Source organism: Thermobia domestica, chromosome 4 (assembly GCF_964235325.1).
Source record: "Thermobia domestica chromosome 4, izTheDome1.hap1.1, whole genome shotgun sequence".
NCBI lineage: Eukaryota > Metazoa > Arthropoda > Insecta > Zygentoma > Lepismatidae > Thermobia > Thermobia domestica.
The window spans coordinates 277,267,873-277,412,051 of record NC_137457.1 but is presented as its reverse complement, the minus strand read 5'-3'; the positions used below and the strand labels follow the sequence as shown (position 1 = coordinate 277,412,051).

The following is a 144,179-nucleotide window of genomic DNA, read 5'->3' as shown; positions in this document are numbered from 1 at the left end:
CTATTTCTTTACTTCTAAGAAATGTAAATTGTGTATTTTTGGGCCTTTAGACTTATGCAAATAATATTATTCGTTTGAGTTTGCAGATTTTAAATTTGATGATCTATTTTTTTAAAACGAATTTCTTTCGTAATTTGTTTTGTCTTTGGGCAGTTCTCTGAGTGCTTAATTTTAGACAAATTTCTGCTAGATGGATAATTATACTCAGAATTAAAACTTCAAATACAGTTGATTCACTGGTAAGAGCAGGCCCGTATTTAGGTAAGTGCTATTCTGTGCTCGAGCACAAGGGGGCAGAATTTTAGATTCTTTCTTTAAGATTCACAATAAATGATATTTAAGACTAGCAACCCGCATATTTCCAATGCACCACTGATGGTAGGGGTTTATTATTACTAATGGTAAATTTTTATTGCCATGGTCATGAAAATTTGAACAAAAAGGTCATGAAAAGTCATGAAAAAGTCATGAATTTACTTTCTGGTATTCCAGTAGACACCCTGGTCAAAGTTTTTTGCGGTTAAAGTAGTTCATTGATTTAGTGCATCTGCGTTTAAGCTAAACCTAGAAAACGCTTCCTATAGAAAAGTGACAGGCTTATGTAATTCTTCATTAATGCCGGTAATTTCTGTAGATTCTAGATAAATCAACAAAAGTATCGGTATGTGTTATCATTCTTTGTGTGTCGTCTTTCTGGTGAAATGTTCCCTTTTTTCAACTGTAATAAAAGGAATTACATTTAATTAGTGAGAGTGGAATTCGGTTATCAGCAGTTAAATACAGTATGACAGTTTTTAGGCAAAATAGTGTGGGATTACCAGCTGATATACGAGATTAGGACTAATTGTTTCCGGTGCCCTTCCCGCTGCTGTAGTGACTGGCGCGCGCGCCTTTGGTGCAAATGGTTTCGGGCTTAATTATCGGTAGAAGAATTTCGAAACTTGAATGTATTACGGTGATTCGGATTCCAGTTTAAACTGTAGGTCCACGTCTCGTATATCCTCACTAAACTCTTAATCATCCAATCAAATCAAATATCTTCGAAAGAAGCAAGTGTATAAGCATTATTTATTATTATTTTGTTAAAACTGTTGAGGTAGATAAATTACTATTTGATAAAAAAATAATCACGGATTAAAAAAGAAGAAAAAGTAAATTTTAGTATAAGCTTTTATCTAAACAAGATTTTAATCATCTGTAAACTACAGGATATAAGGCCATTTCCTGTAAGAGAATAAAATGATCTAATTATTTTTAACAACAAATATTAACACTTAAGTCGCATTAGATATTTTGTAGTTAGCAGTTTATTGTTAATTCTATAAAGGAAGCCAGGGTAGTTATTCGCTTATATCTATGTGGTAACTGGTTTTTTAATTGCCCAATTTTGTAGCTGGATACTTCCTATTAAGATTATGAAGTTTTCGGAAGTTCAGTTATGACAGTTTTATTTTATTTATTTATTTATTTATTTATTTATTTATTTTTCCTTCGGGAACTTGCTTGTGTTCTGAAGGGAAGGTCTCGCTTGATCTAACCCTGTCAGAGTTTCTAAACGATTAGCATTTGAGTTTTTTGGGGGGGCGGGGGGTAGGGTGGAATTCTCTTTTTACTTTTGATCAACGATAGGGGGGAAGAAAGCGTAATGATAAAAAAAATCGACATTTCAGTAGATTTAGGCATTTCATGGCCCCACATGCCGAAAAACGGATTTTTGGATGTTTGTTTGTCCGCTCGTTCTTCCTGGTGTAAACATGTTTAATCACCTAAAGGCTATATCGTTCAGCATATCGAGACCAAATTTTAAACTTGAGATTTTTATAACGTTCTCTAGGGTGGTTTTTCGATTTTTGTTCCTACTTCCAAAAGTAAGGGTAACTTACTGAAAGTGAAAAGCAACATTTGCGATTTTGTCGAAAATGCATATGACGATTTTGGTGATAATTAATCAGTATTCCATTAGCAACTCTGTAATGTATGTATTAAGTCGTTTTTCTAGTAAAAATTCATAAGTAGTAGTTTAGTCTCGAGAGTTGATTCTTTCTGGTAGATTTTTTCATAAACGACTCTTGTTGATGTTTCGTAAATATTCCTATAATATATATAAGGGTAAGTTCACTGTTGCAGTGAATTTGCATCCAAGTTTTTATGAAGCGCCCCCTGTAACTTGTTAATATTTCATAAATGTTGCGGAGCGTGACTTGATTTGGTATAAGAAATGGTAGCGAGAAAGTTGAATGTGGTAACACTTATCATTTATTCATTCCTCAGATTCTTTCATTACTTGCATTTGTATAGAGGCTGATCCGTTTTCATCCGAACGACTTGCTGACAGCGACCGTGTTGCAACTAGTTTTCAGAGCAACAGAACTATACGCACACATGTGTCAGACGTTGTGTGACAAAATGAAGGTGGTGTAGTGGGCAAAATGCCGTCCTCAAAAGTCGCTTTTCAGAAGTGTACTTACGGGCCTTTCCCGTACAAATTAGAGCATTTCATGTATAATAGTACAGGTTGGAACAATGACTTTGTGGTAGAACATGCCACTATTGCAATTACACATTATGCCTAGCACCCTCGTTCACAACCCACTTAACCAACGAAATTCCATGCAAAGAGGTCATTGAAACTTACAAAAACCTGTGCTAAAGGAAATTCGGAATGTGGCATCTATCAATTAACAGGTCATGTTATGGCAAAACGATACATGTGACCCTATCGACTGTGCATTGTACAATCCATCACAATTTAAGGCTGCAAACTGCAAGGCAAGCGTGCATGCGTTAAGGAGTAAGGGCAGAAGGGTATACGAGCACCACCTGGCTGGAGACCACTTAAAATTTGTTGACAATAGACGGAGCATTGACTACCTAAGTGACTGTGGAAAATTCGGCCCATCACCTACAGGAGTATTGATGAAAAAGACCTTTCTTTGTTTATTCAGAGAAGCTCAAGATTCGTGAAGTCCGAAAATTGCCAAAACCAATGTCGCCTATTACCAACAAATTTCCTATCCCCAGTATAAGAAATCGAAATACCACATGTGGGACTGTACCAGGAACGCTTCAATCAAGTTACACGGCCTAAACATTGTTGGCCTTCTACTAATGCATTGCAGTTGCAACTGATATGCATGTTGTTCCTTTGAGAATATTCCTGTAAATGGTATAGATCCTGGTTTCATGGGTTACGTGCGTTAGGATTCTCAAACAAAGCCTTTCATCACGTTGGGTACGGGCAATAAATGGTCTCCGGCAAATCTGCAATCATATTGCGATGTGTGCTTGGGAATGGGACAATGTACCCTTGGTTCAACGAAGGCCTCTGCAGTGGAAACTGCGGTGTCCGACAACGAATGATGATCCGTACCGGTGGTCAACATAGTGAACATGATCAATGGTAGCGGGATGGAATATCTTAGATAAGCAACCACTTCAGTTTGTTCAAATGGAAATGGATAAGCCTTTATAATCTCTTTAGCACAATTGCACCAGTGACATGATTTTATTATATATTTTTCTCTGTTGCAGATATATTTATTATTGAATGACATAGAAGGCGCAGAACACCAGTGTAAATAATCAGAAAATATTATATTTTATTGACAGTGACTCGATAATCAGAAAAGTGTCTTTTTATTGGAATTGCCAAACTGATGCCTAAATAATGTAACACACACACATATACTTGTGATTTTTTAAAGAAATATGACTGTATTTGTAATCAATAATCGGAAATAACATGAATATTAACTATTGTTGTATAATTGTTTTTTAGCGTGGTTTTGAAGTACGAAAGCAGTTGGATCGAAGGACATTTAGATTATAAAAGTAATCAGGAGAGAACGGAAATGAAATATTTTAAATAGATAGTTTTGAATCCAATGTGATATCTTGTCAATGGTGAAAAGCAATGAATTATGTTAGATATATCTGGTTTAAAATTATTTTATTATGTAGTAAGTATGGAATACTTATGCAAATATTAATAGCCTGATACATTCAGTCTGCATAAAAATATCGGTGCATAGATATTCGATTTCCGGAACAAGACACGGCGTAATTAATGCATTTTTTGTTACTAGGAATTTGATCGATATAGTAAGTTAACTTCGCAAATTGTAGTAATAGATATAATTTTGTTGTAATTGTGTTAGTTTCATTCATGTTAGCAGGATGAAATTTTAATATTTTCTGCATATTTTATGTTTTATTACGTCATTAAGACGAAAAAGAATAATGCAGGGGTCTACTAAGTTTGACTTAATGAAGTGTGAATATGTAAGATTTACCATACGATTTAATACTCTACGTTAATCCTCTTAACTTCACACACGTAGCGGCACTGTTGTGTACCATTACTGGATACCCATGTGAAAGTATTCTTTTGTTTATGTGTGTGTCTTGTCACGGCTTCTTGAATTTCCAAACCGGAGTCAAAATGTTGGCCTTTCAGGTGAAACTTAAGATCGGGAAACAAAAAGTACTCGACTAGTTCGAAATCTGATGAATAAGGTGGGTGGTTTAACAGTCAGTTGCTTCTATGCCAAGAACAGTGAAAATCTGTTGGACATCATTTACCGTGTGAATTGACCAGTTCTTATCTTTGTTCGGCAAATCGCATAAAAAGCTTTCGTTTCTTCAGATCCTGAACCTCAGTCTTATTTATACACTAATGTATGTGTGCATATAGGAATAGTGTCCATAGTAATCGTCCTCAGTAACTGCAAGTTCAGTTTTTGTCGAACTTTTTAAATATTATTGTTGGTTCTAAAGGTTGAGAGTCGACCCTGTCTGGGATTATCCACCACATCTCAACAATCACAGAATCGACGAGACTAATTCATTTACATAGGCAGTTGTCAGGATTTACGGTTTCTGGGGGTGTTTATCAAATTTTCCAAAACACAATTTAATCATCACTCTGTTTTCAAATCCATGATGAAGATACAAAACACTGCACTAAATTAGAAGTTGTGACTCTCTGAATATTGTACCGATTATACCGAACATCCATCTCGAGTGATACTACATGATATATGTAATATATGTGTTAAACACCAGATGGTACCATTTACCCTCTTAAAGTTTTGCTAGTCTAAAAATTTAAGTATACACACTGTATGTGTTGGGAATATTTTTTTATTAGTGGTTATTTGGTAGAAATATATCTGATTTTTATTTGTGGCAAATATCTTTTTTTAAAATGTGATAGGTTTTAATGGTTTAGCAGATGACATTTTAAGTTTACAGCGGAGTGGAGAATTTAATGTACGTGTGTGTGTGTTGCATTACGCATATTACTAAAAAATTACACATTTTTGTGATTATCTTCGTTGTTCGGTTGAAACTCTGAAAGTGAAAGCATCTACTTACACGTAGAAATTTCCTTCTAAATTTGAAAGCATCTACTTACACGTAGAAATTTCCTTCTAAATTTTACGTACACAGGTAATATCATAACATCTCGTTTGGCAATATATTTTTTTAAAAGTTGTATTTCGTTTAATGAACATGATTTCGCATATTTCCAGTGGTCGATTGATAATAAAATGTATGTAAATATATTATTACAATGGTTTGACTGAAAATATTTAAAAAAAAAAAAGACGTGGTAGAAATTCGTGTATGTAAGAAATGTGGACTGTTCTTTATGTAAGAGAAGTGCATGAGTTGTGATTTTAAGAGTGGACATATATAAAGTGAGTTTGTTTGTATGTATGTATAAGTGTGCAAAATCCAAAATCATTATAATGCAGGACTTTTAAAGGAAAAAACTATCATATATCAATCATGTATATGTTTGCTTTGTATATGCTTTCTTGTGATTTCTAGATCACAGTTTAGTTTTTTGACAAATAAAGAAGCCTGCTACGAAATATGTACTGAAGTGTATTTTTCAATATATAATAAAATAACGTGCTAAAACTTAAGTTCTTATAGTTAAATAGTTAGTTCCTTACTTGAAAAATTTGCTACCACCCATGGTGTCTGGTGCGAGCAGTCCTGAGTTCGATTCCCGGTGGGGACACTCGATTAGAAAAGTGTAAAAGCTTTTTCAGGCCAGCCATCCTGAATAAGGTTTTTTCTGGGTTTTTTCCATTCACACCAGGCAAATGCCGGGATGGTACTTAACATACAGGTCCCAGGGCGTCCCCTTTTCTAATCCTTTCTTCCGTTTCTTTCCTCAGATAGTGTGATAGCCGAGGGACGTTCTCATACGTAACGGGCTGACATGGCCATAGAAGCCGAAAGCCCGGAAATCTAATTCCTAATCTTAATCTACCACCTATGGCTAATCAAACCTTAGACATTAATAAATTAAATGAAATCGTGTAAGCTAAAAATGTTAAAATGACAGAGCATTTCATCATGTGGTGGGATCATATCACACATGTGAGTCACACATAAATTAGAAGACAAGAATCCCCGCAAAGAAACTAAATTAGTGTGTAAGCCCAATAAAAACTACATTGTAAGCTTCCAAAATTAGGATTAACAATTAAATATCAAAAATTTTATTTTATAAGAAAGGACATTATCGAAGATTAAAAAAAGCAAGAATATATACATTTTTAAAAGTGTGGTGAATAGTGTGGAAAGATCGTAGGGGATGATACATAAAGGTAAACGATAGTTGTACTCCCAAGTTTTTCAAACAAGTGTTAAGTACCCTACTTTATCTCGATGTTTTCAGAGGTAAGAAACTGGTTCTGTATAAATTCCTTATACGAATCACTTGTTAAATATAAAAGCTACTTCCTCTAGTCTGACTCTTCATCTGGTGTTTAAAAAACTAGTCAGAGGAGGATCTTATTTCCAGAATCGCCTAATATTTTGTGCATTCTCTAGATGCTGAGACCAGCTTCATCGTGTTTTATACCATTAGTAGCTTAGACATCGAGTCCTTTTATTAACGACTTACTTTATTGTGCCACTTAGTAAAAGTAGAGTTAGCTTTCTAATGTCGGTATTAATATTCAGTTATGGCGAATTATGAATGGCTATGATAAAACAATATGAGTACTTGGATTCATACTTCTGGACGATCAAAATATTGGGAAATAGACCACGAGATAAACCAATAACGCGTGAAATCATTGTCTATTGAAATTCAGAAAATTAGCTTAAATACAGAACAAGGTATTTACTAATAGGCACTATAGGATATATATTATTAAATTAAAATTAAGTATTGACCTTATATTCTAAAAGAATCTTATTGTATTATATTAGCTGATTTCAACCCTCTCTGCAGTCTTCCTCAGCATCTCTTCTGCTGCTATGTTATGTTATTCATGATTATCAATCCATATGGGGCACATTCTTGAACAACCAAAATTAAGATTATGAAGAAAAGCCAATAAATTTTTGTGTAATTTTGTGTATTAAATGCTTGCAGGGACATGGGTTTAGAAGTAAATGCAGAGAAAACTAAATACATGGAAGTGCGTCGGGACCGTAATACGGCAAATTGTGGGGGCGTTAAAATATTAAATAATACTTTTGATAAAGTGGATACTTTCAAATATTTAGGATCAATATTAACAGATGAAAATCATATTCACGAAGAAATTAAATGTCGACTAAAAGCAGGGAATTCGTGTTACTATTCGGTTCAAAATCTCTTGTCGTCGCGAATTCTGTCGAAGAATTTGAAGCTTAAAATATATAAAACGATAATCATGCCTGTTGTTCTGTATGGTTGCGAAACATGGTCACTTACTCTGAGGGAAGAACATAGACTGAAAGTATTTGAGAACAGGATCCTGAGAAGAATATTCGAACCCAAGAGGAACGAGAATGGGGAATGGCGGAAACTTCATAACGAGGAACTACATAATTTATATGGTTTACCCAACATTGTAAGGGTCGTCAAGTCTAGGAGGCTTAGGTGGGCGGGTCATGTAGCTAGAATGGAAGAAAGTAGAAACGTTTTCAAAGTCTTGACTGGAAGACCAATCGGAAAACGACCATTAGGAAGACCTAGGCGCAGATGGGAGGATAATATTAAGATGGATCTCGCAGAGATAGGAATACAAAGTAGAAACTGGATGCAATTAGCTAAGGATAGAAGTCAGTGGAGAGCTTTTGTGAACGCGGCACTGAACCTGCGGGTTCCATAGGCCATAGAGTTAGTTAGTTAGTAATTTTAGAATCTCATACATCTTGATTAAAAAAAAAAAAAATCTCACCTCACACATTTTGGGTAAGTTGGTTAAGGTTCTCGACATTTATTTAATCTTAACGTGATAAGTGTGGATAGCATTAAGGATTGAGGAAATCAATTTCGTGTAACATGTGTTGAATAAATTTGTAAAGTATTCCAGTATATAAAATTTAAACAATAATGTAAAGGATAAATTTTAACATTGCAGTAAGGACAAATTCAGTTTTGACCTTAAGTTTAGAAAAAAATATATATGCACAAAGACTTCTATATATACAAGTATGATGACCATGAAATAATACGGTATAGTGAAATTGGGAGTCATAAGTGATCTAGCTAAAATTCAAAACGTTTGACGGAGAAAAGTACAATACAATTTAAAAGTTGAGATCGGCAGCTATTTTACAATGCATGCAAAAAAGTTTAAATCTCCTTTAAATGATAGATTCGTGGTGGCTTTATTTTGAGCATTTTCGCGTAGCTTGCCTTTACAAGTTACATCTGGAACATTCGTAGCAGAAGTCCAACAGTAATCGGCCAACATGCTTTCCTTCATATCTTTTCTTCATGGCTGCAATATCTTGATGAAAACGCTCGCCATGTTCATCACTTACTGCTCCGCAATCTTCGCGAAAGAAGTTAGCTGAGAATGAAGAAAATAGAGTTGTAGGGACATATTGCAACCAAGTTTTTCGTATCATGACAAACTTAGTAGTTTGTTTCTCGGCGTTTTCCCAAGAACTGTGAACAACAACTATTCAAGCTTGCCCATCACTTTCTAGTATTTCATCGAACTATTGATCTCAGAATAGCAGTCGAATCTGTGGGCCTGTGAAGAAGCCTTCCTTAACTTTGATATCACTTAGGAGGGCCGACTACTAAATATTTTTCAAAAGCTAACAGTTTTTCTTTTGCCAGTTTTTCGTAAGTGAAAAGAGATAATGAAATGTTACTTACCTCAGTAATAGATGATGATATTCTACACCCGAAAATACAAATCGGAAGAATTTTCAGTGTTGCCATCCATAGAAATTAGTGTGTGGCCAGAATTTGAATTACCCAAAAATCTAGGTTATGGCAGCGACTAGAAAAATGAACTCAACGGCAATTGATGACTCATCATGCTGTCTGTGTTCCTTAATTACTTTTTAAATAATAATTAAAAATTATTTATTTTGTACTCTTTATTACAAAATAAATACAAATATTATTTATTTTGTACTCTATATTATTTAAAAAGTAGTTAACAAGGAACACAGACAGTGTGATAAGTCATCAGTTGCTGTTGAGTTCATTTTTCTAGTCGCTGCCATAACCTAGATTTTTGGGTAATTCAAATTCTGGTCACACTGTAATTTCTATGGATGGCAGCACTGAAAATTCTTCCGATTCGTATTTTCGGATGTAGAATAACATTATCTATTACTGAGATAAGTTACATTTCATTATGTCTTTTCACTTACGAAAAACTGTCAAAAGATTAAATTGTTAGCTTTTGAAAAATATTTATTAGTCTGCCCCCTTAATAGAGAGAATTTTCGTCGTAAGTACTTGTAGGCCTTCCCGTTGTGATTCACACTCTTAACAAATTGTTTCATAAAGCCTAATTTAGTATTAGCGGGGAAAGCAAAATTCATTTAAGATCTACAAGTGGTTTATGTTGTACTATTTTCACGTTTGGCTGGAGAGAATCTCTAGTACGTGAGGCACTTTTGCAGTAGTGGGAGTTACAATCTTGACTGTCCCGTTAACAAGTAAAGCGACAATATTTTGTATAACCTATCTACATACCTAGCAACAATGCTATTCTTTTGAGGCGACCACAAGTGAGCCACCGAAAGTCATGTCATGGCTCGAAGTAAACGTTTCAAATTTTCATAATATTCGTTCATATGAATTACATGATCAACTGGAATGGAAGGAAGCTCGTATCCAGTAGGTAAAAACACGGCCTTTAAACGCCCTTGAAGTGTTTTTTTGAGGCCATTTATGTCTACGTATGCCCCAAGTGTGTGTTACATAGTAAAAAATAAAGTGAAATAGTTTTCTCTATTCCGATACACTGAAATATTTTCTTCCTGCAGTAAATTCCACTATTGTAACCGTGACTCCAAAATTATGGCTTTGCTTTTTAGGAGGTCTAAATCCCTAATGAAATCATGTAGCTCTTCTTGAGGTAGTCTATGTGGTTCAGTTGAAGATATGTTTACAACAAATTTAGGAGCCTTGGAAGTATTTGTTTCAGGAGAGAGAACTTCGTGATCATCATCAGACGAAAAGTCGTAATCTTTGGATAAGTCGAGAGACAGATGCTCCTCCATGTGGAACTGGGCGCTTTGCAGATGGAATATTAGGATATATCCATGTCCACTTCGTCCTAAAAATTCTCTTCTAGATAGAGGAACCATACAGAAGTCATATGGTCGCTTAGCGCCATCCAAATCATATAGACACTGCAAAAGGCATTGAACGTCTCCTCTCATTTATTCAATTTCTTAGATTGCTGGCACAACTATTGTAAACTGTGTGGGGTGTCCAAGCTTTATCTCTAATGATACACCGAAAATAGGAATGATAGGCTTGTCTGATAAATGGTGTTAGATGCTGTTTTTGTGAAGAAAATATCACTTCCTCACATACATACGAGAAATTGTCCGCACTGATTACACAATGTCGCGGTATTTAAGTTTGTTTAAACACTTTTCGAGAAATTCTGAGAAACTGCTCACAAATATACATGCAAATAGGTGTATTTGTTGTAGAACACAACAGATACAAGGAAAAGAAAGAAACTGAGCGTTGATCGCGATCTTTCCAGTTTTGCCACATCAGAGTGACATTTTATCCCAAATATAGCGAATATATTCGCTACTATAACATTATTAAACATGCGTATGAAACAAAAACAATAGCTAATTTTCGTTTTCAGGTTCACAAAATCAATAAGAATTAGGTGATTTTATTCAATTTACATCATCATTGTTGAGCAGTGTTTTCGAAAATAAACATAGTAGCGGGGTTATTGATGAAGACCCCAGAGAGGGTTGAAATCATTTAATATAATACAGTATTCTTTCGAGATGGAAGGTTAGTACTTAACTTTTAGTGGACGACGAGGAACTTGTTGAGCTTTATGTATTAACTGTTAATCCTCCAATATAATAAGACTTCTGAAATGCTTGTGTCCCGACTTCCTTGTAGATGATTAGATCAGTGTTTTTTAGTATTACTTCCCACATCATTTTCCTGGACGTTTGCATACTTTTGTCATCTTGAGGACTCTCATTGACCTGAAAGTCAGGGAAATGCTGAAGAAAAGGTTAATCTGCTTTATTTCACAGAAGAGTCAGGAATTTTTCTTCAGCTACCCACAAACGATTTGAAGAATATTTCAAGCAATCAAGACAGATTCGGAAACATGATAGGCTCAGGAAAGAGAAGTATCTTTAGAAATAAATAAGCTTGAGGAGTGCTGAAATCTGTCGGAATTTGTAAACTTTGAAAGAAGAACAAATTAAATAGAAATTTCGAATATTACAGAAGAAAGAAAAAAATTAGGTTTGTTGGTTATAGATAATCAAAGAGAAAGGACAAATTATATCCACACCAGGATGGCAGAACATTGTAAGAACTTTTGGACAGGCAGGCAAATTTCAGCCTTATGAACTACATTTAAAATACTGTCAGCTCATTGATGAATACGAAATATCTATATCTATCTATCTATCTATCTATATATATATATATATATATATATATATATATTTGGTCTAGGAATTAATTCGTGCGGTTTTTAATAAAAATTGAAGCTTTATTTCAAAAACAAAGTAAATGAATACGTTAACAAAAATATTGTCCATCGCTAGCCACTACTTTCTCCCATCTTTCAGGCAATTTACGGATTCCGTGTCGAAAGAATTCCTCATCTTTTGACGCAATCTAATCAAAGATCCATTTTTCGATATTTTCTGAAGAAGTGAACCGCTGTCCAATCAAATCGTTATTCATGCAATCGATCAAGTAGTAGTCAGACGGAGCAGTGTCTGGTGAATATCGCGGGTGGAGTAACACTTTCCATCCGACATTTTCCAAATAGGTTTTGACCGGTTTTGCGACATGTGGTCGAGCGTTATCATCTTGATAAATAAGTTTATTATGCCTGTTATTCCATTCTGGTCGTTTTCAGGCCAGAGCTTGCTTCAAACGCATTAATTGTTGTCGATAGCGGTGTCCATTAATAGTTTCACCAAGTTTCAGAAGTTCATAGTACACCACACGTTTCAAATCCCACCATATATACAGCATAACCTTTGCACAATGAATATCTCGTTTCGGTTGTGAAGGACCTGTGTTCACCTTGCTTCACCCAGGCCTTTTTTCGTTTAGGATTCTCGTAATGAATCCACTTCTCATAACCAGTTACAATTCGATGCAAAAATCCCTTCCTTTTCTGTCTTTGAAGCAGCAATTCGCAAACGGTTTTTCTTCTTTCAACGTCTTTCTTTTCAATTCATGTGAAACCCAATAAGACATCTTTTGAATCATTCCTATGGCTTTGAGACGTTTGGAAACTGTTGTTTGCTCAACTCCAAATGCTTCTGCAAGTTCGTCCTGCGTTTGACACGAATCCTGATCAAGCAATGCTCTCAATTCTTCATCTTCAAATTCTTTTGGCTGTCCAAATTGCTTTTGGTCTTCCAAGCTGAAATCACCACCTTTAAACCGTGCAAACCACTTCTGACACGTTCGCTCAGCTGGAGCATGGTCACCAAACACTTCCACTAAAATATGATGACTTGCGGTAGCACTTTTCTTCATGTTAAAGCAATGAAGAATAACTCCCCGCAAAAACACTTTATCAGGCACAAAATGCGTCATTTTCAGTTGAAGAAAAAATGTTGTTGTTTCCGCTTCAAGCAACTGACATATACTAAACAAGATGCTCAATGACAGTAGTTTTCAACGCATGTTTGGATCAACGAAACTATGGGACAATAAGCTAGTTACGCCATCTTTTGTAAAACCGCACGAATTAATTCCTAGACCAAATATATATACTATGTATTACTAAATAGAAAAATTTAATTAACGTGTTATCGACTTTTTCAAGCATATAGATCTCAGTGTGATTAACTACCGAAATGTAAGAGCAGAAAATGGCCCAAAAGTGACATATTACCATTCTCGTATGGATTTCATTCATATGGTTGAAATTCGCCTGCTTGTATATATGTTTTGATATCTTCGTATAGGTATACATTTTGTATTTGCTTGTATATATTTATGAGTGTGTTGAGAATGGAATTGAATTGATTTTGAGTTTAACGCCCCTTTCAGCAGCGAGACTATATGAGACGTGGACCTACTGATTAACATGAAATCCGAACCACATGAGCTCCCACCAGGAATCGAACCCGGGTCTCCCACTCCAAAGGCACGTACGCTAACCGCTTAGCCACGAAGGAAATGGATAGGATATATGGGAAATGGATACAAGCTTATACGTAGACATTAACAGCAGAAAGAATAGCGTTGGAACTCTCTTGCATAAGAATATGAAGTAGAAATTTGTGGACGTGAAAAGATTGGGCGACAGAATTATGATAGTCAAGCTCGTGCTAGGAGAAAGAGAAAATTTGAATATACGAAGGCTGTCCAGAAAGTAACACAGATTTGAAATTTAAAAAGTAACAGAATGAACAAACCAAAAATTTTATTATATACATTTCAAAGGTACACTATTAAACTATTTTCCCACATAAATCGCCATGCAAATTAAGGAACTTGTACTGTGCCACAAGTTTTTCAAAACCGTCGCGGTAGAAATCAGCCGCCTGTGATTTCAACCACTGGCTTACACCTGCATGCAGTTCGGCGTCATTTTCAAAGCGTTGTGTAGTGAGCCATGCCTTCATAGCTGGAAATAGGTGGTCGCCCGGCGCCAAATCCAGGTTGTATGATGGGTGATCGAACACCTTCCGTGAACTGGGGGTCCTCATCATTAACATTGGAACGGCCATTTTTAAAATCAATGCACCATGGCCTCACTCGGCCTTCACTCATTATTACATGTCCGCACACTTCATGCAGTTGGCGATGGACTTCAATTGGCTTTTTTTTTTAAACAAAAATCTCACAAGAGGCGGGATTTTCTATTGCAGCGCACATTTTAACACGTCACAGAAAGCACAGTAAGAGCGTCACAGTCCTCAGGTTACCACAGCTGAATGCGTACTGAGTATGGCAACGTTCTGACACCAAGATGGCAACTCCAGCCTTGCCGACTGCCGCGATAGGCCAAAACGTCTGTTACTTTCTGGACAGTCCTCGTAGTTTGCCTCTATGCCCCACAAATTCGGTATCATGAGGAGATAAGGCAAGAATTTTGGATGGAGGGAGCTAGATAGTACTCTGTAGAATTTCTCATCGCTTGAGACGCTTATCGTAGCAAAGGTTATAAATGGGCATGTAGGACGATCAGGTTATGGAAGAATACATGGGGAATATGAAAAACGAAATCTTTAAGTTTCGCGTTTATGCCGGTTAGGCTAAAGGAGACGGTGATGATGAGAAATGAATGAAATGAAGAAAGTGGGAGGAAACGGGAGAACACCGAGAAAACTCACGAGCATGGTGTTTGTCCACCACTAAGTCCACACGGCGCAAGCTGGGATCGAACCAGGGACCCCAAGCACCGGAAGTGAACGCTCTACCACTGAGCCACCGCGCCCCCCATGGAGAATATGAGTTGAAGACAAATAAGGAAGGTGAGAACATATTACAGCTGGTGGAAGCACAGGATTTTGCTGTCCTAAATACCTTGTATAAGGAGAAAGAAGATATTATTACATATTGTAAGAGTGACATCTCAATGTCTCAGATCGAGTTCATGTTATGGAGGAGAGGAAAACCTACGTAATGCCAAGGACTGGAAAGTAATACTATGTGAGAGTCGAACGGAGCAACATCGCTAGTAGTAGCCAATATCTACATCAAGGAAGAAGTAAGAACTAGTCGACAAAATGTTCCTGTTCGAATGAAGTGATGGAAACCAGATGGGATACGTACTGAGAAGATTCGAAAGGAAATTGCCATATCGCAAGTACTGCCAATGAAGGAAGAAGAGGTGCACGTTGAAGAGGAATGGACTACAGTATCAGTAGCACTCAGAGAAACAGCAAGAAAAGTTTTGGGAGAAACAAAAGAAAGAGGTCTCATTGATAAAGAAACGTGGTGTCGAAATAAAGGCATTCAAGTAGCTGTGAAGAAGAAAAGGATATATACAGTATATAAAAAAAGGAAGAACTCCGGCAAACAGTAAGACCTGAAGGATTGTAAGGAAGGGAAGAAGAACGTCAAGAAAGCAATTAGTATAGCAAAAGGCAAGACTTATAACGTGTCATACAACAAGCTTGAAACAAAAGAGGGAGAGATTTTAAAGGTTTCGAAAGTAAAAGAGAGGAAAAATAAATATATTTAGTATGCGCGTTACATCAAGGAGGAAACCGGAGGTTCTAAAAATTGAAGATAAAGAAGGGATGGAAGGAGTATTCCCAAAATCTTCTCAATGAAGAAACCCAGACGGAAACTTGCGAAAATCTACCCAAGAATCAGGGACTTGTTCGACATGTGACTGTGGTAGAGATGGAAAATATGAAAAAGAAACCGGTAAAGCCCGAGGACTGGATCAATATGCATATCGAAGCATGGAAAATTGTAGGCAAAGAAGGAGTGCAGTGGTTTACTCTACTTTTTAATAGAATATTGGAAACAAGAAATATGCTAAAAGAATGGAGAAGCAATTATGTTATGTCGGTACTTAAACACAGATGTGCAAGAATGTGGCGACTACAGAGGTATAAAGTTTATGAGCCATGTAATGAAGTTCTGAGAGAGAATGATAGAAGCACGATTGAGGGAAGAGATCGAAATACCAATTTGATTTCATGCCAGGACGATCGACAACGGAAGCAATATTTGTACTTAGGATGCTAATGGAAAAATACAGAGAATACCAGGATAGCCTTCATATGGTTTTCATCGACTCAGAGAAAGCATATGATAGGGTGTCACGGGATCTCATTTGGTGGGCATTGAAGAAAACGTGTGTTCCGAACACACACATCTGTATAATTGAAGATATTTATAATGGATGTACGACAGGAGTGAGGAGTATGTATGGAATAATAGAAGAGTTCACAGTGAAAGTGGGACTTCATCAGGGATCTAGTTTAAATTTACATCTTTTTGCAATTGTGATGAACGAACTTACAAAGGCTATCCAAGAGTTAGCACCTTGAAGTATGTTACTTATGTATAACACCGTGCTGGTGACTGAGACCAAGACAGCATTCCAGGAGAATTAGGGAAAGGAGCATTGGAGAGCCAAGGGTTTGTAATTAGTAAAACCAAACCAAGACAGAATACCTATATTGCCCATTTCGCAAAAAATATAATCGAAAATAGAAGAATACGACTTGTTGAAGAAGAGGTGGTACTGATGAAAGTACTTGGGATCAATGCAAGAATAGAAGAGGATGTAAACAGAAAAATTTGCTGCAGCTGGACAAAATGGAGAGAAGAGATAGGAATATTGTGTTACCGTAGGCCACCACTATGCCGTAAAGGAAAAGTTTAGACAATAGTAGAGACGTGCCGTATTATACGGAGCAGAATGTTGGACGACGAAGAAAAGAGAGGGATAGAAGTTGCATGTTGCGGAGATAAAGATGCTGCGATGGATGTGTGGAGTGATGCAGAAAAACAAAATTAAAAGTGAAGTGATCCGAGGAACAGCAAAGGTAAGATCGGTAGAAAAGCTGCAAGAAAGTAAACTAATATGGTTTGGGCATGTAAGAAGAATACCTTCGGAATACGTAGTAGCTCACCGAGTGAATGATATAGAACTGAATGGAAAACGGGGGCGAGGCCAACCAAGAAAGTTGTAAAATTTTATGTGAAGAACTATATGATATAGTGAGATGTAACAGTGGGTATGGCACAAGGTAGAAACAGGTGGAGGACCGATCTCAAAAGTCGACCCCAGCTAACTGGGAAAAAAAGGTTTAAAAGAGGCGTGTGCTAGAGACCTGTACGGGCCGAATGTTTCGACCCAATCCCAATCCAGCGCGAATGTACCTAGGCCCAGCCCAGCCCGGGCTCGTAAACTTTTGGAGATTTTCAGCCCGAGCTCGGCCCGGCCCGGTAAGTTTTTTGAAATTCTTGGCCCAAGTCCGGCCCGGGCCCGATAAATTTTATAAGTTTTTGGCCCGAACCCGGCCCGATTAATTAAAAAAATTAGCTCGAGCCCCAATCTTTCTCAAAATTTAGTATTAAACTTGACCTAAAACTCAGAAACATTTTTAAAACTCTGATTCACAACCTGACGCTTGCCTCCCGAATGGTACCATTGCCTCCTAGAACTTTGCCTGTCATCGAGAGAACAAAAACTCCATTTCCTGTAACAAAAATCTAACTTAATTGATTTTTAGCATAAAGTGAAGATGACAATATTGTTTAGCGACAGACAAAACTTTCCCACCCTTTCTTGTCATATTTTGGATCCAGTGAAGGTCAAGGTCAGAGCTCAATTTACCGCGTAATGCCTGCAATCCTCTATCGTGAAAGTGGAACCGCTAAGTAACACAAACTGTAAATAGCTATTGCATTGTTTGTAGCATTTTTCATGGGCACATTTCTTCAACGTTTGGCTTTGTTCCAATTACCGTTTAACGAAAGTCAATAATTATTAAAGAATTGCAATTAATCGGCCCCAGCCCGGCCCGACCTGAAAAGAAATCAGTGTCGGCCCGCCCAAGCCCGGCCCGGCCCAAAGAAAAAACAGAGTCGGCCCGTGCAGGTCTCTAGCGTGTGCTGAGAATGACGAGATATTAAACTCTTTCCGTTTAACGTCTCATGATCATGCCTTTTAGGCTAAGGAGACGGATTAAGGCAAGTTAATGATGATGGAGGAATTGTTGGAATGAGAAAGCAGGGGCGGATCCAGGACCGACTTCGGGGGGGGGGAGATTGCCCCCATCTGGATCCGCCACTGTGAGAAAGTGTGAGGAAACGGAGAGTACCCTGAGAAAACTCACGGACACGATATTGTCCAACACAAACTTACTTGGTGGGGGATCGAATCAGGGATCCCATGCACCGAGGTAAGCGCTTTACCACTGAGCCACCGTGCTTCCTACGACGTAATAATAAATTGTTAGTGTAATAAATTATTGGTACTCGTGTTTTGTTGTATTCTAAGTGCAGGAAGTGTAACCCAACCATTATTTGCAATAAGCAAATAAGCTTATACTATATGTAAAAAAAAATAACAAGTGAGTTTTGTTTCACAATGCGAAACTGCTGTAGACTTCCAAACTATAGGAATTAAATACCCAAAGTAGCACATCTAAAATTATCGGTTTCAAAAGATTAATAAGATCAAAGATAGTACCTGTTCCTCGGATGCTGAATCCACATCAAAAAGCCATTACTCACTATGACTTACCGGTACTGTTTCTGTTCCATGGCAATAAAAGTTGGAACCAAAAATCGTTGATTTTTTTTTTTTTTTTTTTTTTTGTACAGATACCAGATTGAATAAATAGTTAAGGGAGGAGACAGAACCTACTCCTGGGAAGCTGACTCAATTAAAAAAAAAAAAAAAATATTGCGATATCTTTTACTGTTTTTACTCTACGGAAATCAGTATTGAAGCGGAAATAGTAAATTTTAAGCACTTTCGGTTTTGGTAGAGTGTTTGTGATATTCATGGTACGCTTCCTTGAAACACTGAATCGTTTGCAAAAATCGCTTTTCGCTATCTGTTACTCTTTTTTTCTATGGCGCCAGGGCCGTGCCGTAGAATATCATTGCCCAGGGCGAGAGTATACGACGGTGCCTCCATTTCAAGTAATTTTTTTAGGGGGGCGCGGTGGCTCAGTGGTAGAGCGTTCACCTCTGGTGCTTGGGGTCCCGGGTTCGATCCCAGCCCCCGCCAAGTGAACTTTGTGGTGGACAAACACCGTGCTCGTGGGTTTTCTCGGGGTTCTCCCGTTTCCTCCCACTTTCTTCATTCCACCATTTCACTCATCTCTCATCATCACCGTCTCCTTTAGTCTAACCGGCATAAGCGTGGGACGTAAAACTCAAAGATTTCATTTCATTTCATTTCATTTTCAAGTAATTTTTCCTTTTTTCTCACGATTTTTTCGCCCCCTTACTTCGGCGCCCGGGGCCGTCGCCCCGCTCGCCCCCCCACGGCACGGCCCTGTATGGTGATAAACGTCAAAACCGGAAATAAGTAATTTGAACCACTTCCGGTTTGAGTAGAGAATTAATGGAGATGGGACCTCTCCTTGGGACGTTGAATTGATTGCAAAATACCACACCTCGATATCTTTTACCGTGTTGGCTCTGATGCTTGTCGACAAACAGACAAAGCCGTTCTGTGAGATTTTCGATATTTATGCATAGCATAGATTGGAAGTCTAAAAAGGTGAGTGTTGGATGGTAGAGGCCGATTTAAAAAAAAAAAAAAATCTTAAAACTACCAAACTAAATACATGGAAGTTCGTCGGGTTAGTAATACGGCAAATGATGGATGCGGTAAAATATCAAATAATACTCTTGATAAAGTGGATACTTCCAAATATCTTGGATCAGTATTAACAGACGAAAACCATATTCACCAAGAAATTAAATGTCGACTAAAAGCAGGGAATTCGTGTTATCATTCAGTTCAAAATCTGTTTTTGACGTCGCGAATTCTGTCAAGGAAACTTAAAATATATAAAACAATTATCATGCCTGTTGTTCTGTATGGTTGTGAAACATGGTCGCTTACTCTGAGGAAGAATGTAGGCTGAAAGTATTTGAGAACAGGATCCTGAGATGAATATTCGGATCCAAGAGGAACGGGAGTGGAGAATGGCGGAAACTTCATAACAAAAAACTACATAATTTATATGGTTTACCAAACATTGTTAGGATCATCAAATCTAAGAGGCTCAGGTGGGCAGGCCATGTGGTCAGGATGGAAGAAAGTAGGAACCTTTTCAAAGTTTTAACTGGAAGACCAATCGAAAAACGTCCTTTAGGAAGACCTAGGCGCATATTGGAGGACAGTATTAAAATGGATCTCGCAGAAATAGAAATACAAAGTAGAAACTGGATCCAGTTGGCTAAGGATAGAAGTCAGTGGAGAGCTTTTAGAACGTGGCATTAAACCTCCGGGTTCCATAAGCCATAGAATTAGTTTAAAACAACCAGAAATGATTATGTTAGGTCTGGACAGAATAATTTACTTAATCACGGAAAGTCTGGGAAATCAGTACCAGAATTCCAGTGTGAATCATTCTAATGTAAAAGCTAAGTAACTATAGAGAAGAATGTTTTGTTGTATTTCTGTAACCGTGGGTCAAGAGCTTTACATAAATCTGAGAAATCGTAGAACTTCTGTCCTTTCGTCTGCGCACAGGTATCAGAACAAAAACGATGAGAGGTAGAGACACTTGGTTTTATAGTATGAATTCAGTATCTCAAGAGTAGATTTCATCTTCCCCTTTACGCTTCAATTAAAACCGGAAGTGGTATATGTAACTAGACCCAGTTTCAACATTGAGTTCCAATAGAACAACGCAGTAATAGATAAAAAAGAAACTATTTTTATAATGATTTTGAGTCCGAGGGATAGGTTATATCTTTGCCCCTCTAATAGATGGCAAGAAGTTATTTTTAAATATGGATTCAACTTCCCATGAATAGGTTTCATCTCCACAATTATCCATCTATTAAAAGTGGAACTGGTAGATTTAGCCACTTCCGGTTTCAGTATTTTATCTGCGTACAGCGAAAATGATAATAGGTAGTGAGAATATATATATATATATATATATATATATATATATATATATATATATATATATAATATGTATTCACTCCAGTGTGCGAATTAGATAATCTATATTGGGGGGGATAAAATTAGGCCAAAGGACATAGTCTGAAGGTTAAAATTTCAAAACGAGACAATAAATGCCTTACCCCCATATATATATATATATATATATATATATATATATATATATATATATATATATGTGTGTGTGTGTGTGTGTGTGTGTGTGACATCTGTAATAAATAAGAGATTTATTAATTTAATAAATGTACCGACAATAACTATGCACATATATATTGTCTGACATAGACACACCCCACTAAACCTTTCTGAACGTGTTTTAATGTTGTACTCACTCTTGTCCCCGTAGCTCTCTAAGGTTTATTTAGTTAATAATTTGGCTCGAGCGATAGCCATGATCACAAGCATATGTTAATTTTTCCACTCATATTGAAAGCTTCCACTTTGCATTAATACATACAGGTTGCGAAAAGAAACCTACTTCAGTCTTGTAAAAACCACTAAAATTATCAGTTAAACCGGACATTTTTTAAAAAAGAAAATCTAGATATTAGCCTATCAAATAAGAAATGGATTGTTGCTGGGCCCGATTTCTCACATCAAGGTCAAATCGAAGGCCAAATATTTAAAATCTCTCAATTCAAATTTCGAGCTTGTGCTTCTACTTCCCGCTAAAGCTGTGCTCATCACGACTTTTTTTCTCCAAATATCGATTCCGTGATGGGCACGGAAAGTCAGCACTTAAAAATTACTTTACTGTTAGGTTGAAGATGAGTTGATTCACTACGTTATTCAAATAAAGTAAAACATTGCACTGAAGTTTTTCAGACAACATTAATTGCGTGGACAGCAAACTGTACAGCGTAAAGATGGAAAAATGAAGGGTTAACTTTTAAAAAAACCCGCTCCAGTTGAAATGCTTATACAGATACGGACAATGACACGAAGAACCAGTCGTATTAACAAATGCTGAAACAAATCTTGAATTATTCGCTTATTCACCTAAAAATCACCTTCATTAACATGTCTGCTCACTAGGAGCGTATCCCCCAGCGTGTACGTTAACATATACTTACGAGAGAATACCTATGTCTCAGATTTTGAGTACAGTTTCAAAAGTTTATTTCCGTAAACTGTAAAAGCAGTGATTACTATGCTAATTATCACAAATTAAATGCAACTTTTGAGTTTCATACACACAACCTACTAGGGAATGAAGACCATGTGCTAACAAAGAGTGCACTGGAAAATGAAATAACATGTTATAACAAAAATTAAAATAAGATGATAATCGATACAAATATAGAGAATGAATATGACATATCCGAACTTCGCCAAGTATGGTAGAAGAAGCTATTTGTTTACTTCTTCTTGGCCAACCGCTAAGAACATTTATAAATCTATATGTGGCTTTGTTATACGCAATTAGTACATTCAAATTCACAAACGATGACGAACTGAAGGGTACGAAGGTACAGTTGCAAGTAACAACCGTAGTCATAATAATATTCTACTAAACAACGTTGAAAATAGTGGGTAATTAGGTGGTAAGTAGAAATGACCAAAACTGAACAGTTTACATCGATCATTTCGAAATACAGCTAGAAGATTAAATTTACAAGAAATAACAAAAATCAGTGAAATTTGGAGTTATACTAAGCATAGTTTGAGGGGAAAAGCGAGCATCCCCGGTGGGGATACTTCAGCTGACTTCTTTGGGGGGGAACAAAATGTGATTGAGGGGGAAAATCCCCCTCATCCCCCCCGGTAATTCGCACCCTGATTCACTCCCAAGAATAAGTTCTACCTCTGCTTGTTTCCTCTTTATTGAAACCAGAACAACTTCCGGTTTAAACATTGGATCTCTCTTGAGCAAAAACGATAGTATATAGCAGGAAACGATTTCTTTTATGAACTCAGCGCCCCAAGAATAGATTCTATCTCTGGTCGTATCTATTTATTGAAACCAGAACAACTTCCGGTTTAAATATTGGATCTCTCTTGAGCAAAAACGATAGTATATAGCAGGAAACGATTTCTTGTATGAATTCAGCGCCCCAAGAATAGATTCTATCTCTGGTCGTGTCTACTTATTGAAACCAGAAGAACTTCCGGTTTAAATATTAGATATCTCTTGAGCAAAAACGATAGTATATAGCAGGAAACGATTTCTTGTATGAATTCAGCGCCTCAAGAATAGATTCTATCTCTGGTCGTATCTATTTATTGAAAATGTATAACCACTTCCGGTTTAAGTATTGGATCCACATAAAGGAGAAACGGTAATAGATATCATGAATGAATTTTTGTATGAGTTCAGCGCCCCAAAAATTGGTTCTATCTCCGATCATATCTATTTATTGAAACCGCATAACGACTTCCGGTTTCAGTATTAGATCCCCATAGAGGAGAAACGGTAATAGATAGCATAAATGATTTTTTTATGAATTCAGCGCTCCAAGAATTGGTTCTATCTCCGATCATATCTATTTATTGAAACCGGATAACGACTTCCGGTTTCAGTATTAGATACCCATAGAGGAGAAACGGTAATAGATAGCATGAATGAATTTTTGTATGAATTCAGCGCTGCAAGAATTGGTTCTATCTCCGATCATATCTATTTATTAAAACCGGATAACGACTTCCGGTTTCAGTATTGGATCCCCATAAAGGAGAAAAGGTAATAGATAGCATGAATGAATTTTTGTATTGATTCAGCGCTGCAAGAATTGGTTCTATCTCCGATCGTATCTATTTATTGAAATGAGATAACCACTTCCGGTTTCAGTATTGGATCTCCCCATAGAGCAGAAACTGTACCTAGATAGCAGGAATGATTTTTATTTTATGAATTCATAACCCCAAGATTAAGTTCTCTCTCTCTCTCTCTGTTTTTGCTCTTTTATTAAAACCGGAACTGGTACACCTACTACTTTCCGATTTGAATATTGGATTAGTATAGTAAGGAATCTCATATTTTCGCTAAATGTGAAACTAAATTCATTGTTTTCTTTGTTTGAAAATTAGGACACACATTAGCATTGCAGCCTGGCGAAGGCTACTTGCATCCTAGACATGCACACTTGGCATCATTATCCTTGCTTTGGTTTTTGTCCAAGTATTTTTTATCTTGTTTTTATGCTCAAGAGTAAGAAGTAGCAAATTGAAGACAGAGAAAGAGAAAATGAAACTTGAAATAGCCACTAGCTAAATAAAGATTCACCAATGTGATCTATTAACATACATCCAGGTGTTGTTTTATTGTTTTTTATTGATTTTAAAAGAAAAGGAAGCGAAAGAAAGAAAAAGAGTAAAAGAAGAATCGAAATACAGTTGCACCCGGAAGAGCAAAATCGAAACAATAGTACTTAACCGGTTACATCTGAGTGTTACGTGACTGCAATCTAGACACAATGTTCGAAGTGGAACTAAATTGCTACCGGTATGATCGTGTATAATCTTGTCCCCCCCCCCCCAAAAACACTGAAAAGTTCTTCATTTTTTTTTATCTACAATTCGAATAAAATAAAAAAATATGTATTTTCTTTGTCCAATTAAGATCTTTATTTAGAACAAAATATGATATTAACATTGTCTATACACGGTTTCAAAAATATCTACGTTTAACAGTTAAATCGAGGTGGGTAGCTTAGATTTTTTCAACAAGATGCCCCTCGTTGATCAAAACTAACTCAAATTTTAGAACGTTTATATTGCATGAAAATGCTATATTTTAACTTAATAATTATTTAGTTAGAGTTGAACTTAATAATCATTAGTTATATAACTATTACATTATATAACTAATATATTGTATTTACTGTAGGTGTGTTTGCTTTATCTTTCAACAACGAGATTGTAGTGTTTTAGGACTTTCTACGTGCGAGTTGTCTTCCCCTTCCCTTCATTGTTTATGATGGGGGTAGCATACTTAAAATCGTGGCTTTTAAGATTTATTCTTTCTGGAGAAAGGAGGGAGGCGTCAAATGATGTCACTACACAGGGCGGCTAATTATCTACGTCTGGCTCTGGGTAGGTCCCACCGAGTATTAAAACGCATTGTCACTCGGAATCGTTATACGTCTGCTGTGCAAGTGACGGAGAAACTCAAGTTCAAATAAATACCAGAAAGTGTCATATTTCAAGATATTTTGAAATTATTTTTTTCTCGCGTGTAGAGGCAAAAATTAGCACGCAGTGGGGTATATAAGTTGGGTAACGAGTTTTAACTCCCGTTCTTCAGCAAGTATGCAAAAATAAACATTTATCATACTAAGATATGTATACAAACGCCTGAAATTATATGAACGTGGGAGCTTAAACGCCCTTGACGAACGTATGCGTAAGCCACTAACTTGATAAATTGGGTGGATTTGAAAGTTGGTCACTAGATTTCCAAATGATATATTGAGAAATTTATATTTAAAAAAATAAAAAGAAACAAACACATGATAAAATGTAAAGTTACATTTTATCCCACAATACGTCTCTGTACATTCGTGTCAAATATATTTCACGTAATTAAACTCAGACAGTTAAGATGAGAGTGGTTAGAGTGCATTGCATTAGAAGTCATCTGGAAAGAGACCTTTGAGTAGAACTCTGGTTGAATTGGAAATTTCAGCACCGACGCTGCAGCATATAAGATAGAAACATCTACAGTTTAATATGGGAACCGAAGTACGTAAGCTTCCGCCGATAATCGAATCCTAGTCCTTCCGTTGAAAATGAGTACCGTAAGACGGGGTTACGTTGCACAAGATTTAAGGAATTTCAAAGAAAATTGTATGTAACTTATAAACGTAATGATTTAGAACACTGCATTTTAAACATATAATACTAGGTATGAAAACATTAATGCAGTCACTGGCGTCTCTGGCGTGTAAAATTTGGGGGAGGGGCATCAAAGAAAGTGATTTAAATGGTACTACCTAGCCCAATCTGTTTGTTAACTTCGATTCCATTTGTTACCTTTCTGCTTACCTTCACAACGGGCCCCCTAAGGTAGATCAAGAACTCGATTACAATCGTTTCACAGCCTGAATATTATATTCCAAATAAATATACTTATTATTATTTATATGATATTCTGTCGTTAGTAAGTAAATTAAATTAGAATAAAATATTGAATATTTTGTACTTCAAAATATTGGGGTGACGCGTCCTCCTCGTCCCGCCCGTCAGAGACGCCCGTGATGCAAGTTCATTAGTAAACATTCAGTATGACCATAGTTATTGAAATATAAACTTTAGTGCAAAGTAACCCATAGGTGGGGTTATTTTGCACAACATATAAAAAAGTATATTCAACATACGAATATAACGTTTCTGTGCAACGTTTCCTCTCCAGTATTTATACATTTTACTTTCTACACAAAACTGCATGCAGTCTACAAATATTGATAGAATGACGGTACCGCTATCGATACTTACTATGAATTGCCAATATTTGTAAAGAAAATTATGTATTTTCTGGTACCGGTACAGGAAACCACATCCCAATAGTTTAGCATGTGTCCCACAAAAATGCCAACTCAGGAAATGAAAAAAAAAAAATCTCGTAAACTGATTTGCCTTGGTTATTCCTTATGTCCAAGAATATCATTCCAACCGTAATTAGTGGAAGATTTACGGAGTTCGGGAGTTTCAGGCTGAAGTCCACCCAAATTGCATGATTTCTTTATTAAAAAAAAAAAATCTAATGTTTGTCATTCCTATGCGTAGAAGCTTCAAGCCCCCCAAAATTCTAAAGATGTCTAAAAAAAACGTAACCTTTGTGAGTGAAACCACTCTCAAAGTATTTTTCTGGATCCGCCACTGTTCATAATTTATTTTCCAACAAGAAATTCATTGTGGCATCTACCCAAATAGGAAATTTATCTAAATTTAGAATGCAGGAGGTTCCAGTAGTAATAATTTCCTATGTAAGCAGTATTTTAGACGACCAGTGCAAAGTAACCCCGATTAGAGGCTGCCTCCACCCACTTTTACTTTTTTTTATGACTTTAAAATGTTTCACATTTCAATTTCAACTACTGCAACCAAAGTCCCATTATACACAGTAGTATTCTACGAAACTGACTTAATTTTGTCAACAATTCTTGTACGTGATATCTTTCAAATTTTGGAGGCCTTTACAGTGACTGCTTTCCATACGTCTAGAACAACAAACCCTCCGGATAATTAGAACTGATGTTAACCGCCAACATTATAGCCAAAATATAGTTAGATGTTCTATCTTTTACGGTGGCAGCTTGAAACTTCATCTTTACCGACAGAGAACTGTGAAACTCTTTTCATATTTTGTGCAAAGTAACCCCTGATATGCAAAGTAACCCCGTCCCACGGTATATTAACTATATAACCTCGAGGATTTTTTTTTGGGGGGGGGGATAAGCAAGATTGTAGGAAAATATAAAGTTGGAGCTTCCTCGAGGGATGGACAATAAGCTCCTTAGCTTAGAGAGATGGACAATAAAATTAATATTTCGCCGCTTATGTTCTCATTTAACTCCCAATCAACCTACTATGGGGATGGTTTGGCACAAAACACGATTCACTTCCAAGTTTTGTTTTTGTTCAGGGCCGTGCCGTCGGGGGGGCGAGCGGGGCAACGGCCCCGGGCGCCGACGTAAGGGGCGAAAAATTGGAAGAAAAAAGGAAAAAAGAGAGGAAAAATTACTTGTAGTATATGTATGGGGGCGCTGTCGTATACTCTCGCCCCGGGCGCTGATTTTTCCACGGCACGGCACTGTGCTGCAATGAACCGTTGAGTTCCCTAAGCTAAAATATGTTTGTAAGACACCATTCGGAGTTTTATGCAAGAACTATCGATGTCATACTCAGATAAATTACTTTGAAATAAAAATGAATGAAATAAAATCTTTCAGGGTAACGTCCCGGTCCCACGACTATGCTTTTTAGGCTAAGCGAGACGGATGCTTAAGGCACGTGAACAAGGGCGCCCATCAGGGGGGAAAGGTACAGGAAATTGTACTTCAGAACATCGAAAATCCAGTAGAATTTTTACATTAGTTACAGCAAAATCTGAAACTATTTTTGAAACGTCGCTTATACTTGCTGCCCTTGGAAACCACAACATGGGCGCCCTTGCACGTGAATGATGATGGAAGAATTACTGGAATGATGACATAGGAGGAAATGGGAGTAACCCAAGTAAACAGTCGGTGGAGTTGATTTTCAGTTTAACGTCCCTTTCAGCAGCGAGGCTATATGAGACGGGACCTACTGATTAACGTAGAATCCAAACTATATGAGCTCCCACCGGGAATCGAAGCCGGGTCTCCCATGCAAAAGGTGTGTACGCTAACCGCTTAGCCCCGAAGGAGTTCAAGAGTAACCTACGAACACGACTTTGAAGTAAAAGAACTGTAATTATCAATTATGTTAAAACACCCGCAACACATAAGGAAGTACACAGAAAATGCAACCGACATACGACCTGGCTGCTGGTAAGCAAAGAGTCGTCAACCTAATTGGCCAGTTAGATATAAAACAACTTCGAAGTAAACAAACAAAACAACATCGTTTTAACATGTGAGCTAACTTCTTAAGCTGTCAGTTGATGGCTGAGCGAGACCGCATTCGGATGCACACCTAGCTCAGCCGAGTGAATGCCTTTTTTTCTCTCTCTCTCTTCACGTACTTGAAGAGCGAGTGCCGTGTCCCAGATGGAACCAGAAATTGACTCATAGCGTAGTGGTGTGTCGGATGGTCGCTTGCTAGGTTGCGGGCCAAGTTCAAGGATATCGCGATGAGCGGGCGGGCAAGGTGGAGAGATTGTTTATATGTTTATCATCATTATTTAGTGCCAAGTTTATTTGTGTTTATTAGTTTACATCTTTTGGATAATCTCAATGTTTGTAGTGCCAACCATGTCCTTGGCTGGCCGGACAAAAGAATATACCCAGCTCAAATTTCCGTTGATGAACTATCAAATATCAGTGCTCTAGGATCAGTTATTAATTATGGTCTACAAAGGAGAACAGGAAAAGGTAGGTTCTTTTTTTATGTTTCCTCTTTTCTTCGTATTGTTTCAAGGTCAACAAGATGATCTAGTTTATTTTTTGCTACAGAAAAGTGTCACAAAATAATCAACGCTTTTAATTGATGTTTTTAAAATTAAAATTCGTGTCATTGTAGCCATGAAACTGGCTAGATTGTATTTAGTTGATGATTCCGTCGTCGTTAATTTTGTTTCGAATCCGGTATTCGGACTCTCATATGGCTATATGGTTAATGTATGCATCTTCGGTGCGATAGTTCTAGGTTCGATTCTCGGTGGAAGCTCGAGTGGTTTGGATCCCATGTTAAGCTGCTGACCACGTAACATGTAGCCTGTGAGTTGAAAGGAGCCTCCCATCATGACACCGGTTAACCCGTAAGTACTTGCACCCTTTTTTGTGACACCAGTACTCGCGCGGGGGTCCAGTAGCCCCCCAGATTGATATTAGTTTTTTTTACAATAAAAAATATATTTTTGTAATAATTAAAACAATGTAGCATAACTCTAGACATGTTTTTAAAAGTATTTGGTGCAATTAGATTTTTGGTGTTCATTTTGAGATTTTTCATCAGGGCTTCTTGCTAGCAAAAAAAAAAAAAAAAAAAAAAAAACTGTTTGGGGATCTGTGAACACCCCGCGCAAGTACTTAAGGGTTAAATCAAGGGTAAAACTAGATCTGAAAAGGTATGGGGACGTATAACGTCACCCTGTCCTCCGTGCCTATCTCCGCCCATTGTAACTTTTAGGAAGTGGGGGACGCCATAAATATTTTTTGGAGGTGGGGTAATGGCGTTCCCCCCGTTCGCCCTCAGTTTTACCCCTGAGTTAAATATGAAAAATAGTCATTTCCTTGGATTGTTTATTCACAATTGTTGATTTTCTCCAGCCCTATTAACAGCAGTTTGGTATTGACAACGGACCTGGCTTTAAAAGAAAAAAACTTTGTTCTTTTTAAAGAATAGGGTTGTAGTTTTCTGATGTAGTTTGTATTAGAGATAAGTACAGAAACACGTTTTCCGGTTTTTAGAAAAACTGATTTTTTTTTTAAATCAAAAAACGGTTTTACGGTTTTCGAAAACTAGTTCGTTTTCTATCAAAACCGATTTTGGAGCAACCCGAAATGTTGGTTTTCGGTTTCATACAAACAAGTTTCCGGTTTATATGAAAATCGGTTTTTGCTCATTCCTATATCTATAGGAGTTATCCTGAGATGGTCCCTGAAGTTTCTTATCACATGCGGAGGGAAAATGCAGCCTTTATTTTGGTGCTAGTGTTACCAACCACGGTCACTCTGTTTTACACCATGAAAAAAACTGCCATTATAGATGAAAAGCCTTGATCCGTGCAGTAAGTACGCCAGAAATTTTTACTTGGGGGGGTGTTCAAAATAAAAGGGGGGGTGTGCTCTCAGAATAGTGATAAAATTAAAAAAAAAACTGAAACAAGAAAACAGTATAACGCAACTAATGCAATACTACTGCTTTTACTACTACTACTACTACTACTACTACTACTACTACTACTACTACTACTACTTCTACTACTACTACTACTACTACTACTACTACTACTACTACTTCTACTACTACTACTACTACTACTACTACTACTACTACTACTACTAATAATAATAATAATAATAATAATACCATCAGCTCTTCACAGTGCTAGGATCAATAAAGTAAGTTCACACATTTGAGCATTTATTATTATTATTAAACTAAGTAATACAATGAAACCTCTCAAAACGGACATCGGTAGAACCAATTATTTTTCCGTAAATGAGAGGTGTCGCTAAAAGGAAGGGTTCTCTCTCATAACACCACACCACACATATTTATGGTATGCAAGAATAAGAAAGTTTGTCCTCTTATGAAGATGTCTACTATTGAGAGATGCCCGTTAAGAGAGGTTTCACTGTATTAGGAATTAACCTCCACTATTTTATCCAGTAATTACATGTGAATTGATTACATACGAATTATTGTAATTATTTTGCAAAATTCTGCTATTATTTCATTTTTTTCACCCCAGCAAGTTTTAGTGGGTGATTTTTTTAAAATATTAATTGGGAAAAAATTCCCTCGTTCCATGCTGAAATCACATTCGTTTAGTAATTAATACTATACATACTTCCAATTACATTATTTTAATATTCTAACCCTGTTGTTAACGTTAATTGTTGTAATGTTATTTGATCTCTTAATCTCCGTTCCTGCTCCTTTCTGGCTACGTTATTAATTCTGAATATCTTTCATAAGAAAATTATTCATTGATTTAGTTGTTTTCCAGAAATCCTGTTTTTTCAATTTACAAATATTTTGTATCTTTCTGTTTTGTCTTCTTTAATATACCCTAATTTTAATAATCTCAGGGCTCATAGTGGTCTGGTCTCTTGTAAATAGTTGAAAAGTGACCAAAACTGGCCAAAAGCACACGAAAAAGTGACCAAAATCTCATCATGCCGCCTTTTTCCTTTGTCAATTTCTCCATCACCTCTCTCTTCGTTTGTTGTTTTGTTTCTTTTTGAGCTTCCTCCTTTCTTAGGTTTTCAAAGTATGCTTTGTAGTTACGGTAAGCAGACTTAGCAGATGTAAAAAGCTTCTGAGTAAGTGGAACCAGTTCTGGCCTATTTCTGAATTTCTTCATCCCAGACATTATATTTAACTTCGCATATAGAGTTCTCAAAAACGTGAAATATTCAAATTCTTACCAACTGAATATTTCCTACTCTTAAGAAGAACATAGAAGAAGCATAACACAATACGAACATGATGAACCACACAAACACACACACAACGTTGAACGGAGCGTTAACTATTACGAGAGAAAACTAAAATATTATTATGATAGAAGAAAGAATATACAGAAGGGTTCTCAACCCCACCTTGAGAGCTTAAGCATCCACAAACCATCCACTGTGCTTTAGAAAGAATAAAAATTGAAGTGAGAATAAAGTAGACTGTTTGACATGTGGCAGCAAGTACTGAAGCTTTCAGAAGAGTAATGAGTAACAAGGTTTTGCCATTTTCGATTTGCTTTTATATTTTTCTTAGAAAACTGCCAATGCAAAATATAAATCACACGAAAAAGTCAATTTACCTCTGAAAAAAGTAACTTTTAGTGACAATTTTTTTAAAAAAGTAACTGTTAGTGACCAACTTGAAAAAAAGTAAAATTTAGTTTTAAAAAAGTGACTCGCTATGAGCCCTGTTCCGCTCAATGAATTTACGTGAATAAAAACATACTTTACAAAAAAATTAAACTAGCGCAAATGCGTTACTGCATAAAACTAGACTCAGTCTAAAATATATATAATTCTTACTTCGATCGATGTCTTCATTTCTAAAAGCGTTTTGACTACATCCTTGTAACGTCCGTCCGTTGATACACCGCCACTTGCATAGCAGGCTCGAAACCAGCCACAGAGCTTTGAGGGCCATGAATATGTTAGGAGGGGCCAAGTCATTAAAAATTCTCGTACAAATATCTAAATTGTGCATTTTGTATTATTGAGGTCTGGAGGGGACATGAAAAATTTAGGAGGCCAGGCCCTCCCTAGCCCCCCTCTGGTTGCGAGCCTGTTGCAGAGTAGCACTTACCAACTGAATCTGGTATAGGCTTATTACTTTATTGTCACACTTTTCCTTATTGAGGAGGAGGTAGGTGAATGACCGCTCAAGACGTTGTCAATTTCAGTCATCTGCATCTGTTCATCAATCTCTTTTCTCGGAAACGACCGCGGAGCCCAGAAGGGTAGGTATCAGCGGTCTGTTTTGTCAATTGTTTCGATCAAAACACTGCCCGAAACAATGAGGTCATGTGGTTCTCGAAGCCGTTTATGAGAACGAAGTCGCTTAGTATTTTGAAGTGAAATAAATAAGTAAAAATATGCCTTCTTTCCTAAACGCTAAACCTTTTTTTAAATTGATGTAATAAATAATCCATATGATACTGCTTGATCATTGGGGGAGTATTCCTTTTTCATCCAGGGGTGTGTGTACAGAAATTTGGAGGGGTGTTAGGGGGGTGTTGGGGGGTGTAGATTACTCCCTGGATCCGTAAGTAGTAGTAACGCCGCTATTAGCTGGCAGAGGCCTTCTCTTAGAGACCTGCACGGGCCGAATTTTTCGGCCCGAGCCCAATCCAGCCTGAACGTGCCTAGGCCCGGCCCAGCCCGGGCCCGAAAAGTTTTAGAGATTTTCGGCCCGAGCCCGGCCCGGCCCGATAAGTTTTTTAAAATTCTTGGCCCGAGCCCGGTCCGGGCCCGATAAATTTTAAAAGTTTTTGGCCCGACCCCGGCCCGATAAAGTTTTTAAAAAATTAGCTCGAGCCCCAATCTTTCTCAAAATTTAGTACTAAATTTGACCTAACCTCAGGAACATTTTCTAAACTCTGGTTTACAACCTGACGCTTGCCTCCCGAATGGTACCATTGCCTCCTAGAACTTTGCCTGTCATCGAGAGAACAAAAACTCCATTCTCTGTAACAAAAATCTAACTTAATTGATTTTTAGCATAAAGTGAAGATGGCAATATTGTTTAGCGACAGGCAAAACATTCCCACCCCTTCTTGTTATATTTTCAGTTCAGTGAAGGTCAAGGTCAGAGCTCAATTTACCGCATAATGCCTGCAATCCTCTATGATGAAAGTGGAGCCGCTAAGCAGCACAGACTGTAAATAGCTTTGCATTCTTTGTAACATTTTTCACGGACACACTTCTTCAACGTTTGGCTTTATTCCAATTATCGTTTAACGAAAGTCAATAATTATTAAAGAATTGCAATTGATCGGCCCCAGCCCAGCCCGACATGAAGAGAAATCAGTGTCGGCCAGCCCAAGCCCGGCCCGGCCCAAAGAAATAACAGTGTTGGCCCGCCCAAGCCCGGCCCGGCCCAAAGAAATAACAGAGTCGGCCCGCCCAAGCCCGGCCCGTGCAGGTCTCTACCTTCTCTTGCTGGCTTCTCTATAGTTTGTGTGACAGGAGACAGACACAAGATGATTGCTGTCTTCAGCTTTCTTATGATCTAAAAGAGAAACTCAAAAGTTCAAGTAATTTCTAACTTCATGATTCTCTACCACAGAAAATCAGAACCTCCACCTCTGTATAGTTCTTCCCGCTGGTCTAGTGACTAGTACCTTTGATGCTCGAGATCACGGGTTTGATTCCCGGTGCGAGAGCCTTGAAATTTGAACCCACTCCAGTAGTTTGTGTCCCACTTTAAACTTTAGTTTCATATCTTTAAAAAAAATGTAACAAAAATACGTATAGTATCGATGCTGTGAAAAGGACGCTAAATTCGAATCCATCTTTATACCTCTGATTGGTTTAAAATTTAGTTCCTTAACTTTGTATGTTGTAAATTTTGAAAATCTTTTCGTTTTCAAAAGATATATTGATCGGGAAAGAATTGAGGGCAAGAAAAATAATCTTTTATAGTTTCTCATTAGCGTGGATGTCTCCGAACATATCCACAAGAGATGTTTAAGAAGTTGTCTGTGTTTATATATTATATATATGAAATTAATACGTTAACATCAGTAATCTTACGGTACATCGGTAACATCATACGGTAACCTCATACATTACTTTCGAAAACGAAGAACGTTAATCTACTGTATAGGTTGCAGGCACAATTCAATCTGTATTACGTAATATTTAAAACTAATATACATGGAAATTCAGCTAACTTAATGAAATCACTATGATTACAAATAGTATTTAAAGAAAGTCTTATTGCAGAAAGGAAATAAGTTACTTTTAGCAATTGAATTATTAACACGAGATAACATTCTTTGGCGCATGTGGTCCTCCGGTCCGATACCCGGTGGCAGAGCATTGAGCGTGCTTCGGATTCCAATTTAAGCCCAGCACATCTCATGAAGTTTCGGTGCTGAGAAGGAAATGAAATCTTTGTTTTACGTCCCGCGGTTATGTCGGACAGGGAAAAGAAGATTGCAATGAAGATAGAGGAAACGGGAGAATCCTGAGAAATCCGACGCACACGGTGTTTGTCCACTACAAGCCCTAATTGGTGCGAGCTAGGATCGACCGAGAAACCTCACGCACCAGAGGTTAACACTGTACCATTAAGCTACCACACGTTCCCCCGATGCTTAGAAGAACCCTAAACTTAAGCTGTCAAACAAATAAATGAGATTACCACATGTGGGAATTTTTACAGGTTAAATCTGTTAATAAAGATATTAGGAGTATATAGTGAACTGAACTGAACTGGCGTAACAGCTCTTAAGAGACTAGAGCCTACTAGCCACCTTTGATGCGAGTGGTCACCACATCGGCTACCCTCGCCGTTAATTCTAGCTTTTTAGACTGAAGTTCGATACTTCTTTCTTTAAGTAGCTACCCAATTGGATTCACGGTGCTGCCATGTCAACATCACTGGCGTACGCAAGGGGGCAGTTCGGGTTTAACCCGTCTTGAGCAAGATATTATGGAAAAATAAACATGTTTTACGTTAATCTAGTCCTAAAAGGAAATGTAATTGAGTATAAGAACCCCTTAATGAATTTCTGCGTACGCCACTGGCCAACACCATCTTGTGAGTACGAATGGTTATTTATAATGACATATGAAAGTTTATAATGACAGTAATTATGATATCTTGATTAAATTTAGATTCTGGTGTTTTATATGACCTGATCCAGCACTGCTTGATTTCGCTGATCTCAGAAGAAATTTTATACCAGTGTGGTTAGCATGAGTATATAGTATTTTCTGATAGTCCATATTTTAATGTATTGAAAAATTGCAATGTGCATTTTGACTTTCGAACGACGATAGAAGAAAGAACATGGTAACAATGAAAAAATCGAAGACGAGATTTCAACGGATTTACACACTTTTTACGGCCTTTATATACCGAAAAAGTTGTTCTTCCATGTCAGTCCACCCGTTCATTCTGATATACAATCGCCTAAAGTCATACCTCAAGGTATGTGAATAAAATTTTACTTTTATTATTATTATTATTATTATTATTATTATTATTATTATTATTATTATTATTATTATTATTTTAATGAGATTCTCCAGGGGAAGTTTTCAAATTTTCTTTCTACCCTCAAAAATGTAGGTAATTACCGGTACTGAACGGTAAAAAACAAACAAACAAACAAAAAAAAAAAAAACAGAAACAGCTCTAACAACTTTGTGTATTTTTTTTTTAACAAATCAACATTTCATTAATTACCCTATACTATAGTATAAGGCATTTCTCTGAAGACAATCCAGAAGGGATAGTTTACTCTTGGGGTAAGTTTTTCTCTTAACAATTTTCTAAAAAATGTCTCAGGAAACTTTGCTAATCTATACTATTAAATAAAATGATGCTTTTGTATCGTACATAGATAGATTTTCATCAAATTTAATCCTATATGTACCCATTTTTGCCCCAAGTTTAGGCTAGATTTGAGGAAGTAAAATTTTATAGTACGTAAGTGTATAATGAGTAGTTTTGCCATTCGTCCCGGAAATTCCGGGACCGTCACGGAATCGAGATTTGCGTCCCGGCGTCCTGAAAATATTTCTCGGGACGCTTAGATCTCCCGGATTTTAGCGAAGGGAATATTATAGTTTTTTTTCCCACAGAATTATTCTCTTCAAGTTCTGAGTATGGCAATTCAAAAGTTGAAAAAACTTGAATACATAAAACATGGATTTAATTAAGTTCACGATTTAACTACTTTGACGTTAAACGAAGCATTTGTTTCACTGGGCCAGGGACAAAAGGTTTGACTGCTCAATCTTATTGTTATCTTTAGTACTCTGTTTCAATCTGCATCTTGCTTCCGAAATATTTTAATCAATAATTCCTGATATTTTTGGTAATTTTTCCGCTGACCATTCAAGAAGAAAAATATATTGTTTTAGCCTAGAAAAGACTTTGAAAGCCACAAAATATGAGAGATCCTGAGGAGAAAAAAAAAATTTGCTTACCAGAGGAAGGGGGGTAAATCATCCGCTTACGTTTGCTTAATTATGGAAAAGAAAGTCTACTAAAGTGACTAAAAATTTGATTACGTAATACTTGAACAATTTTATCTAATGGAAAATAATAAATTAGTATATTGCACTTCTTTTCACTTTAAGCACTTCAAAGATTTTCGTAATTTAGCAGCGTTTCGGAGTTTCATTTTTGAAATATGGCAAACCTAATAATGAGGTATTGCCTGTGAGATAAGCAACTCGGCCCACACTACTCCATTATACTCTGAATACCGATAGGAGCAATGTTGAGGGTATTGCTCGTTGTTATACACAATATTTCATGGATTTCTTTACCCTCAAAGTGTTTGCATAAATATTACTCTTCCCGTGCGAAGAACGAGTGCTTCTGCCAGTATTTCATAAGTAAATAAATATCTCATCTACAAACCAACAATATGGTATAAACTATATTTTTCATCAAACAATTCGTAAAGGAGTAGTTTATTCTTAGTCCAAATTACCAACAAACTCTTGCTCCGTATGCTTATGCATTCAAAAACGCACGTATCGATCGACTATTTGCTCCTGGTATTCAATCCAACTCGCCTTTCTCCCAAGGCCGCAGATTTCCCTGTAAATTTGGGGCCCATTCAGATGCAGATGGTATATATATGAAGATTTTAAGACAAATTGCGCTCAAATTATGCCAAATATTGTACAATAGGGGGCCCACATGAGCTTTGAGGGGCCCGGGTCCTCTCGGCTCCCAGGATCGGCGCCCTTGATTTCTCCTCCTCCTCTCTTTCCTAAACCCGTCTGTGTGGTGGGAATCTACTATTTCCATTCAGGCGGAAAACTGGAGCCATGTTTACAACCTTTATAGCCTTAAAACCGTCTCTTGCATTCCTTTGTTTTCATTCTAACAAACTTTTATTGTAGTAACAAACCTTTACTGCCTTAAAAAGTGTTCCTGAACAAGGGGAAGTTTATAATGAACCCTCTAACTAACTAAGCTACAAGAGGTCTACGTTGAATATCAACGGCACACCCACTGAGTCAAATGTTGGATAATCTATTATATTAGTTTCTCAACGTAGCTAAAGGAAAAGTATATGAACAGTGACTGAACGCATAAAGTCATGAATTGGTAGTTAATAGGTTCATGGTTCGAAACCCGTCTCGGAAGCTGAAGATTTTTAACATTCTTAATTTCTCAAATCTTTCTCTCTCTTCGCAATCATCTGATGCCCTAAAAAGAGTTCTCTACCTTAATTTGACAACTATCTGATGTGATCCTTGAAGTTCGGAAACTTTCCTTTTTCTGTTTCACAAAATCACAAATTTCGTCATGGTATGGATGCTGTCCGATCATTTTTTCCCTCCAATTCTAAACTTGCGTATGTAAATCATTTCTCTTTGTCTCCATATTTGAATCTCTCTCTCCCAAAATCGTCCACTATGAACGTACATGGATTGGGATCAAACCTTCGACTCTTGAAACCAAATGTAAGCGCTTTAGCAATGTGCTATCGTAACTCTATACGTTTGTTGCTAAAAGCAGCGTCATTTTAGATATTGATCGGGGGATTCTCCACAGACATAAAAGTTTCATTTTTTATATATCAGTGCTCTACTATACATTTGATCAAACAACATGTGATTATCAAACTCAAGGAAAGGGAGAATTATTGCCTCCTGTCCTGCCCAAATGACACCCTGAAACATTTGCTTGCATTTACGGTACTGAAAAAACGAAATTAATCATCGAACAATACTCATTTCTGTCAGTAGTTTTCAGAGGTTTGCGCCCGCATTACAGACTTTGGGAAGCACAAAACCCACTGCCGTGATTGACAGTTTCCGTAGATTTCGTAAGGAGCATCTTCCGAGCTTCATGTGATATGCAGTCTTTGAAGAAGGGAAAGAATGCAAATAAAGGCGTTTATGAAGCTATGAGAACATTTTGTGACTTTTTTTAAATTCAGGCTCTAAAAAGTAATTTCAGAATGAAAGAATGAAAGAGACTGTTTTAGAACCATAAATCTTGTAAATCTGGTTCCTGTTTTTTCCATCTGAACGGAAAAAGTATATTACATCACCCAGACTCCTTTAGACAAGAAAAGGAGTAGGAATTGGATTGAATACCAGGAGTAGATAGTCGATCGAGACGCGTGTTTCTGAATACACAAGTACACGGGGTCAGAATTTGTTAGTAATTTGCACTTAAATTTTTTTGTAAAACTTTCATTATTTCGATCTGTAGTAACAATTGTTTCGAGCAGATTATTGACTACATAAATTTTTGTCGTCTTGTCTCGTTAAAATAACGCAAAAAGAAGTATGTTTCCATAGGGGCGTGCCCCATCTATTTCTGCCACTAACAGTGAGCATTGACGCACGTAGTCTGTCGGAAGTCGCTCCCTGTTCGTGTACGACATTTGTCTCCTAACAATATTTTGAAATTTCTTATCGTTTATTATTATTATCATACTATATTTTGGATTTGTCTATCAAACCGCTGTTAATATGTGATTTAAAAATAAAAGAGAAAGTTGTGCTCTTTATTGGCTCCCATCATTTACTACATTCCGGTAAATTAGAATGGTAAGCTGTTTGGCTATTGACTGAAATTACTCGAAGCACTTTACAAGACGGAATGTGTTTTCAGGATGCTAAAATTTGAGATGGTTACCGCCATGGTTCTAGCAGTCAGCTTATCCTATTCTGAGGGCAGGATCGCTAAAAAGAACTTTTTATTTCTATTCGTACACTAATATTATACTTAAGAATGTCAGGGTGGAATAAAAAAGTCAGATGAACTGGTAATTACTTTCTAGATACGGTAATAATCAGTGTCTTTCCTTCATTTGTTCCTCCTTAACCTTTTGACTACCATTTTTTTTTTAATGTGAACATTATTTAATATGTGCATGTACAACTCCTTTAATGTGTTATATTCCTGACATATGTACACACTTTTGGAAGCTAAACAAAGTCTTCTTACCACATCTGACCTGATGGGAGAACAACGTGCATTTTTTTAAAAAGAATTTTCTAAAAACAAATTCCCAACAAATCCCAAACTAAAAACAATTTGAATTATTCACATGGGACACATGTATCCCGTTGGTAGTCAAAAGGTTAAGCTATTACCGTAAATAATCCACCATGTCTCCATGAGCAAAGTATCAAATACGAACACAAGGTTATACTGTAGTGTATTTTCCAATGAAAATTTAAAATTCATTTGTGTGTTTATTTTTAGTTTAACGTCCCTTTCAGCAGTGAGGCAATATGGGACGTGGATTTGCAGCTTACATGTGGGATGCGAACTACATTTAGCTCCACCGAGATTCAAACTCAGTTCCTATAAAAGAATTTAAATTTTCGTTTTCGGTCTTAGATTCGAAAGAAAAACTTTCACTAAATTCTGGAGAATTCTAAGTAAAGGGAACAAAATAAAAGAGGGATACTAATTCAGCAGTTTTTCCTGCATGTTTTGAGCAATGATTGTAAACAAGAATTTTAGGAATGATCCAGAAAATGGATCAAAAGATTGTGATCTTGTCCAATAATGAGTTTTTTTTTTTTTGGATCAGGTGCCACAAAAGTTTTGAACGACCCCTAAATCGAGTTTTCGTGTTTTCTACGGAATAAGCACATTATACTGAGTTAAGTGATAGTTTGGGTTTGGCTACACTATATGTAGTTTTCCAGATATAAGACGTGCGAGAAAATTTTTGATTGAAATATCTTGGATCAGGGGCCACAAAATTTTTGAATGGCCCCTAAATCGTGATTTCGTATTTTCTACGGAATAAACATCATACTGAATTAAGTGATAGTTTGTGTTTGGCTACATGGTATGTAGTTCTCCAGATATAAGGCTTACAAAAAATTTTTGATTGAAATATATTGGATCTTTTGATCCAATAAAATATAAAAATCTCACTATTTAAGAAAAAATGGAGACATTTTCGGGTCCTGACTTCATTTCAAAAAATCAGAACTAGGATAAAACAAAAAAAGAAGGGACTGTCCGGACTAATGGTAAATGAGAGTCGAATAGCGTTAAAGCTTAAGATATACACGAGACTATATAAATTACTTGTATAATATTATGAGATTTCAAGCATTGCTAACCAAGGGCGACAATGATTTCATTCCGTGACATAAACATTACTATGAAATATCACATAAGAATTTCATACATTAACATTTGTTCGTTCAATGTCCACTTCGGCAGAGAGCTCGAGTCCGTTCTTCCCCTCCCTCAAATACACACCTGACGACAACTGTAACTTTATTTTCAGTGTGCTGTATGTTGTAAGAAGTAATGATTAAAATATGTTTCAAAGGAAATTCGTAGTTGTCTCGTAACGTATACAGGACATTGGCCTACCTTGCAGGTGTCCGGATCAAATTTTGACACATGACCACAGGGATATGAAAATGTTGCGAAACACAGTCTTCCTCACACATGTTAATTTCGCCTGAATCTTTGTGTTATGCAAGTTTCCTTATATGGTACGAAGTTAGACTTTAACTACAATTCTTTTTGAGTTTATTCGATGACAATTAGAAAGCCAATTATTACGGTCTTTTGTAACTTAGGCCTTTAATCTGAGAATTACTTTAATCATTGACTTATTTAATTTTACTTTCGGAAAAAATGTAATATTGAGTCTGTCTCCATTTAGTCTTGGAGAGTATGTAGGAAAGAAAACGATAAAAACATCTACAAATATAGAAAATGTATTTATTATAATTGCTACTAAAAAGTAGAAAATGAAATAACATATTTAAAAAATAATAACAACCAAATAAAACAAATCGCAGTAAAAAGTAAAAAAAAGTTTTAAAGAAAATTCCTTTTAAAAATTTTATTTATGCATGATTTAAAAAAAAGAAACATGAGAAGCAATCTAATATACAATCAATTTATAACATAAGTATACGGAGCGATACCCGTGCTTTTCTATTTAGTAAAGAATAAATAAAATAAGTAATTTTCTTAGAAACAAAATTATATAAATAAAAAAGTAATTTTCTTGAAACCAAAATTATATAAATAAAAATAGAAATTTTCTTGAAACCAAAATTATATAAATAAAAATAGTAATTTTCTTGACAAAATTATATAAATAGAAAAGTAATTTTCTTGAAAACAAAACTGTATAAATAAAGAAAATAATTTTCTTGAAAACAAAATTATATAAATAAAAAAATAATTTTCGTGAAAACAAAATTATATAAATAAAAAATATTTTCTTGAAAACAAAATTATATAAATAAAATAATTTTCTTGAAAACAAAATTATATAAATAAAAATAGTAATTTTCTTGACAAAATTATATAAATAGAAAAGTAATTTTCGTGAAACCAAAATTATATAAATAAAAATAGAAATTTTCTTGAAACCAAAATTATATAAATAAAAATAGAAATTTTCTTGAAACCAAAATTATATAAATAAAAATCGAAATTTTCTTGAAAACAAAATTATATAAATAAAAATAGAAATTTTCTTGAAAACAAAATTATATAAATAAAAATAGAAATTTTCTTGAAAACAAAATTATATAAATAAAAATAGAAATTTTCTTGAAAACAAAATTATATAAATAAAAATAATTTTCTTGAAAAAGTTATATAAATAAAAATAATAATTTTCTTGAAAACAAAATTATATAAATAAAAATAGTAATTTTCTTGACAAAATTATATAAATAGAAAAGTAATTTTCTTGAAAACAAAATTGTGTAAATAAAACATAATTTTCTTGAAAACAAAATTATATAAATAAAAATAATTTTCTTGAAAACAAAATTATATAAATAAAAAAGTAATTTTCTTGAAAACAAAATTATGTTACTTTTTAGTACGATTTGTTCAGTTTAGTTTTAAAAAAAAAGAACTAGGACATTGGAAGAACACTAAAAATATTGTATGTTATAGGGATATGGTTTGAATTACCTGTTAAAATTCAGAAATTTGTTATTCGAATATTCGGATAGCGAATCATTTTTCCGATATGTAAGGGTCATGAAACGTGTAAGTGTGTCGAAATCTCGAATCCGAGTTTTGCAGGAGTACAAAACTTGCTTCACTTTCGTCATGACTTTCCTGGCTAAATCATTAATAATTATTAATTACTTCAATAGTTTTTCTTTGAGGCCACTGTTGTAATCTATATTTATTCTATTATATAAACGACTAGAAATGATTTACTCGTTCTCGCTTAGGCGGTACTACTATCGGTAGAAACGTGAAATTCGAACAGAATACTTGTTTTGGCACGGAAACAAGAGACACGAAAGATTTTTTTTTTTGAAAGATACTTCCTAAAGGAATAAAAAGGGGACTTAAGTTTTCTACCAAAGGTTAAATGTCTCATGAATCTCTTAAGTTAGAAACGTGAAATTCAACATATAGAGTCTTCATTTAAAAAAATAATAAAATTAAAAAAAAAAAAAATAGGAAAAGACATGTTTCAGCAAATATACATGTTCAGATTCTGCTCCTAAGAGGTAAGGAATAGGGGAGGGGCATTTCTATAATACCCATATTTTCCCGTTCTTTATTCAGAAAGTACCGAATGTGAAGATTTAGCTAAGTTGAAATGTGAAATTTAGTATATAAAGTGTTAAGAGTCTTCATCCCGGCGAAATTAAAATACCGATAATTTTACATTAATTATGTGATATCTTCAAATAGATAAAAAGATAATTGAAATATGAAACAAGAGCGCCCTAGACAATATTATTTTGCGTGAGATAGCGTTATCACAAGTCACCTAGTGGCTTTCCGTTTTCAGCTCTTTAGAAACGCGAAAATAAATGCCGATTTTCAAAATGGCTCGAAATCGAAAGCAGATAAGTGAGTCGTGATAACGGTTTCTCATGTAAAATGATATTGTCTAGGGCGCTCTTGTTCCGCATTTCGATTATCTTTTATCTATTTCTAGATATCACATAATTAATGTAAAATTAGCGGTATTTTAATTTCGCTGGGATCAAGACACTCAAGTAAAAATAAAGGAATATATATTCCAGCATTTTTAAAAATCTCTCTCCTAAGTTGGATAGGGGACCAATTTTCTAGTATGAAATTTCTCTTATTTCTCCAGAAAGTGCACAAAGTTTCTTTATTAAAATAGCTGAATATGTATTTAAGCTCTTGTGAATATTCTTCTTCTAAAGGGGGGAAATAAGAGACATTTTATACATTATCCAAATTTCCAGTTTTATATTCATCATTCCGTATTCGTTCTGTTCGAAGCACAAGTATTTCTACTACTTGGATATTATAGTATAGAATATCCAGTGTAAGATTATAGTTTTGTAATTATCTGGTTCTTTCTTTGTAGAAGATACTACATAACTATTTTGTTATTTTCTTTTCAGTTTTAAATTTTTTCGCGGTACCTGTGGACAGCGAATGCTTATCCGAAGATGGAAGACGCTCTGGTGAGTTTTTCAATTACTTTACTTCTTTCTACTGGTGAAATCAATCCCACAATGAAATGAGAACTTTCAATATATATGTTTTGATAATATTTCGAAATGAGTGACAGAAAATTATTTATTGATTTTTTAAAAATTTTTTTAGATTGTCTATAACTCTTATGATATAGTCATACTTTGGAATCCGAACGTAATCCGTTCGAGAACCCCGTTCGACTTCAAAGAGAATTTCCCGCTTTAAAATAATCGAAAATTATTAATTCGTTTCAGGCAGTATCATCATTTCAGATTTTCTCAGGTGTGTCAACATTGTCTATGACATAAGTTCTCGTTTCTCGTTTTTTCTTTCTTTTTTTTTTTTAAATTAGTAGGCTATATTAGAATACAATTTATTGTTTAAAAGTATGCGTTTTCTCAAACGTAGTACCGGCAATTGCCGCCATGTTTCTCCTCAAATGAGGCGCTGGTTCCAGGGGCGAATCCAGGGGGGGGGGGCGATCGGGGCGATCGCCCCCCCCCCGAGAAGAGGAAACTTTCTTATTTTATATATATAAATAAAACCCATTCTAAAGTTTGGAACCCTTAAAAGTAGCACTATGACAACCCACCGCCCCCCCCAGAAGTTGGTCCTGGATCCGCCCCTGCCTGGTTCTAGGGTCCAACGAACTCGAATTTCATAATGATTTTAAGAGTAAATGCACTGGATTTTAAAGTAAAATATTATTAACAAATAATAATGATATGGTGGACACTCTTTTCAGCGCGCCTTCTTTTACCATCTGCTGGCTTAACGGCATCTTGCAAGAAATAAGTCATTTTTCTGTAACGTGAATAGAGACTAGAATGAAATTTTTTTATTGTTTATGAAAACAATTGATTGAAAATATACCTAGAAAGAATTCACGGAAACAATCCTCTTAATTTGAACAAACAACGTGTAGTGAAAGGGAAAGCAAGAACTATTTCTGACAATAGAAAGGTAGACCTGTGACGAGATAAACAAGGACTTCCTGATTGACGTCACAGAGAATAACAATTTTGTGGTTAAGAAAGTCCAAGAATAGAGAACAGGAAGATAGAAGAGAAAAACAAACTGTGTATAAAAACACTAGTAAAAATTTACTAAGTTCAGTTCGTTCAGTTGGTCAGTAAATCATTATCGGACGAAACTATACGAGTCGCGGTATCCGTACGCTGTATACGCGTAGACTTTGTCCGTCTATCCTTTCAACTGCTGGATGTACTTGGAAACATGTAAGTTGGGATTGTTCTTTATTTGTTTCTCATCAGGCATAAGATTAATACCAGAGGTAACATAGATCCTAAACTAATTCCTCAAGCACCTTAGGCCCATGTGCCAGGACTGTAATTTTAATTTAACATTGTTCTCTAACTAATTTTGCATATGAAATTAATTCAAGTTTTGAATACTCATGTCCAAAACTATTTTGACTTAATGGTTCAAACTAATGTTATTTATTTAGATAATGGACTGGAGAAATAGATATAATTTCATTGTAAATGATTGTCAATGTTTAATGAGCTTGTTGGTCCAAGGTATTGTGCCGACATTCGCGTCGTGCTTATAACATTAGTTTGAACCATTAAGTCAAAATAGTTTTGGACATGAGTATTCTAAACTTGAATTAATTTCATATGCAAAATTAGTTAGAGAACAATGTTAAATTAAAATTACAGTCCTGGCACATGGGCCTAAGGTGCTTGAGGAATTAGTTTAGGATCTATGTTACCTCTGGTATTAATCTTATGCCTGATGAGAAACAAATAAAGAACAATCCCAACTTACATGTTTCCAAGTACATCCAACAGTTGAAAGGATAGACGGACAAAGTCTACGCGTGTACAGCGTACGGATACCGCGACTCGTATAGTTTCGTCCGATAATGATTTACTGACCAACTGAACGAACTGAACTTAGTAAATTTTTACTAGTGTTTTTATACACAGTTTGTTTTTCTCTTCTATCTTCCTGTTCTCTATTCTTGGACTTTCTTAACCACAAAATTGTTATTCTCTGTGACGTCAATCAGGAAGTCCTTGTTTATCTCGTCACAGGTCTACCTTTCTATTGTCAGAAATAGTTCTTGCTTTCCCTTTCACTACACGTTGTTTGTTCAAATTAAGAGGATTGTTTCCGTGAATTCTTTCTAGGTATATTTTCAATCAATTGTTTTGATAAACAATAAAAAAAATTTCATTCTAGTCTCTATTCACGTTACACTCCTCCACTTAAAAACATACTACTGAGTGATCCTGAAATGGACACCAATAAAAAAATTTCATTCTAGTCTCTATTCACGTTACATTTCGTTAACAGCTGCGTTCGGTTCTCTACAATAATGTGTTTTTCTTCGTTTAATAAATGTGTTTATTAAATGCTGTACTATACTTTATTCAGTATTGTAGGCTAAACCGTATTAGATTCAGTTGTGTGTTTTTCTTTAATCAATACATATATAAACTATAAATAAGTGTGTGATTTGAATGATAGTCTAGTGTTATTTTATCAATATATCAATATATAATATTTCATTAAACTGAATGCCACTGGAGCAGCTTGTGATCTAAACTTTGATTTTGTTAAGTTTCATTTATTGGATTATAATACTGTATTACCATTACGGAGATGTATACAATTTAGGGGCTATGAAATGCTTATTTTCGTTTTGAATTTTTCGTTTACCGGCTCATGGTGATCAGTCAACAGGGAGCCTACTCTGTTTGGATAAAAATGTAAATTAATCAAATTAAAACTATATTTAAAAATATGTATTTACCTTAGAAAGTAATTATGAATTATGATGGCATATGTGGAATCTGGAGCAAGAAAGAGAGATTATTGCTTGGAAGGAGAAAAAATGAAATGAAATCTTCAAGTTTTACATCCCACGGTTATGCCGGTTAGGCTAAAGGAAACGGTGGTGATGAGAGATGAGTGAAAATGGTGGAATGAAGAAAGTGGGAGGACACGGGAGAACCCCGAGAAAACCCACGAGCACGGTGTTTGTCCACCACAAAGCTCACTTGGCGGAGGCAGGGATCGAACCCGGGATCCCAAGCACCAGAGGTGAACGCTCTACCACTGAGCCACCGCGTCACCCAGCTTGGAAGGAGAATTACCGTTCATGATAACATCAAGTAACTTTGTTGCTGGCGATTCTATTGTCTCCATTCGCAACTTGCTGGGTCTTTTGATTTCCAAGGCAAAATTTGCCCCATTTTTATTCGTTCGAATTCCAAAATGTTTGAGTTCTGTGTGTTCGGATTCTGGACACAATACTATATTTTTAAGAAGTTTGCTATACTAAAAGCTCTTTTATATATTTACTCTATCTGTTCATGTGTCTCTTCAGGAGACATGGAACCTCAAGAACTATTTGATGAATCACCATTATTTTTGACCAGGATGTAGAGCAGTTGTCTTCCACCTTTTTTCTCTAGCGAGCCACTGTTACAGTCCGTAAGGGACATGCTAGCCACCCGGGTCCGATCAGGCCCATAGATGCAGGTGAAATATAACATAATAATTCCAGTACGATTCAGTGCCCATATGTTTACTGCTAGCTTTACAGACTAAATATAAATACAGATTGATAAAGAGAAAGTTATAATATTTTACAAAATACTAACTGAACCTGCGTTCACCACACAACTCATCATTCATATATGAGCATGAATCTCCTTGTCATTCCTCACAACATCTGTGCATGTCCCTTTTACAGACACAAGTCAAAGACGTCTTGATAAAAAATGGCAATGGGTACCATAAAGGGGGGATTTTTTGATTATTTTTTCAATATCTCGCACCGTTTGCAAGATTTGAGCCTACTTCCGGTTGGAGTTTCTGATTCATGTATGATTAGTGTTTTCTTTCTTCTTGCATGTAGTATGTAATTTACAAATACATGACATACACAAGTAATTATAATGTCAGTGATATACGGTGTTCATTGGGCAAAAACACTCCAAACAATGAAGATTCATCTTAGCATGCAGAAATGGTTATCCTTTGTTTTTCATTATCATTTAATCATGAAACAAACGACTGAGAGATATGCAACCTCTGTATACAACTATATGGTGTTGGAATGTATAACTCGTAGGATATGATGCTTTTTTTTTTTTTTTAAATAAACACTTCCAGTGTACCCTTAAAAATGGAATAAAGAAATGACAGCCATATTTTTTAAATATTCAACTAGCTGAACCTGCGCTGTCTACTCAGCATATCGTTTTGTTATGATCATGAATCTCCTTTCCACTGTGCATGTCCTCTTACTCACACAAGTAAAGGAAAAAAGACTCACAAAGGAAGCGAATTGCTATGTATAAATGTTGAAGTGAGTTTGTAGCGTAGAAGTAACACGATATCAAGTGGAAATATTTTTGCTAATAAATCCATATCCGTCCGAGTACGCCTCATTGCGTCTCTTGAGGCTTTTGAAGTTGCCAACATGCAATAGGTTTTCGATATTCAGATTTAAGCAAAGCGCTTGCAATGTCCGTCAACCCGCCATACGTAACTTCTCTACTGGTTGCCTAACACCGGAGTTTCGGCCTGCTACAATGTTAATCTTATGGGCTCAAAACGGCCACTAATATGTTGAATAGAACAATAACGACACAGTTTTTGAAAATTTGAATGAGAACAGGACAATTTGCACAAAATTTAGAATCGACCAGTGAAAAGGGCACGTTTCTAGCACTTGTGGTTTTCGAAAAAAGAAATGAAATCTTTGAGTTTTACGCCCCACGTTTATGCCGGCAAGGCTAAAAGAGACGGTAATGATGAAAAATGAATGAAAAATGGTGGAATGAAGAAAGTTGATTTTGAGTTTAATGTCCCCTTGAGCAGCGATGTTATATGAGACGTGGACCTACTGATTATCGTGGAATCCGAACCACATGAGCTCCCGCCGGGAATAGAACCCGGGAGAATGAAGAAAGTGGGAGGAAACGGGAGAACCTCTAGGAAACCCACGTACACGGTGTTTGTCCACCACAAAGTTCACGTGGCGGAGGCTGGGATCGAACCCGGGGCCCCAGCACCAGAGGTGAACGCTCTACCAGTGAGCCACCGCACCGCACTCACTCAAATCTCCATACCGCACCGCACCCCATTCCAACTGCAAGGTACTTTCGAAAATTTGCTGTTTTTCTTTTTGAGGCGTGGCCGATAACACCTTGGATGAATTAAAAGTAGTAAACAGTTCCATAAATCTTCCATCCTTCCTTGACCATTTATCACAAACAGGATGAAAATCGGACTTCAGTTAGAAATTCTAGACCCAAATGAAATCCGTGAGTGTTAAAAAAAAATCACCTTGTATATCTATACATACACATCTATGTGACTTTAAAACCCTAGCGTCCATTAAATGTAATCAAACTCGTTTCAGAATACAAATTAACAATCTTGACGAGATGAAAATATTGAAAAAGTAAAATCATTAGTTTAATCTATCAAGAAACGGAGAGATGTGTGTAATAACGGACTACACAATAAGTTGCAGATTTTGTTAAATGAAATCTTGATGTGTAAATTTGACTAGATGCACACGTAAACTTAAAAAAAAAAAGAAAGAATCCAATCCGGTTTCAATGTTGATTGTTGTGGAGAAAAACGGTAATACATGTATATAACGAAAAACGATTTCCTACAATCGATTAAGCATCTCAAGAATAAGCTTGATCTTCAATCCTTAAACTCTTTACTAAAACTGGAAGTAACGGAAGTCCACTACAGCTTCCGGTCTCAAAATTAATCTGCATGGAGCGTACAAAATAAGAGGTAACGAGAAACTTTTGTTTTGGAATCGATTTAGCATTGTAAGAATAGATGCCATCTTGTTTCTTAACCTTCTATTCAAAACGGAAGTTGCAGATATCAACTATTTCCGGTTTTAACGTTGGTCACTACAGAGTGGAAATGGTAATAGATAACGAAAACTGGTTTTCTTCAATCAATTACAATATATTCCATTCCCACTATAATCTCTCTTTCAAAGCCAGAAGTGGTAAAGATCTACTACCACTTCCTGTTCCAATATTAGGAATAATTCAGAAAATATCACGCCATAGGAATCAAATTTCTTCACGTCGTGTACATATGACACTCTACTTGTTATGGAATCAGCTTAATTTACACACTCAATGAAAGCAAATATTAAAGAAATATCTTTCTAGCAAAATATTAAGGAAGTATCTCTTAGCAAAATCTTAAACAAGTATTTTTTTTAGTAAATTTAATCAAGTATTATTTAGAAAAATATTGAACAAGTATCTTTTAGCAAAATATTAAACGAGCATCTTTTAGCAAAATTTTAAACAAGTATCTTTTAAGAAAATCTTAAAGAAGTATCTTGTTGCAAAATTTAATAGAGTATCTTTTAGTAAAATCTTTTAGCAAAATTTTAAACAAGTATCTTTTAAGAAAATCTTAAAGAAGTATCTTTTAACAAAATCTTAAACAAGTATCTTTTAAGAAAATCTTAAACAAGTATCTTGTTGCAAAATTTAATAGAGTATCTTTTAGTAAAATCTTTTAGCAAAATTTTAAACAAGTATCTTTTAAGAAAATCTTAAAGAAGTATCTTTTAACAAAATCTTAAACAAGTATCTTGTAGCAAAATTTAATCAAGTATCTTTTAGTAAAATCTTTTAGTAAAATTTTAAACAAGTATATTTTAAGAAAATCTTAAACAAGTATCTTGTTGCAAAATTTAATAGAGTATCTTTTAGCAAAATCTTTTAGCAAAATTTTAAACAAGTATCTTTTAAGAAAATCTTAAAGAAGTATCTTTTAACAAAATCTTAAACAAGTATCTTTTAAGAAAATCTTAAACAAGTATTTTGTTGCAAAATTTAATAGAGTATCTTTTAGTAAAATCTTTTAGCAAAATTTTAAACAAGTATCTTTTAAGAAAATCTTAAAGAAGTACCTTTTAACAAAATCTTAAACAAGTATCTTTTAAGAAAATCTTAAAGAAGTATCTTTTAACAAAATCTTAAAAAAGTATCTTTTAAGAAAATCTTAAACAAGTATCTTTTAACAAAATCTTAAACAAGTATCTTGTAACAAAATTTAATCAAGTATCTTTTAGTAAAATCTTTTAGCAAAATTTTAAACAAGTATATTTTAAGAAAATCTTAAACAAGTATCTTGTTGCAAAATTTAATAGAGTATCTTTTAGTAAAATCTTTTAGCAAAATTTTAAACAAGTATCTTTTAAGAAAATCTTAAAGAAGTATCTTTTAACAAAATCTTAAACAAGTATCTTTTAACAAAATCTTAAACAAGTATCTTTTAACAAAATCTTAAACACGTATATTTTAGCAAAATGTTAAACAAGTGTCTTTTAGGAAAATTTTAAACAAGTATCCTTTAGCAAAATATTAAGCAAGTATCTTTTTGCAAAATATTAAGCAAGTATCTTTTAACAAAATCTTAAACAAGTATCTTTTAAGAAAATCTTAAAGAAGTATCTTTTAACAAAATCTTAAACAAGTATCTTGTAGCCAAATTTAATCAAGTATCTTTTAGTAAAATCTTTTAGCAAAATTTTAAACAAGTATATTTTAAGAAAATCTTAAACAAGTATCTTGTTGCAAAATTTAATAGAGTATCTTTTAGTAAAATCTTTTAGCAAAATTTTAAACAAGTATCTTTTAAGAAAATCTTAAAGAAGTATCTTTTAACAAAATCTTAAACAAGTATCTTTTAAGAAAATCTTAAACAAGTATCTTGTTGCAAAATTTAATAGAGTATCTTTTAGTAAAATCTTTTAGCAAAATTTTAAACAAGTATCTTTTAAGAAAATCTTAAAGAAGTATCTTTTAACAAAATCTTAAACAAGTATCTTGTAGCAAAATTTAATCAAGTATCTTTTAGTAAAATCTTTTAGTAAAATTTTAAACAAGTATATTTTAAGAAAATCTTAAACAAGTATCTTGTTGCAAAATTTAATAGAGTATCTTTTAGCAAAATCTTTTAGCAAAATTTTAAACAAGTATCTTTTAAGAAAATCTTAAAGAAGTATCTTTTAACAAAATCTTAAACAAGTATCTTTTAAGAAAATCTTAAACAAGTATTTTGTTGCAAAATTTAATAGAGTATCTTTTAGTAAAATCTTTTAGCAAAATTTTAAACAAGTATCTTTTAAGAAAATCTTAAAGAAGTACCTTTTAACAAAATCTTAAACAAGTATCTTTTAAGAAAATCTTAAAGAAGTATCTTTTAACAAAATCTTAAACAAGTATCTTTTAAGAAAATCTTAAACAAGTATCTTTTAACAAAATCTTAAACAAGTATCTTGTAACAAAATTTAATCAAGTATCTTTTAGTAAAATCTTTTAGCAAAATTTTAAACAAGTATATTTTAAGAAAATCTTAAACAAGTATCTTGTTGCAAAATTTAATAGAGTATCTTTTAGTAAAATCTTTTAGCAAAATTTTAAACAAGTATCTTTTAAGAAAATCTTAAAGAAGTATCTTTTAACAAAATCTTAAACAAGTATCTTTTAACAAAATCTTAAACAAGTATCTTTTAACAAAATCTTAAACACGTATATTTTAGCAAAATGTTAAACAAGTGTCTTTTAGGAAAATTTTAAACAAGTATCCTTTAGCAAAATATTAAGCAAGTATCTTTTTGCAAAATATTAAGCAAGTATCTTTTAATAAAATCTTAAACAAGTATCTTTCAGTAAAACTTAAACAAGTATCTTTTAGCAAAATCTTAAACAAGTATCTTTTATCAATATCTTAAACAAGTATCTTTTAACAAAATTTAAACAAGTATCTTGTAGCAAAATATTGATCAAGTATCTTTTAGCAAAATATTAAATAAGTACGTATCTTTCAGCAAAATATTAAACACGTATGTAATAGAAAAATGGAAAGATGTCAACAAAACTCGTCATATCCTTTTTGTATTCAGATTGTTGAACATTTTGCAGGTGTCTGCCAAAACCCTTACGAGTGCAGAATCAATCATGGAGAGGCCAAAGGATTTTGTGCACTTGGATTTGGTGTCTGTTGCGTTTGTAAGTACAGTAATTCTGATATTTCTTTCGCTTAACCGAGTTAAATTGCGCACGCCATCTTTATTTATTAATTCAGTGATTCATATACGAAATTTTCTTCTTTTTCTGGAATGATCTATTATAATAGTGATTTGATTGTTTTTACTTCTTGTTCAAATCGATTTAAATGCTTCTTAACTTTGTGAACATTAAATTTTATGAAGTATGATTTTAATATTTAATAATCGAATTAGTTTAGATGGCAAGCATCTTAGTCTGTGCGTCACACTAAAAATCCTAAAGATAATCACTCTAATACGTGTCGTTAGCCTCTGTAACGAAATCTTTGCATAATTGTATAAATATTAATGATGGCCAGCCAATTTCAGAATTTTTTACTCTCCGAAATCCTGAAACTAAAATCGGAAAAATTCCGATTTTGGAAAAAATTCGAAACTCGGAAAAAATCCAATTTCGAAAAATTCAGTTCTCGGAGAAAATCTGGATTTTTCCGAATTCCGGAATTTTTCCGAGATCCGGAAATTGAAATTTCCGATTCCGGAAAATTTTGGCCATCCCTGATAGCTATGGTATAGAGTTTGAAGTGATTGAAGGGCAAATTAAAAAAAAAACTTTTTTCTTCGTTTTTATCCCATTTATATCGGCTGACGTTTTTGATGAGTCAGCGAAAAGCATAATTGCTCTGAAAAATTGTGTTCGCAGAACAAAACGAAAAAGGGCTTCGCCCTATTTCTAATGCTGAAAATTCTATTTTCCATTGTTTACAATAAGAATTCGCGCTCCAAATGCTTTTCCAAGGTTAAGTCTATGGGCATCTCAGTTTTTTCGGTGATTACTCCTCAATGGTATGTGCAATTGGGACATGCGTTCCCTTGTGACACTCAACAGATACTCTCGAATCACCATGTAAAATTTGGTGAAGAACGGTTAAGGCATATCGGAGATCCAGTTTTTTGGTGACTATTCCTCAATGGTATTCCAATTGAGACATGCGTCCCCTTGTGACACTCAACACACGGTCTCAAATTACCATATCAAATTTGGTGAAGAACGGTTAAGGCATATCGGAGATCCAGTTTTTTGGTGACTATTCCTCAATGGTATTCCAATTGAGACATGCGTCCCCTTGTGACACTCAACACACGGTCTCAAATTACCATATCAAATTTGGTGAAGAACGGTTAAGGCATATCGGAGATCCAGTTTTTGATGATTATTCCTCAATGGTATGTCCAATTGGGACATGCGTCCCCTTGTGACACTCAACACACGGTCTCAAATTACCATATCAAATTTGGTGAAGAACGGTTAAGGCATATCGGAGATCCAGTTTTTGGTGATTATTCCTCAATGGTATGTGCAATTGGAACATGCGTTCTCTTGCGATACTCAGCACACGCTCTCGAACCACCATGCCAAATTTGGTGAAGAACGGTTAAGGCATATCAGAGATCCATTTTTGGTGATTATTCCTCAATGGTATGTGCAATTGGGACATGCGTTCCCTTGTGACACTCAACACATGCTCTCGAATCACCATGTCAAATTTGGTGAAGAACGGTTAAGGCATATCGGAGATCCAGTTTTTTGGTGATTATTCGTCAATGGTATGTGCAATTGGGATATTCGTCACCTTGCGACACTCAGCACACTCTCTTGAACCACCATGCTAAATTTGGTGAAGAACGGTTAAGGCATGTCGGAGATTCAGTTTTTTGGTGATTATTCCCCAATGGTATGTCCAATTGGGATATTCGCCCCCTTGCAACACTCAGCACACACTCTCGAATCACCATGTCAAATTTGGCGAAGAACGGTTAAGGCATATCAGAGATCCATTTTTTGGTGATTATTCCTCAATGGTATGTGCAATTGGGACATGCGTCCCCTTGCGACACTCAGCACACTCTCGAATCACCATGTCAAATTTGGTGAAGAACGGTTAAGGCATATCAGAGATCCATTTTTTAATGATTATTTCTCAATGGTATGTCCGATCGGGACATGCGACCTCTTACGACACTCAGTGCGGGCTCTCAAATAACCATGCCAAATTTGGTTAAGATCAGTTTAGGCGTCTCGAAGCAGTGTCCCGACAAACGAATGCTTAAGAGTCTTCATCCCGGCGAAATTAAAATACCGCTAATTTTACAGTAATTATGTGATATCTTCAAATAGATAAAAGATAATTAAGATGTGAAACAAGAGCGCCCTAGACAATATTATTTGCATCAGGTACCGTTATCACAAGTCACCTAGTGGCTTTCCGTTTTCAGCTGTTTAGAAATGCGAAAATAAATGCCGATTTTCAAAATGGCTCGAAATCGAAAGCAGATAAGTGAGTCGTGATAACGGTTTCTTATCTAAAATAATATTGTCTAGGGCGCTCTTGTTCCACATTTCGATTACCTTTTATCTATTTGAAGATATCACATAATTACTGTAAAATTAGTGGTATTTTAATTTCGCCGGGAGGAGCTTCGCTAAAAAAAAACGTGTTCGCAGAAAAAAATGGAAAGGGCTTCACCCCATTTCTAATGCTGAAAATTCTATTTTTCATTGTTTACAATGAGAATTCGTGCACCAAGTACTTTTCCAATTTTAAGTCTATGAGCATCCAGTTTTTCGGTGATTATTCCTCAATAGTATATCCGATAGAGACATGCGACCGCTTACGATATTCAGCGCGCGCTCTCGAATCACCATTTCAAACTTGGTGAAGAACGGAGAGTATCCGAATAAACGAATGCGTAAGTCAAGTAAACAGGAGCTATATCTTCAATGAGGTAGCACTCTTCATCCTTTTTGGGTTTGCACTTGCTAAAGGGTCGGACTTAGGCTTTACCTTGATAACCACTTACAGGGCTCGTGCTAGTGCTCAATTATTGAATCTGACAGGCTAGTTCATGAATTTGGACATCTGTGTAGTGATTATGATTATTCGAATAACTATTCAAATACGTGTTATTCGAACGATTTTCAGTATACCCGTGTAGGGTAGTCACTTACGCTCTCGCTTTTGATGCGAGCGGTCCTGGGTTCCATTCCCAGTGAGAGCACTCCGTCGTAAAAATGTCGAAAAGATTTTTCAGGCTAGCTATCCTGAGTTAGGCTTATCCTGGATTTTCCTCATCCACACCACGCAAATGCTGAGATGGTATACCTAACTTACAGGTTCCGGACCCCGCTTTGTACCTTCCCTACTTCCCCGGATAGTGTGTTACCCAAAGGATGACGTCCCTCATATGGTACGGGCTTACGATCATAGACGCTGTAACGCACGGAAATATATATATGAATAATTAAATCGAATGGTTTTTATATTCTAAATCAAATACAGTATTATTTCAAAATTCGTTTTGAATACTTGATTAATTATTCGTTATACTGATAACACTGATCTGCAATTTTCAACTTTTTTCTGTTGTTTTGAAATAAAATGGTGTATCCGAATCGATTTTTTCTGCAGATTACGAAAATGACCTACAAAGTTGTATCACGTCAGGTTTTTTCACAAATCACGAAAATGTCAAAATTGAAAAAAAAAAACGAATTATTTAACCTATAGACGCCTGCCAGGGAATTCATATCTTGACGCTGTCATCCCTGCCGTCTCTTCTTATCGTTGCAGAGACATGAACGACCCCTTGTTGGAAAGCTAATAGAACAAGTAATGCAACGAGCTATGTTTGGTGCATCTAAGCTTCCATTCGTAGAAGAAGAAGAAGAAATTCGAAATATTTATAAAAAATGACATTATTTGAATTTCTGGCCACGCTGGCAACACTGTTAGTTATTCCACGTTGGTAAAAAAATAATACGAATTCCTTACATAGTCATACCAACCATATAGAAAAATGAAAGCCGTAGCTACGATAGGAAGCGAGGGGGGGGGGATCAAAGTGCAACCACCGTTTATAAAATTTTTGGTTGGTAAACATTCACGTTGATACCCCTGGCGCCTCCTAATTGTCACAGAGACATGATCGACACCTTGTTGGAAAGGTAATAGAACAGGAAATCCAACAAGATATGTTTGGTAACCCTGGCTCCTGTTCGTAGAAGAAAAGAAAGAAGAAAGTCGAAAAAGTTGTAAAATATGTTAATTTTTTTGAATTTCCGGCCACGCTGGCAACACTGTTAGTAATCCTACGCCGGTAAAAAAAAAATCAAAAGTACTTACCCAGCATGAACTTAGTGATTTGGTTCGTGACCTTAATTTACCTAAAGACGCAACAGAATTGTTAGGATCGCGACTTCATGAAAACAATTTATTGAGTCCGAATACGAGATTCTGGTACAGACACCGAGAACCAGAATTAGTTCCGCTTTTTGCAGAGGAAAATGGTTTGGTATATTGTCGAGACATTCCGGCAGTCATGAAATTCTAAAACATCAATTGCAATTCAGGAGAATGGAGGCTGTTCATAGATTCCAGTAAATCCAGCTTAAAAGGTGTTTTATTACACAACATTAACGTCCATCCGTCCATTCCCATAGCACATTCAGAGACTATGAGAAACACACGAAAGCCTTCAATTTCTGCTGGAAAAGGTGCAGTACAAGCGTTATGAGTGGTGTGTGTGTGTGGGGATTTCAAAGTCATTGGAATATTGCTAGGCCAACAAGCAGGCTACACAAAATATCCTTGCTTTTTGTGTGAGTGGGACTCCAGAGCAAGAACTGAACATTGGGTTTGAAAGCAGTGGCCATTCAGAAGTACTTTCATACCTGGCAAAAAGAACATTGTTTCACTTCCATGGGCTGATCCCTCTAAAATACTGTTCCCACCGTTACATATAAAACTAGGTTTAATGAAACAATTCGTGACAGCTTTAAGCAGAGATAGTAAATGCTTTCAGTACCTTGCCAGTAAATTTCCATCTATCGCGTCAGAAAAAATCAAAGCTGGAATTTTCACATGCCCACAAATCCGAAAATTGATGGCTGACAAAACATTTGAGGAAAGTATGAGCGAGATAGGATTATAAGGATAGGCTGCGTTCAGAAATGTGGTACAAAACTTTTTGGGAAACAAGAAGACCGCAAATTACAGCGTTTTAATCGACGAGATGTGGAATCTTTAAAACTGCTTACCTGCAACATGAGCGTCAAAGTTCACTTTCTTCATGCTCATCTCAATTACTTTCCTGACAATCTTGGTGATTTTACGGAAGAACATGGCGAGCGTTTCCATCAGGACATTAAAGTGATGGAAAAGAGATACCAAGGAAGGTGGACTGTCCATATGATGGCCGACTATTGCTGGATGTTAAAAAGAGACTGTACGGAAGAACACCAACGAAAATCCAAAAAGAGGAAGTTTCAAGGGAAGCTCGGTGACGAATGTTAGGTACGTATGTTTTAAACTATGCATTTATGTTTATCTTCTTTTCTTCTTACTGTTCTTCTATGACTATTAGACTATGGGTGCGAAGCATACCTCGTTGCATTCCCTGTTTCATGAGCTTTCCAACCAAGATGTCATTCATATCTCTGTGACAATTAGGAGAGGGGGAGACGCCAGGGCTGCCAATGTGAATGCATAGAAACCAAATTATAAATTTTATACAGGTGATTGCAGTTCGTTTTGTTTCTCTCTTCCTATTGTAGCTACGATTTTCATTTTCTATATGATTGGTATTACTATGTAAGGCACTTGTATTTTTTTTTTTTTGATCAGCGTGGAATTACTAACAGTGTTGTCAGTGGACTGCAAATTCATTTTTTCTTTTTACAAATATTTCGAATTTCTTCTTCTACAAATTGGAGCTCAGGGGTACCAAACATACCTCATTGAATTTCCTGCTCTATTACCTTTCCAGCAAGGTGTCGATCATGTCTCTGTGACAATTAGGAGGCGCCAGAGGTAACAACGTGAATATTTACGAACCAAAAATTTTATAAACGATGGTTGCACTTTAATTCTCCCCCCCCCCTCGCTTCCTATCGTAGCTACGGCTTTCATTTTTCTATATGGTTGGTATGACTATGTAAGGAATTCGTATTATTTTTTTTACCAACGTGGAATAACTAACAGTGTTGCCAGCGTGGCCAGAAATTCAAATAATGACATTTTTTATAAATATTTCGAATTTCTTCTTCTTCTTCTACGAATGGAAGCTTAGATGCACCAAACATAGCTCGTTGCATTACTTGTTCTATTAGCTTTCCAACAAGGGGTCGTTCATGTCTCTGCAACGATAAGAAGAGACGGCAAGGATGACAACGTCAAGATATGAATTCCCTGGCAGGCGTCTATAGGTTAAATAATTCGTTTTTTTTTTTCAATTTTGACATTTTCGTGATTTGTGAAAAAACCTGACGTGATACACAATTTTGAAGGTCATTTTCGTAATCTGCAGAAAAAATCGATTCCGATACACCTCTTCACTTGAAAACAACAAAACCTTACATATCAGTGTAATTCTTCAAATAATAATTCGTTTCTTTGTAGCGTGGTAATTGTTCGAATAATTAATCGTTATCTGGATAATTGTTCGAATAATTAATCGTTATCCTGGTAATTGCTTGAATAATTAATCATTACCTTGATACTTCTTCAAATAATTATTCATTATTCTGATAATTGCTCGAATTAGTTATTTTTATCCTGGTAATTGTTCAAATAACTTGTCATTATCCGAATAATTATTCTTTATTATGTTAATTGTTCAAATAATTATTTGTTATCAGACATAATTGTTCAAACAATTATTCATTTTTCGAATTCTTGGAATCATTCGTTATCGTGGTAATTCGAATAATTAATCGTTATTCCGATAATTGTTCGAATAATTATTCGTTATCCTGATAATTGTCCGAATAATTAATCATTATCCTGATAATTGTTCCAACAATTATTTGTTATCGTGGAATTTGTTCGAATAATTATTTATTATCCTGGTAATTGTTCAAATAACTTAACGTTATCCGAATAATTTCTCATTATCGTGGTAATTGTTCAAATAACTATTTATCACGTTATCTGAATAATTATTCATTATCATGGTAATTGTTCAAATAATTATTTGTTATCAGAATAACTGTTCAAATAAGTTATCATTATTCGTGTAGTTCTTCATTATCCTGGTAATTGTTCAAACAATTATTCGTTATAATAATAATTGTTCGAATATCGAGAAGAAATCATTATTCGACCTTTCTAATAATGAATTATTTTGAATTTTACTGTATTGACACTGTGGGCGAAAGAAGTATTTGAGCACTTTTTTTCTGTACTTCCATTAGTCACGCAATATTTATCGCGGTATATACGATAAGGCCTTACAAGGAAACTTCTGTTTTTTCTTTTATCGTTACAACCCACACTGAAGACAAAAGAATTTCCTTTTTTTCTACCTGGATCACCTACTGACCCACAGAAACAAACGCATGCTTACACTGTAGACACACGTAATAACACGACAAGTTGATCATCGACGTCAAGTACACACAGCTACATACATCCATACATACACTTACTTGACCACTTGAGAGTAGGAGACATAACTGTCGCAATGCCCTGCGGCCACCTGTAGACAAGTTTTTTCTCCCTCCATACTATACAGCTAAATAAACACTTGTTATTCATTTTATTTCTTTAAAATTAACATTGTATAAAAATCGTACTCCAAGTCACGGTATATCACACATTTTATAGTGCCGACAGTGCAACTGCACGTAGCTACAGAATACAATACAGCAATTTCATTTTCATATACAGTACATCTTCATATTCCGTACAATATAACCGTTAGACTGATTCTTTATGCAAGAACAAAGAAGGAAATATATGTCAGCAGGGTGTGTGAAAAACACAAACGTGACCGCTGGGTTAATATAAATATATATGTTTATGTTTCTTTAGGAATGAAAAGGAAGATTATGTATTACGTTAGAAAAAGTAGACTATTAATGTTCTTCATGCCACGTAAATACTACTTTTCGCATAATTGGACAAACGGAAATTTCATTTCTTTACCAAGCTGAAATTTAGGATCCTTATTAGAGGTCTGCGCAGTTACGAATATATCCGCGGATATCCGCATCCAGTGTTTCTAATTGAACCATTCTATGGCTAAATATAACAATTTTTCACGTGATCTTTAGCAAATAAAATCAAGGGGACCAGACGTCCCGTTTTAGCCGGGACAGTCCCTTTTTTCCAACCGTTGTCCCGTTTTTTCTGATTCTCGAACGGGACGCCTAAATGTCCCGTTTTTAAGTAAAAATGACCTAGGTGTTCCGTAATTATTATTCAAACTATAAATCGTCAACGGAAATTCTACTCTCTTCCGTACCAACACTCGTTGCCAAGGTTCAGCCGTGTCTAGAACTTCTGAATTTTCAAATGGGAATTGGGTGTTCGTGGTTTAAGTGGGAATTGAGTCTGAATTCTGAGTGTTGAACTACTTAAAAGAATTGTTGGGTAGAACTTGCAATCGGGAACCATTATTTGTTGTGTGGTACACGTAAAGTTAGAAACGGTGTGTTATCGCTCGTACTTGTGTATTTTGTAAATTGAGAACACTGCTGAGTCCCAAAATGCAATCTGGAAGTCAGATATCTCCCCTCCGTAGCCGATTCGTATGCGTCCCGTTTCGTAAGTGAAAATTCTGGTCATCTTGAGTAAAATGTAGTTAATAGTTACTAGCCATAATTTTACATTCATAATTTCCAATTTCTAGCCATTTGTCCTTAGCGATAATTAAACGTTTTTGTAAGCCAAAACTACTTTAAACATTTTTATTTATGTATCTGAGTTTAATGTCTCACGATCATGCACCGAGGCTGACGGAGAAGGTGACAGTGACGTAACTAGTGGATGGGGGAAACGGAACTTGTGCCCTGAGCGCCGGATTGGAAGGGCACAAAATTGGGCAATTATTTTTTTGGGGGGAGCGTTTTGATTTGGTTGCTCAGGGGAGCGCTAAGGCGAGTTCTCGGCCCGGGCGACAACTAGCGTATTTGGATCTCTGGAAGGTGATAATGACATGGATGAAAATAATAGAATGAACAAAATGGGAGGAAACGATAGAACCCATGCACACGGCATTTATCTTCTACGTACAATACCCACTTGGCGCGGTCTGGGATAGAAGCTGAAACCCTACGCTCCAGAGGTAAGTGCTCTGCCACTGAGTCACCGCGGTCACATGTGATTTTTTTCTTCTTTCCGGTACTGTTTACATATATTCTTAGTACACAGTGTACCTTATTGTGATATGTTACTTGTATCATTCTCGCTAACGTGATTTCATATATATATATATATATATATATATATATATATATATATATATATATATATATATATATATATATATATATATATATATATTTCGCCTTCTAGTAACTAATTTCAGCGCATGGTTAAATTGCATATTAGTGCTTCGAAGGTGTTTTTAGCTAAGGCTATGTACTTTTAGTGTTTTCTAGATGAATAATGGTTAAATTGGATATCAGTTCTTCGAGCGCATTTTTAGCTAGGGCTATGCACTTTTAGTGTTTTCTAGATGAATAGTGATTAAATTGGATATCAGTTCTTCGAGGGCATTTTTAGCTAGGGCTATGCACTTTTAATGTTTTCTAGATGAATAGTGATTAAATTGGATATCAGTTCTTCGAGGGCATTTTTAGCAAGGGCTATGCACTTTTAGTGTTTTCTAGATGAATAGTGATTAAATTGGATATCAGTTCTTCGAGGACATTTTTAGCAAGGGCTATGCACTTTTAGTGTTTTCTAGATGAATAGTGATTAAATTGGATATCAGTTCTTCGAGGGCATTTTTAGCTAGGGCTATGCACTTTTAGTGTTTTCTAGATGAATAGTGATTAAATTGGATATCAGTTCTTCGAGGGCATTTTTAGCAAGGGCTATGCACTTTTAGTGTTTTCTAGATGAATAGTGATTAAATTGGATATCAGTTCTTCGAGGGCATTTTTAGCTAGGGCTATGCACTTTTAGTGTTTTCTAGATGAATAGTGATTAAATTGGATATCAGTTCTTCGAGGGCATTTTTAGCTAGGGCTATGCACTTTTAGTGTTTTCTAGATGAATAGTGATTAAATTGCATATCAGTTCTTCGAGGGCATTTTTAGCAAGGGCTATGCACTTTTAGTGTTTTCTAGATGAATAGTGATTAAATTGGATATCAGTTCTTCGAGGGCATTTTTAGCTAGGGCTATGCACTTTTAGTGTTTTCTAGATGAATAGTGATTAAATTGGATATCAGTTCTTCGAGGGCATTTTTAGCTAGGGCTATGCACTTTTAGTGTTTTCTAGATGAATAGTGATTAAATTGGATATCAGTTCTTCGAGGGCATTTTTAGCTAGGGCTATGCACTTTTAATGTTTTCTAGATGAATAGTGATTAAATTGGATATCAGTTCTTCGAGGGCATTTTTAGCTAGGGCTATGCACTTTTAGTGTTTTCTAGATGAATAGTGATTAAATTGGATATCAGTTCTTCGAGGGCATTTTTAGCTAGGGCTATGCACTTTTAGTGTTTTCTAGATGAATAGTGATTAAAATGGATATCAGTTCTTCGAGGGCATTTTTAGCTAGGGCTATGCACTTTTAGTGTTTTCTAGATGAATAGTGATTAAATTGGATATCAGTTCTTCGAGGGCATTTTTAGCTAGGGCTATGCACTTTTAGTGTTTTCTAGATGAATAGTGATTAAATTGGATATCAGTTCTTCGAGGGCATTTTTAGCTAGGGCTATGCACTTTTAGTGTTTTCTAGATGAATAGTGATTAAATTGGATATCAGTTCTTCGAGGGCATTTTTAGCTAGGGCTGTGTGCTTTTAGTGTTTTCTAGATGAATAGTGATTAAATTGGATATCAGTTCTTCGAGGGCATTTTTAGCTAGGGCTATGCACTTTTAATGTTTTCTAGATGAATAGTGATTAAATTGGATATCAGTTCTTCGAGGGCATTTTTAGCTAGGGCTATGCACTTTTAATGTTTTCTAGATGAATAGTGATTAAATTGGATATCAGTTCTTCGAGGGCATTTTTAGCTAGGGCTATGCACTTTTAGTGTTTTCTAGATGAATAGTGATTAAATTGGATATCAGTTCTTCGAGGGCATTTTTAGCTAGGGCTATGCACTTTTAGTGTTTTCTAGATGAATAGTGATTAAATTGGATATCAGTTCTTCGAGGGCATTTTTAGCTAGGGCTGTGTGCTTTTAGTATTGTTCTAGATCAACAATGCAGCGATACGTAGGTAATATTACCCAAAGAACTGGGAACATAGAAAATAATTCAAAGGATATTTATATTTAGTATCTCTGATGAATGATGTGAGTAGAGCATGGAGCAGTGTTGCCACAGTCCTATCTCTGGAGTGGGCTGAAAAATAATACCAAATTGAAACAAAAAGGGCTGAATACATTATTTTATACCAGTGTCAGGTAAAGTTTTAATACACTCCTCCCCCTCTTCCAAAAGTCCAAATCAATAAAGTGCTATTTTTAAAAACATCCAAATAGGAGGACCGCGAATAATCGTGGAATTAGATGAAACTTTTCTGTAGGAAGTATAACAGAGGCCGCCAATTAAAAGGGAAAACAGTTATCTTCGGTGTGTATTGTAAGAAAACCAAACGCGCCTCTATTTCAAAGTGGCCAATAAACCAAAACGGTATTCTGGTTCTTGTTCAGAATATTCAACACTTGATTCAACATATGTTTGCTTTTTTCTCTTTCTTATTTCAAGCTAAAATTTCCACTACACTGCTTCTTTCTCGTCTCCTTCATGCGCCCATATAGCGTATAGTTCGAATTACAAATTTTCCAAAGTTCGTAGCGTTATGCGGTGCAACGTCACAGAATGAATGTTCAACAGCATTTTTAAAGAGTCCAACACACAATATGAGTAACTTAAGATGTAGGAAACGTCTTACTGACACTGTTGAAAATGTTACAAGTATTTGTTAAATGGTGCTGAATTGGGTAGAATTGTACCAACTTTTTCATAAAAGGGTATGAAAATGCCAGCGTGGTACTAACGGGCCGATGAATGACAAAAAGGGCTGAATTTAGTACAATTGTACCAAGTGTGGCAACACTGTCATGGAGTAAATATGCCTACTTTGAGTGTGAATTAAGGGTGGAAGTGTTTGATTTGAGATTATCAGGTAGAATATTACAATATGATTTAGGTGTGTACAAGAAAACGATAAAATGTTACATTCAGTTAATTTTATAAGCCATTTTTAGCTATTCCTATTATAGCCTGAAGTAAAAACACATCAATCTGTGAGTAACATTAATACGCAAACTTCAAAACGTTTAAGAGTACGTGTTGCATAAATATCCAGGCGAAAATATTCAGATATTTTTCTTCCTTATTATAAACGTAAGACACCTGTGTCTCTCAGTCTAATGCTAATTACCAATAGTTCATACTCAGGCTAATAGTAATCGTTAGCTGCGCTGCCTCTTACCTGACTCCAAGAGATGTCGCTAGTGTGCAGGTAATTTGCGAACGAACCGAAGAGTTGGGGAAACACCTAGTCTTTTATAGGTCACTTAAATATTTTCTGACTGTTCCTATTAACAAGACTATCCATTTTAATATAGGTTTTCGCGAATCAGGCCTGTAGTTAGAACACTAATGGGGCGTTTACACTTGGTCGATTTAGTCGCACGACTAAATCAACTCGCTGCATTTGTCACTAAATCGAAGCAACTAGGCCGAATCAGATCGATGGATGTGTTCAATTATTTCAACCACAGAAAATAGAACGTCTTTCAATTCAGTTGCCAGTCGATTAGTCGCCTTCGATCAACAAGCGATGTCGATTAAGTTGAAAGTGACGTCAATTCAACTGAATCGAACGCAAATCAACTAAGTGTAAACGCCCCATAAGAGGGATGTCTCCACTAGATCCGAATGCGAATTTCTCAACAAGTGTAAACGAATTAAAGTGCCTGCGAATTGCAAATGCTGACAAAAAGTTGCAAATGAGAAGTATCCTAACATGCTTTGAGTTTTTATCCTAACCCGTGCAAATGGACGTCTGTAGTCGAAGCACTATACGAGTGTGGGAAATGCGCATAGAAGGCGTGTTTAGGGGAAAATACAAGTATATAAGTTATCAAGCGCAGTGTTCGAAGTGGGAAAAAACAGAGGCGGTATGTTTTATTACGATTTTGACTCGCCATACTGACTATCTAAATCAGCGTTTCCCAACCTTTTTCAACTTGCGGCACACTACGGGTGTAATTTGAATTCTCGCGGCACACTCATAGATATTATTATTATTATTATTATTATTATTATTATTATTATTATTATTATTATTATTATTATTATTTGCAAATACTATGGTATTTTTTTTCTGTAATTACTGATTTCCTTCTCACAGAGATGAAAGCTCAATCACTGGTCTTCTCCTACGATAATTCATTATGCTTATTTTTTTATTCTAATTTTAAAATAGAAAACAATTGCAATGAAATATAGGACTCAGCTTTTCAAAAATACGCTTTCTTTTTCAAAAACTGTATCCAACCTTTCACTAAGAACGAAGATCACTAAATAACGAAAGAACAAACAATGTCTTGTACTTTTAACTTTGCTGTTTTAACCAAAACCGGTGCATATTATTGCAATCACACAGCTTGCGATGCGTCGAAGTCAAAACACAGCTGTTGAACAAAGTGTTGCTCTGTCATTCACGTTCGAATGAGTGTTTTCACTTGACGCGTACCGTACAAGTGCTTCCATTTCTCGGTGTTAGTATAACTCTCAATTGAAGCGTAACATAGCAGCTTACCGTGGAAATTATACGAGCCGAAATACTGTCTGCTACACAGTAATAGATGTAGAATAATATATTACAATTACGGTAATTTTTTCCATGGTAGAAATTCATAGTAATGTGAAATACAAAAATACACATTTTTTCTCTATGTCTTGCAATTTGGTTGCTATAAAATTAATAATTTTGTTTCGATTTCCTTGCGGCACACCAACGGTCCATTCGCGGCACACCAGTGTGACGCGGCACACCGGTTGGGAAACGCTGATCTAAATGTTGAAATACAGTGAGGATATCTTGGGGGCCGGTGACAAGATTGTATTTCTATTTACATAATGACTGTTCTCTTTAAATGCGGTGGGGTGGGGGGTGGGACATACACAGACTTTGATCCTTCGCTAACAACTTTCTGAAAAAAATATCTCCTTATATTGCATTATAGAGAATTACACACGAAAATGCTCAAAAACTGGGTTTTTGTATTAACAATTTAATACAGGAAAACTCCCGAAGCCCCCACTCGACTGACGGGTATCCAAACCCCTGGAAGATCCACTCCCACAACAGACATCATCTAAATCTGCCCATGCTTAAAACACGACATACATATGCGTTAAGACAAGAATACATGCACACACAAACAAAGAAACAATTCAATATTTATATGAAAATATAAACTAGATGAACTTCCCTGAAGACACCTCATGTTAAAACAAAAGGTGGGAAAAAGATGATAAAAATGTCCGTGTTGTCAACTTAGAAATTATTTGTACATAAGAAATAAAATCTTTTTACGTGGGAAGCTATTCGTTAATTACTGTGTATAAAAATGGATCTATTAAAGATGTTTTAGCATCTACTATCCAGTGACGGTATGTCCTGATCTCTCAAAAACCAGAGGATGTATGCTTTCATCATTGAAAAAACAGAGGCAGTATGGCATACCACCACATACCGTCTCACTTCGACCACTGATCAAGCGCAATTATATATTTTAGAAAAGACGAGATTTTTGTATTTTGACTATTTAATCAAAACATTTGAGCGTCAATTCAACCCTGTTCATACTAATGAAGAGAGATCTATGCTGAAGGTCGAATCCATGTGTGTTTAACCATGGATATTTTTGTCATGTTAAAATTAAGGGAAACGACAAGCATAGAACACTTCTAGTTGTAACTAAATTTATGTCAAAATTATGAGGTGATTGGAAGCTACTTGACTTAAGAAGTAGCATAGGTTCCTGTTCATACCTTTATCAACACATCATAATAATTTACTGTCTTTACTGGTAAGTCAATTGCTGTAAATATAGAAGTTTAGTGCTGTTTAAACTCCTTAATGGCTGAGAATGTTCATACCATAATTGTGTGTAATTATGATCACGCAAAACTTCGACATAAAGGCACCGATTTTGATCATTGTTTGCTGGTTTCAAGAGTATACTTTTTCGTAGGTTCCAACAAATTTTATCAGGTGAAAATGATATTTGTAAAATCAAAATCATATATCAAAAGCGTTCGCTAAGAGAGAAGTGTCTATGAAAGAATCCAAGCCACTTAGACACTTCTCTCTTAGCGAACGCTTTATACAGGACATTATATACAGAGATATGAGAGAACTTACTAATAGACGACTCTTTGCAATGTACACTCATGTACAAAATGATTGTCGCGTATCTATAAGTGTCTTCCTGTAAGAATATAATTTGATAATGATTTTCCAGGGTACTTTTATTACTAATACTATGTGTATAATCGGGAAATGTATACTTGTGGTAAATTTCATAGGAAGAGAATTATAAATTCGAAACTTAGAATGAGTAAAACAAAATGTTGCTAAATGGACAAGAAAGTTTTATTTTCGTTTTATTGTTCCTATTTACTGCTCTTTTGACATGAAATTTGCCACATACATGTCTTTGCCGATTATACATATACTAACATTATAAGAAATATTGGAGGAATTCGTTATCAAATTATATTCCTACAATAACATATTTATAGACATGCGACAATAATTTTGGATATGAGTGTACTTTTCAAACCTTTTGCTTTATTGATTTGTCTTTTGAGAAGTAGAATCACAATTGGTGGTCTCCTCAAGATTTACCTTTAATGAATTCATTTACAAGAGTTAGTTCTGGATTTAATGTTGTATTTAATTTTTAATATTTTGATTCAATCATGCAGACAACTAAGAAGTGCACTTTGCTTTATTTTACTTTCATTTACTCTTCTTTATGCATGAAGAGATTAAGTTTAAGATTGTTGTGAAATCAGATTTGTAATATGTCATGCTTACTGAATTTCCATTCTTTTATAATTTTGCTCCTTTCAGGGCTTACTTTAAGGTAAATGCATACTACTACCATTACTACCAGAAGATATGTTTGACTGTCAATCTCAATTTATTATTACCGTCAGAAACTTTAAAAAAAAAAAAAAAAAAAAAAATCATACATGAAAACTCCTTAACAGGTGATAAAGTTAACATTGTATTTATATTTACGTGTAATTCTGTGACTCGTAGACTGATATACAGGGTGTAACATAAATGCATAGCCAAAAGTGACGAGGTGACTGCGGAAATCTGACTAAGAAAAATATTCCAATAAACATGTATCTGAAACCGCTTCGTTTCCGAGATACAGAATGTTCAAATGTCGAGTCCCTCCAATGGCTCACTACGGGAAAGTGAATGGAAATGTTCAATATAAAAGGAATAATAGAATCAAGTGAAATTATGCCTGTGCAAATACATTTACGCTAACATAGAGTATGAAGCTAATCAACATTTCAGGTTATTGGGTTATCAGTGTTGCGAACCTGGTACAAAATGTTATGTTTTCAATTAGCACCAGTCTTCCACACATTAGCATATGATTGCTGACATCAAAACGTTCCTAAATATGGGGCACTGTCTTCCGAAGTTTATGTGTGGTATAAACGAACGCTGTGGCCTCCATCGAGTACCTTTCTCAATTACTTATCTTTCGAAACATGCAATAGTTCTGATCTATGAACCGTTGTTTACTATTGAGAGCCGTTAATTGACTTCACACTTGGACACCTTGTCTTTTGAAAACGAAGCGAAATCTGCCCCATGTTTAGGAACGTTTTGATGTCAACAATCATATGCTAACGTGTGGACGACTAGTGCTATTTGAAAACATAACACTTGGTACCAGGTTCGCAACACTGACAGCCCAGTGACCTTAAATGTTAATTAATTTCATTCTCTATGTTAATGTAAATGTATTTGCACAGGCATAATTCCACTTGATTGTATTATTCCTGTATTAAACATTTCCATTCACTTTGTAACGTTATATTTAAATTTTAACTTGTTACATTTATTGCCCACAGTTCGAATCACTAAATTGGTAAACACGGTTAAACACCTTAAATTGTTACCTATAATTGCAATATTTATTAAATATCTTGAAAATCAAGCACATTAAATGTTTGACAACTGACTTTTATTCTTCTTATTTCATGAATGAATTATTCTGTTGCCATAGCAACAACAGACAAATACCTATCTTCTTTTCAACAACTGACATTACATGATTATCTATATAAAATCAACATACATTCTATATTTTTTCTTCTTCTTATCAACAAATTGTGCACTTTTAAGCGCCGTTGCCCAAAATAACTACAAGAAAATGGAAGTAATTTATAGATTAGATATACAATCTCGTTGTATATATGGCTCCTGACGAGGACTTCTTAAATTGATTTCAATTTAGGAAAGAATCCTGGACCGTTACATATTCTTATATACATGTTTACCTTACTTTCCGAATAGCCCTCCTATATATAAATTGCAATACATATATTAATTTCATTTTATATCAACAATAATCTTACGTTTATTTAATAATCAATTATATTTTAATTCTATAAATTATCGTCGAAGAGGACTTATTCAAAAACGCGATCAACTTATTGATTATTCTGGTCCTAAAATAGATGCTTTAATTCAATATCTTTGGAGCTCATTAACACATTAAACGAAAGTACATTGACATATTACACAACTTATTCCTTCCATTTGAGCATAATCAAGATAATTATAAAAGAATTGAAAAGCACAATATTGATAAGTGAAGTGAATTATAAAGAAATCATAACAATACTCAAAATAAAACAAAACAAGACTTGATCAATATAACGGAATAATACAAATAAAGATATTATCATATTAAGAATCAGGAAAGTTTATATGGTTTAGAATACAATATAACATGTTTTATTTATTCAAGCATATTTATCATAACTTTTAGTAAGCGATATTCGTGTTCGTACCACAACGTGCTGGAATTTAGTATCCATCATTTTTATCATCTGCACAAACTTCAAACAAAGTACGAATTATAAATGAAATCATAATTGTATTCAAAGTGAAAATAAACAAGAGTTAATTAAATATGCCTTGATGGACGCCACAACTTTAGCTTAAGTTACATTGCCAAAGGGTTCGGTTAAGTTGCATCGAATAGCAAAATCTTGATTACCATTTTGTATATTAGGTATTCCTCCAGATCTTTGATTTCTATTTTGATATCTTCTGCCACCTGTAAAATTGTTACGAAATCTATTTCGAGAAAAATTAGATGTACTGTTTGCCTGATTTCTGAACACTGTATAGTTACTATTCCTGTTTCCTCTGTAATTAGGTTAAGCTCTATTACCAGTATAATTGGATCTATCATTACTACTTACATTAGGGTTACATTCTTCACGCACATTGATATTCCGGACGGGAATATAATTACCTTGACTTCGGTTATTATTAGTTTGATTTCGATTATTATTACTTTGCACCATGGATTGATTTTCAAAATTTTGCACTATCATAATCAAATTATTGAAATTAATGCATTGTACAGAAATCAGTATTTGTTGCAACCTAAAAGGTAATAGTATCCGGATCGATGCTATAATTCGTGATTCTTGTTGGTACGGATTAATTAATTTCAACTCATTGTATACAGAAATCACAAAATCAGATTCTTATCAATTTTGGGATCAAACCGTCAGTTTCGAACCAAGGCGTCTCGGTTTGCCAACATGAAATCATTCTCAAAATTAAAAAGCAAAGCGTTCTTAAAATCTAAATAATTGCGTAAACTCCCCCTGGTTGCTTTGAACCAAACAGAGCAGGGTGGTAGTAAAACATGCGGTAAAATTTTGAGATATTTAAATTTGTCTATACCGATTAAGTCACATTCCTCTTCGAATTTTTCTAAAAGTACGCTGGCAGGTATGTCTTCCGACCTTCCACTAAATTTCGTTAAAAATCGAATTTCATTGAATTTTAAATGATAATAATTGTTACTATGAGATGGTTTCGTATGATTAGATCTTACGCATCTAGCTTTCCTGCGATATACTGAACGAGGTCTCCTTTCTTCCTTCTCCATGCTACAGGCACTTTCATCCCTCTCCGAAGAGCTTTCCGATATATCACTTTTTTCTATTGCTAATCTGGGTTCATTGGATAAATGGTCCCTATTGATGATCGAATCAGGGTTAATATTTATGGTGATGATCTTTTCCTTTATAGTGTCTGTTTCTTCTTGTAATACATTAATTTGGTTACTATGTTCACTAACCCGAGTTTCAACAACATCCACTGCACTTTGCACAATTGTAAATCTGTGCAACATTTGTTCCATCATACCGTCGGTTCGTTCTAATTTATTAGTATTTGCTGTGTTATTTGCTCTAATTTGTTATCAATTCGCTGAGTCATAGCCTGCGTAATTTGTTCAAATTTTGTATCTATTTGCTGAAATTGAGTATCCATTTGCTGAAACTTTTGTTCAAATTTAGTATCTATTTGCTGAAAACTAGTGTCCATTTGCTGAAACTTCTGTTTAAATTTAGTGTCCATTTGTTGCATTTGCTGCGACAAAGATTGACCTAACTGTTTTATAAGGTCAGCTACATTTGTTGATGTCTCCAAACCTGATTTTCCACTAGTTTCTTCATTATTACTTTCAACCTTCATTTTAAGATTGTGATAGATTTTTCTTTTACTTCTCAACAAAGTGTACTCCATTTTAACGTCTTTTCGAGATTGCTTACTTTTCTTCACGCAACTCTTAAGGTCCCCAGTTCGATCCTGGGCGGAACCACCATCTAAAATGTAACGTTATATTTATATTTTAACCTTTACATTTATTGCCCACAGTTCGAATCACTAAATTGGTAAACACGATTAAACACCTTAAATTGTTACCTATAATTGCAATATTTATTAAATATCTTGAAAATCAAGCACATTAAATGTTCGACACAACTGAATTTTATTTTTCTTATTTCATGAATGAATTATTCTGTTGCCATAGCAATAACAGACAAATACCTATCTTCTTTTCAACAACTGACATTACACGATTATCTATATAAAATCAACATACATTCTACATTTCTTCTTCTTCTTCTTCTTCTTCTTCTTCTTATCAACAAATTGTGCACTTTTAAGCGCCGTTGCCCAAAATAACTACAAGAAAATGGAAGTAATTTATAGATTAGATGTACAAGCTCGTTGTAACTTTCTCATAGAGAGTCATTGGAGGGATTCGATGTTTGAATACCCTGTATCTCAGAAATGAAGCAACATCGCACCCATGTTAATAGGAACATTTTCACTTATTTGGATGTCCGCAATCATCTCGTCACTTTTGGGCATGCATTTTTGCTTCACCCTGTATAAGTATAGTCACGTATTTTTTATGTCGTAGCCCAACTCGCTGTATAGGAAGTTAGTGTCCCTAAGTCCTACCTTTAGTTTAGGTATCTGACTAAACTACCAAGGTAACGAAAAACTGGAAGAAAATAAATAAGCTTAAAAGAAAAATAACCGACTTCAAAAACACACTAAAACCAGTTAAAAAAAGAGAAAACAACATTAACTGACTTCAACAAAAGCGCTAAAATGTAAAAAATAATAAAAGCGTTAAAAAGCAGAAAAAATATCGCTTAAAAGTAGAAAATAATTCACTACTATTATTTATTAAAAATGTTTGAAGCCTGTGTCAAGCCAAACAAATGACGTAATACCTAATATAAAATTAGTTTCGATGATAATTTTATGAGACGGTTTGACTTGACATAAACCTCAATTAAAAAAAAAATAGATAATAGCTATGAATTCTTTTGCTTTTAAGCATTTTATTATTATTTCCTGCTTTTAGCGCTTTTATTATTTTCTATTTTTATAACGCTTTTATTAAGTTGGTTGATATTGTCTGTATTTTTAATGATTTTATTGATCTAATACAAATCGTTACGGCGCTTTTTTTTTTTATCTGACTCAATCATCATCTTGCTCTTTAAAGATTTTTCCATCCTTAGTATGTATAAAGCTAAATAAATTACGTATATAATTATTGCTAAATAAAGGAAAGCAACAACTATCGAGAAGAATTATAAATATAGAAATTGCTGGGTCATTGTAAATACATTTTTTTTTCTTCTTGTAAATACCTTGTGCTCATAAGCTCATAATAGTTCTTCTTGCTTCCTTCTTACTTTCATTGAATTAGCCGGTAGGCTATATACATTACTTAAATTTCCGTGTTCTTTTTCTTTTTTTAAAAAAAATATTTGTCAGTACTACGTGTATTGTATGCTTATCTATTCCGCTAGCTTCTCTTCTTAATTCGCTATTCAACTATCTTTATATTAGTTTCTCTTCTTCAATGGAACTTTTGTTCCCATGCGTTTGTTTCTTTCTCTCATTTTCAAGATTTCTCGTAGTTATGCTTCCTTCGCGGAGGTCTCTTACCACTGCTGTGTCTATTTCTTCAGAACTTCTCCTGAACTGAATCATCTTTTACTATTTTAAAATGTTTCTGTGTGTCTATAACTTCAATCTACTACATTTTTGTTCGGGCTATGTTTATTCGTTTGGTTTCTACTTAGCCAGTACAAGACCATGACCAGAGAAATGATGGTCTCCAGAAAGAGTCTTTGCGTTCTTTACAGTGGCTGAATTAGGAAATGAAATATTTGAGTTTTACGTTCCATGGTTATATACCGGTTAGGCTAAAGGAGACGGTGATGATGAAAAATGAATGAAATGGTGGAATGAAGAAAGTAGAAGGAAATGGGAGAGCTTCGAGGAAACCCGCTCATACGGTGTTTGTCCACCACAAAGTTCACTTTGCGCGAGCTGGGATCGAACCAGGGACCCCATGCACCAGAGCTGAACGCTCTACCACTGAGCCACCGCCACCCATTGTATAATTCTATAATCTATTTGGTATCTCTGCTTATTATATGGAGGTGGGTGTACGGTAGCTCAGTGGTAAATCGCTTACCTCTAGTGCGTGGGTCCCTGATTCGATCCTCGGTCAAGTAAGCTCGCGGTAGATAACATCGTGTCCGGGGGTTTTCTTGGGGAACTCTCGTTTTCTTCCATTTTCTCATCCCGCCGATTGTTCTACTATCATTCACTTATCTTAATCAACCGTCTCCCTTTGCCTCATAGGTATAATCGTGGGAAGTTAAACTGAAAGATTTCATTTCATTTCATTATATGGAGACATTCAGGTCCATTCTTCTACTTCTACACAGATTGTACCATAGTGGTCTATCTTTATCATCAGTGACTTATGACGGAAAAAAATCAATGATTTTTGTCTCTATTTCATTCCCCAAAACCAGGGGCGGACTGGCCCACCCTGCTACCCTGCAAATGCAGGGTGGGCCCTCCTAACAGGTGGGCCCCTCCACCAATTTTAAAAAGATGTGCTCAATTAAACCTACCAGCATCAAAAATATGGCAGGGTAACTCCCGCAAACTTGTGGTTTGCATAAAAAAGACGTAAAGTTAAACTTTCATGAACAGACCTTATTCTTCTTCACGTTTATCGACTTGAAAAGGTTCCGTCTATGAGACAACCAGGCCGTAAAACATTGCGGGGTTTGTGATACAGCAGCTGTTAAAAACGAGCACGTTAACTACTACTTTTTAAAATATAAGAAACACAGTAGATTTCAGGCTGTTATTGGATTTGGATACCATTGCCTACTCCGGTCCTTTTACAAGCCGGCGAGTGGCGAGGTTTCAAAGAAACAATAGTTTTGTAGATATTGTTATTGTGAAAAGTGGAAGCGGAGCCGGAACGCTTTTGAACTGCATTGTCCTCAGACCAAGCTTCGAAGAAAGAAATCGGATCAGGCTTCGTTTTATTTTTCAGTGCGGTAAAGCAAAAAGAAATTAGTCGCCACTATCAACGATTGTTTTATACAAACCTCAAACAATTACTATGAAGTTGCTGCCTTCGGCTCGTGTTTTATTTGTATATTACATCGAAGAGACTTTCTTGGGTTACTTCAAATGACAGTTACTTTCATCTGCGATTCATATAAAAGAATGCAAGTGTGGATTAAGTACAATGAAGAAAACTCAAGTGGTAGACAGCTACTTCGCCGATTACAAAAAATAAATCTGACAAGGTGGTGGAGTAAAGATCGAGCTCTAAAGAGTATCTTTGATGATTTTTCGACACCTTTGCAAGATCGGAAGAGGTTCATGACGCTGCTTCAATGTCTACTCACTATTGCAAGTATGAGTGATTTTCAAGCAGAAGTTACATTTAAAGCCAAGTGTTTGGTTCAGAACTGGTGTAAATTTGAAAACATTCTTGTGGCTTTTGTTTTCAGCCAACTTTTTCAGCTATGTACACCTACTTCGCAGTATTTGCAAAAATCTGGTTTGGATTATCTAACGGCTACAAAAATGATTTGTACGTTACAATCAGACTTACAGCAAAAACGGAACGTGTTTTGTTCTATTGAAACTAAAGCTATGGAGTTTGCAAAGGACTTGAAAAGACAATTGAAGGATGAAGGATACGATGTTGCAGTTGAAATTTCTCTCCTTGCAAAGAGAATACCAGTAGCAAGTCTTCAAGCAGACGAACTTTCCCATGATGAGGCAAGAATTTTAGATTCTCCATCAAAAGTGTTTCAGATAAACGTTTTCAATGTTATTTTCGATACTGCAATTGAGCAATTACATTCTCGGTTTATCTGCAATGACAGTCTCATGAAGGACATTGCATGGCTGGATCCTACCCGTTTCCATAAGATAAGTACTTTAGAAGAACTACCTGATTCAGCTCTCAGTACTCTACCACATTATTGCAAAGTGGAAAGATAACAAATTCAAGAGGAACTGCTCCAATTTGCTCGTCATTATAGGGACTATAATCCACCAATATGTAAAAAGCAGGATATTTTAAGAAATGAGCATGGCAGCAAGCAATATGCTCATAGTAGTGAAAAAGAGGAAAATGAAGAAGAGGAAGATAATGAAACTGAGAGTGAGGAGGAAGATGAATGGAAATGCAAACCTGCAAGGCAGTGTAAAGTGTGTCTAGTTTGTGCACTGCACCTGCTTCACGAATTAAATCTTTATGGTCCATTATATCCATCGTTGTATAAAGCGTATAAGTATGTTCTAACTCTATCGTGTCCCAAATATCATGTGAAAGAATTTTCTCGATTATGAAAGTGATCAAAAATCGGTTGCGTTCATCGCTTGGACAAGATTTGTTGTAAGACTTTATTCTTTTATACATAGAAAGATCATATACGTTTGATTACGACAAAGTGATTGACGATCTTGTATCTAGCTCCAAAGAATTAGGTAGATATTTGAAATTGTGAGTGTAATTGGGGCATAATGATGTTAATATTAGGATACATTTCTGGCATTAATATTAATATTATATTATATTAGGTTACAGTATGCAATTCAGTAGAAAATTTCAACCAATTTGATATTAGAACTGATTTATGAGGAAAGAAACTTACATTCTTTCTGTCAGTGCTTTAATTATTTAGTGTTTCAAAGTTGACTTGAGATTAGTTTTTACTTATTGCACATGTATATATTTTGGGTTTTCTAAAGCATGACATTCATTTGTTTAAATAAATGGTTTAAATTCATTACATAAAAAACAATAGCACTATATAAATAACTGAAAGCACCAATTCCGGTATTGTGTGTTTACAATAAAAAATGATAATACCAATTACACACTGTATGAGTTACTAGTAAAATGTTCCTACTTCAGATTTTTTGTAATTAATGTTTTGCTTTTGTATGAATATATGGGATACTATTTATGGGTTCGAAGATGGACTTTTATATGTAATACGTATGAAGAATGCCAAGTACATTTTTTACATTTTTATACAGTGGGCCCTCATTTCAGTTTAGCAGGGTGGGCCCTATGGTTGCCAGTCCGCCCCTGCCCAAAACCATATTTCTCCTTCCCCACAATGAAATCATATCCCCCCGTTAAAATTACTTCTACGACCTAGCAGTGTTACCAATTCAACACTTTTTTTTTAATTAGCACGACCTTCATTTCAAATCTACATGAAAAACTAAATCTTTCAATACCACTTTTAATATTCAATACTGCTAACTGACGATGATATAGTGTCACAAATATTCAAGTTTTGGAGTCTACAACCGTAATAAAATAGCTAATATGGATACATCGAAAGCAGTTGCACCAGAACAAAAATGATATTCCTAATGTAAGATTAAGCCTCTACTAAAAAGACACCATTTCTGCTCATAGCACTCTATTAAAACGAGAAATAGTAAAAATTTATTAGTACTTTCGGCTTCAACGCCGATCAGCATATAACAACATTTCTAGGAATGATCAAAAAAAAAAAAAAAAAAAAAGATCAAAAGATTACGATCTTGGACAATAATTAGTTTTTGAATCCGGGGCCTGATATCTGAATCTACTTAAAATATATCTAAGCTATATAACACAACAATTGCTGGTTTACAACAGATAGGGCTACTACAATCATTGATATTTTTATTTCTTCTATGTAATTTAGAATTCTAATCTATTTTATCTCTTCTAAGAGATTTGTGGCGGGAGGAAGGGAGGACACTCTCCCTCTGCCACCCGACAGAGACGCCCGTGTGTTTAACCACTCTCATTGTTAAAAGATCCATAATTTATGTTTCCATTTTATATTACATTTTTAAATATCAAAGTTATCCACGCTTGTTACAGCATAGGGTAAGGTAAATGAATGGAAGGAGCATTTGTGTCTTCATGGCTGTCTAGAGGAAACTTAAACTCCTAGAAACGCATCCTATTTATTCAAACATGATAGTACAGTATGACACAAGATGATAATTATTTCTTTCTAGTTAGTTAAATGATAAGTGGAGTATGTTGTTACCTCTCTCTGGAAATCTTAAGATACGAATATTCAAACAGTAAAATTTGCATTGAATCCTTTATGGGGCGTTTACACTTAGTCGATTTAGTCGCACGACTAAATCGACTCACTGCATTTGCCACTAAATCGAAGCAACTAGTCCGAATCAGATTGATGGATGTGTTCAATTATTTCAACCACAGAAAACAGAACGTCTTTTAATTCAGTTGCCAGTCGATTAGTCACCTTCGATCAACAAGCGATTAAGTTGAAGTCCCGTTTACACGGTCGATTAAGTTGAAAGTGACGTCAATTCAACTGAATCGAACGCAAATCGACTAAGTGTAAACACCCCATTAAAGAGACAAACTGACGTAATTCGCATTCGCATTCGGATCTAGTGGAGGCGCAGTTTAAGACAGAAGAGGGGAGAAATATTAATTTATCGGAGAACGCAAAAAGCAAATATTTATAATATACACGTAGTTAGGGTTGCCTATGAATTCTCGTCTCGAAAAAGGGAGAAATTCGAGACGAGAAGTACCATACACTTTCAAATTTGAGACGAGACAAGAAACATGACGATTCGCGTCTCGTTTTCACGAGACAAGACGAGAAATTTTTCAGGTCTCCTGGACAGCACTAGTTGCCCCAAATCTTAGATCTGACACACAGTTTTAGTTTTGTTCCATGACTCATAGAATAAAATTTATAAATTCCTAATGTGATTGTGCAAACACAATGAAGAGTATTTATCAATGTTTAAAGATACACAAGTCATTACATACTATTTTTTCTCTCCTCTTTTCTCACTTATGTGATTCTTCAATAGTAAATAAGGTTTAAATGTTGTTAGGTCACACTTTAAACTTTATCGTTTCATGAACAACACTACACGTAGTCATGAATACATGATAAGTATACTTCCAAAAGCATCGACTACCTTATCGATGCTCTCGTTCGCTTTTTACCACTGTTTTCTATAATCATCAGGTTAGCTGCTAGCTCCTTCCTCTATCCGTGTGGTTTAATGAGAAAGAAGCGACAAAAACTGTGCTGTCACAGAGCATTCAGTTGGAAATCTTATATATAAAAGAGAACGCACAAATCCTTTGTTCCCTCATCACGCTAATACGGCTGAACCAATTTCTTTCATTTTTGGGGGGTTATTAGGATTTGGACCCTAGATGGTTTTTATCATATCACTTTAATTTTTAATTACCAGTGTCTTGAGATAATTGACCATTCAAGTGTCCATAACGTACAAATCCTTTGTTAGTTCATCATAGGTAAAAATAAACGTATTTATATGCAACCCACATGACCGTGTCACTCGGCGGGTTAACATAAATGACAGGCGATATAATGTTAACATTTACTGCAATCTACTATGGTTTTTATCATATCACTTGAAAGCGAAAAAGTAAAAATTATCTAAGTAACAAAGTTTATTGCGTTCCGGGGTGACCGCAGCGAAGCGGGGAGGGTTAACATAAATGAGAGGCGATATAATGTTAACATTTACTGCAATCTTCTATGGTTTTTATCATATCACTTGAAAGCGAAAAAGTAAAAATTATCTAAGTAACAAAGTTTATTGCGTTCCGGGGTGACCGCAGCGAAGCGGGGTGAACGCTGCTAGTGAATAATAAATATTAAGTACTAATGTGATTTTATGCAAGTTTGTTTGATGTGGCTTATTTGTTTTCAAAGACATCTTGTCACCATTTGATCTTTGTGTTCCGAATAAAAACGTTCGTGAGAAATGAGATTTATTTTTTTTAAAATAATGCGCTCCGAAATTATTTGCCATATGAGGGGACCTTTAGTATGTACGTATTTTCTTCCAATTATTTTTTATCTTCATGGATTTTATTCCATTTTATATATTTAATTTAGTTGTCTTACAATTGGAAGGGACTGCATTTAATGTTTAGCTTTCATTTGATTGGTATGAAATCATCTCGTTGTTTGCTTATTGAAGTTTAGTAGCTCTTTTCAGTTCTGAGGCTATATGATACACAGACCTACAATTTAAGGTGTAGTCTGAACACCATCACAATATGTTCAATGCTCTTCCACCATAAGTAGTCCCGCGTAGTCACTTTCGTCTTTGTTGGAAGCGGTCTTGGGTTCGATTCCCGATAGAGGTACTCGGTTTCAAAGGTGAGTTTCTTCGTGGCTAAGCGGTCAGCGTACGCGAATTTGGTGTGGGAGACCTGGGTTCGATTCCCGGCGGGAGCTTATGTGTTTCGGATTCCACGTTAATCAGTAGGTCCATGTCTCATATAGCCTCGCTGCTGAACGGGACGTTAAACTCAAAATCATCATCATGATCGGTTGCAAAGGTGTAAGAGTTTTTTGAGAGTAGCCATCCTGAGTGAAGTTTTCGTTGTTTTTTCTCATTCACAGAAGGCAAATGCCGGGATATTGCCTAGTTTAGAGGTGCCATGCCGCTTCCTTTCTTGTCCTTTTCCCCGGATAATGTCCTCGAAAAAGGCTCGCGCGTGGTAGCCGTTATAGCCATTGGACCAACGAAGAGAAGTACCACAAAATAACAGAAGGGAGAACAGCTTTTAGTATACAAGATCTTCACAATTTCATTCCTAGAAAATGAAATGAAGTCTTTGAGTTTTACGTTCCACGGTTATGCCGGTTAGACTAAAGGAGACGGTGATGATGAGTAATGAATGAAATGGTGGAATGAAGAAAATGGGAGGAAACGGGAGAACCCCGAGGAGACCCACGCACACGGTATTTGTCCACAAAGTTCACTTGGCGGGGGCTGGGATCGAACCCGGGACCCCTTCATTGCTAATGTCCAACAAATAATGCCTTCTTTTAGATGGGATTCCAAGTAAATTTTCAACACAACCGAGAACCGAACACCACCTGCGGAATGTGCGAGGAGGTGCATCCAGAATGTGAGTTTTCCTAGGGCAGTAAACACACACACACACACACACACACACACACACACACACACACACACACACACACACACACACAAAAAGGACACGGTGATCTTGAAACATTTATAGATACAGCACAAGTGTCACTACTTTTAAACATATTCACCATTGGAATTCAAATTGCTTGTCATACCGTGGGGGATCAATTTTCAATTCCGATGTCGTAACAATCACTGCCTGGGTGGAACCAGTGTGTGGCAACTGTCTCCGCAATTGTTTATCATTATCAAAATGCTTACCGGACAGACTTTCCTAAGGTGTAAGAAGATATGAACATCATTCGGAGGAAGATCTGGGTTACACGTTGGATGATCAAACCCATCTCAGTAGAACGACTGCAGAACATCGGTTGTCACCCACCGTTATATCCGGAATCATGCTTCGAGCGATTTTATGTCTTCTTACACTTCAGCAAATGCCTGCCTGGTAAATATTTTGATAATGATGAACTATTGCAAAGGCAGTTGTGAAACTGGTTTCACACCCTAGCGGTGATTCTTATGACATCGAAATCGAAAATTTGATCCCATGATAAGTATCTGAATTCCCGTGGTGAATATGCCGAAAATTAGTGTCACTTTCGCTATATCTGTGGCAATAAATATTTCAAAGGTCACTGTGTCTTCTTTGAGCTTACCGCCTTAGGGAAACTTATTTCCTGAACGCACCTTGTATATGAGAGATTCATACGCAATACGCAACGTAAACTTGAGCTTTGTCCGTTCGCATTAAGAAGGTGCGTCGAACCCTAGTCGAACTTAGAATTGAAAGTGTTAATAGAGGCTAATTGAGGGAGGGAAAGAAAGAAATTAAACTCGAACGAAATTAACTAAAGTATTTTTAAGTTAAGAAGGTTAAGGGAAGATCGTAGCAAATGGAATATTCTAAATTTATAGGAATACTTATAATGATGAATATAGTATAGAAGATTAGACCTCAGTTTTAGTTTTAAGTCTTAGATAACAGCCCGTTCTAATCTGAATATCTTCTATTTTTCTATAATGTATTTTTCTTTTTCTTTTTTTTAGTCACAGCAACATGTGGCCATACGGTATTAAACAACATTACCTACTTCACAAACCCTCACTTCCCTGGACTCTCACTGGAGGAGCCTAGAAGTTGTCAATTAACAATTAAAAAGATGGAACCAGGAGTTAGCCAACTAAGACTCGATTTTGTACACTTTCAATTGGTAAGTACTTTTATTATTATTATTATTATTATTATTATTATTATTATTATTATTATTATTATTATTATTATTATTATTATTATTATTATTATTATTATTATTATTATTATTAATGTAGCAACTAACTCTATGGCCTAGGGAACCCGAAGCTCAATGCCGCGGTCACGAAAGCTCTCCATTTATTTCTATACAGTTTCTACTTTGAGTTCCCATTTCTGCGAGATTCATCTTAAATTATTCTCCTACCTGCGACTAGATCTTCCTAATTCTGATCGGATTCCGATTGGATTCCCAGTTAAAACTTTGAAAGCGATGTTTTTTCACTTAATCTTTTCTGGTTTAAAATTTTATATTATACCGTTGGTTATACGAGATTGTACAATAAAGTCCGCGTGCTCAGAACAGTAAAAGCATAGCACACTTCATTGCTGAACATTGCTATGGCCACCTTCAAGTTATTTCCCATGGACATCTATGCACCGCTGCTAGTACCTAGCTCACCGTTCACAACAGTTTTAGAAATCGTTTTATGGAATAGCCTTCATAGTTACCATCTTATACTGTACATATGCTCGTGATATTTTTCAATGTCATGGAAATACTTTTGCTTCAATATTTCATTTATCTTCAGGAAGCGAAATATGTCATCGCAGCTAGGTCATATGAATAGAAAGATTATGACAACACAGTTATTTCTTTGTTCTTGATTCGTTTATTTGTTACTCGAGCTCATTCTCCGACATTTTCGCGTTGTCACTTCAAAACTCATACATAGGAAAATAGACATCACTAGCAAAAACATAGCTAAAGTTCAACATTAGCATAGCTGAGGAATGTTGAAATGCTAACTTTATCAAGCAATATTAAGATTTTGTATACTGCTGCCAGGACAACCGTATATATAATCATAGAGCAGCAGGACGAGTTCGTCTTCCGCTACTGCTAAAACACGCTACATGGAAAGTCAAAATACTACTACACCGCATCAAATGTCATCTTAATCATATGCACAATTTTCCATTGGCGTGGAAGGAGGCTCGCACAATAATGTTGCCTAAACCCGGAAGGTCAGTACAGAACAAACCAGTTATCACCCTCTTTTCATACTTAACCAAAATTATAGTACTCTTCCTCCAACGCCGTCTTCTAAACCACTTAGGGGATAGCAACTTGCTTCCTCAATATCAATATAGATTCCGACCAGACCAGATAACATATCCATTCAACGCCGGTCGCCACATTTTGGTTATATTTCTGGATATGGAGAAAGCCTTTGACAAGGTATGGCACTCCAGACTAATGCATACAGGTAAATTAATCCAACCAAACTTTCCATAGTATCAAGTGCGGTTGATCTAAAACTACAAATAGAACATTCAAAGTTTCCCATGGGAGATATCTATCGGAAATAAGACAAATTTATGTTGAGATACCACAAGGATCATACCTATCACCCATCTTTTCTGCCATCTTTACAGCCGATCTTCCCATTACCCCAAACACCAGGATAGCAACATTTGTTGACGATACAACAATCTTCGCCAGTCAGTCAAATCACAAAATCACAGATACGCAAAATTTTACCTCGACAAACACATCACTTTGCTAGAGAATTGGACCATGGCTTAGAAGATCCGCCTCGACACCAATAAAACGGCGCTAATAGAGTTTACATGAAATAGGATTCAGAGCCCACCGCAGATTACTCTTCAAGTATCGTCTCTCAACTCCAATCTCAAGCAAAATATTTAGGCGTGCTGTTGGACTGCTACCTAATCTTTGCAGCCCACCTCACAGACACAGCTACCATGGCGACCAGACGACTTTTGCTGTACTTTCAGTACTGCTAAGTGCAGTTTCCTAACAAAACCAGGCGTAATGTATACAACATGTGCTTCCGTCCGATCCTACTGTTCGCGACCTAACCTGGAAGCTGCTGTGGTGTATCACCTAAGATACCTTCAATTTGTTCAAAACAAAGCAATGAGAACCATCACAGTCCACTTCAAGAAAACATCAATAGTGGAAATTCATGAAGATCGTTAGCGACACAAATCAATAAAAAATCAAAAGATAAGTAACCGTACAAATTGAAGGCATGGGATTCCTCCCGAAACTTTCCCCTCACACAAAACAGCCAAGTCATGTCTTTGCATGTAACACTCAAGTAAGGTTCAGCGTGGTATCTAGCAGAGATGAGATTCAAGAGCATGAAAGTTATGCTGCACCAGACTATATTTTTTGTTCTGTATTCTTTCTAGGGAATTCTTATTTTTACCCTAGGGATTTGCAACAAATTCCCTTGTATGAAACCCAACTTTATTGTTCCAAAAGGTATAGTGGTATACGAACAAGTCGTCATATTCTGCCTTCCATACAAGTATCGTTCACAAAATTCCACACTTCTGTCGCAATGCGAAAATAGTTTTTGGGCGAAATGAGGCTTTCGTGATTAATATTGTAACTCTTCATGAAGAACAACATGACAAATAGGGTGACTGTAGCCACTTTTCCTTATGGCCTGCCTTGTGAATTTGAGAGGACTTCGATCGAATATTTTTTTTTCCCGAAAGGTACCAGTTCTATGGATTACATACAGTTCCACACTGCTCATAAGCAGTATTTTTCTGAGACTGTTTTTTGATTTCTTTTGCATTCATAGGCTACAAGTTCTATGAATATTTGCTTTACTACTGGTAATCGTTATTTTTCTGTTAGAGTTTTTGATTTCTTTTGTGTCAACAAGAGAATGTTGATAATGCTGACTCTTCTACCATCTTTGCATCTAAATGACAAGCGATCACGTCATATCTGGCAACGATTTTAACTCTTTTTTTTTTTAATGGTCGGTCGACTACTCATCTCTAAAAGAATAAAAAATAAGCACATAAAATACAAAAGAAATAATTAAAAATTTTAAAAATTGACATACACGGTAAAGTAAAACAACATATATTCCATTATAATATCAAAATAACATTGAGATATATACACACTTGAAAACAGTTAGTTACTTTCTACCCATTGGGTTGGTGAATTACTACAATGTAGTTAAAAAATCCCAATATGTCTATTGCAGAGCATACTTTATAATCCTGCGAACTTAACAACAGCAGTGGGTCTAAGGAGCTATTATAACGAAATCCCAGAGAGGACGAACGTAATACTAGAAGGGTAGAAACAATAATTTACATAATTTACCAAGTTAATTGTTCACGTTTTATTCTTAAATTCAAAATTTTTGAGCTGTGAAAAGAGTGTTGTACAATAAATCTGGAAATATAAAGAACATTCAATCCCTTGTGGATCTACAGGATCATATCATTGAATCGTGTCCACAAACTATATCAGAGACTAATCGACATGTTTTTCAGAAGTGAGTTCTAGGCTCACCAATGCGTAAAACAGAAGGATCAACGTATGCACCACATTCTGTAGACACCCATTTTCCCTGTGTTTCCAGACGTTTGGGACACTCTGAATATCTTTCGCCCATAGCTCCTATATTTGAGAATTAAGTAGTCCAATGGTTAGGGCTTCCAGGTTTTCAGACTAAAAAATTGGTATACTTTATAAAAATTGACAGTACAATGTACCCTGGATTACGAACTTAATCCATTCTGTAATGCTACTCGTGTACTGAAATGTTTGGAAACCGAAATTAATTTTCCAATTGAAATTCTGTGGCTCCGTGCATGAAACACATAACCCACAAAATTTTGAGCATGGAGATAATGGTACCCCTGTAGAACTAGATCTTTAACACACCTCATCCCTTCAATCGTTAATTTTGCATATGAAGTAATATGAAAGCATCAGAGATGGTAGCGTAGTCTAGATATCTTTAATAAATAAATTTTCATGCATTTAGACTTGATTTTCTGTGAACTTGTACGAGTTATGAGTTTCATGCACGGAGCCACTGAATTAATGTAAATACTTGTACAATTAATCTGTTTTAGCCACAGAAATATGTTACTATATGTATGTATGTATGTATGTTTATATTTTAAGTGTTTTCTGAGGTGAAGTATATAGAATAAAAATAACTTTATCCTTTTTAAAGACACTAAATTAAACAAAGCAGTATGACGGCTAAAAACACAAAAAAATAAAAAAAAAAAAACAACAAAGAATAATGTTTAATCAGAGCACTTTGATAGATAATGTTTACGGCAAACACGCGAAAGCACTATTAGGCGCGTGAAATTCTGGGTACCCCAAAATATTGTTCATGAGCCGAGGGAAAAAATGTTCAGAAAACTTGTTCGTAAACCGTGAGTCCACTGTGTAGTCATAGTTATGCACTTGCTTTTTGCTGAATTATCATAATTCATTAAATAATACAACATTCATCCACAGTGATTAATAAAAGCGGCAGTTTTTATACATTGCGCGAATAACATTAACTTAAGTTTTTGGAGGAAAAGACAACATTAACGTATGTTTTGGAGGAAAAGACAACATTAACTTATGTTTTGGAGGAAAAGACAACGTTAACTTAAATTTCGGAGAAAAAGACAACATTAAACTTATGTTTTGGAGGAAAAGGCAACATTAACTTATATTTTGAAGGAGAAGATAACATTAACTTATGTTTTGAGGGAAAAGACAACATTAACGTATGTTGTTGGAGGAAAAGCCAACATTAACGTGTGTTTTGGAGGAAAAGCCAACATTAACGTGTTTTGAAGGAAAAACCAACATTAACGTATGTTTTGGAGGAAAAGTTAACATTAACTTATGCTGTGGAGGAAAAGCCAATATTAACGTATGTTTTGGAGGAAAAGCCAACATTAACTTATGTTGTGGAGGAAAGGACAACATTAACGTATGTTTTGGAGAAAACTCTGGAATATTTGGGGTTTTGAACACACATTGTAAATCCGGAACATCTGGGAACCCTACCAATGAGGACAAACGTATCAGTTAAGTCGAATCAATATGCTATTAGATCTTTTTGATTGGTTGATTAGTTTGGAGTCAGTCGTCGCCTTTAGTACCCAGACTATGATACATGGGCCTACAGCTTAACGTGGGAACCGAACTTTCACTGGGAATCCAACCCGGGCCTTCCGCTTCGAAGACGCGCATGCTAATCACATAGTACGAAGAAACTCACCTTATGGCTCTTTGTGGTAACAACCTTGGTTCTACACATTATTTGATTTTTTTTTTTGTCCATCTCTTATAGAACATAAGTGAAAATTTTGGGGCGTAAAAGTAAAATAAAATTGAAGATTGTAGAACATAATATGACCTACCATATACAAGAAAATGTAACTTGCAAAACTGATTGTTTCAAATAATTTTGTTATCTTTTTCAAGGCTCAACCTAACAGGCGAACAGGGGTATGTGAAAGTGATGTCTTCATTATGAATGGAGGGACATCAAGAGCACATCGTCTGTGTGGGCAAAATAGCGGGCAACATAGTAAGTATATATTTAATTTAAGGACCTTTTTAAAATTTGTGAATTTTGTTGGAACTTTCAAGTAGATAAGAACCGTTTCCCAACAGTAGGCGAAAAATGGCGCTGAAGACAACTGTAGAGCTGGATTGAGCTTGTTACTAGAATCGTGTCGTCATTATCCGCATTAGTTACCTAGTAATAAGCCTATTTCATGTTTCTCGGAATCTTTATACTAGTGTGGCAGATGATAAAATTCGCACGCAGTGTTGCAAGGTCATGTAATTTTGTTTAAGTGTAATTTTGTATATAGATATTAATGAAAGAGGAAACAGCCAATTTTTTAACATACCAGATCCTCTGTAAATGTGAATTCTATAACATAAAAAAGAATGAAAAGAGTCCAGTCACTCACTTTTTCATTCTTTGTGTGTTATGTAATTTTGTATATTTGGATGACATTTTTACTAATCTAAACTTCAAACAATATGTAGGGTGTTTCACAGTTCCTGTTACAGCATTCTGGAATCACAGCTTATTCACAAAATCAAGCCAAAAAAGCCTATGTGGAGAAAAAATAAAAATGGGCATTGATTTTGAATTATGGGCTGCGATCTTTGAGACTACGAAAAAAATTTACTTCTTGCTTTACAGGAGGAAAAGTGATTTTTTTTTTTTTTTTTTTTTTTTTTTTTTTTGAGAAAGTCATACTTGAACTAAGCAGTAATATCCAATTTAGGATTTTGAAGATAGTGCGGAATGAATTCTCTATATGAAGTAGATAACGAGCAAAGCTACATCATCATGAAAAATTCCGTCTACATTAGTGGTTGCTCTTGAGACAGAGAGAGAGAGAGAGAGACTTTTTCCCCCTAGAAGCTAGGAGAAGAAATCTTCATACAGCTTCAGAAAACTGTATAAAAGAATTAATACATAAAGCAATGTTTCTTCCTTTAGTAATAAAATTTTAAAATTTTCATCGATGGTACCTCGGCCGTCACTGGTCCGGAGCATCTTTAATGTTTTAAATTAGATTCTGTCGACTAGTTTCAGTATGAATTCTGAAATTTTCCGCACGGCTTCTTGCGTAACCAAGAGTTTTTTTTTTTTTTTATGTGGTTTCAATCTTAAATTTTACCTATTTATTACGAAGCCCTAAATCTTAGAAACGAAGCTGACTTTCACTTTCATTCATGATGTGGCTTTGGCTTGTTTCAATGAATAGTATCACATCTCAAACATTGTAGAAGCAGAAATTGTGATATACAATGTATGTGTACAGTACTATTCTTTTATTAACATGAGATATTTGTAGCATCAAATATCGTATTTAATTTTTCACCTTTTCACCTTTATAACATAAAATTGATTGGAATGCATTGTCCAATCAATTTTATATTATAAATACATGTATGTGTGCTCGATAAATAAAGATGAAATCAATCAATTAAATGAGTATATAAATTGTATTTCATAAAGTAAGGGGACATTTGGAAAGATATCGGATGAGGGTCAAAGATTTGGATAAAATGAGGCGCATCTACAGCTGTAAAGTCTAGATTTAGTTTTCAAACATTAGAGAAAGGATTGTTTAACTAATATTCTCATTAATTTCAGTAGAGTTATATAGTTTTATGCTTTTTAAACAAGACATATCTGTATATTAATAGTCCTGAGAAAAGCTACTACTAGTTATCTCGTCTCTCTGTTTATTTATTTATTGAGAAATATATCTAGTGGCGAACCTCGGTTTCTTACGGTTTCACACAAATTACGTCATTTCAGATTTCCCATCCTCATTCTCAATATGTCCGTAGATTCCTCAATTTTGAACCTCAAAACCGTGGCACCATCAACTGCTATATGAAGTTACTAATTCCGCATATCTCAATGTCTCTGATGCAATAGTACCAATTGTGAGGATCGTTTTCAACTATTAAGGCAGAATACTACATATAATAGAACATATTTTCTATCTAGATAGATAATACATCTATTTTGATAAATTATCAACAACGAAAACATTACTAATTGATAATATTTCAGAGTTAGTACATCACATCTCAACGTAGAACTTTGATAATTACTTTTCCACTTAATAATACATAAGATAATCAAGACTTCAGAAGAAAAAGTAGGTAGTATGATTAATATATTTCAGAATATGATGTCTTAAGTGTCATCAAATTGTTCCTTACTTTTGGGCTTCGGTTATCTTTATTCATTATTATTATTATTATTATTATTATTATTATTATTATTATTATTATTATTATTATTATTATTATTATTATTATTATTATTATTATTGTTAATAATAATAATAATAATAATAATAATAATAATAATAATAATAATAATAATAATAATCATCTTGTAGTTAAAATATGTTTTCTTATGGTCACAAATTATAAGCTACCAGTGTGGGCAATCATATATCAGATATATTAACGTATAGGTCACACAAATACAACGTTCAAGTTGTAACACTTCTTGTAAAACTCTCTTAAAAGTAACACAACAAATGAATACTTAGAATCTATAATGATGAAGAAGAAACCAATTGAGAATTTGTATGTAAGAAGGGCCCATAACGGGAAACCATGTTTTGACAAAATTGCGTGTAAACATTTCAAACATAGATGTAGCTTTTATTTAACGTTTGTACATGTGCACTCTACAAAAGAAACATGGATTTATTCTTTTTCTTCTACAAAATATAAATAAACTAAGAGTTTGTTTCACTATAACATAAATATCAATGTTTTTTAAAAGGCTTACATAGGCCCTTTTAAGAGAGAACGACTTTGCAGGATTCTCGCGTATATGTATCGCAGCAGTCGTGTGATACACTTGGTGAAAATGAATTAAGAAACGTAACTGTAAAGTAAGGAACACAGTATAAAGTAAACAGAACAATATATGTGTAACAATATTACATTAAGGTAGTCCATGTAGTATGTAGAAACTGCACTGGAAACAATCTATGCATTAGGTAGGGCTAGTAAAAGCTACTCATGAAGATGAACGTCTGCATCCCTGCTGTCTGGTTCTTGGTTTACATTTTGGGCTTGACGGAGCACTTCTTTGTACCAAGCAACAGTATCTGGGTCCAGAAAACGGAACAATCTCCGTTCGTCTCGTTCTTTGGCTGAGTTTCGTCTACTCTGTAGTAGGCCTGACAGCAGGGCATCTTGTCGTTCCTTTGAACCATTCCGTAAAATTGAGCAAACAACTCTTCTTGTTCCTCATCATTTAAGTTCTTGCAACATTTACCTTTACAGCACGTGTCCAGTAATGCAAATTGCTTTTCGGAAATATCTTTACCACTACTTGTTATATAGCTCTAACCTGAGTTCTTTTTCTTTACCTTTGCATTACGATCGCTTTTTGACTGTCTCTTCTGTTTCTTCGGACTATATTCGAACTCGTGCTAGCACACTGCGACATGTTCAACGTTGTTCAAACTACTACCTCACCAACATAACTGCAGCAGATACTCGCTTTCGTCTCATGATGACCTCTAATCCTTTACTGTAGCAACGGGACTTACGATATCGAAATGAAATTTTGCAGGTTTATAGAGTTAATACCAAAGAATTTAAAACTGCAATCTCCCCCCCCCCCCCAAAAAAAAAAACTATGCCGGTATGAGCCCCTATTACATAGAACTCCTCAATTCTTGTTACAATCCTGACATTGAACTTCAACGTACTTAGGATATCTTTCTCAAAACTATCAAATTAGGTTAGTAATAAAGTTAATGACTATTTTACACAATACTATTGTTGTACATTTTACACTAAAACTGCAAATCACTGAGCAAAGCAACTTTTATTTAAAAATAATAAATGTGTGACAGTACATATTAGCTTCATCAGACACTGTTTAGCTGAACATATTGGTTTCATCAGACACTGTTTAGCTGAACATATTGGCTTCATTAGACACTGTTTAACTGAACATATTGGTTTCATCAGATACTGTTTAACTGAACATATTGGCTTCATCAGACACTGTTTAACTGAACATATTGGTTTCATCAGATACTGTTTAACTGAACATATTGGTTTCATCAGATACTGTTTAACTGAACATATTGGCTTCATTAGACACTGTTTAACTGAACATATTGGTTTCATCAGATACTGTTTAACTGAACATATTGGTTTCATCAGATACTGTTTAACTGAACATATTGGCTTCATCAGATACTGTTTAACTGAACATATTGGCTTCATCAGATACTGTTTAACTGAACATATTGGTTTCATCAGATACTGTTTAACTGAACATATTGGCTTCATCAGACACTGTTTAACTGAACATATTGGCTTCATCAGATACTGTTTAACTGAACATATTGGCTTCATCAGATACTGTTTAACTGAACATATTGGCTTCATCAGACACTGTTTGAACATATTGGCTTCACCAGACACTGTGACGACAGTGTCTGATGAGGTCAATATGTTCAGTTAGTTCGCGAAACTGTCACTTGGTTTGCTCAACGATTTGTATTTTTAGTGCAAATTATTTAAAATAGCAAAACTAGCATGAACTGTCATGAAATTAGTTATGGTATATTTATAATTTAGCTGCGAACACTTACACATATTTAATCTTGCAATATGTCAGATGAAAAGTTATTTCGAAGTTGTTACGAACATAATTATATTCTTTTAAAAAAAATATATATTTAAGAACTGTCAAAGTTAAATGTAGTGTAGCAAATCCTCATTTCAGTATTAAAATAATGTTATATGGAATATAATTAATTTATTTATCATCAAAATGTTAGTAAAAATAATTGCAGTAACACATTGAGATGATCTACGTTTTTTGATGTGACGATATAAATAAGCATAAATGCAGATTAAACAGCTGGCTATCAATTTAATCAATCTTTAGCTGGACACTGTTGAACCAGGTGAACCTTAAAAATGTTTTACACGTTTTGTTATTTAGAAGTACGTAGGCCATCTGATGCAGCCGAAGATTGTTTCTGATTATCCACGAGTAACTGATTCTGTAATTTTGGCCCCTTGATTCTGAAGCTCGTATTAACTGTTCCGTATCAATTTCGAACTTCCATAAACTGTTGTTGTTCCAAATCTTCCTTAGCTTGCTGTACATTCACTTGGTGTACCGTTCCCTTACCTTGATCAAGCGTAGATTACATACAGATAAGAGATAACGTCTGCGCCAATGTTAATTTCTCTTGAGAATTACTTTGATATGTTACTAATTATATTTCACTAATTATCAGACACTGTAGATGGAACACATCCAATAAGGATTACTTCACAGTCGCTAGTAATACAGCTACTTAAGTCAATAGATAGATAAACTTATTGTGGGGAAATTCGTTTACTCTTCGTAATGCCAAATTTATTCAGAGAATACACTTGTGCACTCCTTATTTAAAGTATGGAAGCTACTTCCATAAAATATTTTTATACTTTCATTAAGACTTTCAGTCCACACTCGTTCTATAATAATATAGGGCCTTATTATACAGTATTAATACAACTTCCTCCATTTGCTAACGGATGAAACTGCACGTTAATATTTTTACAATATTAAGAAATTTTAGGGTATGTAAATCGGCTGCCGTATTGTCCTCCCACGTCTACTATATAAAGCATACAACTTGTTTATATATACCCAACAATGAGGTCAAATTATTTAATTGTTGTACTGAGTATCTATGCCGAAGAATTCAGTAATGTTATATATAAATAATGCTTTTAATTTTTTTTTTAAAGTGAAGGTTCATATGACTATAACAGGGACATTTCTTCGTTTTCAAAGTGAATTTTCATTATATATAAACTTAGAAAAATTAGGAAAATTTTAAAAAATTAAAATTTCAGTTCATTTTTAAGAAAATAAAAAAATAATTCTTTATATAAAGTAAATTATTGGTACCGGTATTCAACACCGTTAAAAGACTTCATTGTAAGTGTTTATTTTCTTCTAATATTAACGTTAGCATTTCTAGGACAACATTTGTGGCCTACAGACGTAGCTCATCGATAATTATTTTGTATTATGAGTATTGCAATACACGCATGTATGTTATTTTAATTTATTAATTTTGCATGACAGTTTACTATGATGTGGAGAATGTGGAAGATCCAATTGTCATTGAAATGAATCTTACAAGGGAGAATATTGGACGACTGTGGGAGATTAAGGTAAGTACAAACTATTAACTTTTTAAAATCGTTTTAATAAAAATAGTTTGTTTTTTATTATTTTTATATCGTTACTGCGTATAAAAAAACCGTGAAAAATACGTTTCTGAATAAATGTAACATGCTCGTATCACAATTCAAATATAATTAAGTTATCGGTTACATTATAACAAAATATGGCACCTTACATATCTATTAATTGCAATATCAGCAAACTCTTTCAAATGTTTATTTCTTTCCAGCGAGTTTTTTTTTTTTTTTTTTTTTAATGTTACTTACGTTTTTAGTCAACACACAGAAAAGCCAGGTGTAAAAGACGACTTCATCCTTGCACTCAATATTCGTATTTCTAATAAATAAGAAGTTTAATCAGAATGTAATCGATGTGCCAGTGAAAACTTTTCCTTCGACATGAAGCCTCGGAAATAACTTGATAATATTTCAGTTAACAGATATATAAAATGAAGCTCTGTTTTGTTATTTAAATATTTTCCTCACTCTATCACTTGACAATTTATCAGTTACCTACTATATAACTGATGATTTAGATTCATTTAAGTAGAGATGAGCAATGCTAGTTTGATTCATAAACTGATGTAACTTTTCTTTTTTAAATAACGTATACCTGTTTTCATGGACAGTAACGATACAGAAGTCCTATATGTATGAAGCATCATTGTTTATTGTTATTAATTTTGTATGTGTTCTTTAAGATAATTATTAATCTCAACAAGTAGTGAGGATATTGCAAGTTCTCAAAACATATAGTTTCCAATTTTTAGTCATGCAATAAAATTGGCCATTTTCTAGATAATCTAAGATGGTAGTAAGGGAGACAGCTTTACTAAACTTAAATATACCTGGTTTTAAAACTTGTTTTAGTTGAAACCAGAGTGTAGGCTGAAGAGAAACGAACAGGTCAATTAAACCCCAATTTTTCTCCCTTGAAATTCAGTTGCTTCATCTTCAAAACTGAAGTAAATAAAAAAAAGTTTCAAAAAATCTTACGAAACTAACAAGGAACTGAGCAGGCACGTAGCCAAGGGGGTGGAGTGTCCCCCTTCGAAACCAGAAATGAAAAAATTAAGGAAGGATGAAACGAAAAGAAACGAGTAAAAGAAGAATCAGCGCTAAAAATAGAAAAAATAAAAAAACTACAGCAAGTTTTTGGTTACTCTTTCTTATGAGAAGATTGGTATTACTTGCAATACATGGTGGGAGCGGGATACCCTGGAAAAGTCAGGGAATTTGAAATTTCTAGAAAAGTTACGGAATTCTCAGAATTTCTGCTACTAGTCAGGAAAATTTCAAGCTTTGCAAAGCATAATGCCGTTCTGTAAAAGAGTGGACATTTTTTAAAAATAATTTTTCGTCATCGTTTCCCTGCATTATCGAACATGTTATTTCAGAAAGAGTTTTCTACTACCCCTTTATCCTGTCATTAGAAGCAGACAGTAGTTGACGGAGTAATGAAAACAAAAAGGTTATGTGGAAAGGAAGCTCTGTTAACATTTGATTCATCAGAGAAAGGAACGCAGATATTGTAAAATCCTTTTCAATGCCTTTTATATTCTTTTACTCGAGATTTCTTCATAGTTTTTTATTAAAATACGTAGTAACATATCCTCATTTTATTGTCCTAACAAATCAATATATGTTGCCAGTAAAGTAGTTTAAGATTGATCGACGTCCTGGGCCTTCAGTATTTCATGTCTCGCTTCCCCCCCCCCCACACCTTTCCGAAATCCTGGCTACGTGCCTGAACTGAGTTAATAAAGGAGTAGCCACTTATACTATGTTGACATAAAATATTTAACTCACAATCGCACAAATGTGCTAACACGATATGGAAATCATAGTTTTGAAATGTCACGAAATGTATTATTGCTTTTAGTTCAATTTATTTTGTCTTTATAATCATACATGTTGCACCAATATATGTAGTAGCGACAATACATACAGACATATATAATTGAATTTTTAGTATAGTAAACTAATTTGAAAATATAATAAGCTTACATATAAAAATATACCATTTGAATACTACCATACGTATTCGTTACATGTCTAGAAGTACATTACATATCAATATCTCCATTGTGTATCTAGAAATTCATTCACAGAATAAAAGCAGCGTTCTAATGGATAGCTTTTCGTTAACATTCTACTGTGGATTTTATTCTTACGTCTGGTTTCAATTTATGTGTTGATGATGTGTAATATAAGTTGAATCCTTTTACCAACAGTGAAACATTTTTATATTTCCAATACATATGGCTAAGATAAATGTTATTAAACGGGGACAGAAACAGAACTGACCACAAACAACTCTTGAGACCTCATTAGAAAGAACGAACCAGTAAGCTGTGAAGTTGAGTACAAAACAAAGACAATAAGAGTTTATGAACATCTTTTTTACACTCATATTGAAGTTTGCTTTCAATATCTACAGACTATTTATTACATATATCAGTTTAAAGAATAATATAGATAAAATTTCTTTTGACGATATGAAATATTTTAATATTTACTCGCTCCGAAAAAGCCTATCCGGTTGCAATGATACGAACAGACTTTGGGGGAGATGGCTGAAATTCAGTTCAAATGTAGAAGAGGGTATGTCGATTCTATATATCCAAAATAAAATTGTCCTAAAATATATGGAACATAGACAAGAGAAGCAAGAAAAATTAACATTAATGTGAATGGGAAATCAATGAAAAACAAACAATTCCTCCACTTATTTCAAAAACAAAAGAGGGAGATGGCTGAAATTCAGATTAATTATAGAAGAGACAATTAAATTCTATATTCGAAAAGAAAATTGTCCTAGAATGGATGGAACATAGTTGAAATGGATGAAACATTAACATTAATGTGAATGGGAAATCAATTGAAAACAAACAATTCCTCCACTTATCTCAAAAACAAAAGAGGGAGATGGCTGAAATTCAGATTAATTATAGAAGAGACTATTAAATTCTATATTCCAAAAGAAAATTGTCCTAGAATGGATGGAACATAGACAAGAGAAGCAAGAAACATTAAAATTAATGTGAATGGGAAATCAATGAAAAACAAAAAATTCATCCACTTATCTCAAAAACAAAAGAGGGAGATGGCTGAAATTCAGATTAATTATAGAAGAGACTATTAAATTCTATAATCCAAAAGAAAATTGTTCTAGAATGGATGGAACATAGACAAGAGAAGCAAGAAACATTAACATTAATGTCAATGGGAAATCAATGAGAAACAAACAATTCCTCCACTTATCTCCAAAACAAAAGAGGGAGATGGCTGAAATTCAGATTAATTATAGAAGAGACTATTAAATTCTATATTCCAATAGAAAATTGTCCTAGAATGGATGGAACATAGTTGAAATGCACGAAACATTAACATTAATGTGAATGGGAAATCAATGAAAAACAAACAATTCATCCACTTATCTCAAAAACAAAAGAGGGAGATGGCTGAAATTCAGATTAATTATAGAAGGACTATTAAATTCTATATTCCAAAAGAAAATTGTCTTAGAATGGATGGAACATAGACAAGAGAAGCAAGAAACATTAACATTAATGTGAATGGGAAATCAATTGAAAACAAACAATTCCTCCACTTATCTCAAAAACAAAAGAGGGAGATGGCTGAAATTCAGGTTAATTATAGAAGAGACTATTAAATTCTATATTCCAATAGAAAATTGTCTTAGAATGGATGGAACATAGACAAGAGAAGCAAGAAACATTAACATTAATGTGAATGGGAAATCAATGAAAAACAAACAATTCATCCACTTATCTCAAAAACAAAAGAGGGAGATGGCTGAAATTCAGATTAATTATAGAAGAGACTATTAAATTCTATATTCCAAAAGAAAATTGTCCTAGAATGGATGGAACATAGTTGAAATGCACGAAACATTAACATTAATGTGAATGGGAAATCAATGAAAAACAAACAATTCCTCCACTTATCTCAAAAACCAAAAGAGGAAGATGGCTGAAATTCATCTCTAATGTAGAAAAAAGACTATGTAGATTCTATTTTCTAGAAGCAAATTGATCTAAAATGGACGGAATATAGTAAAAATCATGAAACATGAATATTAAAGTCAATGGAAAATCCTTGAATAATGAAGTCGTCTACATATCTCAAAAAAACTATAATAATGAGATGTCTAATTGAAAGCTTATTGCGAAGACATAATGAAGATCTTAAAAACGATGTATAGCACGTAACATAAATATAGACAGAACATTGTAAAAAATCAAGTTGTTTGAGTAAAATCAATGATAATGATGAAGTATACGTATCTTCTGCAAATTACTCAGGACTCCCCACGCGGAGGTTACGTGCTTGAAATAGCTCACATCTGGATTTTGAATCTTCAGACTAGATTTAGCATGCAACGTGACTTTTTACCTGATCACATGATATAGTCTGGTCCTTATAGAAAACCAAATAGGCCCTTTTCCACTGTGAATTAAGAGTTGATGACTATCAGAAGGAACAGAAATACATTTTGTTTTGACGACAGGTATGTAACTTTAGAAAGCATGCAAAGAACTATATATATATATATATATATATTGTAATGTCCCACGTGGTGTTGTGTATAAACAATTCTACACGCCAGTGTTTACAAACCCCACCACATGGTTTTGCAAGAGGATTCTACACACCAGATGGATCCACTATCACCTGCTGGCTCCTCCCATGGAGCAGGCGATGACAACGGGGCAGCAGCGCCACCGCCACCCGAGGACCCCTATAAATTTGGTGTACGACAGCAACTAGGTACCAGTTTTCTGGTGTCCCTCCTACTGTTTGCCACGGGACATTAGGAGTAACCTAACCCAATGCCTCTAGTCTGATACGGGACTACGCCTATCCTATCTCCTGATTTAGCCTGCTACGGGGCTCTGTCTGGGAATCCTAACCTCAGCCGCTTAGCCTGCTACGGGGCTCTGTTGGTCACTTAACCATCCCTCTGCTTGCCACGGAGCATTGGATTCCTAACTCCACTCTGCTTAGCCTGCTACGGGGCTCTGTAGAGATCCTGTCTGCGACCTTACAGTTAAAGACTACCTGTAACTAACCTTGCAAACTTAGAGAGATTATTTGTATAGTACTTTGTAAAAATACTTTTTATAGTGGAATTTTTATAATAAAAGCCGGTAGTGGGAGTCGATATATATATATATATATATATTAGAAATTGATGCAAAATATTGATGTTCTTTATTAATGCAATTTATTTTAATGTTACATAAATCTTCCTATTTATTAAACACTATAAAACATCTTAATCTGTGCCGTAAATTGAAATAACAACACTTACTACTATATAAATATTGTAGATTAAATCGCATTTAAACGTATAACATATAATAATTTGTATACTGTATCTTAAAAAAATAATATCTGATCAAAGCGAACACTTATTTTTACTAATCCGTGTTAGAGTTTCGGCAGTATATCATTCACGTCAGAGACTGCCTGAAGAAAGTACTGATATATAGCCGAAACAATAAGACTATTAGTAATAATACGCCAGATTTTATTTTTATTTTTTATGTAATACGCAGTTCAAAGCTAGAATGAACATTGTATGTTATTTATAGACAGTAGTATATACATAAAGGATTGAGAACCACAAAGGTTCATCTTCACTTATCAGCGAGAACGGAGACATCTAAAGTTAAAATTCGTCTCTCTTTAGATGTTAATATCTACATTAAAAAATATGCTTTAGAAGATGTAAGAGCCTATTATCAGGGTTTAAGTTGCAGGTGAAGGTGATCACTCTTGTTTATAAATCCTTTTCGTGAAAAAGTAAGATTCAGATCATTATTAAGATATAATCATTTTCAGATAATGCAAATCGGATTTAGTGAACGAGCGCCACCTGGTTGTATGCAGTATTATCAAGGTGTATCAGGTGAGTTGAAATATTTTACAAATATATTTTATGCATAAAATAAAGATTCAAAGAGTATTTAAGGCAAACAAATTTATTGTAACTGTAAAAGAACTGAAACTATATTTGCTTTCAAGGATTGTATACTTGAAATTAAAGCTGAAATTAAAGTTCCTTAGTTATGCTTTAGATCAGTGGTTCTGAATCTTTTCGAGCTTAGTGCCCCCTTAATGCGATTGTCGCTAGCGCCTGTCACTATTTTAACGTAAGACTTGGACAAAGCCGTCTAAAAACCAGAAGAAAAGATTAAAATTAGCCTTAAAGAATATATATGGATGTATGTATCTATTCTTCATAGCTGATTTTAAGGATTGAAGCCTAGAAAGAAAATGTTGTTTCTATAACCTGTCCCCGAAATATGCATTTTTTTTTTCATTTCTAAAAAACAAGCGTACCCTTCTCACTTAAAAAAAAACTGACCAAGGAATGTTCCGTTAATCGACTTTTGTAATGCTATAATAACCAAATTTGATGTCGGTTGAATATCTTTCACCAATAGGTAATAATAATTAATAATAATAATAATAATAATAATAATAATAATAATAATAATAATAATAATAATAATAATAATAATAATAATAATAATAATAATAATAATGATTAAATGTTTATTCGGCAGTAAACAGCACACAGCCACTAGTGTGCCAAAAGAAAGAAAGAAAGAAACGCACATGCAATACTAATTACATCATAAGATTATACATAGGATTATAATTAGATTATAATATAAAGATACAAATGAAGCACAAATATTAAAAATAGAACAAAGAATAACAATACATAAATAAGAAAGCAGATAATTACTGGATATGAAGTTGAAGGTTAAAAAAAGACAAATGATTGTTCCATAACATTCATGAGAATCAAAATTCGCGAATACTCCAGAAATACCGCAAAATAAGAAACAAAATGTCTATTTGTTCAGAATTAAAAAGGTTCCTACAATTTGATAATATATATATATAACAAATCCATACAGTATTTAATGAAAATACAAAATAAAATTAAAACAATCAGTTGCAAACATAAAAATACTGAGAAATTTCATACTTTATTTAAAAAAATAAAAAATAATTTACGCATCTTCTTGAAACTCTTATGAAACACATCAAGAACAGGGTAAAAGTTATTAGCTGTTTCTATACTTCTATATACTGAAGACCTAATTAAATATTTACTCATAAACGGAACAAATTTCCTAATGTTTCTGTGAGGAATTTTTATAGAGAAAAAGTTCTCCAGAAAAAAATCTCCATGCAGAATTCCATGAAAAATTTTTAAGTCAAAGAGCCGACGCCTGTCAAACAGAAGAGGAAGATTAAGATCCGCCCTTATGTCTGCCAAGCTCATACAAAAATAATAATAATAATAATAATAATAATAATAATAATTTACTCATAATATACGTACAGCACTCGGTACGAAAAGAAGCAAATATAACGACCTAGCAGACGAAATCAAAAAAGTTATGGAAATGTCAGAAAGTTACAGTATACCAATCATTATCTCAACTACAGCTATTATCCCTAAAAGTACTGTGACCTAACTGGAACAGATAAACGCAAAACATCTAACAAATCTACAAAAATCAGTAATACTAGACACCCGACCCGTCATATGGTATGGAAGTTCTTTGGAGAAGAACTCTTTAAATAATCTACACTTGCCAAAGACAACCGTCAGATTATTAAGCGGTTTAAACCGAGATGCATTATTATTATTATTATTATTATTATTATTATTATTATTATTATTATTATTATTATTATTATTATTATTATTATTATTATTATTATTATTATTATTATATCTTTGTGTGCTCAATTGAAAGTTTTAGTTGTATCTTATTTTCTTCAATAATGAGTAAAGAACAAAAAAATATTATTATAAACAACTTTTGTAATTTAAAACAGTATGTTAAAGTATTATATATTTTTTCTTATCTTTATGGATAATTCTATAAAAGCACAGTAGGCCTATATTGTATTGTTAAAATTTACATAGCTTTTGTGTTTTATAAATCAATACTCTAAGTCGCTTCTGGAGTGTTTCTTGAATTTTGTGTAATATACTTTTTATAACTTGTTTACTTATGCATATTTTTCTTTTATATGACCAAATCAAAGCTTTGACTGTGGTGTCACTTTCATCAATAAATAAATAAATAAATAAATAAGTTTATTATTATTATTATTATTTGTAAAATCTAAACGTTTCATAATTTGTAAAACGCGTAGTGGTTTTTGTCCAATAAAAAGAACAAAGTCTAACAAGTCATAAAATCTGAAACGCCCCGTAAATAATGTATTGTCCGCCAATCGCCCTTTTTGTTCCCGCGCCTCTTTGGAAACGAGAACGACCAGGTTGAGAACCACTGCTTTAAGTAGCCAAGCAGAGTTCTCAGAATACAGAACGTAAGATTTTACCATTATAGCAATGTTATAAAGTACAGTAGATTTCATAAATTATTCACCTTTCTTACATTCAGTTTATTTAGAGAGGAGAACCGGCTCGAAAGAAAAATCGAAGATGACAGTATTTAAAAGAAAAAAAAAAAAAAAAAGAATTGAAAATTAATTGAAATGTAATTTTATTCTGCGCTAAGTTAAGAATCTCTGGAGAAGAGTACTCCGAGACCGGCGACCTCGGAAAGCTGTTATTTTCTTTGTTTCATTAGTTTATTTTTATCATGATAAACTGAAACTGAGAAGAATTGCAGATAACTGATTGAAAGAATGAGTTATATACTACTATATTCTTCTGTTTTCAATTGCAAAAGTTTATTCCTTGATTCTGTTTAAACCGTCACATTACTGTAGATTAGTCAACAATAGGTATCAGCGCTGCACGTTCAGATCTTTTCTTGAATGTCGAGAGACCGCTGTTCCTCCGCTCTGCTGCCCTTCTGTACCACACATAATGTAGCCCATCACGTTCGCAGCCCTGTTGTTAATGTGATGTGATGATGAACTGTATATACGAAAGGGCGAAAGCAAGCGGAGACTCTGTTTAAAATTTAAAGAAAACTTCTCATGACTCTAACGTTACAGGAAAGAAAAGAAATGAACGAAGTAATAATATAATACTCTAAATATTATCAAATATCTTAAAGAACAACAAACAATGCACAATATTTGGTGGTTCACGTGCTCTTGTGAACTACATAAGGCGACGCCACTATAAAATTTTACCCGGCATAATTCATTATGGAATAGAAAGTTTCTTCTCTTTCTTGCTAGGAAAAGCGTTCGTATCTTCACTCTGATTATAAACAATTACCACCTTTTTTATATAAAACAAATAAATGTAATGACACAAGTAATTTTATTTTATTTTATACTTCAAACAGGAATATTACAAACCTTAAATTTCGCCGACAATGGACGCCATCTTGCGGATATGGATTACAACATATGTATGCGCCAGGAGGAAGGTATGTCACCTATTCACTGTCTTTGTAAAATATAATAAGATTTTGGTTTTTGTTTATATATTGTTAATATCTCAGCTCTTGTTTCGTTGTTTTTTCTACTTGCAATATCAGAAAGGACTCACAGCAGACTCTGATGTATACAGTAACACATACATTTGTCGTTAATAACTTAATTATGCGATTTCTTGTGAAATTAAAATAAAATAAAAAAGTATAAATGTGCTTTACTAACTTTGTCCCGCAATATGTAAGTGGTTATATTTTTCCGATAATACAACCAAAGTTTGGATCTAGAATCCCAGAAATATTCAATTATATAATCATTCATGTAGATCAGAAAGTGCTTAGTATATATATTATGAATGCTATATATATTCTTAATGAAACACACACAGGCCAGATAAATACATAAACAGAGGAATGAACACCCAAAACCTATTTGTTTTTGTTATCTAAGTCATAGAACGTTTAAATTGATTGAAATCTAGAATTCTATTTATTTATTTATTTATTTTTTTATTTATTTACATTTATGGCTTCCTTCACCCTATGATTGAGAGAAAATTAAATTTAATAAATAAATAAATAAATAAATAAATAAATAAATAAATAAATAAATAAAATTCTTCTAGTTACAAACTACGAAGAATATACAAAACTAGTTTTTAAAACATCTTAATTTAATATACAACATATCTCTAATTGAAGCAGTACGCGAAATTACGAACTTTACAAGCTCTATCTAAAACCTGTGTCCATGTTTTAAACCCAATCACGCAGTACACACATAACAACTTTTTAAATATTAGACTATTAACAAAAATCCGTGCTTGCTTACTACAAAATGTTTGGAAAGTCGATGACTTTATTGATAACCGACCGTTATATACCAAAAATATTACATTGTATCATATTTCGAATTATAATAATAAGTAGTGTTTTAATTTTGTACTTTGAACAACCACTAAGCAGAAGGGCAGTACTTTGTTTAGTTGGATTAAAATATGGCAAAGATAAATATTAACAATAATACCAAAGAATAGAATATTGTATTTCCTTGTCATAAATTTATTACATATTTTTAAAACTAGCACTCGGTGTTTTTCCCCTTTTTCATGCATATTTAAGAACTTGTAAGTTAGTTTTGATTGTAAGAATTTGTAACTCGTCTTAGTTTTTCATATTTTCAATTGAGTGTAAGTCACACTGCTGAAGTTTTCATATTACTAAGTTTTCGAATGATAATTCAATACTTCGTAGCTGTAAACAATATTTGGTACAGCCCGACATCTAAAAAGATTTCATTCTTTTGAATAAAACGGTAATCCTTAACAATTTATCCATTAACTAAACTAAGCTCATGGAACCGGAAGATTCAATCCCACGTTCAGAAAAGCTCTTTATTGACTTCTGTCCTTAGTCATTGGATCCAGTTTCTACTTTGTATTCTTATTTCTGTGAGATCCATCTTATTGTCCTCCTCTGTACCTCTTAAGTTTTCTTAATGGTCTATCACCTATTTGGTTTCCAAAATTTAGAAAGCGTCCCTAATTTCCTCTGTCCTGCACAAGTTATCCCTTATTTATATTATCTGAACAAAATCTGAATAATAATAATATGTATATTGAAAATCTTACAACGCAGTATTCCAATAAAATATTTATGAATTGCTTCTAATTATCATTGTAATGGATATACATTGCTCCTTATGATATAAAGAAGTTCTAGTTTCAATCTAAAGTCTTTTATATGTACATGCACAAACTCTCAATTTTAAAATCAGGCAATTGTTTGATCTTATTATTGTGCTTCTCACTTCTATTAATTTAACAATAATAAATTGCAGAACTGACGAATGATATTCAACCGTTATTGGTCTCCTAATTTTTCCATATATATATATATATATAAGGTGTTTCAAAACAACACTGACAACGTTTGGGAGGTGATTCCTGACACCAAGATAAGACAAAAGGTATAGACCAACCTGGGTGCACAAATGCTTCCTTTCGGAGTTGTAAGCTGCCGAAAATATGAAAAAATGAACTTTAAAGGTCCATAGCTTCAAAACTATAGGACCTACCGTAGTCAGATCAAGACTTCACGTAGGAACTAGTATGTGACTTATCAAACAATACATGTTTCAGAATCCTGCAGTGCTTCCGCAACAATTTTTATAGAGGTAGTTGGTGAGTACTTCAAATTATATGCCCGTAGCCAAACTCTCTCTATAAAAATTGTTAATTAGAATTCTGAAACATGTATTTTTGGGTAGCACATATATTAGTTCCTCAGTGAAGTCTTGACCCGACTACGGTAGATCCTATAGTTTTGGAGCTATGGACCTTTCAATTTAATTTTTTCATGTTTTCAGCAGCCTATAACTCCGAAAGGAAACATTTGTGCACCCAGGTTGGTCTATACTTTTTGTCTTATCTTGGTGTCAGGAATTATCTCCCAAACGTTGTTGGTGTTGGTTTGAAACATCATATATATATATATATATATATATATATATATATATATAATATGTATATTTTTCCCTTAGTTTTCTTCACATATAAGGTTACTACTGTGTGATTTTCTACTTTTTGTTTTATGGTTGTTTTCGTATGACTTTTCTTATATAATATAGTTTTCGATGAGACATGCCCGTGTATAAAATGCATATTTCCTTCCTCCCTAAGACTGTATCTAGTGATCGTCTTATCTATCTTGGGCCTCATATCAGGTTAAATCGAAAATTACTGTAAATTTCTCCTATCAGCTTAACTTTGGATTGCGTGAAGATGAGAATAAGTTTAACCATGATTTTTTTTCGGGTTAAAAAGCAGAATTTGTTTTTTAAATTCTTTTTATTTGTATTTTAATATTCTTTGTTTTTCTCCCTAAATATTTTACACACAAGTTGTACAGGGTGGTCCGGAAGTGGGCGTACCCCCCTTTAGTTTCAACAGTATAGTGTTAGTTATGGTAGAATGTCTGTACACAGTTACCTTCAAGTCTTCAGAGTCTTAAGAGTCATAAGAGTCATAAACATCAGTATGATCACCATCCATGTCGTAACACAGCTGAATTCTGCGCCAAGTTCTTGCAGATGTTTTGCGGAGATACTTCGGAGTCACAGGGTGAAGGCGTGTTCCACAGCTGCTCGTAATTCCTGTGTTGTGTGATATCAAGTGTTCCTTACTTGTTGCTTTATGAAATTCCAGTGTAACGTCTTTCGTGAAGCCAAACCGCAACAACTAATCTTGGTTCAATGCTATATGGATTTTGATCACACATTGTTGATTACTACAACTTCACTGCAAATAATTGTTACCAACCAGAAAACAGCAGAAAACAAATGAACATGGATAGCAATGTTGCCAGACAATGCCAAGCAATGTTACCAAACAAATGAGGGTAAAACCTAAAACTGTCAGAAAACACCATTTAGGGGTACGCCCACTTCCGGACCACACTGTATAAAAATAATAATACTTTATTTTTGTCAATAAATGAAACTATATTTATTTCTTTCATTTATTTGTTTCAAGAAAGTAAATTTAAAATTACCAATTTTGTTAAAAAAAAAGTTTTTGGGAAAATGAAATAGCCTTGTGTAGCGGACATGTTCACAGACGATGTGTTTTACCATTTTGAGCAAAAAATAATTAAGGAAGACGATTATTTTGGAAACTGAAATTAAAGAAAAATTTCCAAAATTGAGAAAATACCAACTGTACTGGCTATCATTTCATTACACACAAATACAAAACAAACGCTATTATTTTTTCTATGTTATTCAACGATTTTGAAAATATGTTCGAATTTCTTTTTACACAATTTTTCATCATAACTTTAATGCATTCTTAATAAATGTTTTAATAAACTTAATTTTATTTTGGTTTCCAATGTGAATTATATAATTGTTATCCTTTGTGCCATCTTATTGTTATAATTGTTATGAAAGATGAGTATATTTCATTAGGCAACAAGTGAAATACGCATAGCCGTAAACATCTTTCTTAATTTGATTTTGATTTTTTCTGTCCAAGACTGACCTTTAATTGCTATTTAAGCAGCACCTATTTTCTTTTGCTATGTTCAATGATTTAGAAATTCGCTTGTGCATAACTCGAGAACCGTAAGCCTGCAAAACGTAATATTTCAGACGTCACAGGTCAATGTCTATCATCAGTATGTAGCTCACACTACGTCATACTTCCTATTTCCTTAGATTCTGTCTCTGTAAGTAGACAGTATCTGCTCAAAGGAGTGTTTTAATGCTTGAGCATTTCAACCCTCCCTGTATCTCACTGTATATTATTGCCTATGCACTTATTTATTTTAAACTGAGCAAATTCTTTCTTAGTTTTTAAAACTCTTCATGAAATTCTCATAAGTGACTTAATCAAATGTCTTCTTTATATTTTCTTAAACAGACTAAATTTTATTCTCAATGAAAATCTGTCATTAGCACTCAAAGATAATGAAAAATCGGTTAAATGTAGCAAGATATCCGTGCATATGGTTGTATTACAGACAAGTCATCTGCAGCGTCCCTGCCAAATTTGGAAAGTATACGGGGGAGAGAGAAAGGTGCTTATGTCTCTTGAGATACAGTATATAACGTTTACTTCATAATATAATGTACTCAACTATTAGCTACTGAACGTGAGTGTACTTATAAATTTACACTCACTTATTTGCCCTGGAAATCTTAATCAGATTATTGTATTCCTGGAATAATTTCGGCAACCAACCAACCCTGCTGTCTTTGACTGCCAGACGCTAATGAAAGGTTTCAATATCACAAATATTTTTTCATTTTATTGAGCTTAGTCCTTTTTCCACAGAAAACGCTGAATTCGGCATGTCAGGTTTTGAAATGTTGGTGAAAAATGTGGCGCCACTAACTTACATGGAATATCCGTAAAGTGTTGCACGCCGATTTCAACGAAATTTTGCAGGTAGATACTAGACACAAAATAAAGTGGTCCGTATTTTTTCGTTTCTGCGGAAATACGTTCTTCGGCAATTCTAAGACACTCATGAGGCACACTTCCCAGTACACGATGTTGATCTACGACGATAGGCCAGCAATAGATTTCACCTACCATCATTTAATGCATCAAATAGTTGGCTGTGGGAGTTTAAAACAACACACAAAATCGTATCGCGGAAGATGACGAAATTTATATCTACGACACATACGTCTGAAGATAAAGAGGACATATTGAGAATCGTGAATGCCTTTATTGACAATGTAAAATACCATGTTTTCCAATTCGACCCAGGTAATGTGTACAACTCCGATAAAAGTGGTTTCCAACTAGAAATGCATGGCCGTTGAACCTTCGCTGCTCAGGGAATGAAGAAAGTGGAAACAGTTGTCCAATCCGTGAGTGCGACAACACACAGTTATACAATACAACCGACCATCTCTGCCGACGGTGCTTTTCTGGCACCATTACTCATTGTTCTGAATGAGCCAACTGGTGAGTTCGGCCCACGCGTGCACAACACTGTGTTTCGCCCCCGTAACGCATATCTTGCCGCCTCAAAATGAGAAAAACTCACAAAGGAACTTTACCATCGTTGGCTAGAGCACGTGTATTTTCCTTCAACACAGCGTCAAACAGTTCTTCTATTGGACGCTTGGAGTGGACATTGTAAAAATACCCTAGGCGCCATTGAACCGAAAGAGAAAAATACTGTGCTACTTACAATACCTCAAGGTTTAACTTGGAAGCTGCAACCACTAGATGTGTACTTTTTTTCGCTTGTGGAGGACATTTATGTGCCGCTTTTCGGACACTGTTATCTTACAACATTCTGATATTAATTTGCATCTACGGGATAACATAATCAAACTACAATCTCTGACACAATCAATTCTCCTCTCTAAGATACAAAGATGTCATCAAATACGCGTAGTATCGCATTGGCTATACAAAAGACAAGCCGGCACAATTTCAGACCCCAACAGAGTTCTCCTTTGTCATGAATCACATCCCGACATGTGACATTTGTGGACAGGTTGCTGTGATTCGTTGTGGTTGGTGTAAGAGATCACTTTGTTCTAAGCATTTTTTTTTTTTTTTTTTTTTGTGGAATATCGTTATTGTGACACATTTGTTGCGTAAGATATTGTGCTTAAGAAACTGTTGGTCTGTGTTATAAAGTGGTGCATAGTACTTGTAATGTGTATTTCTTCATTGCACGTCTAACATATGCATTTATACTTTCATCCGAATTGTTTGTGGTCATTTGTGGATTGTGACTTTTCTAAACTATTTGGATGAATTTGGTGGGGATGTGGCTCTCCTTGCTACAGTTTTTCCACAGGAAATAGCAAATACGTATATTTTACTTGTATATCTAATATGTATGTACATACGCCTTTTTCATACACATTCTAGTATGTACATACGGCTTTTTCAGCAAATTAGTCCTGTCCTTTTGAAGATTTTGAGTTTTTTTGAAAATATTCCTGGAGGGGCTTAGGCCCTTTCAAACCGTTTTTCTGCAGAAACGAAAAAAAAAAAAAATACGTATTTCTTACTTTTAAGTCTAGTATCTGCATGCATAGTTTCCTCGGAATCGCTTGTGTCCTTTTGTCGATTTTAGCCTTTGTCATTATTTTTGGAGATATTTAAATGGTTCGCCCTGCAACCGTTTTCTCACACAAAAGAAAAAAACCATATTCCTTAATTTTCTATCTAGTATGTGAATACGCCTTTTTCTGCAAATTGCTAACGTTCTTTTGGAGATTTCAAGCTTTATTGAAAATACTTCGGGAGGGGCTTAGGCCCCTTCAAACCGTTTTCCCGCAGAAACGAGAAAATACTTGTCGCTTTATTTTGTGTCTAGTACCTACCTGCAAAATTTCGTTGAAATCGACGTGCAACACTTTACAGATGTTCCATGTTAGTTGTATTAATATGAAAATCTAATATGTTATTATTTACACATGTTTCATGCAATTCAAAATGTTTCACTCCACATCACTTTAGTTGGTTTCTTCCTGTTTCTCTTTAACAACTGAAAAATTGCATCAACTTATACAATCTTCCTATGTATAAATTGCCTATAATACTTATGTTTATTGTATTGTGTTTATTCTTATATTGTTTGTATAAGAACAAACTTTCATTCATTTTTAGTACTCTCTCTTTAAATCAAATGAATATTGAAATTAATTTAAATTACACCGTTAAATTGTACTGTACAATCGTCAAAAGTAAATAGCATGGTTCTTATGTGATTTGTATATATATATATATATATATATATATATATATATATATATATATATATATATATATATATATATACAGTATCATATAACATTTTCTTTTGTGGATAACTGCATACAGCTATTCATTGTTGACATGATTAAATAATTTGTAGGCACGAGCTATCCGTTTTTTTTTTTAAATTTTTTAATTTATTTTTTTTAGAACGTTCAACAAATATAACTGAGTTCAAAGGCGCGCCAGAAAGGACTGCTATTTGTTAACTGTCGGTGATTTGTATTACACAGAACATAAGTTATCAACACTATATTCTATTAAAATTGTAAACGATGTTTTTCTCGTAAATAATGCAATAATGCTTTTTACTGCACTTGCATATTGTTATTATCTTTCAAATAGTTTCTTCAGTAACTTCGATAATGGTTATATATGTGCTTTTCATAGATAAATGTTTTATATTAAATATGTATTTCTTTCCATATAGGAATGTGCTCCATCGTGTATGAGCCATGTGACGAGAATTCATTTAGGATAGGACCTCCGGAACTTGCTGGTAAGTTAATATTTTGACATACACTATATATATATATTTACAACGCGCAATTCGACAACATGCGAGAGGACGTTTTGTCTTCTTTTCATATCACGAATCACCTCCCGGAATTTATGCACATCTTTCAGGTTATATATATATGTTGTATACGAGAGTCACGGTAAAAGTCAATGCAACTTTTTATTTTCTTTTTTCTTTTTCTTTCTTTCTTTTTTTCTTTCTTTCTTTACTTTTTTTTTACGAAAATGGGAACGAAAATGAGTACAAAGAATCGTTTGATTCATATGTGTTTTACCTCGAATTATAACATTACAAACAATTGCAAATACAATTACAATTATACGTAAAGATCAGAAACAACCAGTGACATCTTCGAAGTAGCCTTCCAAAGAATCTGCCCAACACTACCAACAAGGTAGAAGCGCCGAATACCCATGCCCTCAGTATGAGAGAATTTTCTGATTTCATAATCCAGTGCTGTGCTAATGCTGACATTTCAGTTCTGGCTCATAGATCTTGGTTCTGTAGCGTTACCGTGGCGTCATGATCCTACACTCTAGTAGATACTTTGGAAGACTACTTCGGAGGACTCTAGACGTCACTAGTACATGTTTCTGGGCTTCGCCCTCAACTTTAGATTTGTAATGTTGTAATTCAAGATAAAACATCTATGAAACGAACAATTCGTTCTGTTTAGTTTTCTCGTGCTATTTTCTGATGGAGATGTGAAAATCTGCCCATTCAACTCCTTACGTGTCTACTAATCTCCCATTGACATATCTTAGAACTTTTTGCTTCATTCCCATTTTGGTAAAACAAAATCTTTTGCGGTGACTCTCATACAAAGCACGTTCAGAAACTAGCTTTCATTTTCATTTTTGTGCGGAAGCTGGGCTGCAATCGCAAATGTGTGTCGAGTAGTGGGACCCATTTATAAGGCAGGGACGTCAGTGTTAGAATAAACAGAAATATAGACAGTTCCTGATGGGTAATCACTGTTTTGTTAGCCTTTTATACTAATTTATCATCACACTATATGTTTCTGCAACTAAGTAACCACTACCACTCAAAAATTAATGAGAGATTCATTACATAAACTGAAAAGACCTAATGCATTATATCCACTTTCAACACAACAGAACATTCTATACTACACATCGTTGGCACTTTATATATATACTAGCCTTTGGCCAGCTGGGGGCTTCGCCCCCAGACCCCCGTATTTACTCGGCCTACGGCCTCGCATGTCATATGTTCGTGCATTTATTCTTAATGTTTCCTTAAATCGGCCCAACATCCCCAGATCTCATATTTATCATCCTTTGCTCCTTAATACTCTGCTTAATAACTCACAGTTTATTTTTTTATAGCAACCTTTGTTTTGTCAACCACAATTTATCGACTTATTATATAATGAATGATGATGTTGGATTCTCATTTTCAGAGTTTTTTTTTTCTTATTTATAATTTTCAAAAAAGAAATCTGGGATTTTTGTTCGACCATAACTCTTGCGTATTTGTAAGACAAAGATCGATTCTTTTTCTTGTAATTTTGTAGTATTTCCACATCACCCCTGTGGTATCCTGCTACACGCATACTCCTTTGAATGAAAGCTTTTGCTTCGTCATGTCTTTCGTATACTAAAAAAACTGGAACGTAAGTGGTATTTGTGTCTGGGAAGGTTCGTATCATAGTGTGAAAATGAAGTTCAATATGATTTGTATTTGCACAGGCACCAAGCATTCTCCATAAAGAAGCTTAAAGGGATTTCTTTTTGCGTAGACTCTTATGTTACTATCAAGTATAAGTGAAAAGGAATTTTTGCAGCAGACATGTATCATATTCCGAAATGAAAGTCCAATGGTGTTGTTCCCTGGGTAATTCCATAGCTATCACTCACTAAAAGGAACTATCGTAGAAGTTGTGGTTATACAACATTCTTTACAAAAGCGGTTCCTTCAATTATACTTTCAGACTGAACCAGTAACACAACTGAATCCCTTGACCGGACACGTCCAAGTGCGACGTACAGTTGGCCGTGAGCGAATACGTCACTAAAAATCCCCTAAAAACTACAAATATTCACTTTTGGCAACTTTCCTTTGACATGCCAAATTTAATCATTGTCATCCTAAAGAAATTGCCCAATAATTTTGAGATATAAAAGGAGTTCCTATATATAAACGCCACCAAAGTTGGAATTTTTTATTTCTGTTAATTTATAAAGGTAAGCAAGAAAGTTCTGTCGCTTTTGTGGAGGTCTGTGTTCAATTGTACCTCCCACCGTGAGTTGAATGCGAATGAGGATAAGACGAAGGTCAGCTGTTGTTCTGCGTATGTGCAGCATACTACCTGGTTATGGTAGTTGAGTTACATTGTGAACTTGCGTAAGAACAGAGTGAATGAGACCTCCACAGAGCGTCATAAGGGCGTGTATGCAATAAGAGTTCAAAGTGGGGACAAAGGCAGCTGCAGCGGAGCGGAATTCTACCGACTTTCTTTTTTTCCCTATCTCAACTATCTGAAAGATAAGATTTTGTATCCGAAGAAAACGCCCATTTAAATAGCATAGGAATTTCTTCATCCCCTTTCGACCCCTGAAAAATTTTAAAAAAAATCACTTTTGGCAATTTTTTCACGGTTAGTTCTCATAGGCTACAATCATGCCAAATTTCATCATTCTAATCATACCGGAAGTGCCTAAACATTTTAGGGTGTAGAAGACGTCCCACATAAATAACATTGGAAAGATTTTTTTCAGTTCTCCATAAAACCAATCTACGGTTGCAAATTTTCATTTCTGATGATTCACTTAGGTAAAGCTAACGAAAACGTACAAGCATACCGAATTTGAAGTTTTTATTCCAATTCTAAGTACCTAAAACATGAGATTATACGTCAAAAAAAGGTCCATTTAAATAACACGGGGAAATTCTTCATTCCCTCTTTAGAACCCCTAAACATTAACAATATTCACTTCTGGCATTTTCCTGTGGGTTTGTCCCGAAAAGCTATAATCATGTCAAATTTAATCACTGTAGCCCTGCAGGAAGTACTCAATAATTTGAGGGTGTAAAAGGTGTCCCATATAAATAACATGGGAAAGATTTTTCAGTTCCCTATAAAACCCCTCTAAAGTTTGAATTTTTTACTTTTGGCAATTTTTCTGTCGGTTAGTCCTGGAAGGCTACAATCGTGCCAAATTTCATTATTCTAATCTTGCCGGAAGTGCCTAAACATTTTGGGGTATAGAAGACGTCCCATATAAATAACATTGGAAAGATTTTTCAGTTCCCCATGAAACCACTTTACGGTTCGAAATTTTCATTTCTGATGATTCACTTAGGTAAAGCTAACGAAAACGTACAAGCATACCGAATTTGAAGTTTTTATTCCAATTCTAAGTACCTAAAACATGAGATTATAAGTCCAGAAAAAGTCTCATTTAAATAACATGGGGAAATTCCTCATCGCCTCTTTAGTCCCCCTAAAAATTAAAAATATTCTTTTTTGGCAATTTTCCTGTGGGTTTGTCCCGAAAAGCTATAATCATGTCAAATTTAATCATTGTAGCCCTGCAGGAAGTGCTCAATAATTTGAGGGTGTAAAAGGTGTCCCATATAAATAACATGGGAAAGATTTTTCAGTTCCCTATAAAATCCCTCTAAAGTTTGAATTTTTTACTTTTGGCATTTTTTCTGTCGGTTAGTCCTGGAAGGCTACAATCATGCCAAATTTCATTATTCTAATCTTGCCGGAAGTGCCTAAACATTTTGGGGTATAGAAGACGTCCCATATAAATAACATTGGAAAGATTTTTCAGTTCCCCATGAAACCACTTTACGGTTCGAAATTTTCATTTCTGATGATTCACTTAGGTAAAGCTAACGAAAACGTACAAGCATACCGAATTTGAAGTTTTTATTCCAATTCTAAGTACCTAAAACATGAGATTATAGGTCCAGAAAAAGTCTCATTTAAATAACATGGGGAAATTCTTCATCCCCTCTTTAGTCCCCCTAAAAATTAAAAATATTCACTTTTGGCAATTTTCCTGTGGGTTTGTCCCGAAAAGCTATAATCATGTCAAATTTAATCATTGTAGCCCTGCAGGAAGTGCTCAATAATTTGAGGGTGTAAAAGGTGTCCCATATAAATAACATGGAAAGATTTTTCAGTTCCCTATAAAACCCCTCTAAAGTTTGAATTTTTTACTTTTGGCAATTTTTCTGTCGGTTAGTCCTGGAAGGCTACAATCATGCCAAATTTCATTATTCTAATCTTGCCGGAAGTGCCTAAACATTTTGGGGTATAGAAGACGTCCCATATAAATAACATTGGAAAGATTTTTCAGTTCCCCATGAAACCACTTTACGGTTCGAAATTTTCATTTCTGATGATTCACTTAGGTAAAGCTAACGAAAACGTACAAGCATACCGAATTTGAAGTTTTTATTCCAATTCTAAGTACCTCAAACATGAGATTATAAGTCCAGAAAAAGTCTCATTTAAATAACATGGGGAAATTCTTCATCGCCTCTTTAGTCCCCCTAAAAATTAAAAATATTCTTTTTTGGCAATTTTCCTGTGGGTTTGTCCCGAAAAGCTATAATCATGTCAAATTTAATCATTGTAGCCCTGCAGGAAGTGCTCAATAATTTGAGGGTGTAAAAGGTGTCCCATATAAATAACATGGGAAAGATTTTTCAGTTCCCTATAAAACCCCTCTAAAGTTTGAATTTTTTACTTTTGGCATTTTTTCTGTCGGTTAGTCCTGGAAGGCTACAATCATGCCAAATTTCATCATTCTAATCTTGCCGGAAGTGCCTAAACATTTTGGGGTATAGAAGACGTCCCATATAAATAACATTGGAAAGATTTTTCAGTTCCCCATGAAACCACTTTACGGTTCGAAATTTTCATTTCTGATGATTCACTTAGGTAAAGCTAACGAAAACGTACAAGCATACCGAATTTGAAGTTTTTATTCCAATTCTAAGTACCTCAAACATGAGATTATAAGTCCAGAAAAAGTCTCATTTAAATAACATGGGGAAATTCTTCATCCCCTCTTTAGTTCCCCTAAAAATTAAAAATATTCACTTTTGGCAATTTTCCTGTGGGTTTGTCCCGAAAAGCTATAATCATGTCAAATTTAATCATTGTAGCCCTGCAGGAAGTGCTCAATAATTTGAGGGTGTAAAAGGTGTCCCATATAAATAACATGGGAAAGATTTTTCAGTTCCCTATAAAACCACTCTAATGTCGGAATTTTTTACTTGTATTGATTTACTTAGGTAGTGCTAACAAAAATGTGTCAGCATACCGAATTTCAAGTTTCTATTCCAATTCTAAGTACCTAAAACATGAGATTATAAGTCCAAAAAAAGGTCCATTTAAATAACATGGGGAAATTTTTCATTCCCTTTTTAGACCCCCTAAAAATTAAAAATATTCACTTTTGACAATTTTCCTGTGGGTTAGTTCCGGAAAGCTACAATCATGACAAATTTAATCATTGTAGCCCTACAGGAAGTGCTCAATAATTTATGTCAGCTCATGTAGTTTTATATATAGTTAGGATATATATATATATATATATATATATATATATATATATATATATATATAAGTAATATATATAATAAAGGGCGAACAAATCAATTAACAAAAAGGAATTTTTAAACAACTATCGAACAATAATTAAATAGAAGAATCATATTTCTCGTCATAAAAACATCACAAATTAACAAATTATTTCAAATAATAGTACTCGTGCAAATGGTGATTCAGACAGAGATCTGTACCAATACAGAAGCTTTGTCTTTGAGGAAATGGAATAGAACAGAATAATAATAATAATAATAATTATATTTATAATAATAATAATAATAATTAATAATAATAATAATAATTATAATTATATTATTATTATTATTATTCTGTTCTATTCCATTTCCTCAAAGACAAAGCTTCTGTATTGGTACAGATCTCTGTCTGAATCACCATTTGCACGAGTACTATTATTTGAAATAATTTGTTAATTTGTGATGTTTTTATGACGAGAAATATGATTCTTCTATTTAATTATTGTTCGATAGTTGTTTAAAAATTCCTTTTTGTTAATTGATTTGTTCGCCCTTTATTATTGTAAATGAATTGCAACTTAACTACATGAGATACATGTTATCTCGAACTGTCATTTGTAATGTAATTCATATTTTTTTTACTTTTTCACATGTAACGTTTTTACAATTGTATATGCATAACTAATACTATATTTAATCAATTGTATTGTATTTCGTATTTGTTAAAATATATATACAGACGTGTTCCAATTATTAGACTCACGTTCGAAAAATGCAAAATTGATATAGAAGTCCTAATTTTAGAGTTCTAGAACATTTAATTTAATGGTTAAACCACCAATATAGGATCCTTTATTTGTTTACTGTACAGTTGAAGTGGTGTTGTCACGTTGAACAGCAGATGGTATTAGGGAAGGGGGGATTCTGAAAGTGGTATTTCAGTTGTAGATAGCTATTGTGGTTCCTATCAACAAGTTACAGTCTGAAGTATTGTGGTTACTGTCGTAAGAAGTTAACGACATTCAAAGCGTTCAACAGTTCGAATGGGCCAGTTTAAAATGATCATGACGTGTTTCGTGTATCAATCTTCTATTCTGTGTAGTCCTGTAATTGCATTATAATGGGAAAAGCAAAAGATCTTTCTTCGCGTAAAATGGAAGTTAACAAAATACTTCTGGTGGAAATAAGATATACACGTCAATACATTGCTAGTAGAGTTGAGATAGAAAACATCTGTAAGTAGAATCTCTGTTGAAATGAACAAGAGCCAAAATAGGGTTGGGTAATATGAGTGAAAACCAAACCTATTGCTAAGAGGTATCAAAAAACTAAAAAGATTGGCTCTGGGAAACAGAAGTGCAACTTCTAATAGACTTCAGCATAAAATGGCTGAGTATGGCGCAGACATTTGGTCTGAAAGTGTTTGGAAGGATTCTTTGTGCCGAGGAAATAAAAGCACACAGTCAAGAAAGAAAACAAAAATCAGAGTCTACTCCAATCATGGCAAAGAAGCGCCTCGAATGGACACGAAGCCTAGAATATTGGACTGTTGACGATTGGAGAATAGTGTGTTTCAGTGATGAATCATGTATCTTTGTGTCTGATGACTGTTCGCAATATGTGCGACGTTGACCTGGAAGGAATTCAAGTTGGAATGTCTTTAATAAACCGTGAAGCATCCTACTTCAATCATGGTCTGGGGTGTTATCTCTGTCTTCGGGCCTGGAAGACTGTATATAGTAGAGAGGACAATGAAGCACGACCAATACCTACAAGTTCTTCAAGAACTGCTTTCCCAGACTTCACTCTGGTTTGATGACGTAAATTTATCTTTATGCATGATGGAGTCCATGCCACCGGGCCAAAGCTGTGACAAAATTCTTCGAGGACAACGAAATTAGTGTTCTTCTGTGACCAGGCACTAGTCCTGATATGAACCCGATTGAAAACGTTTGGAGCTTCATGAAAGAAAAGCTAGAGAAGAAGCACATTAGAACAAAACTTCAATTGAGCAAGGAGATCAACAATTTGTGGTATCATGATGTTGAATTGAAGGCAAAATGTCCTAAACTCGTACATAGGATACCACAAAGGATAAAATATTTAATAAAGAATAAGGGATTTCATAAGAAATATTAACCTTTGTGTGAGAAATAATTTTCGTGTAAGTATTCCATTTCATTTTTTGTTTCCAATTTGAATACACACTTTATAGTAATTATATTTGAATGTTTCGTACGCATTTGTTTTATTGATATTGAAAAGTATATACTACACCCTATTGTAATTAGGACAGAGTTACAAAGTAGTAATTTGGACTAAGTTCGAGCGTATTTTCTTACGTAATATTGTAAGAACAGTAAAATATTCAGAAACTGAATGTTGAGTCTAATAATTTGAACACGTCTGTATTTGATATACGAAGGAATCTTCATGACAAATGTATTTGTATTTCCAATCTTGTGATGGTTTCTGTAATATCCTAGAAGCTTCTTCTTTCTTGTTTCTTGATTTTCCTTGATTTAGTTTTCTTTAATTATGCTTGTCAACTCTTTTCGTTGTTAGATAAATGGCGATGCAACAAATAGAGATAAAATTGAATGATAACGATAATTAGAAAAGAAAAGTATCAAAAAGCACACACTCTAAATCCCTCACAATCCTTTATGTCATGTAAAAACCGAAACTTCCTTATACTTTTGAAAATTAAGCTATGCGTTTCAAATGCAATGATAATAATAAAACATTCTTCGTCCCCTTTTCTTATGACGTTCAGTACAATGTCATTAGTTGCCAATATTTTATTCAAACATAATTTATTAAAAGTAATGGAACACTGAACAGAACCACAAGTTTTTTTTTTTGTTTTTTTTTTTTGTTATCATCCAGTTTCCAATTAGCTAAATCAGAAAAATTAAAATGATTATTTTGTATTTGTTCCTTATCAAATTAGAGAGCCATTTCCTTTATATTCAAGCTCTGAAAGAAATTTTTTATTCTGTAAGATTAGTCATCTCATAAATGAAAGCCTATTCTGAGAAATTAAAATAGGCTGTCAGGCCGATCTGGTTCTTAAACATCTTTCAGGTAGAATTGGATCTTATATTTAATTTTTATTTAGTATTATTGTTATTTTGGTCCTTGTTCGTTTGTTAGGAGTGTACCATCTATCTTTAGCACCGATGCTTATGAGAGATGAATATACAGAGCAAGTCAAAATGATGGACTCGATATCAGAAATTTATTCTGTGAAATCTAACAAACAAAATATGTTATTGTGAGAGATGTGCTAAGAAAGGTGAACTATCAAAGTTTTGTTCAAACATATCACAAGTGTTCTATGTAAGCACATCGCGTAAACGACACAAATCAAGCCGATAGTCTCTTGATCTCTTGCCAAACCTTTTGTAGCATGTTGCGGTCAATATCATCACAAGTGTTCTATATAAGCACATCGCGTAACACGACACACATCAAGCCGATAGTCTCTTGATCTCGTGCCAAACCTTTTGTAGCATGTTGCGGTCAATATCATCACAAGTGTTCTATATAAGCACATCACGTAACACGACACACATCAAGCCGATAGTCTCTTGATCTCTTGCCAAACCTTTTGTAGCATGTTGCGGTCAATATCATCACAAGTGTTCTATATAAGCACATCGCGTAACACGACACACATCAAGCCGATAGTCTCTTGATCTCTTGCCAAACCTTTTGTAGCATGTTGCGGTCAATATCATCACAAGTGTTCTATATAAGCACATCGCATAACACGACACAAATCAAGCCGATAGTCTCTTGATCTCTTGCCAAACCTTTTGTAGCATGTTGCGGTCAATATCATCACAAGTGTTCTATATAAGCACATCGCGTAACACGACACACATCAAGCCGATAGTCTCTTGATCTCTTGCCAAACCTTTTGTAGCATGTTGCGGTCAATATCATCACAAGTGTTCTATATAAGCACATCACGTAACACGACACACATCAAGCCGATAGTCTCTTGATCTCTTGCCAAACCTTTTGTAGCATGTTGCGGTCAATACCATCACAAGTGTTCTATATAAGCACATCGCGTAACACGACACACATCAAGCCGATAGTCTTTTGATCTCTTGCCAAACCTTTTGTAGCATGTTGCGGTCAATATCATCACAAGTGTTCTATATAAGCACATCACGTAACACGACACACATCAAGCCGATAGTCTCTTGATCTCTTGCCAAACCTTTGTAGCATGTTGCGGTCAATATCATCACAAGTGTTCTATATAAGCACATCGCGTAACACGACACACATCAAGCCGATAGTCTTTTGATCTCTTGCCAAACCTTTTGTAGCATGTTGCGGTCAATATCATCACAAGTGTTCTATATAAGCACATCGCGTAACACGACACACATCAAACCGATAGTCTTTTGATCTCTTGCCAAACCTTTTGTAGCATGTTGCGGTCAATATGATCACAAGTGTTCTATATAAGCACATCGCGTAACACGACACAAATCAAGCCGATAGTCTCTTGATCTCTTGCCAAACCTTTTGTAGCATGTTGCGGTCAATATCATCACAAGTGTTCTATATAAGCACATCGCGTAACACGACACACATCAAGCCGATAGTCTCTTGATCTCGTGCCAAACCTTTTGTAGCATGTTGTGTCAATATCATCACAAGTGTTCTATATAAGCACATCACGTAACACGACACAAATCAAGCCGATAGTCTCTTGATCTCTTGCCAAACCTTTTGTAGCATGTTGCGGTCAATATCATCACAAGTGTTCTATATAAGCACATCGCGTAACACGACACACATCAAGCCGATAGTCTCTTGATCTCGTGCCAAACCTTTTGTAGCATGTTGTGTCAATATCATCACAAGTGTTCTATATAAGCACATCGCGTAACACGACACACATCAAGCCGATAGTCTTTTGATTTCTTGCCAAACCTTTTGTAGCATGTTGCGGTCAATATCTTCACAAGTGTTCTATATAAGCACATCGCGTAACACGACACACATCAAGCCGGTAGTCTCTTGATTTCTTGCCAAACCTTTTGTAGCATGTTGCGGTCAATATCATCACAAGTGTTCTATATAAGCACATCGCGTAACACGACACACATCAAGCCGGTAGTCTCTTGATCTCGTGCCAAACCTTTTGTAATATGTTGCGGTCAATATCAACAATTCATTTCATGCTCGATGCTGACTCTTGTTGGTAGAAAGTAGAAACACTGCGTGGAAACAAAACTTTCAAAGTTAACCTTTCGAAACACATGTCTCACAATAACATATATTGATTGGGTTTCACAGAATAAGTTTCTGAAATCAGGTTCATCATTTTGACTTGCACTATATGGTTTAATTTTTTTTTTTTACCTTTACCCGGAATCTACCTGGATCATGCATAAAGAAATTGCTTACATTAACTAATTGGCTACTTGGAAGCCACAACAATTTTAATAAAGATATGTATACATTTATACGCAATTAATTTATATTTAAGCGTTGTACAGCCTAAGAAAAAGTATTGATAGTAATTATTGCAAAAGAGGAAAACTAATTGTTGAACAATAATTTTCAATAGTGACAATGTAGATAGAACATATTGAAATTGTACAATGCTAAGCAAAGTACTGCAAGTTCATTCAAAATTTAAAAATACAAGAAAGGCCAGGATATACAAATAGGGGATAAGAGATGGCGCTGTAAACACTAAGTATTGGAGAGCTTTACTCTCATTTTTTATACAATTTTTACTATTTACAATTCATTACTTTGGACAATTTTATTATTTGTTACAATTTTCATATACTATATTTCATTTTCAATATGTTCATGCGCCGCTTATCCTTCTGTATTATTACATTAATAGTGTGATAAACAATTTTATTTAAATCAGGCTAATTCGGCATCTTGGCCCGTGCCATTTTAGTACATTTATTTATTTCAAACAATTTATAATTAAAACAAATGTAGTGACGTAGTCCACAAGGCCCTAAGACTGGGGCTTCCTTTATAAATCTCCCGTAAGAGAGGTAACTGAAAGAAAGGCCTTATTTGAAAACTTAACCTAATAACCTTTATATATTGTCAATTCTGTTTCTTAAGAATGTTATTATTTTACGATTAGATGAACCCGGCTCTGGAGGTGGAGAACCTGGTAGTTCTGGTGCTGCTGATGCTCCAGGATGTGAGGACCGAATCGTTATGCCTTGCGACTCAGAAGAACTAATGTCGGTAAGTAACGTTGGTATTATTTCAAGTTATTCTGCAGACTCAGTAGTAGATTGCGTAGAATACCATGCTTCCAAATGAATGCATAAGATATAATGCTTCTCAACTTTGAGCAATAGTATAAATATGATTTTGTAGTGTGCAGGAGTTTTCTTACCATCACTCAGCGCAACTATTAAGAATCGTGACGAAAACTAATAGGTTTTATTTATTTTACAATGGAGGTCATTGGTGCACTTTATGAAACGCAACTGACTGACTACTAGTAGCAGCCAAATTTGAGTAATGAAAAATTATTTCTAACACATACTTGATAATTAAATGTTGTATGTCGAATGATAAACGATCATTCGATCATACTTGATTGATTCAAAAAAAAATCTTTGATTCTGTTTCTTTTTACTCACATACCTTATTCAATACAAAGATTCATTCTCAATAAAATCATTTATGCAGTGAAAAACGAAATATAAACATCAAGAAAATTTAAAGAAACAGACTTGCTGGGGAAGAGAAGTCGAGATACACCTTTCAATTGCTGTTTGTTACGCGTCAAGGGAGGATGCTGTGGCATGATTTGAAATGGTTGACATTCTTTTATTCAGGCAGAGAATGTTGCCAATTCATGTTAACGTCTCTGTTATTGTTCCTGGATGTACGTTTTGCTTACATCTCCGATCCCTTGTTTAATCAACCCTTCTCTGTATTAAGTTTGGGTAATATAGAAAATATTAAAAAACAAGTCTTTGTTTCATTCTTGAGTCTATAATATTGTTTTTTATTTTTATTGTTTTTTTCAATGTTTCAAAATACTTGAAACCAGTAGTTCCGTTTTAGGATTTCTAATATGTTTTTTAATATGCATCTTTAAATTTCTTTCCGCCACGTCTATATAACCCTCCAGGTACGTTCATTTTATACCATAGACTCCTGGTTGTTTCATAGGGATCTGTGTAAGAGCTCTTAAATTGAGATATATTCTTATCCAAATTTCTCTTTCCGGGTGGAGGAGAGCAGCTTAATGCTATACATAAACCACACTGTGTATATATATATATATATATATATATATATATATAATGCTGTTGTCAATCTGGGGAACATATGTATTAAAATTCATCTTTTATCTGTTATTGTAACACAATTGGATTGTGTTAGGTTCGGTTCCAGTTCGGGGCAGGTATACTTACGACCTGTGGGGCTCGTGTCTTGATCGGTACGCCTGGATTATGATTTCACTAAGTATAATTATTTTATTTAGACACTGAGAATTCCCATTTGTAATGAATGTGAATGATGGAACGGAGTATAAAATTCTCTTTTGTGCAGTAGTGGTTAGAGATTGTGGGATGAGTTGCGTGTAGTCATTAATTAAGATGGGTTCGATCCAAATCAGTTTATGCGCGTACCCACGCTCAGTGACACGCCCGATGCACATCCGTACAATTTCTACACCAACCAAATATTCTTACCGTTCCAGTAGTGATTTGCGTGAGAAACTGGTATGGAGCAACTGAAACATAATGCATGTATGATACTGATTTACTTAAACACAAGTATTATACATACAACATACATACTTACTTCAACGTTTTAATTTGATACCTCTGTAATTTTTATATTTTAGGATTTTCATTTGTCATTTACCATATCGAATACAAGCCCATGAATTTTATTGGAAAAATAAATAAAAATAAAAAAGGTATTTTGAACACTTGAATTTGAATTTTGCACTATAACGACGAAGCCGGCAAATTGCTTAACAAATCACCAATTCACACACGCACTGGGGCTTTGGAGATTTTGAAAAAGGAAAGGGGGAGGGCAATAGATGTATTGGAGGGCAGTTTTCTAGAATCTTCTTCCCATTTTTCTTCGAAGGGATGTCCTGTTTTCCAACATAGTTTCTATTCTCATTATTCAGCTGCGTAGTTGGCAATGTACTGGCTAATGTTTCCACTGATTGACAATTTACAAAATATATTGATCTCTTGTTTTACCCATGTTCCTTTATCATAACATGAGTGAAATTCAATATTGGATTTGTTGTTTAGAGCTGAACAACAACGCTGTCACAAAACTAAAAAGGTGTGCTCGTACTTAGTTGGAGCTGATTTGAGGCATTTTGTATTATTTTCGTAGAATTTCACTGAAACTTACTTGAAATATAAAATAACACAATTTCTGCAGTTCACTTCGACTTATTTTGATGCGATTTCACAAAGGATTGGTGAATAAACTTAGGATTTTGATGCTGGCCCAAGTACCTCTTCTTTTCATTGCTGCATCCATTTTCGCGCACACCGTTCCCGCCTTCTTCCTCTAGCGTCGGTTAGCTTACTCCAATCACACCAAAGGATTATTTTAAAAAAAATATCTATAAGCAGTATTGTTAACAAAAATATGGATCACGGGTGTTAAATAATCTTGCCATTAACATATTATACTTAAAATTCTGAAATCAATAAAAACAACTTAGGATGGCTTTTGAAATTACGGCACTATTTTTTGGAACATCACCACATCACGTCCTTTTTGTTCGGTCAACCGGAAGTACAAGTTACTGCTCACAGTATTGCCAACTCATAAAAAGGATAAAACTAACACAAAGTTTGCGTCGACGTATAATCCATGCGGCCTCATTCCAATTCAGCCAAGGAAAACTGGGAGAATTTAAAATGGAATGGGAGTGAGGGGGGGCCACACGCTCACAAATGGCGTGCGACATGGACGATGATCTTCTTTGAAGATTATCAGAACCCTGGGACCTTGGGTTTCCTCTTCTTAGAGTTATTTTTCCGGTTATTATTCCTCTTCTTTCTTCCGTTATTAATATTGATCCATTATAGTTCACTAACATTTTACACAAACGTAGATGGGCTTTTATTTCATGGGCTATATACTTTAAATGGGCTTTCCTTTTGTATGTGTAAATATAAGATTACATTTATTTTCATAATACAATATTTTAATATAAGTTGAATAATATCGATTATCTATTACAGTTTCATTTTATATTATATCTTATTCATATTTTATTTATTAACATCAAACCAATATATTTCTTACACTATTACTTAGATCATAAGATTTTCAATTTTTTTTTTTTTTTTTTTTTTTTTTGTAAGTATCTGACTCGTGTTTTAACATCTTACACTAAAGATAATTATCATACTGAAGACATGAAATTTTCAATATTTTGAGAAAAATGACACATGAAATGCAAAAATAACCTTTTCATCAATATATGCTTCCTTATAACTAATTCTCAGAATAACTCCTAATAATGTAATATTTCCATTCTTCAAACCTTTAAAATACAACATTTAAACAGCACTATTAATTAGTTAATTAACTTTAAACACAATACAATAATACAATAACACGAATATATGAAATGAAATCTCTCATTCGTAAACAAATATTTAAAACATATTACATATTAAAAACTTTATTTCACACACTATTGAGTAACATACGTTTTGTCGAGATTTAATTAAATTTATCGGCGCCTTAAAGATTCACAGCTAAATTTTTACAACGTAATAATTTAGTTATGACTCTCTCTAATCACTCGACGGGATCTGCCTGGCTAAATTTCGAAGAGACCTACCCACAATGAATTATTTGTTCTACCTCCCCGAGATGAGGCCGAATTAAAGAATACAAGGTTAAAAACTTAAAATAATAAAGAATGGGATTTACCAAAATAGCTTACTCCGAGCATTAAAAACATATTACATTACCCAATACACATATAAGGGGGGGGGGACCTCATCTCCATGACTTGGCATATTTCTTTGCTAAATTTTCCATTGCTTTGGAAAAGAAATATCAACGGCCATCTGGAAGTCGCATAGCGGGTCACAGATGCCTGCATATATCATATGAAACGACTTTTTTTTTTTTTTTTTTTTTTTTTTTTTTACATTCCTTGCACTTGTTCATTTAGTGCCACATAAGGATTCTGTAGATTTACTAACGCAAATTCCAATACATCAGATGAGCATAAATTTTTACAGTACAGAAAATTCAAATACTTATCAATATCCAACAATTTCTCTAAAATTTTATGTATTCGTTGGTTAGTACTTCTAGATTGAACACTCTGAGACAAACATACTGGTGTTGTAGTTAATGCATTGCAAAGAACAGTTTCAACACTGCTTTCCAGATCTGAATTTTTAAATTCGCTTGAAATTACATCATGGTATTTCTCAGAACTATGTTTTACTGCAAGATTTAACCAGATTTTACGAGTTTGTTTCGTAGGTTTCCACACCTTAAGTCTATCCACTGAATGTGAACCAATTGATTTACCAGTTAAAGGATCTAACAATTCGCCAATCTTTTCAATTTCTAATTTTCATACGGTTCAAAGGGAAATATTTAATTTTGCATTCATCAATATTATGCATTCATTTTTTTTTTTTTTTTTTTTGTAATATTCAAGAATCTTAAACATTGCTACGGTCAAATTTCCAAAATGTATACAGTCCAGTTTTCTCGCGAGCATATTTTTATCCAATTCCTACTCTTGGTTTCTCAAGTACAACAAGAATTTTGAATTTTATTCCAAAACGTTTAATAAACATGTTTTCGCAATTGCCTGTGTGTTTTCTGCAGCAAATATTTACTTTGATAAACACTGGCTTTCCATACGCGTATGATTTTTCACGATCAGCAGCAACAACAAATCGTATATTGGCAGAAATTTTGACTTTCGACTTACCACATTGCTTCACTAACATGCAATTTCCACATATTTTATAATTGTGTTTACTGCACTTATTTTCTTTCAAAATTTTGTTGCGGAAAATTCTCTGCTTAATTTTGTATGAAGCCTTGAATTTGCTTTTATGATCAACCCGGTTTTTCATTTTCCCTGTGTGATTACGCGTAGGTGCTGTTACTGAATGCTCGTGCCACCTAGCACAAGTTCGTTGGACTAACCTAACTTTTGCCTTTTTCTCGCGTTTGTTTTGAATTTTCGACGCCTGGCTACGACACGGTTTTTTCACTTGATTTCCACATTTTTCACGGACAGCATCATAATTTTTAACGACCAATTCCTGCATGTCGTTTCCTTTTGCATTGACTTTTAACCTTTTGAACAACTTACAACGCTTACTAGGTTTCAACTTTTCATTTTGCTTTTCACTTACATTTTCTGATTGTGCTTTTTCTGGAGTGACTACATTGCTTTTTTCATTACTACTTACCACCATACAATTGCCTTTGTGCTTACATTGGGTTTTCTTAAAATTCCTACGGACAAACTTTGACATTCTTTCAAAAGATCGCAATATTTTGTGCATTCCTTTTATTTTTCGTTTCAATTTACACAACTTTTGTTTCTTACCGTGCGTATGCTTACCACGCTTTAACCAATATTTGTACTTTCTAACGGATTTACTCAATATGTACTGCAGCTTACTAAAACCATTTTGACAACTTTCAACTTGTTTGTGCCATGATATTCCACTAACATTATTCTCATTGATGCTACTAGTGCCTGAACTGATTTCATCATTCATTACACATATTTGGGTGCATAGAAAACAATAAAACCTTATGCGCTTGAAACTTGCAACATACACATTTATCACAACCAAGTGAGAACTGTTACCACCGTTTTCCTTCTTGTCAATCTGAACCCTAACTATGTTCACGAAGTACGAACATATGTCATTACTTGGAATACATGCAAACTTATCTGTTTGTGACGTGCTTTGGACGCATCCTAGCTCCATTAAATTCAACATATGACTAATGAGTAAAGAGCGCATTCTCTTGCCTCCATTCATTAATATTACTACATTAGTACAATTACACGTACAAAACCTATCAGTGCATTTTCCTCCGTAACATGACAAATATTTTCTGTTCAACGCATTTACTTTCTGTTTAAACTTCGAACGAACACTAGGCCTACATGACGTAACAGTTTGGCTAACTAAACCTTTACATTTGTATGACACTGGCTGACTACTTGTTTCTTTACCATTGCAAGCGCTAACAAAAACTGATTCATTTACTACCTTTTGGCACCCTTGTTCTACATCTGCACAACTAGCCTTTTCAATTGGAGCTTCAACTGATTCAATTTTTTCAAGTGCTTGGACCCCCTTTTCTTCACTTTTACCCCAAATTTCTTTCTTTGCAACTTCTATTTGTGCCTGGAGTTTATCGTTAACGTGCTTTACAATTCTTTCATTGACTTCCACAAATTTACTTTCCAAAGATTTCCCAAAATTATTAATTGTACTTTCTAAAGATTCCCATACGTTACCTTGTTTACCGGTTTTTCCTATTTTTCCTCCCAAGGATTGATTACATTTTTCAATTTTGCTTTCTAAAGACTCACGTAAATTTTGCATTTCTTTATTAGAAGCAGCACTTTTAGTTTCTAACGACTCGTGCAAAGTTTGCATTTCAGCTTTAATTGCCTCTAAAAGTGACTTAACGTTACTTGCATCCATTATTCACAGTTACAGAAAATTTCTAAGTACGAGTCAGATACCTTATACCTTTATGTTTCTACACATAAATCACTACTTTTTTTTACATGTACGGCGAAGGAGTTCTGTTCCTGTTTCGGAGCGCCATTCTTATAACACAATTGGATTGTGTTAGGTTCGGTTCCAGTTCGGGGCAGGTATACTTACGACCTGTGGGGCTCGTGTCTTGATCGGTACGCCTGGATTATGATTTCACTAAGTATAATTATTTTATTTAGACACTGAGAATTCCCATTTGTAATGAATGTGAATGATGGAACGGAGTATAAAATTCTCTTTTGTGCAGTAGTGGTTAGAGATTGTGGGATGAGTTGCGTGTAGTCATTAATTAAGATGGGTTCGATCCAAATCAGTTTATGCGCGTACCCACGCTCAGTGACACGCCCGATGCACATCCGTACAATTTCTACACCAACCAAATATTCTTACCGTTCCAGTAGTGATTTGCGTGAGAAACTGGTATGGAGCAACTGAAACATAATGCATGTATGATACTGATTTACTTAAACACAAGTATTATACATACAACATACATACTTACTTCAACGTTTTAATTTGATACCTCTGTAATTTTTATATTTTAGGATTTTCATTTGTCATTTACCATATCGAATACAAGCCCATGAATTTTATTGGAAAAATAAATAAAAATAAAAAAGGTATTTTGAACACTTGAATTTGAATTTTGCACTATAACGACGAAGCCGGCAAATTGCTTAACAAATCACCAATTCACACACGCACTGGGGCTTTGGAGATTTTGAAAAAGGAAAGGGGGAGGGCAATAGATGTATTGGAGGGCAGTTTTCTAGAATCTTCTTCCCATTTTTCTTCGAAGGGATGTCCTGTTTTCCAACATAGTTTCTATTCTCATTATTCAGCTGCGTAGTTGGCAATGTACTGGCCAATGTTTCCACTGATTGACAATTTACAAAATATATTGATCTCTTGTTTTACCCATGTTCCTTTATCATAACATGAGTGAAATTCAATATTGGATTTGTTGTTTAGAGCTGAACAACAACGCTGTCACAAAACTAAAAAGGTGTGCTCGTACTTAGTTGGAGCTGATTTGAGGCATTTTGTATTATTTTCGTAGAATTTCACTGAAACTTACTTGAAATATAAAATAACACAATTTCTGCAGTTCACTTCGACTTATTTTGATGCGATTTCACAAAGGATTGGTGAATAAACTTAGGATTTTGATGCTGGCCCAAGTACCTCTTCTTTTCATTGCTGCATCCATTTTCGCGCACACCGTTCCCGCCTTCTTCCTCTAGCGTCGGTTAGCTTACTCCAATCACACCAAAGGATTATTTTAAAAAAAATATCTATAAGCAGTATTGTTAACAAAAATATGGATCACGGGTGTTAAATAATCTTGCCATTAACATATTATACTTAAAATTCTGAAATCAATAAAAACAACTTAGGATGGCTTTTGAAATTACGGCACTATTTTTTGGAACATCACCACATCACGTCCTTTTTGTTCGGTCAACCGGAAGTACAAGTTACTGCTCACAGTATTGCCAACTCATAAAAAGGATAAAACTAACACAAAGTTTGCGTCGACGTATAATCCATGCGGCCTCATTCCAATTCAGCCAAGGAAAACTGGGAGAATTTAAAATGGAATGGGAGTGAGGGGGGGCCACACGCTCACATTATATTGATTTTAGATCTATCAGAATTTAGATTCTTTGTAACCTGATTATACCAATTTAATAAAATAAAAACAATAGATTATTCATTCAGACTATTGCTGCTTCAATAAGTGATGGATCTCTTTCCTTAAAACTGATTGCAATAAAGAAAGCATTGAAACATGTGTAAAAAGTTTCTTTCATATATTAGCTTCAGTAAGTGGTTGATCTGTTTCTTTAAATCTGACTCTAATGAAGAAAGCATTGTAGCACATGAATAAAGTTTCTTTCATATATTAGGTTCAGTAAGCGGTTGATTTCTTTCTTTAAATCTCACTCTAATGAAGAAAGCATTGTGGCATGTAGAATAAGTTTCTTTCATATAATTGCTTAAATCATTGATGAATGTGAGTATCTATAGTATGTATATTGATACCTACGCTAGTTACAAACGTATTGTCTTGTAGTAGACTAAGTATGTCTACGTTCCTTTTGATAATCCAAAGTGAAGTTCAAGTTAAGGTGTATCTTATTTAGTTTAGTGCTTAACAAATCCAACTCATTTCTGTATAGAAACAGAACGTCATGAACATATATATATAGTAACGCACAACACTAATTCTTGTGCTTTAAGGATCCAAACTTTCAAAAGTTAGAGAAGCTGGTTACTCAAGAAGGGATTGGTCATGGCTAAACCCTCCAATTGATGAAATGTATTGTCCTCGAAAGAAAATAATGTTGTGTTTTTAAGAACATTCAAATAACTTCAGTATTTCGTTAATTTTAGCGCTGCTTGGAGGATTACATAGGAATGACAGAAATTTAAAAGATTCGTGTTAAAAATATCTTGGACATGTTGAACCAGAACACTTGGTTTCATTTCTTTCGAAACATTTAAAAGGAACACAGCATAGTATTGTAGACTCAAGAATTTTATTTTGAGACAGAACAAAACACAATTTTTTCTTCTATCTTTTGAAACTTTCGAAACGTAACAGAAATAAGAGTTGGTTAAACAAAAGGTCGGACACAGTAAATAAGAAATATATTTAGTATTGGTACAACAATAAAATCACCAACATGAGTTGGCAATCTTTCTTATCCAAACGAAAGAACGCACAACATGAGCATAGGCTTCTCCAATGGTGTGGTGGCTAGTGTGCGCACGTTTATTGCACAAGGTCCATGCAGGATAGCCTTGAAATTTGAATGTATTACAGGAGTTTGGATTCCACCTTAAACTGTAGGTCCACGACTCTCACAGCCTCGGTGCTGAAAGAAGAAGCTAAACTCTCCAACCAAGCACAATCTTGAGCCTACCTTTTCACAGAGTACAAACCACTACAAACAGCTATTAAAAAGAAGTATTTTCACTGCTCTTCCTCTGCAAGTGCTTCCCTTTATGACATTTCTTCGATGTTTTTATTCGTTCATGCCTATTCGTATTAACCGTAAATAAGACTGCAAAAGAGAATCGAAAGCTTGGATGCAAGCAATTTTAAGGAGTCACAATTTAAAATAAGTAAGATGATTGTTAATTTCCTGAGCGTTTTAGCATATTTTCTGTAAATCAATTGCTTTGTTCCGTTTTTTCATTTATTTGTTTATTCCTTAAATTATATATAAATTCCTGTTATATGCAGTGGCGGATCCAGGATATGATCAAGGGAGGGGCTAAACCATAGTTTGCCGCTTTATCAAGTGTAAAGCAAGATTGAAGCCCATTTTATCCAGTGTATTCCTGAGCGTCAATGGGGGGAGGCTATAGCCCCTATAGCCCCCCTTGGATCCGCGCCTGTATATATATATCTAGTGTGTTCCACGAATAACACTAAGGCCCGTCTCCTGAAGAAACCAAGGCAGATAGAAACATGAAACCTTTTGTAACACAATAATCATAGTATCCAACGCTAAGATACTTCCGATGTGCATTGTCTTGTCCATTTCTGTTGTGCTGCATGTGTGATAGAGGTTTCCAAACTTTGGATGTTTGTGATACTATGGCATCCTTCGTTTGCAACACTGAATAATAAAAGTGATATTATAAGTTTTTGTTTGATATGCTGATTTGAAATATGTAATAATCTGACGTAGTGCCATTTGAAAAAAATATAACTTTATATTGGGATGACAACACTGTTCAGTGGGTGGTGTTGCTTAATACGTAAGACAGTTTCCCCCTTCTTGTAGTTGCTTCGTGCAAAGTTTTGCTTTTCTCCCTCTTTTGGTTTCTCCGTTATCACGGATGTTCCAGATAAGTTGTCCACCATATATAGTTTCAATGAAAAATGAAATCATCTTCATAATCTTCATAAGCAAATGAACGTTTTTTTTTTTTTTTTCTCTATTTCGACGTGTGCTCATGTAAATCTTTACGTATGTACTTGACCTCTTAGGTAAGTTCTGGGGCCGCGGTGGCTCAGTGGTAGAGCATTCACCTTTGGTGTATGGGGTTCCTGGTTCGATTCCAGCTCGCGCCAAGTGAACTTTGTGGTGGACAAATACAATGTGCATAGGTTTCCTCGGGGTTCTCCCACTTTCTTCATTCCATCATTTCATTCATTTCTTATCATCACTGTCTCCTTTAGCCTAGCCGGCATAATCGTGGGACGTAAAACTGAAAGATTTCGTTTCCTTTAGGTAAGTTCTGGTTGTCCGGAAATGAAATATCTATTTCACTTGAATCAAACTAGTCTTAAGTAAAACTGAGAAATTACGAATTTAGTTCAGAAAGAGAGGAGTTATTCGTTTGTAAGAAACATTTCAGTATTTTAGTAACCATCATATTTTCTGGTACATGATAAAAGTAAGAGTAATAAAGTACTAGTGAAAGGTTCTAAACTTAATATTATGTTGTAGGCTGAACCAAGAGGTCCTGGTGTATGTGATCTACTTCACTGTGGTAACTCTTTTTGTTCCGAGAATGATGGTGACACACCATGCAGAATAGAAAGTAAGTACTGTATATAATGTATACAAGTCTACAAGAATATTAGATAACACGCCTCTTTTAGATTAACATTACAATATCACTTAAAAGGAAACGTTGTACATTGAAGAAAAAGCTTAATGAACTCTAATTAAATACTGTATAGTTTTAGTGTTTGTGTCATTGCTTTTATTTAAACTTTTCAAAATTGAATAACAGTCTACCGTCAAGGTTTTCGTGAAGTTTCATTTAGATTTAAGAACTTCTGTTACCATAGAAACTGAAGTTATTAGGCATTTTCTTTCAATTTAATAAACATGAACATGATTGAATAAGAAATTCTTTCGCCTTCTTTGCAAACCTGTGAATTGGAACTTACTGAGCACGAGGAATTTGTTAATCTGAATAATAAATGTTAAGCTGAAGCCCGAAGAAGCAGAAATCAGCTCTTAATTCTAATCCAAAATAGCTTATCCTATTTCAGTGCTTTCATATCTCTTAATTTTGTTTTATAAGTAACTTCCAAATGAATTTACGAATTTCAATACCATTCTCGGTAAGATACAGAGAATGTCATTCATTCTACGTAAAAGAAATCTTATTGAAATGAGTTAACAGCTCAGAAGTTATTGATAAAAGAGCAAATAGGAACGGGTATGAATTTCTGCTTGTAACTATTTCGATATACATATACATACGATATACATAAATTAAACATAACTTTCATACAAGGCTGTCTGTATTCTTTATTATAAATTAACGAGAAATGTAACAGTTTCGGAAGTATATCACTTCCTTCTTCAGACTACTATTTCAACTGAAATCATGAGTAAAATGATTTCAGTTGAAATAGTAGTCTGAAGAAGGAAGTGATATACTTCCGAAACTGTTACATTTCTCGTTAATTTATAATAAAGAATACAGACAGCCTTGTAAGAAAGTTATGTTTAATTTATGTTTAAGATGGACACAAGGCCTTTTTATAAAAATATTTACGATATACATAGTAGCTTCTTACTCCTTAAAATATTTATTATGATTTTCATGACTAGCTCGAAATGTTAATTACGAAATTTTAATTACAATTCATTGAAAGTGTCAGTTTTGTTGTAATGTTTGGTGCATATCAATAGCTTTTTTTTTTGGCTTGAATTCGTATTTTGCCGTTTCCCGTGCTTTACAGTTCTACTTAGCATCTGATGATTTTTTTTTCAGTGGGTAAACAAACAGGAGTATTAATACACATAAAAATATAAAAGAGTTCATATTCTGAAACAATGAGTAACTTTTTTATTTTAATACAGTTCATTAATATTGAAGTGACTGGAATGATATAACCGAAATAAGTACTTTACAGTTACGCGACAACACCCATTCAAATGTAGAGAGAAACAGTGTTAGATTACATCTACTCAGAATATGTGCATAACATTTCCAAAAGTGTTTCTTTGTTCAGATATCAATGAACTGAAATAATTTAGAGTCAGCGCTAAGAAGTGAAGTTCATTGTTACTTTTATATTAAATAGGCTATGTATCCAATCTGCAATGTTATTGTCTATACTGACGGGTCTATAATTTGATAATCATAAGTTAAAAAGAAATATGAAGAAAAGTGTTTTATAAAGTGCCTATACCAGTCATTATTTTGCTGTCTTATATCTAGGACCTATCCACTGTGAGAAAGCATTAATACTATATATGGATTTAATCGAACAAATTTATTCTTGTAAGTAACACCAGACTTGTATTAGAATAATCTCTCCAACGCCATCTCACCAATTCCCTTTTTTCGTCATTGTTATAATGATTTCGTACAAATACAAGAGAAAATAAGTTGAAAAGGAAACATAGTAAGTGATACGATCGATATGTAAACCAGTTGAGAACACTCCAAGAGCATTTCCTTGAATACTAAATTTTTTCCACATGTTTTGTTTAAAGAATTCTGCTAAAAGTTCCTACGATATGTTGTTTTACGTAGACATGTTGAAAATGGAGAACTCAAAATTGAAAAATTCGCAAAATATCATCTCTTAATGACTTACGGCCCCCGAGATATGGCTCATTAAATCTCCCGAAATCCGAACTTTTTTTGGCCAATATCTGGAGAACGGTAGCCAGGTGGCCAGTGGCCACCGGTTACTATTTGGTACCAAAATGTTCATCACTGTCATAGATATTGATCAACACCAGTATGATCTCTCTATGACTTACGGTTGCCGAGATATGGTTCCTTAAATCTTCCGAAATCGGAAGTTTTTTAACCAATATCTCGGAAACGGTAAGAGTAACGCGAAAAATTACGTCACTTCTTTGAGATAGTTTTTGATGTCCTATTGAATGGTGGGCTCAAAATTGAAAAATTCGCAAATAACAGACAGACACACAGACTGTCCTATATAGACACATGATATATATACTGGTGATATCGTCATGAGACCGTAGTTTATTTTATAAATATATTATTGTCAAGTGTTTATCATTGTGATGTTAGCCTACAGATGAAAAAAAACTATAAATGTATGATGGTTAATTTTTGAATAAGTTTCATTTAGTAGTAAAAATGATAAGACTTATTGCATGTTTGTTTATTTTTAGGTAGCACGACTCCGTTTTACATTCAAGTATTGTTTGGTCCAGGCAGCCGAGAGGAGTCTCCGGACGACAATTTAGGCATGTGTTTGAGATACGAACAGCAACCTTGCGCACCATGATATAAAACATCTTTCCTGGGAAAAATTTTCTTTATAAGCCAAAGAATTTGCATTAATATTGCAATAATGATGTAAAATATTATTTATTATACCTCATTATTTATTAATTGTCCTGAATAGGATTATAGATGTGTCACTCGTCATTATGAACTTTTGTTTGTCCATTGTGATTACATTTTCAAATTTGTTCATTTATCACAATGTTTTATTTTTCTTCAATTAATCTTAAAACCCATCGTCGAGGTCTTATTCACATATAAATTTCATATCATCAAATCAATAGAATCAATCACATCCATTATCATAATAAGTATTCTGTCAACGCCGACAGGATTATTGTCTTTTACGAAAGTTTCCATGTATTCCGTTCCCCTCCTAGTCAGTTGCAGAAACACTACCTTTCTGGGAAGCCCATGAGACTAGGAAATTCTGATTAAATGCCTGGAAGCTGAATTTAATTTAAAAAGTGTATAAAAGAAATCTTTGCAAATCGGAATTAGATCTTAAGAAGTCACGGTTTTTCATGAGTATTAATATTATAGCTGGTCAATAAGTAGATCAAAGTATTAGAGCAAAGGCTATTCTAGGGAGGGTTGTCAGAATTTACGGAATATGGTTATCACTTATGCGATACTTGTTTCTTTGCGGCGATTCTACCTAATACATGACATACTATGCGAATTACGTTACTGTCACTTTTCTTCTTTCGTTTTGTCTTTAAATTATCTTGTTTAAGTTAATATGTTAATATATAGCCACAAACTATATATATATATATATAATTTTTGCAGGTGTTTATTACCTTTATTCAAATCTTTATATTTATACACAAATTTATGATATTAGGAATACCGTAAAAGGTTAAGAACTTTCTTCAACATTAGATGGAAAGCCAAGAAGAAAAATAAAGTTTGGAATGTAGAAAATATTTATCTTTTGAAAAAAATTCATGTTGTATGGAGTAGAACAAAAATTTATTTTAAAGCAATATCAACATTTATTGTCATTAATAGATATTTTTCATATAGACTGATGACATTGATTTTGAAATAACTTTTTAACACATTAACGCAAAGGCTTGGAGGTTACTAATATCTTGAAGATCTGATAGAACGAGACTCCTGCGATTTAAAAAGTTACTTGTTGATTTCATCGGACCAGCAATTCCTTCTCCTTCAACGGTTTTGAGACAAGTGTAAGAGAACACAACATTTTCAAGAAGATTTTGTTTAAAAAACTCTTATAAAGAAGACAATACCAAAGCATTTTGCATTTCAGGAAAACATCAGTATTGGAGCAACCGGACTTCAGTGGTATTTATATATTAAACAAACTTGGTAAATGACTAATTCTATCGCCTATTTTTATTTATTCGTTTTATATACAGTGAAACATGTCAACTTGGCCACCTCTTTAAGTTGGCCATCTGCTCATCTTTGCCTGGTTGGTCTTGAACCTACATTTTCCCGTAGGACGTTTGTTACTTACTACTCTGTAAGTTGGTCACTTCTCTATCTTGGAAGTTGGCCGCATTGAAGCAATGTTTACCCTATGATGATAATTATAAATTTAGGTGCTTACCTTGGCCACGTAAAATACCTTTTTGTTATTTTCTTTAACTCTTTCGTATTTCCATGAGAGGCAAATGTTCTGTATTTGTGACTGGAGACAAAGAAGCATTGATTCCCACTATTTGTTCTTGGAGGTCAATGGGCAGAATACTACCCTGATAAAGGGGTAGTGAAGGAAGATGTGAATAAGAAAAAGCACGTACAGGAATTCAGGAAATAGTTATACTCCTTTCATCGATGGCGAGCTTTAGTAATTCCGAAAAATTTTCATGATTAAAGCTAATAATCTCAATTGTTAACTATTGGCACCTAATGCCTTGTGGAAAGGTAGCGGAGGTTTCGAGATATGAATTCTCTTAAGATTTTCTCAAAACATCTTTCGCTCCGAGGGGAACACTTGCAGCTCATTAACAAGAGGTAGATGATACTATACAAGAACTAGAAAATTAGAATGTGTATATGTGCCAAAAAGAATAAAAGAAATCAACTAATACTAGAAATCATATTCTAAATATACACCAATCACTCTTATTTTCTGTAGGTTGGCCACTTTTCAATGGAACCGATGGTGGCGAACATAGGTTTCACTGTATATGAACATTAGTCGTTAAAATTTTGAGGCCGGCCAGCTTTCGAGCTTCTATATTGTAGTGAAACACAGAAAGGGCAGTGGTTTTATATTGGATCCTGGTGAAGTCTTTTGGACGGATCCTGCAATTGAACTTTTCTCACTGTCATCTTAAGTAAAAATTAGTTTCTATAATACCATCCTTCGACTCGATTCTTCATCATATCTTTACTTTTCCTGCTATCACACATCGTATCATATCCACCAGAATACAAATTTTTCTCAAATGGCATATTCACTATTTTTTTTGTTACTTCGAGCAATAACTTCCCCTTTCTATATTTTAAATACCTTCTTCTAGTTTCTCCTTTTCATCGAGCTATATTTTATTCCCTTTATTCATATATTTATAATATCTATTACTGTTTACTGATTTTTTCGCAGCAATATCCATGTGTTTGCCTTATGCAATACACTAACTCCATAAGAAGTATTTGGTCGATCTTTCTCCTTATTGTTTATAGAAGGTCTTACAAAAATTGTATTTGCGACAGTTAGATCTAGAAGTTTTAAGTTTAATGAATTTATAGTGTACATTTGATCACAAACTTAGAACTACTAATGTCTTAGGTGTGGATAAAATATTTTACTGTTTTGAGGCACTGTTTGTAGATTTATTTTCAATGGCCAAGACAGCAGATGTAACGCAGAGGAGGTAAAAATGATTTCATTAAAGAAAAATTGATAAAATCTTTGTATAAATTTTTGTAAAACAGTAATTGTCTTATTTCGTAATAAAGACTGAAAATAACCTAGATGCCTGAGCAATTTTATTTATTTATTTATTTATTAGAGAGAATTCATTAATAACATCCACTTTGTATTTACATTAGAAGTACTCACATAGTAAACTAGTGCCGTAATGAATACATTTTATAGCATTTGCTTTATATATGGATGCGGGTATTGTTAATGTTTTCTCACAGATTGCTGGTATAGTTAATGATTAAACATGTTAATTCAGGACAATCGGAGAACTATTACTGTTTTTTACTCTAGTTGGCTTTGGAGGGGGATTATGGTTTCTTTACTGTACAACTCTTCAGTTTAAGTTCAAACCATTATGCTCTATAAGATAAAGCAGACGAATTATAAATGGAAATAAATAATATAATGTATTAACTTAAATGAAGAAGCGGGAGAAACCCGAGAAAATCCACGAACATAGTATTTTCTATCAAGTTTACACGACTTGGGTCGAACCATTTCTTCTTTACGTATTCAAATGTTGTATATACAGGGTGACTGGTAATTCGATGCATTCCTTGCAAGGGAATATCCTACAAGTACTTCCGAACATTTTCACCTATATGAACCCGGGGGTCGCAAATCAATAGTTTCTGAGTAATTTGCACATGTGTGATTTCTTTGAAATTTACCGGCTAACGAGAGGTGCATGAGAAAGTTTCACCCTGACCCACTTTCATATATCACAGAGCGATGAAATTTTGCATGTGTAATCCTGCATACGTATGTAGGTCATGTGGTAATGTACAGCTCGTAACTCTGCACTGTTGTTGTGTTATAGGTACGAATGTGAAGTAAGGTATAGTGGTCCAAAATTCATTACTACACCTCAGAAAACACCGTGGCCACATCGCAGACGTATTTGCCCCTAGAAAATGACTTTACAGTTGGGAAGAGGTGGAATAAAGATGGTTTGCGGTCAAGGGAAAACGCGAACTATGAAGGATTTCATTCCGAGGGTTGTGTCTCTGCCTGGCTAACATTCGAATAGTGAAGGGGTGCGTTGTTTTTCAGGAGACGGACACCTTTTGTCAGCATGAAACACTATATTTTTCACAAGCTTTTGTTAGAACTACAGTGCTAAATGTGTTATTTTCTTATGACTTTCCAAGGTTTACATTTTTACCTTCGTAGAAATCTTATAACATTAGGTTGTGATTGTAGCAATTGGTACGGCAATGGTTGTAGTTTTGTTTTGAGTTATTAAAGCGATGCATTCGATTGTTATTTATTTATTTATGTAAGGGAATGATTCAAGGAAGGGTTCGTACCTCCAATTCCGGGGTCCCATCGGTCTTTTAAATGGGTCTAGAATTTGGGAAGGAACTGTCCCTGACCTTCTAGAAGGTACCATCCCTGCCTTCACCTAGTGGGAGTGAAGAAAACCAAGGAAAATCAAGTCAAACCAATGACAGCGTGCAAACGTCGGTGCCCAAAGTAATGATCATTTTACGTTGGAATCAGCATGGGGTATTACTACTTGCTTTCCAGGCAAAGGGTACCACAATTACCAGAATATACTATGCCTCACTGCTGCATGCGTTGAGGGATTCTGTGAAATCCTAGAGCGTGGCATGCTGACAAAAGATGCCCCCATCCTAGAAAACAACCCGTTTACTGTTCGAATGTTGGCCGAACAGATGCACGACTCTGGGTATGAAATCCGTTATAGTTCGCGTTTTCTCTTGACCGCACACCATCTTTATTCCACCTCTTCGCAACCATGTATTCATTTCCTAGGGGCAACTACTTTTGCGATGTTGCCACGTTGCTTTCTGAGGCGCAGTAATGGACCACTACACCTTACTTCACGTTAGGATCTATAACAGCAACAGCGCAGAGTAACTAACTGTACATTACCATATGACCTGCATACATATGCAGGGTTACACATGTAAAATTTCATCGCTCTACATATGTGAAAGTGGGAAAGGCTAAAACTTTCTCGTGCACGTCTAGTTAGCCGGCAAATTTCAAAGAAATTACATATGTGCAACTTACTCAGAAACTATTGATTTGCGACCCCCGATCCATACGGGTGAAAATGTTCCAAAGTACTTGTAGAATATACCCTAGTAAGGAATGCATCGAATTACCAGTCACCTTGTATATCTGAACCCTCTGAGGATAGTTTGAAGTCTCTGAAACATTTCCACACCTTGTGCTTTCGTAAGTTAATTATAAAGGTAATTAAGGACCAGTTTCTTTCTGAGGGCAGACTTTCGGGATGGGTAAAGTAAGCACACTTTACCTGACGAACACATGTCAAGTATATAGGTACAACGTCTATTTACGCTTTGGTGACTTAAAATTGTTAGCAGGAAGTAATACAAAAAGCTCTCTGGGTGGGAGTACATAACATTAATTAAATTCTACTGTACACAGTCGCTTTTTACAAGTTTGTGAATTTCAGGCTCAAAATAAAAATGTACAAGTTGGCCATTCGCTTTTTACAATTATGTGTACACGCAAATCGTTACAGCAACTATTGCTCAAAGTTTTCATGTATTATCTTGAAAGCCCTTTTTCCTTTCTAATATTTATGTTCCTGAGCAGACGAACACATTTTTTATTTCAATGAATAAGATTTCTTCGTTAAACCCTGGCCATTATGTTCAACATACATAAGCATTCATAAAAGTCGTTAGCATGTCTTATAAACATGTAAAACGTTTAAAAATATCATAAAATAGAAATAATAAAAGAGAAAAAATAAAACATGAAACTCAGGAAAAAAGAAGTTATGCCAATAAGTTTGCAAACAAAAATAATCATTCATAATCGTTATGAATTATTCTATACAGAAGTTTAATAACTCTTCTGTTTGAAAAAAGACCAATACTATCATTAAGTTTGTTATATAGTATGAGTATTTTCATGATGAATGAATAAACATACATGCGTAATACTTCTCAATCTAGTTAGGTACATTATATTTTGTTTCTTGGAATGCTATGTTGTTACACTCCTGTTCAAATAAA

General features: G+C 34.6%; 2 protein-coding genes across 7 annotated transcripts in view; both read left to right on the top strand.

Annotated features, from left to right (window-relative positions):
* LOC145684078 (uncharacterized) overlaps window positions 1–5,885 on the top strand; it is a 155,501-nt gene extending 149,616 nt beyond the window's left edge. For 5 of the 6 annotated variants that reach the window (XM_081755946.1, XM_081755942.1, XM_081755947.1 and 2 more), the window contains one exon: window positions 3,532–5,885. In XM_081755946.1, the coding sequence (XP_081612072.1) occupies window positions 3,532–3,551 (20 nt within the window). In that variant the 3' untranslated portion in view covers window positions 3,552–5,885. The remainder of the gene's footprint in view (window positions 1–3,531) is intronic. The other variant, XM_081755944.1, reaches the window with a different exon arrangement.
* A 22,791-nt stretch (window positions 5,886–28,676) lies between these two features.
* Window positions 28,677–141,202, top strand: LOC145684077 (uncharacterized). Its single transcript, XM_081755941.1, has 12 exons — window positions 28,677–29,104; window positions 44,474–44,536; window positions 53,513–53,599; window positions 83,604–83,767; window positions 89,096–89,201; window positions 95,289–95,377; window positions 101,261–101,327; window positions 104,719–104,802; window positions 112,531–112,599; window positions 124,334–124,440; window positions 135,467–135,560; window positions 138,137–141,202. Exons 1-12 carry the CDS (start codon window positions 28,864–28,866, stop codon window positions 138,250–138,252), a joined length of 1,287 nt encoding a protein of 428 aa, XP_081612067.1. The 5' UTR covers window positions 28,677–28,863; the 3' UTR covers window positions 138,253–141,202.
* The last annotated feature ends 2,977 nt before the right edge of the window (window positions 141,203–144,179 follow it).

Bases quoted from the DNA above. Each gene is read 5' to 3' on its own strand.
- LOC145684077 (XM_081755941.1), top strand. From the start codon at position 28,864: ATGAGCGGGCGGGCAAGGTGGAGAGATTGTTTATATGTTTATCATCAT. The intron at 53,600-83,603 runs GTAAGTACAGTA...TCTTTTTTTTAG, and splicing joins ATTTGGTGTCTGTTGCGTTT to TCACAGCAACATGTGGCCAT. The intron at 104,803-112,530 runs GTATGTCACCTA...CTTTCCATATAG, and splicing joins ATGTATGCGCCAGGAGGAAG to GAATGTGCTCCATCGTGTAT.